The 144,179-nt window shown below is 41.7% G+C and overlaps 3 long non-coding RNA genes across 11 annotated transcripts; 2 read left to right on the plus strand and 1 right to left on the minus strand.

Annotated features, from left to right (window-relative positions):
- Window positions 1-8,534: 8,534 nt before the first annotated feature.
- LOC128829605 (uncharacterized) lies at window positions 8,535-92,693 on the minus strand. Of its 4 annotated transcripts, XR_008443356.1 has the most exons (6): window positions 92,401-92,693; window positions 52,132-52,176; window positions 48,516-48,548; window positions 35,514-35,587; window positions 27,811-27,903; window positions 8,535-10,404 (listed from the first exon to the last, which is right to left on the minus strand). It is a non-coding gene; the product is annotated as an uncharacterized LOC128829605 (long non-coding RNA). The 4 variants fall into 4 exon arrangements; XR_008443357.1 differs by lacking the exon at window positions 48,516-48,548 and having other exon boundaries at window positions 92,401-92,691; XR_008443358.1 differs by lacking the exon at window positions 35,514-35,587 and having other exon boundaries at window positions 92,401-92,690.
- LOC128829620 (uncharacterized) lies at window positions 34,537-87,831 on the plus strand. 6 transcript variants are annotated; one of them, XR_008443361.1, is made up of 8 exons: window positions 34,537-34,966; window positions 39,785-39,874; window positions 42,976-43,098; window positions 45,763-45,961; window positions 58,906-59,008; window positions 59,305-59,387; window positions 85,054-85,136; window positions 87,661-87,831. It is a non-coding gene; the product is annotated as an uncharacterized LOC128829620 (long non-coding RNA). The 6 variants fall into 6 exon arrangements; XR_008443362.1 differs by lacking the exon at window positions 58,906-59,008 and adding an exon at window positions 71,977-72,176; XR_008443359.1 differs by lacking the exon at window positions 58,906-59,008.
- Window positions 92,694-93,187: 494 nt separating the features above from the next.
- On the plus strand, window positions 93,188-94,340 carry LOC128829644 (uncharacterized). Its single transcript, XR_008443367.1, has 2 exons — window positions 93,188-93,464; window positions 93,711-94,340. It is a non-coding gene; the product is annotated as an uncharacterized LOC128829644 (long non-coding RNA).
- Window positions 94,341-144,179: the final 49,839 nt, after the last annotated feature.

Genomic DNA, 144,179 nt, shown 5'->3' on the forward strand with positions numbered 1-144,179 from the left:
CCCCGCTCCTCCAGCCACACCTGCCGCCCCCCCATGGCTGCCGGCCGCACTGCGGGCCACCAGCCTGCGCCCCCCTTGCTCCGCCGGCTGCTTTTGGAAAGGCGGGGGAAGCGGCTGCTTCCCCTGCACCCCGCTAGCTACTCTACTGGCGACAGTCCCTTGTTGTCACTTGGATGGACAGCCCCGAGCAGTGTTCAGGACAGACTTATCTAACCCAGGAAACCCCATAGAAAGAGGAGAAAACCCCCTTCTGGGAAACCCTGTGGAAAAGATGGTAAAAGCCAGTGTTATCCAGAAGTTGTTTACCACTTCTGAGGAGAAATAAAAGGCGGGAAAACTGTGATCAGCTGGGTCACATGGGCACAAACTCCATTTTGGGAACGAATATGGGTTCCTGAAATTATACAAAACATACAAAATGGACATAACCCAACACAGGGAGGGACAAGGTCCCTGACGGGAGTAGAGACGCTCCAGACCTTTCAAAAACCGGATTGTCAAGTCATGAGCTGACCTGCCCTGGAGCAAAGGGTGGAAGGCTGAAATAGTGGCCAAGTGGACTTTGATTGATGACAGGGACAACCCCTGGAGCTTGAGGTGCAGAAGATAGTCTAGGATCGCCTGCAGCGAAGACTGAAGTAGAAGAACCGCTAGCCCTTGTGAGGCAAGGGAAAAGCACTGCGACTAACCACCACATGTGGTAAGAAGGAACTGTGAGGGCATAGGGCCGGCGGCGCCTAATATACTGACGCATGGATGTGGTACTCAAGGGGGCACCAAAACCAACCCTACGGATACCGCTAAGGTAAAAATCTCCGACGGCTGCGCACGTGGGCACACTTAGAATGGAATCGAGATGGGTAAGCACTTGAAGAAGAACCAATAAGCCAGTAAGCAGGAGACATATGGGAACTATACAGATCAGGGCTTAAATTCTCCCCAAGTATTTCCCGAACTCTCGGGGCAGAAGCCGCATGGGGTGCCCCGGGGATTGGGGCAGAAGCCCACAGGAGGCGCCAGGACTCCCCCGGGTTTAAAAGTATTTACCGGAGCTCCACTCTTGTTGGCTTTGGATGAATTTAAGCCTTGGTACAGACTTCATTTGTCCTTTGGAGTTGCAGTCAGGTACTGTAATGGCAAACCTCTGAACAGTGAAAATTGGGCAAGAATCCCTAGCCCTGTCTCCCCTACATCAAGATGATGCATTACTGTCAAAAAAGTACACAATATTCTCTTGTTGCATATATGCATTTTAACAATCAATGACTTGTACATGCATTGAATTAGCTTAATCATAATAAAATAATGCAGAAATCATGAGACAGGACTAATTGCTGAAAATTAGTATATTCAATTCTTTCATAAGAGTTTAATTTAGTGAATATTGTTAACCTTGTAATTGTATACTTTTTACACTCATTAGATTTAAGGCTTGTCAGTTAGTGATTCACAAACTCAACATGCACCAATGTATTGGGTTTACTATTTTAAAAATAAATAAATAAATAAATAAATCCATAGCTACAGCTTAAACTTGTGAAATCAGGTCTATATTTTAAACTCCTGTACTCCTAAATTAACATAGGGCCTAGGAACCTGAATAGGGCCCCCTCGGCAAGCAGTGCAGGGAACGTAAGAATTAGCGCGACATATGCAAGTGTTCTGTTTAGAAACAAATACCTAAACATCCTCTTTAAACCCTAGTCTGGTCAAAGTCTTAAGAATTCTTCCATGCAGTCAAACAAACCTTGTTCACTCACTCATGAGGGCTAGCACCAAGGCCGGCTCTAGGTTTTTTGTCGCCCCAAGCAAAAAAAATTTTGGCTGCCCCCACCCCAGCCCTGGGCTCTTCCCCCCTCCCCCCACATCCCCCTGCCGTCCCAGCCCTGGGCTCTCCCCCTCCACCCGCACCCCCTGCTGCCCCACCCCCTGCACCCTCCTTCCGCCCCTGCCCTGGGTCACTGATAACTCGCTCCCAGGGCAGGTCACTCAGCAGGAATTTTAGATGTGCACAGAACACAGACAGGATTGGTTCCCATATGGTCACAGAACTGCAGTAAAGTGGAACAATTTTCAGCTTGTGTGATTGGAGGATATCTGGATGCACATTATAAGACTCCATAAATGAGGAAAAGTTGAGGTGTCTTTATTATTCTTTTGTTCCACTCTTTGTTTCTATGGGGAATTTGCCAATGCAATATCACTGTCTTCCTTTTAAACAAATAAAACTAAAAAAAAAAAACGGCAATGGCTGTTGAAAATAGCAATTCCAGTCCTAATAACCACTGGGAAGCATTTCTTGCTCAATTTTATCCTACTTTTTCTACAGCAAGTTACAGTGGATCAGTATATTTGATTTGGGAGAAATGAAGTAACAGCTGCCCAAATTGAGCTTGAGCACTCCTGAATTTTGAGGTGTTCAGATCTGGAAGGCAGGTGCTAGATTCCCTTTCTGAATATTAGCTAAATCTGGAAAGGAAAAGTCAATTTCTGCTTCCATGGCTCAGAAGTGGAAATCCTCCTATGTGCCTGGTACTGTATCTAAAGCTGCCCAGGTCCAGTAGAGCCTCCCCTCCCTTACTTTTCATTTTAAATTCTAGTGGGATCCACATACCTCCCTTGCTAGGCTTCAGATAGAGAGGGGCACTTAGTCCATTTAGTTCACCCAATTCTTTCTTTGGGGGCTGCAAGGTGAGGTCACACCAGTATCCCTAATCCGGTCTGGGGATGTCTTCTGAAGGGGATATCTGGGCCAAAGCCTTCTACTCCTTAGGCACACTTGATCCCCATTCAGAGTGCCAACCCGCTCTAGCAGTGAGCTCTCCATTCACAGCAAGCTGCAGCATGAGGTTTCAACTACCATACTCCCTTCCCCTCCCTTTCCTGTTGATAGCGGCCAAGGAATGCTGGGAAATGTAGTTCTTTCCCTGCTCCAGGGCTGGCTCTATAGGCAGGGAGCTAACCAAGGAGCTACAGCTCCCAGGCTGGATCCCTGCCGGTTGCCGCCCCTGCAAATCGGCTGCCCCAAGCACCTGCTTGCTTTGCTGGTGCCTAGAGCCGCCCTTGGCTAGCACTGTATTAAGGTCCCATAATGGTGCTGTTTCTTTAACAGGAGGGACTAGATGGACAATCCCTTTTAATAATCTACCCACCAGGGAGTTAGAAAAAATTGACTTCTCTTGAATGGGTGGATGGAAAGCTGATGTCACCACTAAGTGGTCCCTCAAGGAGCTGAGAGACAGACCTTAGGACTTAAAATGCAACAGATAATTCAAAATGTCCTGAATACATGCTAGCTTTGGCTGGGTTCTCCAAGCTAGAGACCAAACAGAAAAATGCTTCCACTTGGTGAAATATGTAGTCCTACTAGAAAGCTTTCTACTGTTAAGCAAGACTCCCTGCACCACTTCCGAGAAATGTCCTTCCTCCTCATCTAGCCGAGCAGCCTCCATGCTCAGAGGTTCAGACTGCTCAGGGCTGGATGCTGAATCTGACTGTGATGTTGTGTCAGAGGGCCTGGGAGGAGGGGAAGAGGTTTGGGAGGTCGAACAGACAGGCTGAGAAGATCTGAGAACCAATACTGCCTTAGCCAAGCTGGTGCGATGAGTATCAGGTTGACATGATCCAACTTCAGTTGGATAACCTGAGGAATTAACAGGAATTGGGGGAAAGCATATATCAGCTACAGACCCCGATTCAAATGGAATGTATTGGGTTGAAGAGCTTGGACTGAACTCCACTTGAGAGGAAAACTGACTGCATTTTCTGTTGTCTTTTGTTGCAAACAAATTAATTGCCAGAATACCCCAATATCTGAAGATGGACCTCAACACGCTGTTCTTCAGGGACCATTCATGATTCTGGAAAAAACTCTGCTGAGGTGGTCAGCTACCTGATTCTGAACATTGGGTAAGTGTGCTGCTGTGGAGGTAGTGTCCTCTTTGATGCAAAGTTTTATTGCTTCCTGGAAAAATTGGTCCCTGCTTGTGCACATAATACTCCCCTTTCTGAGATAGGCTGCCACTATAGACATGCATTTAGTAAACACGTGTGGGTCTGAGAACAGGCCAAAAGAGAGCACTGTATATTGATATGCTGACCTGCCATTACAAATCTCAGACATTTCCTGTGGGACTGAGGGACCCGCTGCTGAATTGCCACCGAAGACCCGGACGTGCCACCCTTTTCCATTGGCCACCCCAAGCACCTGCTTCCTTCGCTGGTGTCTGGAGCCAGCCCTGCTCCCAATCCCCCGCAATGATGGATGGGCAGCCCCAGCGCCAACCCACCCCCAGTGTTGGGTGGCACAGCCCCAGCGCCTGGGGGCCCAGTGCTGGGTGGTCCCAGCCACCCCAAGTCCTGACACCCTCACCCTAGCCACAGCCTGCTTCCCTGAAGAGGAGTAACGTACCTGGGCTGGGGCAAAGGGCAGGCATGATGGGGCTTCGGGAAGGAGTGTAGGCAGGGCCACGCCAGGCTGTTTGGGGAGGCACAGCCTTCCTCAGCCTATGCGACACATTGTCCATGGACACCAGCACCTTTGGGCCTCTGGGAGAGATCATGACTAAGGCTACGTTTTAGTCATGGGTATTTTTAGTAAAAGTCATGGACAGGTCATGGGCAGTAACAAAAATTCATGGCCTGTGACCTATCCATGACTTGTATTATATACCCCTAACTAAAACTTGGGCCAGGAGGCTGTGGCTGCTCTGGGGGGACCGTCGGGGGGGCACTGCGGGTGCTGGGGGGGGTAGCTCAGGAGTCCTGCTGGTGCTGGGTGGGGAAGTGGGTGGTGGTGCATGACCTGGGACCCCCGCTGGTGCTGGGGGATGTGTGTGTGTCTGGGCTGTGGCATGCAGTCTGGGACCTCTGCTGGTGCTGCCGGTGGGGGGGAGGGTTGGTGGGGCTGGCAGGCTCCCTACTGGGCTCCGTGCAGCTCCCCAGAAGCAGCTGGCATGTCCCTGCAGCTCCTATGGGGAGGGAAGGCCAGGGAGGCTCCACGTGCTGCTCCTGCCACGAGCTCCAGCTGCACAGCTCCCATTGGCCGGGAACCGTAGCCAATGGAAGCTGCAGGGCTGGTGCCTCCAGGCAGCGGCAACATGCAGATATCCCTGGACCTTCTGCCTATGAGCTGCAGGAACATGGCAGCCTCTTCCGGGAAGTGACCCCCCCCGCCGGTAAGCACCGCACTGCACCGCACACCAGCCCTGAGCCGTCTCTCACACCCAAACTTCCCCAACAGCAGCCAATGCGACTGGCCTAGGGGCTGTCTGATCTGCTCAGGCAGCCCCAGAGCCAGCTGCACCAGCCGCTGCAGAAGTCACGGAAGTCAGGGAAAGTCACAGAATCTGTGATCTCTATGACAGACATGAAGCCTTAATTATGACTGAGGAGAAGGTCAGTCACCATCTTGCTGGAAGACTGTGGGTGAGAAAGGCCATCTTAAATAAAGCTTTAACCAAAACTTGCTAGATTAAGTTTTAGATGTTTTCACTTGTATTTGCTGGTAGCCATTTCTAACTATCTCCTATACTTGAATTCACTTAAAATCCTATCTTTTGTTAATAAATGCATTTTATTTTTAATCTAAACCAACCCAGTGCTGTGTGTAAACTGAACTGTTTGTTAACTCCAAGTAAAGTAGCAAATTGTTGAATATTGACTCCTTAAAAGGGCAACAAACATTCATATCACTCTGTTTGTTCCAGGACAGGAGTGGACATTTCAGAACACACATTTCTGGAAAAATTTGGGGTTAGCAGAGTGTGGTGTCACCATACCAGCTGTTAACCAAGGTTGCTGGAAATCTGTGATATTGCAGGCAGGCTCCAGGATCCAAAGATTTGGACCAGGGCTACCCGGTACATAGACGGATTGCATGCTTGTTGCTGACTGTAGGTGTCCCAGGGAGAGAACCACAGTGGCAAGGCATTGTGAGGCACTCAGTGTTACAAGATAAAAGGTGACAACTTTTCACTAGTCTGGATTGCATAGATGCTGAGTTTCTAATCTGCCGGGGGGTGCTCCCCCTAGGCCCTGTCCCCACTCCAACCCCACCCCTGCCCAGTTCTGCCCCCTCCCCCGAGCATGCTGCACCTTTGTGTCCCCCCCCCCTCCCCCAGCACCTCCTGATGCCACGAAACTACTGATCCATGCCAGGCAGTAGGCGCTGGGAGGAAGGGGGAGGCACTGATTTGCAGAGCCTGCCGGCAGACAGAAGGTGCTGGGTGGAGGGGGAGGTTCTTGTAGGGGGGCTGCTGGTAGGTGCTTAGCACTCACCATTTTTTTCCCCATGGGTGCTTCAGCCCCAGAGCACCCACAGAGTTGGCACCCATGCTGGATTGCACCCCAGAATGTGCACCCAGACAATAGGTGCTGGCTCACATTGTGGTGGAAGTCTATGAGGGAGTTCAGGCCATCTGTCCAAAGAATGAAAATATCATTGATGTATTTCAGGCAAATCAGTGGTTTTGTGGTGCATTTTTCCAGAAATACTTCCTTGAGGTGGCCTTTGAAAAGGTTGGCATATTGGGGAGCTGTTCCAGTATCCATTGCTGTTCCCATGGTTTCTACAAAGTATTTCCTGTTGAATGTAAAATTTTTATGGGTGAAGATGAAATGGCTGAGTTTGGCAATGTATTTGGGGTGGATTTGAGTGTTGCCCATTGTCTTGTAGATATTAGAAGCAGGTAGTGATGCAGTCCTGGTGAGGGATGTTGATGTAGAGGGAGGTGACATCCATGGTAGCAAGGATGGTGTTTTGAGGAAGGTTGTTGATGTTACAGAGTTTCTGAAGGAAGTCGGTTGTATCCTGGAGGAAACTGGATTCTATCTGAGTGTTACTTAGGCTGATATTGTTCAATTTAAGTGGGCCCAATAATGCTTGAAGTTTACCCCAGTACGACTAACCTAATCAGATGTTTGATTTCATGTAGCTTTGATGGTGGTATTTTTCTGGAGACAGTTATACACTAGTGGGAAGATGTAATCACAATCTTCACTTTGTTATTGTACTGTATGAAAATTCATCTTGTTTTTTATTACTGAAAGTTTCTGAAACTTTTTTAGAAGTCCAGAAACTTCCTGTTTATTACAATAGAAAGTTAAAAATATGGGGGGAAAAAAAAAAAGAGATTCCCATCCCTACTGAAATGCCACCACCAAAACAAGCTCAGCCCCTCCCCTCAAAACCAAGAACTTTTAAGAGGCTCTGAAGTGTTTTTTATATGTATGTCACCAATGGCTAGAAACCCTTTAGAATAATAAAAGATTAAGGATATAAAGTTGTTCCTTATCTTCCAGAAGGATATAAGTGAGAAAGAAATTTCACATTTAATGAAACGATATACACATTCCATTTAAGCAGTCAACAGGGCTGCCAATATAGTAGACCCTCAGAGTTATGAACACCAGGGTTACGAACTGACCAGTCAGCCACACACCTCATTTGGAACCAGAAGTACACAATCAGGCAGCAAAGACAAAAAAAAAAAAAAAAAAAAATTACTGTACAGTACTGTGTTAAATGTAAACTGCTAAAAATATAAAGGGAAAGTTAAAAAAAAATCTAGACAACGTAAGAAAACTGTTTCTGTGCTTGTTTCATTTAAATTAAGATAGTTAAAAGCAAAATTTTCCTTCTGCATAGTAAACTTTCAAAGCTGTATTAAGTCAATGTTCAGTTGTAAACTTTTGAAAGAACAATGATAATATTTTGTTCAGTTACAAACAACCTCTATTCTTGAAGTGTTTAACTCGGAGGTTCTATTTTACTACCAATTTCACTCTTTTCAGAGTTTACAAAATAATTCTCTAAGGTGTACATTAAGAGATGGAGTCAATATTATACACATTTCTCATTGATCTTTACGAATATAAAGTTATCAGAAGAAATTCAAAATTACCTAAAAAATGTTGACATTTTGTATAATTACCCAATAAACTTCCCATTGAAATAAACGGATAGACAGAGAAATCTTTTCGCTTCCCTTCAAAATAGTGGTAGCAATGGCACCTATGCCCCAATGTTTCCCCCCCATAGTTCACTCTTGTTTCTACTTATAGGTCAAATGCTTCCTTTAGATACACATAAAGAACCCCACTGCAACTTGGAGAGGAGGGATTTGGCCTTATGTATGCTGGTAGATTTCAAACCTTTCTGCAAAGAATCATTGTTTTACCTCCAGTTAAACTGTGGGAAAGTAGCAGCTGGCAACTGCTCACCATTTCTGATATTGCCATCAATGATCTGCTGTGACTCCTATGCAGCTAGAAGATAAAAGTGGTGACATCAAAGAACATAGAAGAGACTTGAAGTGTCTTGACTCCTCTTAACAGCTGTAACCAGATGGAGAGACTTCATCATTTCCTTATTTTGGAGGATACTCAGCATGAAGAACAGATCAAGGGAGAAGTTTAAACATTTTCAGGGTTATCTACTATAAATATCAGTTATGAAAATATTCTTGCCTAGTAAAAATCTGAAATACAGAGTACTAATTTTTTTTTATTTAAAGAACCAAACCAATAACACATTTAACAGAGGTTTTGTGATTTTATTTTTGAACCCCAAACTATCTGGCAGTGAAGAAAGTATTGTAAAAACTCAAATATATAGTGCAGCCATTATAAGGGAGTATAAAAAGAGGAAACACTTGGTTCCCATGAAATTATACACAGCAGTCTGAAAAGCCCTGAACACATGTATGGAATTCATCTTGCACTTTTAAAAACATTATTGTAACAATGTTATACATAAGAAATAAATAGTAACATTTCAGTTTAACTTGCCCATTCCATTTGTCATGCAGTTCTATTTGTAGAACATTACGGTATGAAGAACACCTGCCACACAGTGTAAAACTTTTTACAACATAAAGGCAATGTTCATGTTTGAGCTTCTCTCTGGCATATTGTTTTACAATATATTTAACTAATTTATGCAAAACACAGATCTTACAAAGTTTTATGTGATAACTACATAATAAAGAATGAGTAAATGGCAACATAGGATATAAGCTGGAGTGTGGGACGGGACCAAAAGACCCATTCAATTGTTGTGTGGGGGTTTTGATCAGCATTTTCACTGGGGACTCCTCAAATTAGCAAACAGCTAATCAAGTTAATGCAGGGCCTTCCCTATACCTCTAAGTCAGGTAACTGCCATGCTGTGTTCCACACCCAGGACATGAATCACACAGGGAGCAAGGGCATGTCTACATTGGCCGTGCACAGTAAGATGGGATGTAAATCTACAGCACACTAGCCTGCTACACAATAACTGGCCACCATGCACTAAAAGTTCCACATTGTGCCACAGAACTCCTGCTACAAACCGCTCCCATCTCTATGTTCAGGTGGTGGTGTCACCCTTGGTGTTCTGGAGGATAGCCCTGGGTGGTGCCACCAGAATTGATCTGAGACATTGGGTGAACCCTGTGGTGCTCGGCCAGTGCATGGGGCTGCCCACCCTGCATCTCCACTGTTGTGTGCTCTGGGAAGTGAGGGCAGCCTTGGCTCCTGATTCTGACTTTCCTTGAGTGCGGCCTGCATGAGTGTGCTTTGTGTCCACTCCCTCATCTCTTGGCCTCCAGAACTCATTATCGGGCCCCTGCTCTACGAGCCTCCCCGGCTGCCCCCAACATGTCACCTAAGTCAGCTGAATAACATCCAGCTGGTCTGCCTCCAAGCTGTGCCAAGAGAATATCTGTAAGCGCTCATGCTTCATACCATTCACTTCGTCACCCTTGCGTCCCATCCAACACCAAGTGAAGGAACCTATTGTCACCTGCGGAGGATGAGGAACCCTGGTGGGCCTGTCTGTACACCATTGTAGTTCCATGGCCCACCAGAGATATTAATTAGCAACTCCTACATGGAGTTGTGAGCACAGGCATGTACTGGCATGGTTCACAAACTCTTCTGATACAGGTTCCTTTTACAGCAACCCTTGAGATCTATGTAGAGTGCATCAGGTTGCAGCCCCTCTTGTGGATCATCCAGAACCTCCTCCTGAGGTTCTGGCTGCCACTTTCCCCCACACCTCCTGACTTTTGTACACGTAATCCATGGCTCCACAAAGTCATGGGACCTCCTTGTCAACATCTTCTGGACACTAGCCCAGATGGCCATCTATCACTCCAAGAGGAGGAAGCTGGATGGGGTGGGGGATGCTCTGCTATTGTGGGGCCTTTTTATTGTCCTTTGTCTGCTCACATCTCCAGGCGGAGTTCCTCTGGGCAGTGTCCATTGTTTCCTTGGATGCCTTTGAGAAGCAGTGGGTGCTCTCTGGGATTCTCTGCGCTGTTTCCCTGGATTTTCAATCTTTAACCTCACTCCTGTTCCTCTTTTCTCCTTTGCTGTTCCCAGCAATCAATTGTAGCCTGGACTTAGTGGTTCCTTCCCCTATAATTGGGGGGAAGGGGAGAGAGAGCGGGAAGAGAGCTTTAGTTATGGGCAAGCCTAGCTCTGTCTGTTCTAGTACTACAAATATTACACACCTCAACTTCTGCAACAAATGGGCATAGGCACAATTAACTCTGGCATTTCCCAATTTTTGAGTGCTTGACTAACTTTAATTAGGTTCTTTTAACATAGGAAATTACACATGGAACATTAGGTTTTTTAAAAAATAGAAATTCCATCAGGTGACATCATATGGACATCCAGGCAGGCCATCAGCAGAGTTGGAAACTTTAGCTTCAATGCAAAGACCCTCCGCCACTTGAGCTAATGGAGTAACTGACAGCAATAGTAGTTTGTCATCTTCTATGTGGATCCGCACAAGGAGTGAATGGGCTACTTTGCAAGTGGGTTACACAGATATTTGCTTACAGCAGAGAACTGATGAGATTCCAAGAGTCTTGGGTTCCATTCCAAGCTCTGGAGGGGAGTGTTCTCTAGTAGGCACAAACTCTTCTGCCATCCCCACAGTCTGCCTCCTTCTGCCCATCCCCTCCAATCTGTCCCTGTCCTGGATCTTCTTTACTCCTGTGGCTGGGGCAAGGAGCCACTCTCCATGCTGTTCCAGTATCTTTGCTCAGCAAATCCTAGTGCAGGGTGGGCAAACTTTTTGGCCCAAGGTCTACATCTGGGTGGGGAAATTGCATGCAGGGCTATGAATGTAGGGGCTGGGGCAGACAGTTGGGGTGTGGGAGGGGTGCAGTATGCAGGAAGGGGTTCAGGGCAAGGGGTTGGGGTGCAGGAGGGGGGCGGGGTGTACAAGGGGGCTCATGGCGGCAGGGGGGGTTTGGGGTACGGGCTCTGGAGTGGCAGCGGCGCGCATCAGAGCCAGGGCAAGATCCCTGCCTGCCCTGGCCCCGCACCACTCCGGGAAGTAGCCGGCACCACGTCCCTGCGGCCCCTGGGGGAGGGGAAGGCAGTGGGCTTCAGATCCGGCCCACGGGCCATAGTTTGCCCACCCCTGTCCTAGTCTGACCTTTTCAAAATCCCTCCTCCCATCCCCATTCCTCCCCCTAGCTCCTTGCCCACCCAATCCCAGCTGCTGTGTCTCAGTCCCTCCACTATTTCTCTCCCTTGTCCCAGTCTGTTACCCACACACCCATGTTCCCATCTACTCCCCCTCTAGGGTCGGCTCTTGTCCCCTCTGCATTTGAATCAGGCAGCTTCTTCCTCCAACTTGCCTCGGGCCCAGCAAGGGGGTTGTCTTTGAAAGCACAGCAGTGACAGGCTCCCTACTCTCATTTCAGCTGCTCGAGAGCTAAACTTTCACAGAAAGCCCTGCTCAGCTATGGGCCAGAGCATGCCCAGTGCACACAAAATCTGTGGGGAAGTTAGCTGCTAAAAATCTAAGAAGTTTACTTAAGCATGTGCAAAGTGCAATTTTTCACAGACTTATAACTTGCCCAGACTTGGGTGGATTTTTCACAAAGACACATCCCAGACACAAAGACCATCGCACACCCAAATTTGGAGTCCTTGCTCCAAAGCACAGGGCACTAGAGATTTTTTTCAAGGAAAAGGTTGCTAGCATTTTTTTTAACATAGGCCAAACAATGTATTTTTCCCTAGTGTTCTCTGAAACAGCTGGGAGGGAAAGATAAAATCCACATATGGCAGAGACTGTGAGTGGAAAATTGCAACCCAAATGGTTAAAGTTTAGCAAAGTTATAAGCAACTGATTATAAAGGGAAGTGTCAGTGACATTTCTATTACAGAGCCTATGATTATGCAGAGGATGAAGACTAGGGTAAAAAACACTGCAAACTGGCAGGTGTTTTTCTGATAGTTTCTTGGTTCAGCAGAAAGAGAATGGTATGTGCACAGTTTGTTTCCTCCCAATTAGATATTGGTCTCCCTAGATTTCCATCCAGCTTCAGCTCACTAGTACAATCTCTTTAAATTCTCCAGTTTGGATGTCAAAGCCATGCAAATGCACTTAGAGAAGCTGCCACATGCAATACCTGTGACCAGCTTTGTAGGTTCACATCAGCTCTCATAATGGTCTTAGCAGCAGAGGCCAGAAATATTAAAGCACTGGGCCTACAAAATCAACCATCTTGACAGTCTGGGCTGCAGTATATTAGCTATATCGTGACTTTTGCAGAAAGGAGAGTCTCAAGAAGACAAGTCTCTTGCTAGAGAGTGACCTTCTTTGGCAGGGATTCATATAAAAGTTGATTCTCTCTGACTGTTGGAATGCATGTGTAAAGTCTCCTATGGTAAATGTCACAGCACATTGCTGATAGAAGAAGCCCCAATAGGAAAACTGTCTAGTTCTAAATCAGGTACCTAACATACACCAGATAGTGAACCTCACTTTGGCAAAATGTCCTCAGATGGGACACAAGACAGACACCTCGACACTCAAAGGTTTGGCTAGAGTGAATTTTTTTGAGTTAGTTTCAAATGGGGTTGACTACCTCAGTGTTACACCAATTAGCTAACCATTTCTTTTCTTCCTGTAAACTTGATATAGTAACAACTTACACTGAAGTGTTTAATAGGCAACCCATTCTGAGCATTTCCTGATAGTGAAAGATAATTCCCTAAGACTGTCCACTGTCACCTAAACTGAAAATTTCAGTCATAGGTGAACAGCCACTGTAGTAAGGTCCACCAGTGCAAGCCCATACTATAGACAAGCAAAGTTGTGATTTGTACCAGTACAGCAGACCCTACTTTGAAATTGTATGCGGTGAAAAAAATTATAGCATAACAGCTTTGCCCATCTACATTAGAGGTTTCCATCTGTTTAGCCACTGGTGGCTGGCCACTGAGGCCTGAATCAGGGCAAATCTCCAGTGGAGATAAGTTAAAATGTAAGCCAATATGGTTTGAGGACAAGTATGATTTATAATGGTAAAATGTAATAGGGCTAATACAATTAGATCTAGCAAGTGATACTGAGTCATGATAGTGAAGAAAAGATCATAAAGGAAACACTTTAAGATCTTGACTGTATCTAAAATTAGTGACACATTTACATAACCAATAAAGTCTACATTTGACTCACCACACAGTTAAACACTGCATGTAAGAAAAGGAAAGAAACCCATGCAATTTCCATCCTTACTGTGGCAGATTCAGTTGTCTCAATGCAATACTCCTCTGAAGAAGAAAGATTTTAGTAGATGAGAAACTTAGTTATCTTGCAATCACTGTAGAGAATATACTTTTAAAACTATTTTTTTACATATTTATAGCTACTATAATGCAAGAAATAATTTTAGAATAATTAACTTTTCACTGCCACTTTTGTTCAAAAGAGTTTCTGAAGTCATTCTAGCTGTAGCTGATGAACTTGCAGAACAATTGACAAAATATATTTTAAATTTGTAACGGTATAGGAAGTGCTGTGAAAGTAAAACAAACCAATTCAAATCTCATTAGCTTTATTAAAGTCATGCAGCGATTTAAACTAATTTAAGTTTGTACAATAATCATGTGGACAAAATGTTCATAAATGTTTATGAAGAAGGCTGTAGTCTGAGACGGTTCCTATAATAAATTCAGTGTTCAAGGAAATGTTCTAGATTTACAGCCAGATTCTATGTGGTTCTAAAAATCTGTACTGAACTGATCAAAATATAGAACAAAAACAATAAGTTCTTTTTTTTTTTTACAACATGAATTAACACACTCAGAAGATAAGTCAGATGACATCAAAGTACTTCCTTAGGATCATTTGCAGAGAATGGCCAACTTTACTTCAGCAGCACAGTTAATACTGGAGATATTTACAGAGTTAACGCCAATATTTACGTGCTGCTAATGTACTGCTGACATCAGGATCATGTTAATTCATAAGTGACATTTCTCTTCAGGAGGATGAAATCCTTGTATTTTTGAGGCAGCACAATATGGCCTGCACCTTTTCAAAACCCACAAACCATTATGTGCTGCTACGTTAGCCCAAGGTGTCTACAAAACGTCAAAGGAGTGAAAGCGTAAGCTGTAAGTCAAACCCCACATTTTCTTGTTTAACTTTAACATTAATTTTACAGTATTGACATTAGCTATTTTAATACATTACAAATCCTTCATTAACATCTACTTTTAGTAGTGGACCAATATTCCACTTACAATTAAAGTCAGCTTTAGACTTTTGTTCCTGTCAAGTTAGCACACAGTAACTTTATGGTCCAAATTTCAGATCCTTGTCAAACTAATTAAATGCTGTGGATCGTTCTCTTCTGATTAGAAGTTAAGTTTGATGTCTCTAATGTGCAAACTTCAGTTCATCTTGACATTAAAAGAAAATTTTAAAAATCCCCGAAACATGTTTCTTCTTTCCTTTGAATGGAAATCTTTTTGATATTGCTATAATTTCAGGGTCACCTTTAACAATACTAGAAGTTAAAATCTAGGTTAAGTAGAACTGTCAGTTTCAAGAGGTGAGCAAGAAACTGTAGGTCATATCTCAAAAGGGCTAGCACCTTAGCATTTACAAGAGATACTCTTGGGCAGGGGGATAGTTTAAGCACCCCAACCCCTTTAGGAAAAACCCACGAGAGTTAATAAGAGTGCTGGCTCTCACTCAGGCCTACTCTACACTAGACAAGGTGTAGAAAAAACTCTCCTACTCTAGAGTCTCTAGACACGGCTTATACTGGCAAAAGTATTTTCACTGGTATATTAATACCGGTTTCCCAAATAAAATAAGGGCCTGTCTTCACTACCCGCCTGGATCAGTGGGTAGAAATCGATCTCTCGGGGATTGAATTATCGCGTCTTGTCGGGACGCAACAATCGATCCCCGAATTGACGTGCGTACTCCACCAGCGCAGGTAGGAGTAAGTGCCGTTGACAGGGGAGCCGCGGCGGTCGATTTGCCGCCGTCCTCACAGCGGGGTAAGTCGGCTTGGATACGTCAAATTCAGCTACGCTATTTGCGTAGCTGAATTTGCGTATCTTAAATCGATCCCCTCCCCCAGTGTAGACCTAGCCTAAGTTATACTGGCAATAGCACTTGTTACGGCTATACTAGGGCTTTTGCTGGTATAGACGTGTAAAAAAAACACACACCCCTAATTGATGTTACTATACTAGTGAAAGTTTCTGATGTAGACCTGGCCTTCGGTAGTTTGAGATGGAATGGTCCATGACTTCAAACTGAGCGTTGGGAGGAAAAAACCAAGAACACAATGCCTTACACGGCACAGAATCACTGGCAAAGGTGACGTAGTGCAGACAATTTTTTTTACAGAAAGTATTTGTGTCAGTGTCATTTTCCCTTACCCACTTGCCTCCTAGGAGCATCAGGGCAGGTCTACACTACAAAGCTTTGCTGGCATAGCTATGTTAGTTAGGACTGTTTTTTTTTTTTTTAGCCAACGTGGCTATACTGGTAAAAGCTCTAGTATAGGCACACATCTGTATAAAAGTGCTTATACTGATCAGAAAGCTGGCACAAGTATAAAGATATAACTGCATCTTTACTAGGAAGGTTTTGCCAGTTTACCTGGTATAAACCAGCAAAACCCTCCTAATGGTAGATAGTGACAGGCCTTAGAATCAGTTTCCATTATTTTCTGGTGTTTACGAATGGTGTCTTAGAACTTGTCACCCTGACGAAGATCAATGGTGCATCTACTCAGTTATCCTGTTACAGCGACTAATGCTGGATTATACAGGAGGTCTGACTACATAGTCTCTCTGAAAATAAAACCAAAAATGCACCTAACTGCAATACTGTGCCATGGCAGTAAATTTCTACCTGAAGAGATTGGGCTAATCATACACTGAGGAAGGGAAGGGAGGGGAAATAGAGAGCCTTCACCCCAGGAGTTACAGTGTTGATGGAGATCAGGGAATGGACCACTCATAAAATAAATTTACTTAAACCTACCTGGCCAAAGGTGGCAAAGGGGTTCTCCACTAAACCAAATAAACTCATGCCCATTGGCTACCAATTTATTTAAAAGATCAAAAGAAACACAAAATAGCTAAATACTGCCAACATTTAATTCCTTTAAAAACACATTTCTTACTAATGATCACGTACTGGCCAAATTCAGTTGAATTGCCTTGTTCTTAGACTTTTGAAGGTTTTTACTATGTTAGGTATTTACTCAACTCTAAAGTCACACTACACTCTTCATAACAAAGTCTTGGCAGAACCTTTCTATATGATGTTTTCTAAAAGCAATTTTTAGGCTGAGAACCGGTAAGTTAAAAATCTTTCCAACATAGGGCGGCGACATCATCAACTGTGAAGGGACAGGAAGCTTCCATTTTTCTACTTATGTTTCCTTGGAATTTTTTTTTTTTTTTGGGTGGGGAGAGTTGAGGTAGAAGAGTGCATCGCACCCCGCAAGAACCACCCAAAAGCTTAGGCCCCAGAATCTTCAAGTCTCTGAGATCTGCTGGAAGTCAGGGGTATCCACACAAAGGCCCATACCGCTGCCAACCCCATCCTTTGGAAGTAGGACTAATAAAATCATGTTGCCAGAGATGCCCTTGAAGCCACTCATTTAAAGAGGTGGTTTGTTTTCCAATTTAGGGGGGCAAGCCAGTAGAAGTTAAAATGATGGGGTATGTCCACTCTAGAAATGCTACAGAACTACAGCAGTGCCACTGTAGTAAGTCCAACTCTCATAGAGGCAACAGCTAGGTCAATGGAAGAACTCTTCTCTGCGTAAGCTCGAAAGGTTGTCTCTCTCTCACCAACAGAAGTGATCCAATAAAAGATATTACCTCATTCACTTTGTCAATTTAAAACCAGGCATATAAAAATTAAATACAGTAAATAATTACTTTAACATGGAGGGGAGGGATAGCTCAGTGGTTTGAGCATTGGCCTGCTAAACCCAGGGTTGTGAGTTCAATCCTTGAGGGGGACACTTGGGGATCTGGGGCAAAATCAGTACTTAGGCCTGCTAGTGAAGGCAGGGGGCTGGACTTGATGACCTTTCAAGGTCCCTTCCAGTTCTAGGAGATGGAATATCTCTATAAATTTAATTATAATTTATCCCTTCTGAACTGTTCTACAATGTTCACATTGTGACTTTTTTTTTTTTACTACTACAAGTATAAGAAAAAATCAAGTTTGCTGGGGCAAGAATTCAACATACACTCTACCTCTTTTTCAGTTCACAGAAAGGAGTAGGAGGAATCTAAGCAGATGCACTTTATTCTCTGTTCCAGGGAAGAACCACAGATCGAACTTTTAGTTTTGATTTTTTTTCCAGAGGAGATGAACCTGAAGGGTCCCATCCGTAAAACACCCTAAGGGCTACAATTTAAGTCTGGTATGAGATGGGAACAACATCCTGCTCTGGGTCAAATTCTTTGTACAAAAAAAAAAAAAAAAAATCAAGAATGCATAGTAGAGAAGACTTGTTTGATACTTTCACCTACAGTAATTGATATGTTCCAAATCCTGTGGTTTCTCTTTAGAAGCTAGTAACTTAGATAGTATATTGCTGGACATCCACAAGTCTTTTAGTATATTCTTATATGTGGACCAGACAATAAAGAGAGCAGGGTTGGGTGTAAGCCTCTAATTTACTTCATATCTGAAAACCATAACTGCTTAAGTCAAACTGCAGATTCTGGAGGTTTGTTTGCCTCTCCCACCCACCAAATGTCAGGTAATATACACCAGATCAAATGATAATATCAAGAAAACATCCAGAGTATTGGCTTTTTTGTCCAGACAAAGATTGCGCAAGTTTGCGCATAGTCCTTGGAAACAGTTTATTATTCAAAGTATTATTCGCTGAGGTTCCTTCTACCCATGTGCAATGACTCTGTGTTCTGTCAATATGCCTTTGCACTCCCTATCCGTGATATGCAAAACCCAGAGTGAAGGCTTTTTGTCCCAAGAAAAACTCATAGCTTGTGTAACACCCTGCTTTGTAGGCCCCGTGGTACTAAATGCATACAGCACAGCACTGCCTGGAAGCTGGGAAGTAAGATAACCAAGATTAATCAGACTGCCCTTCTAATTTGCTTTGTTCTTGGCCATTTCCACTGATTTGCAAGCACTCCACCTAGTCAGATTGGTATGTTGTTTGAATCAAGTCAAAATCATGCAGCAAGTAATCTTTCAGGGTATGCTACTTTTTCAACCACTATATTAGATACAAGCTTGTACTGTATGGAAGCATAAGCCTCTTCAAATTGTCATTTTGTAGTCTACTGCTGCATAGGTTTGATATACAATTGGGTAAAAAGCCAAAAATTGGACCTTAGCACAGAACAATGAACCCCACCAAACTTGGTCCTCACAGCTGGGTGTGTCTTCCAAAGATTCTAGAATGAGAGAAAATGCCATGAAGCGAGAACCAGAAAGCACAAAAGGACTGGTTGGCCTCTTGTTAACTCCCAGCCCCTGGAACAATGTTTTTACCCTACGTATTTCTCTTTGTGTGTCCCGAAAGAAGATAGTCTTTATGTGCCAGCCATCCAGAACAGAGATAATGTGCTATCTTTTCTTCTATGACCTGATGTCACTACTGTCACAATTTTCATAAGCGTTCAGGAGGCCAAAAGGCTTGAAGGGAAAGGTCATCCGTTATTTGTATCTAAAGGATCACTGATCCAGTCCACAGACAAGGAAGCCTGCTAGTCAAGAGCAGAGGAACCCCTAATATTTGCTGTCACTTTGACATAATATTACTGCATTATTATAGTGCCCTTAATTTGACACTTGGAGAGAAGTTTCAGATGTTCCATGGGAGGCAGACTCTTAATCCATTTTGGATTTCTGTAATCCATTCAATGTTGGCTGTGGAGATACAGAAATAACCCTATCTGAACTACTTCTGATTCCAGACCCTTTTATTTTGCAGTTGAATGTGTGTGGGAAAGATTACTTTCTAAAATGTGTACATATGAGCATTTTGTTCAAGAAATAGCCATACGCTCAGTTCTCGGAGCAGTTACCCATTACTCCTGTGTATTCGGAGGCAGGCAGTATTGATTGCTACTGTAATTAGTGAAGATCACTTTTGAAGCTAGCGTCATCCAGGTAAAGTCCACAATTTTCTTAGAAGATTTACCAAATTAAAGGAACTTCATCACTCCTTCTACTCTGCAAAGAGCTCAAGAATGCTAAGTGCATTCTGCTGCTCTGCATTAGGCTCAATATTCAGTACTATAAGTAAAATCTCCAACAATTAATCTGAATACCAAAAAAATTAAGGAAAGGAAGTATGATCTAATAGCTAAAGCACAGGACTAGATGTCAGGAGGATCCAAATTCTATTCCCAGCTCTGCAAAACATGTCTAGTAAATATCCACAATCCTGAACATCAGAATGGTCATGAATCTTCTTGACAATTAACAGCTGATTTTTTTAAAAAATAAAAGTATTTAACAGTACATGAGACTCATTAATTTAAGTAAATGGCAGTCTTCTCCTTTGGAGGCATTTTCCCCTGAGGATACGGAGTCATTTTTGGAGTCATCATTAAATTCTGGATTATCTTTCTTACTCCAGAAGGGTGGGGGGGGGGAGGGGAGCAATCACTTTTTCACATATGAAAGATGAGGCTAGCACTTATCTACCTCAAGGGAATTGTAGCGCTAAACCAAATATTTGCAATTTACTTTAACAATTCAAAATGTCATTATTTAGTAAACAATGTTCAAAAACAAAATTCCAGAAATAAATGTATTCTGCCTTGTTACCTAACAGGATAGGACTGAAATGATGAACTTAACTTAAAGGCCCTGAAACTAAGATTCAGATGTTAGATAAAATTACAGAACTTATCTTACAACAGTGTAACTCTTAAATGCACTGTACATCTCCAAAGCTTTCAAAACAGATTTCTAGTGCTTTCAAATGGAAATAGATTTTGAGCCTATTCTGCATCAAATTGTTTAGAAAGCTGCTCCCTGTTTTAAAGTTTAGATTCAGTATTTAAGACAATTCAAATTGTCCTTTCTTCCTAGATTTATATGAAGTGGTAAGAATTTTATATTATATGGGCCTTTCTTGTAATATGAATAATAAATTGTAAAGCACCCCAAATTCTTTCGGAAGGAGATGACTGTTCTTCACTATCTTCCAAGAATTACTGGCATGGATATACCAGATCCTTTGTGGTGAAGAGTAACCCACACGTTAAGGAACATCCATAAATTAAGGAGCGTATGCTAACTGGCAGATTTCCCCTTCTAATTCTGAGTCAGAGGTGTCATCTTTTTTGTCAGAGGCTGGGAAGACACTGCCAAGAGAATCTCTCCTCCTGTGTGCCACATGAAGCCACCTGTTCACAGACAGAACAATCCTGTACCCTGCATCTGCAGAGTATTATTGCACACTTGTTTTCCTAGTTTTGTTCTGTGTTCTTAGATCTTAAATATTTCCTAAGAAAATATACAACAAATAAAACCCTAAAAATAAGTTTAAGAACTTTTGATCGAACTTTCTACATCTGACTGCTTGATTCAGAGGTAGGAATCAAATTGGTAGCAAAAGGAAGGGGAGGAGTCAATCTGAACCAGGTGGTATGAAAATGCTTGTTCTTTCCATTCTAGGCTTCTTGCCTGCCTATCTGTAAAAGGACAAACAAAATGGATCTGATACTGCAAACACTTAACCACATGCTTAACTTTAAGCATATGAATAGTCTAACTGGCTTCAATGGGAATACTCACATGCTTAAAGTTAAGTTTGCATGTGTCTGCAAGATTGGGGCCTAATCTATCAGTCGACACTGATGGAAAATAAATCAGACCAGTATGGACATTATATGATATGAGAGATGACACCTGGAAGCAGAAAACCTAACCACTTTAGAAGGGGCTAAATGCCAAAGAAAAAAAAATGTAACCGGGACAGTTTTGCACATTAACAAGTCAAAATTTTTGTTTTCTTCTTTTGCAGGTTCATGAAGGTTAGATGTTGTGGATTTTATTCTAAGTGACAATTCAATCTCTATTCTGAAGGCTTCAGCACAGTTGCAGAAGACAGACATAAATTTTACCATAACAACATATCAAATGATTTGATTTTTAGAAGAATTATTACATTTACAGATGACCTTTAAATAAAATGGTACTTAAATGGTACTTAAAAGGGAATATTTTAGAGATATTTATTAAACTACATACAGAATGCATAAATGAAAGTATTTAAAAGAACTGTAAAGCATGTAAGGATATTCTATAATGAACATTATAACTACAACAGAAACTACACTATCCTCTAAGCAAATTATGGAACAGCTGATTATGTAGTAAAATAGTAGAACGTACATACAAAAAGTAAACTAGTGGTCTCTCTCCATTTCTCAAAGATTTAATATCAAACAACAGTAGTGAAGGCTCATGTTACTATAACTTCATTTTTACATAATTGATGTAGTTACATTTTCAAGCACATTAGTACGACCTTATTTTTGTGGTAAATTATCATTATGAATATATACAAAATACATCTTATGATGTGTTATCCTTGATTTTTATAGCTATTTGACTGTACCTGCTAATTGACATAATTTGATATTTTGCAAGGAGTCTCCTACTAAGTGTAACTACTCGAAATAAGTTAGAATGAGGCAAACAGTTGATTCTAGGCTACTGATGGATTTCTGCTCATTCAAAATATGCTTATTCTCCTCATGCTCTGTTTCCTCAAAATTTAATAAAAAAAAAAAATAAAATAAAATAAAAAAAAACATTAAATTTAAGTCTCTCTGTGGTGGCACCTTGCCATCTCAAAATCTGTGTCTTTATGAAGCTATTTGAAGGGTATTGTGCAGAGTGCAGGGACAAAAACAAAACAAAACCAAAAAAGCACATTGAGAACACGTTATGTTTATCATGGTGGGTGAACTCCAATTTAACAAAGCATAAGAACTTTCTTAACTCCATCTCTATTCAGCAAAGCACTCAAACATGTGCTGAAGTGTTTTGCTAAATAGGGAGGGTATGCTGAATCAAGGCTTTAATGACTAGTTTGATACAGTTTCTTACAGAACAGAAAATGGGTCACCCACATAAGTTAAAGCGAAGTTATTTTGCAGTCTAAAAGTTTAGACATGAAAAATATTCATAATGTTGAGTTGTCACATTTTCTTCACAGAAACCTCAGTGGGATGGACAAACTGAATTCTACACATGAAAAATACAAAGGATGAATCCATTTTTTAAACAGGAATTTTTTCAAGGAAAATATTTTTTTTTAAGGTTCTTGTACTTGTTAAATCAAGTATTTAACATTGGTATACATTTCTTATGGCGAGTTAGCAAAGGTATTAATTTTAGATATAGATATAAAGTACTGATAGCCAAGTCACTATGACTGCAAGGTTATAGTTGACATCAAGACCTTAATTACAAATCTAGGGAAAGTTACTGCTTTAAAGACATACAGAACTATCTTTCAGAACCTAATGCTCTAGAAGAAATTATTTTCTGACTGATAGTTCAAATTCTCCAATTTATAAACTAGATGCAAAACAAGCACTCTTGCAAACTAAGACCCAGATTTTAAACCTTACTATGATATTGAGAAAGAATAGGCATTTCCCTGTGGTCATATTTCAAATTATATTTGTATGCACTACTGAAGTGAGCAAAGATTTAAATTCCATTTTTTAATCAAATCTACAGTTTTACTAATTGAAGTAGGGACAACATATATTTAATAATCCTTGCATACAATCCACATTAAATTGAGATATATGCATACATAATGAAGATCAGAAAGTGGCCCTTTGTTTAAAAAGCAGCTGTGTGACCCAAGATGATGTCTCCTAATTAATATTCTTCCCACCTTTGGGCCAAAACATCTGTGAGGGTGGGCTCATGGAGAGGATCTGCACAGATACCGGTGAAAAATAGGAGATGGTGGAGAAGCATCATTCTCCCTTCTTGGAAGCCAGCAGAAGACCCTCTGCATGTTTGGAGGCATGAAAAAGAGAACCTTTCTGTTCACCAGGGTTTTGCCTGTACAAGATAATGCTAACAGGGTAAACATTATGTTGCAAAGAATCCTCTTTTACGATGTGAATTCTCTACATGTGTGTTTTGAGCCAATTACAGGTGAGGCTTCCTATCAGGAAGAAATGGTGCCATGAGGGACAGCAGGCCTCCTTCTAATCCCCCACTCCTGGCAGATGTTTTGGGTAGCTTACATTTATGGGTGCTTGGGAGTGCTGTGCTACTCTCTCTGTGCTAACAGCCTGGAGATCACACCCCCAGCCCAATCTACCAAGGGTCAACTTTGCCCCAGGAGGTTACCAGCACAAGTTCCAAGTCATAACCTAGGATTTCCCAGTCCTACTGCAAATTTCCCCCACATAGGGGATAATTTAACCCATTTTAGATATATTATGAAGTATTAAATGCAAGCTCTATGCATTTTTTAAAATAGAAAATAAAGCCAATTAAATAAAGCTGCAAAGACCATAAAATTATTTTCACAGAAAATCTCTTTAAATTAATGTTAATTGTCACTATTTAGACCCAGTCGTTTCCCCCTAAGCAAAACCATCTTTAATACAAAATGGGGGTTGGTGCGAGTGGCAGGCTGAAGTAATAAGACTTTGTTTTGAAGATTTTAAAACAAAGCATTTACTACCATAAAGAAATAAGGGCAAACTCAAAGGTTAAAGCATTAATGCAATGGTGTAAATATTTTTACATATGACTAAATGTTCAATTGCATTTCACAGAAAAGCTGAGTTTCTTATTTTTTAAAAATAGTGTACCTGACAGAATAAGACATTCCCCTCCTACAATACTTTAGTTGGGAAATAATTTTCTCATTAAATATTGCCATAAAAACATTAGAGAAATACACCAGACTGGGGTTCCCCCCAGAGAATATGTAAGTTATTCAGATTTTTCACTTCAGAAAATGCTTGCAGTGAATACCCAACTATTATTTCAAATAAGCTCAGAAATTAGCATGTTTGGTAATAGAGGATTACTCAGACATTAAATAGACCAGTCAATCAGCAACCACATCTCTGAACATACTGCTTCCCCTTCAAATTATTATCTGAACACTTGACAAGATAGCCAATTCAAAACAAGGCAGATTAAAAAAATATTATTAGTGCAGTACAGTGAACAGTTAAGTAAGTGAACTCTGATTATAGAAAATCTCAAATGCAGTTTTAATTTATTGATTTGGAGGCACTTCTACCAAACTTTTTGTTAAAAAAAAAAAAAAAAAAAAAATCAAGATGAAGTAATCCCCCCATCCACATCTAGACATATGTTTTTGGGTCAAAGAACAGATATTTAAATATCAATTAGTTTTAATTATTATTGCTAAAGATGATCTGCATGTAGTTTGTTGCTTCTTAAAAATTAAGTCTCATGAAAACAATGTTTATTCACAGGCGAGGAAAAATTAAGTGGACCAGTCTCAAATCCTTATTACACCGATGTCTTACTAAATGACTGGCAGAATAGAAGTGAAATGCTTATTTAAATCTGATAACATTTTAATGTAGGCTTTTGTATGTTAAGGCTGGATTTAGTTTAAATCAACAAAAGCCAGGAAATGCAATTATGAAGGATTCCAAAATTTTAAACTGCCTTGCCTAAGATATCAGAGTTTTCAAACAATGGGTGATTTTACATGTGTTGTAATAACTAGGCACAAGTTAAATAATTTTCATGAAGTAGATATGCAGCTATCCATTTCAATTGACTTAGAAAAGCAAGAGAAGACTATAAAGAACACATAGGAAAATTGACACAGTAATCTGCAACAGCTCTTTTAGAGAGTTATGATCTATTATATGAGTATGTGTTGTCAGCTCTCAAAACTATTATTTAGCCAACATGTCTGTATAGTTTTGTGTACACACCTAGAGTAGGAATAATAAAAATGGTCACAAAATGTTACACATTTGTAGGTTTGTAAAAAAGTAAATCTTGTGCATTTTTATCCCTTTCACCTTCAATTACTATTAGATAATTAAGACTAATTAAAAAAGTTATGTTTAAATGCCCACACCAATTCTTTTTAAGGGCCCCTCATTGCAGTCCTTATTCAGGCAAAACTCCCAATTGTAGTCAACAGGAGTTTTGCCTAAGTAAGGATTGCAGCAGTCAAACTTAAGTGTGAGAAAAAACACACCTTCCATCCCTCTAGACAGTCACTATACTCTCTTTTGGGCTGTGAATTATATAGACCAAGTTTCAGTTTGGAAAATTTCTAGAACAAATCAAGAGCTGAAAAGTGGATTTTATAATGAAAATTGACAACTTTATTTAAAGTAGCAGCCCTGTGTGATATTTGAGCTTGTAAGTTAGTAAGTCTTCTGAGTAAGTGTGTTGGTACATATTTTAATTCCTCATTTTGAGGCAACTCCCCCAAAATATTACTATATTTCAAAACTATCCATTTAAGGAAATCAAGTATTTCGAACAAATATTAAAAAACAAAGGATTGCAACTATTAAGGCCATGATCCTTCAATTTTTACTCATGGCAGCCTTTAGCACTATTTGTGTGTCTAAAAGTTTGCAGTATTAGGCCCTAAATTTACAATAATCCTTTAGATTCCTGGTTAAAATCTAGACAGTATATTTCCCTTCAAAATATTACATTAGAAATACCCTCAACGTTAGTCAGACTGAGGAATACCTTATCAAATTTTCACCTTTTAAATTTGTAACAAGGGAATTTTAGATAGATTTGGCTACCGATATAATTCTGATTTTCATTAACAGGATTGCAATAGCTTTTGCACAGAAAAATATGAGCACAAACAAAATTATTAAAATGAATGCAAAGTCCTTATATTCTTAGAAAACTGGAAACTCAAATTATTCATAACTGAACAGTACCCACTGAATCAAGAACAGAGGTTCTGAATAGCTTCTAAAGTTTAAAAACTTTGCATGTTATGCAAATTATCCCAAACAGGAGTATTAATAATAATCCCAATAAAATAGTAATTTTGGGGGGTTTGTTTTATTCTAATAGAGATTTTAAAAAATTCACTACCTATTTACAATAAAATAAACAAGGTGGTGGGTTTATCAAAATATAAAGTTATGCTCTAGTCCAAATTTATTTACATTTTATATTTTGTGTGTATTCAAGGTTTTGGTTTTCAGATGTTAATTTTATGTAGAAGGCTTTCAGTACCTACAAAATGGTCATACTATATCGAATATTTCCCACACATTCTTTAAGAAAAAAATATTTCCTAAAATATTGTTACAATAAAAGGTGTATTATTGCTGACCACTTGCAATCCTTCAACCAGACTTGAAATTAGCTACCGAATTAAGGCTAGATATATTTTACACATCTATGGATTTGCTGGAGCTTTTTCAGGTACAGTCAGCAATTGTATGGGCTTATTGCAGCTTTTAAAAGAAAAGTTTGTATCTTACATTTTGGTACAATTATTTTCTGCAAAGATATATACATTTTAAAAGGCAGTAAGATTTGATTAAGGCTAAAAGCTCTATACCAGCTGAATACTCAAATTGCTAATGTCACACACAATATGTTCATAAAATTAGTTTTTGCCACAATGCATTTTATGACAGAGATAAAGTCTTTAAATTTCTAGTGCTCTGTTTAGTGTTTAAACATAAATTTGTTTGGTCTTAGTGCAATTACTTTTTAAATTTCAGTTGTTTATTTTAATGGTTAGCTGAGATTATTCATATACAAGTAGAGAGGTCTTGATTACTTTGAGTGGATTTCTCAGTTTCAACCAAATTACCACTTAGTGCAAAGCAAGACTTGCAAGATGAGTACTGTATATTCTATGTTTATTATTGTTAAATAATTCATTGTTTTACTGTATAATACTTAAATATTTATTGATAGGCTCCAAGATAAATTAAAATTTCTGATAACTCTTTATATAGGTGGGGTTTGAAAACAAATTTTGCAAATTCTATACTGCTTTAATTGTGAAGTGGCTAGTTATTAATAACTTTAAAAAATAATTTTGTACAGTACATTTAAATGCACTCAGCTAGTTCTCCATTCTTCTTTCACACACACTATTGACAACAGAATAAAATTACTTAAAAATAACTATTGTATCATCCATTACTATTATTATTTTGCATTAGCAGTAGTAATTCCCAATACAAGAATATGAGAACAACACTATATGGAGAATTTATGTAACTCCAATAAGCAAGACAGTTGCAAGCTCAGCTTTTTGTACATATTTTGGCCACTTAACACACTGACTGTCTTCAGAGGGAAATGGAGACTGTTTTTTTATTTAGTCTTAAAACTTAACAGAGCGAATGTGAAGAATAACTTCAGCAAACAGAAAATCTTTAATCCAGTATAAAACAGTCTCACTATGCATAAACCAAAGAAGTCCTATTACTACAAGCATTTTTAAAAATAAAGAGCATCTGAAATATGTGAAATGTTAATATGATATATACCATTCTCATGCTCCATCAGCTTCCCAGAGAGAATTTTTCAATCACAGAAGTAAGTTGTTCTCCAGAATCAGCTCTCTATTGAAAGGTCAAAACCTGCAATAAAAATGTCATGTATTATAACATATTTCCGACACCCACAGTTTCATGGTTGATCCCCAAACATAGATGTAGGTCACCAAGTTGACCCTCACTTTGTCTATGTTAAGGAAAACCCTAATTTTAAAAACACACACACACACAAAAAACCCAAACTGACTTGATTAGAAACACCTGTGATATGCTTCTTTATTATCAGTAGCCTCCTGAAACAAATCAGATTAGTATGTTTCTGCTTTCATTCTCCCTATAATGTATTCTTGTGGGAAGTAAGGGGGAGAAAGAGTGGGAGGGGAGAAAAAGAATTAAACAGTTAACTATAAACATTTAACAATTAACGTGTGCGCTGTGATACTTCCTGAAATCCGCTACTGACTTTTATCAAGAAGTGTTTAGCATGTAGTGCTTTCTTTAAAACAGTTTTTAGCCCACTTTTTTCAAGACATCAGCAGTACAATCAACATTTTTAACAAGGAGGAATTGTATAAACACAATAAATTACTCTATAGCATCTAATGGAATTGTATAGTATTGCAGTCACACACATTTTAAAGGGGGGGGAGAGGGGGAAATGTGACCATGGAATTTATTGGATAAAAACAAGGCAAAAACCTGATAAAGATGGTCACTTCAAATATTTACAGGAAAAAACTGTGAATTAATATAGCCAAATGCTCAGATTTATTTAGCTTTTGTACTATAGGTGCTATGACAAGAAACATCCTAACTAAGTCTAATAAATAAGCAGCAGATGATTAGATCTGGTCACCTGTTTACAAATATTTTCAATATATTTGCTGTTTACTCCTTAACTGTATTTTCAAGTTTTATTAAAGACAACGATAGTATTTTGAATAAGGTTAACTTGCTTTTATTGTAAAAATGTGTTTTTCTTTACCTCTATTCCTCTTCCCCAATACATCTTCACTACTCCCACCCTTTTAAGCACAAATAATTTGGAAAAAATATCCAGCCAAAAAAATATTTCTTTTGTTGATTTTTTTTCTAAAAAAAATTATAGTAATATAATAATTTACTATGTTAAATGTTAAGTTTGAAGCTAAACATATTCCTATTATCACAAAAGAAATTTAAAATCACGATCAAGATATTTTTCTATGTCCAAATCTTAACCCAATTGGACATTTCTTACTAGATAAACAAATTAGTGGATTTTTGACTCAATTCGCAAAGTTAATAATAATCTATATTTACAATGGGTACACTTACCAGCCTTTAGAAACTAAATAGCTAAAAATATATATATTTTTGCCACTTTCAGTAGTGGTTTCCTTTAGACATTAATAAAGACCACAGAGAGTCATTGCTATTTTTTTCAGTTTCAAGTAAAATGGAGATTATATCTTGATTTTGAATAAGTCTTCTTTGGAAATGCTTTAGTATTTAGTAAAAGCTATATATTTTTATTTATACACATTTTGTGTGTATACACAATAATAAATGGGGACATACTTGTACTCTAGTTATTCTGAACTGCTAAAATTTTAAAAAACTGTTCAGCATTAAAGAAAGATTTTAAAGTCTATTATTACTTTCCACAAGTAGAAACTAGCTTTTAAAGGTACAACTACAGTGAACTCCAATTAGACACAAATATTAGTCAATTAAAAATAGTCAAAGTTAAAACATAACTGAATTAGAAGTGAAGTTACATTAGCCACCTCCAATCTTCATGCAAGACTGATGGAAGTTGTCATACGAAAATAAATAAAGTTGAGAACTAACTTATTTCTCAGAATTATAGACTCATTAAATCTCTAAGGTATAGACCTACCCAAATGTTTCTTTTAGCAGAATTACACTTTAAAAAAAAATTACAATAAAGGGTTAAACAAATCAATACAGGCATTGATTTAAGTTATATTAAACAAAGACAGAAGGTTTAAACTAAGCCAATTCTTACCATTTCAGAAATATAGTGTACCACACAAAATTATGAAAATATTTTCATGATAATATAGAGTTAAAAAGAAAAGAAGTTCAAGTTTGATAGGTACTAAGACAGTGACTACTCAGCAATTCTATAGAGCAAGTGCCAATAATTCACAAAATAAATAAAACTGCAAACCGACTTTTTCATTTAGGTTTAAATTTAGACAACTTTCATATCCCTGTTTTTTGTCTCACCTTTCCCTCAAAATTTGTAGATACTTACTATTATTTCTATCTTAAAAAAAAATGCATTACTAGTTGAGTCAAAAATTAAATAACTTACTTCTAAACTAAAGTAGTGTGTAAAGAGTCAAATAAATGTAATATACTATGTATAAAAATAAAGTGATTTTGTACAGCTTGGTCCAAACAAAAAATTAATATTATTAATAGGAAAGGTAGTATTTTTTTCTGACCACCGGTTCTAGCGCAAGATTATTATTATTAGCTATTTAGAACTTGCAAATAGATGCATAGAGAATATATCCAAAATATATGTATATACTTTAAAAAAAAGCGATTTTCTGTTTTTTAAAAATTTTACTATCAAATATTCATTTCAATTCGGACAGAAAAGCCTGAATTTTATTCCTTATGGCTTCCACTGATAGCCAAAAAAGTCTAAGATGCTCTACCTTTGACAATTTGTGATGAAATGAGTAATGAATGTAATTACTGAAATGATTAGTAATTGGCTTTGGAAAATCCCCCTGTATCTAAGAAAGCAAATACCTCCAGCATATGCAGAGACTATAATTTTAAGTTTCCCAGTTCCTTTTAAATATAGTTTAATATTTCCTATCTCAAATATTAAAAAATAGTAAGTTGTTACAAAAACAGACCATTACATTACTATTCTGTACATAAAAATAGGAAGTGAGTGTGTATATATATATATATATATATATACACACACACACACAAAACACTCCAGATTTTTTTTTTGATACACCTGTTAGAACAGCCTTATGACATCCAATATGGGTAACATAAATTTTCCCTGAGGAGTGTACCTATAGGCAGGTAGCATGTATGCAGTTCAAGCAATATATAACTACAAATTCTAATGTATCCTAATACAGAAAGTAACAATTAACTTAAGGAAATTAAAACTATTAAGTTTAGAAATAAGTTTTCCTCTATAGCTTTGTATTTCACATGGAACAGTAAGAAGTCTCGAGTCTATTAAGCTTAGAAAAAAAAAAAAAAAAAAAAAAAGAAAACCCCAAAGAGGACAGATGGTATATTCTAACTTTAATATATAGCTAACTAAAATATTCTATCTTAAAATGTTGCTACAATAGATTTCCAATACAATACAAAAATATCAGTAAAAGCTACACACGTAATTCCAAATTACTAGGAAATAGTCCTTTTTATTTATTAAAAGAAGTTTCTTCGATCTCCAGTACATTTACACTTGCAAAACAAACAAACAAACAAACAACAAAAACACGCTATAACTCTTGGGAAGTTTCAGTGCACCTTTAGCTTTTAACAGGACAACTGTAGCATATTTGAAAAGTTTTTCTGAGAGCCAAAATAACTGAACAGGCTTAATAGAAACAAATTTATGAAGAGGATACTGATTATGTTTCATGACAAAATTATAAGCAATAATCTGATCACAAATGCATAATTATAACCTTCATTTATGGGTCTAGTGTAAATACATGTTTATTACAACTACAAATATATTTAGAGGAAATATCAAATTAATCTTTTCTAAGGCCAAGTAAACCTCAGTTAATGTTTGACATTTTAACTAAGGTGAAAAATGCAAGCAGTCCTATGAGGTTCAATTTAAACTAAGTGAATTTCTCAAATACATTAAATGAGTAAATCAAGTATCAGGAAACCTATATAAATTACATAAATGCGCACTGTATAATGATATCAGATTGCTTGCTGCTTTCTTTTTAGCCACACCCACTTTTATATCATTATAAAAAATGGAAATAGTAAAGTTCTGAAATAAAAATGGAGCTAAAAAGAAATCACTGTTTGATGTAGTTAAATATCGAATAAGTACAAATATTTTAATTATAGAAGACTATAACAAAGCATATGTATGCTATGTACTTGAATGTCAGAGAATGAAAAAGCATACGCACCTGTACAATACTTACCTGTTCTGTTTTATAAATTAACTATGAGTCAGGACAGTTATTTCCTTGAAAGTGAAAGTCAGTGTTTATAAGTTTACTTCCATTGCTGAATAATGTAAATCTGTTCAAATACTGATATTTTAAAAAGTATACACTCAGCTACAAAGAAACAGTTTTGTGCACATTCCCGCATAAAGTATTAAAAATGTTTCTTAAAACAGTTAAGTAGTAATCGTGTACCTCCAAAGAAATAAATGATAAAATGTCATAAGGTATTATTAGCATCACAATTTAACAGATTAAACTTAAATTTCTAGCTATGAGGATTTAATGATAAACTAGAGACAAACTAAGAGTAACTGTAGCTGAATAGATAGACTAATAGTCTGATTTGTATACTGGATTTAAAAACTGAGAAAACCCCAGGGTTCACAATAAGAATGTGTTCTTAAACTATTGTATTTCTGCCTTACACAGAAAATACCTTGAATCCAGCTAACATGCTAAGTTTTGTATTTCACTTTAAGGCTACAAGCCTTCAGCCATGTACATAGAAATCCTTTGTACAGCACTTCTGCACCCCAACTCTTCTGTACGTCCCTCCTCCTACGTTACTCTATTAACTCATTATTTTCGGTGCAGAGGGTGCTAAGTAAAACGCACATACTCTTGGCATTAACCAGAGTGGATAGATGCGCGCGCGGGGGGTTGGGGGGGGGGGTGTAGAGCGAGAGAAGCGGAGAAATCCTATGACCCAGTCCAACCTTCAAGCCCCAGTAATGCGTTCATGCAGCCAATCAGGGGGACCATATACTCGGTCCAGTATTTTCTGAAGTGGCACATAAATGAGGGCCCGATCCTGAATTCACTGCGCACCCAACGCTCCCAGGGATTCAATGGGGGTTCTCGGTGCTCAAGTAAAGTAGACTAATGCCCTGAGATCTAGCAGGATTCGGGGAAATATTCATACGTTTTCTGCATCTGAGAAAGGTTCTGGCGGCCGAAAGCGAATAGGGAAGTAGGCAGAGGAATAAAAGTAGCGCTAGAAATTGTATCTGGGAAGGAGCCAGATGGTCTGCCTGTTTCTGAATCTGCAGTGCTGTACGTTAGCTTATCTGCCCCCTGTACATTATTACCCCCCCACTCCCACCAAGTAACTGCTGCAACAAAAAGATGTCTTTCTTGTGTGTGCGCAACTATGAAGCGTGAGCGCCCACGCCAAATCCAGTCCCGAGAGGGTTAAATAGCGTCGTGGAGGAAAAGGCACAGTGTCACATATTATGTGTATGTAACGGGGTAATCGGTCATCACATACACTGCGAGAGTGAGCCCACTACATATCACCATAAGCACAAATACTCATAACCTAGGGGAGACCGAGAACCGCTGCCCACCGAGAACTGACATAGAAACAGCCACCAAAAAAATAGCTAAGCCAATGACAAATAGCGACCCGAGTGACAGAGACGGAGAATTTAGTAGGCGGAGAAGAGATGGTGAATGGCCACTTCTAATCACAGTATTAGGCTACGCTGCCTATGGGAACGATATTTACTCATTTTGCGGGGATGGAGGAAGAGAAGGCGAAAAGCACCTACAAATAACTGGTACAATTCAAACGGCCCCAAATTACGTTTTCTCTTTGAGCTCGGGAAGGAAACTCGCGTGTTAATGTTCAAAACAATTAGTCCTGGGTAATATACGACTAAAAGCGCGTTGGTCCTTCGTTATGAGCCAAAGGGACGGAGATGATAAATGCGATAGCGTGCGGCAGCACAACCGTCACCCAGGGCTCTGCTAAAGGCGGCTTCGAGATCGTGACACGGGAAATTACGATCTTAAAAAGTGCGAGGCTGAGAGAGCTCCGAGACAGAGGAGTCAACCTGCCTCCATCGAAAGGAGACGGGGGGGGGGGGGGAGGCGAAGGGGGGCGAGGGAAAAGAGGGGCTATTCGGGGGGCCCTAATCCGGGTTACAAACCCTGGGGGGCGGGAGGCTGGGAGAGGGGAGCCCTGCTGGCTGCTGCAGAACAGTGGAACCAGCAATCGCTGTATCCCGAGCACTCTCCGGGCTGCCCCGCGATGCCCACGGCCACGGGGAACACAGCCTGTCACGTCACGTCACGGCAGAGGGGCGCCCACAGGGGGCTGGGAAGGCGCCCTCCGCTCGGGGTGCTCCGGGTCCCCAGCCTGCCTCTAACTTCCCTGCCCAGCTCTGCTTGGGGCTGAGCCGCTCCCAAAGGCGGGGGAGGGGGGCACGAGCGCTATCGCAGACAGGGTCTCTGCCCGGGAGATGCTCCCTTCAGCCGCCCTGGGGCGGGGGTTACCTGAGAGAGGCGGGCGCTCCGGGCCCCGATCCTCCCAGGCTGGAGACTGACAGTGACAGATACGCTGAGGTGCCGCCGCTACCGCCGCCCTGCTCACCCCACTGCTGCCTCCGGGGCCGGGATCCCCACCGCTCGCTCCCCGACAGGGTTTCGGGTGGATTTTTCCCGGAGGCGGGACACGGGTCGACACCGTTAACCGGACAACACCCTCCCCGCGCGGCCGCTCCCTCCGGCTCTTACCGCCTGTGCAGGCGCCTCCTCGGGCCGCGGGTATTTTTGGCGGCGGTCTGCGCCCAGCCCAGCGGCCCCGCCAGCTCCGGCTCCCCCGCGGCAGCGATGCGATCGGGCATCACTCGAAAATGGCGCCGAAAGCGCAGGGCTCTTCATTCAAATTCGTTAGAGCCAGCCCCGCTGCCCCGGGGCATGCCGGGAACGGGGGGGGGGAGTGAGGGGGGAGCCGCTCGCGCTGAGGCAGCGCTACGGACCCGGCGCTGCTGTCAATAGCACCCCTCCCCCTCCCCACTGGCGCGCGCTCCACCCCCTCCCGGCTAGCGCGCGCTCCCGCACTAGCAACCCAACCGCCACTCATGAGGGGGAGGGGGGAATGTCACCCAGAGCCCCAGACCCTGGGGAGAGAGACAGTCATTCACCATCAGCCCCATGGACTTGTCAAGGTAAAGGGGAGGCGAGAGGGGGGGCAGGGGAGGGAGACTCAGAGAGAGGAGGGGGGGGGAGAGCAACATCGAGAAAGTTAAGCGCACCCGATAATAAACCAGTCCATCCCCAAGCCCATTGCCAGTGCAGCGCTCGCGTTACAGCCCGACCCCCCCCCCCCACCGAGCCAGGCCACGCAGAAGTTTGAGGCGCTCAGAGTAACTCGCCCCCATGGCACAGCTGTAGCCTGTGGGGCCCGATTCTGCCTTGGCCGCAGCAGCTCCCACAAGTCGGTTTACTTCAGCGCTGTATTTGGCCCAATTCTGCCCTCAGACACAGCTAGGCAGCTCTGCCTGAAGTGGACTGCAGCTGTGTGGGCCGGTCTGAGGGCACCGTTGGGCCCAGAGTATATAACTAGCCACTGGACAGACTGCCTACCTTCAATGTAGGCAAATTAAGATTTCCTTGGAAAGTGTTAGCTTTGGCATTTAACAAGGCTTAGCAATGTATATAGACTCTTTCGTCATCGAGCCACTTAATAAACATTGACTAAACATGGTATCCCACCTGCTAGTTTGGTGTATCACTGTCCCCATTTTACAGATGGGGAAACTGAGATGGAGGTTGTGACTTGCTCAGGGCTGTGGAGGAAGGATAAGAAGTCAGGCCTGCTTGACTTTTAGTCTCCTGTTCAGACTACTAGACTACACTTGACTTTTAACTGTTTAAGGACTCTCTCCTGTGAGGGACCCCTGTGCTTGCAAAGAACCCATCCACTGCACTAGTGCAGAGTAGCTTGCAGGGTCAGGGGCCGGGCCTCAAATTATAACTTTAATGGAAAAGTATTGTAAGATATTTTATGTAACTTCTTTTCTTTCCTTAAGAAAAAAGATTAAATAAGCAAGGGCCTGATCCTGCAAACACTTGTTTACATACCTAACTTTGGGACAGCTTTTCAAAGGCACAATGGGAGTTAGGTGCCATACTCCCATTGACTTTTATAATCTTTGAAAATTTTTCCCTTCATGTATGTGAGTGAGTCCATTAAGCTCAGCAAAACTATTCACAGGTATAAAGGTTTGTAAGCTGAGGGCCTAATATTTCTACTGATTTCACTGCACACTTCTAGAGCTGTGTGGTCAAAACTGTGCAGTTCTGGAACTTCACAGTGAAATGGCAGTGCAAAAATAACACAAATAATCACATAACTAACATTTCCATTATGTAGAGAGACCTGAAGAAGAGCTCTCTGTAAGCTCGAAAGCTTGTCTCTTTCACCAACAGAAGTTGGCCCAATAAAAGATATTACTACCTCACCTATGTTGTCTCTCTGATATCCTGGGACCAACATGACTACAACAACATTGCATACATTGATATTCTGTGTTTAATTTATTACCTTGTCCTTCAAACTTAGTGGAAATGTTATATAGTACATTGCAAAAGTGATTTTTAAATGTTTATATCCTTTCCCTCTAATTATCTTTGAAACAAGTTCACAATAAGCACTAGCCCTCTGAAAAACTTCAACTTGTAAAGTTTAGCTATTTTAAATTGTGTTCAAAAATAAATAATTAATCACTTTATAGCAGTAAAGATACATATATATTTTCACCCTTAATTTACTAAAAGATTAGTGAAAATCAAACTTTCAAAAAAAATGACCTTTGAACTGATACTTTATCAAAAATTTCAGTTTCAATGAGAGCAGTGAAAGAAAAACTATAGTACTGTCTATACCATTTGTATGTGTTTAGTTTATACACAATGATTCATAGTCAAAACATCCTAGACATCATTTTTCTATTAATAACCATTTTTTAACTATAATGCAAAAACAGTATATAAGGAAAAGGTGTACCATGGAGATCTGACAGCCTACACAACAGGTTGTAATTGCTCTGGTCTGTAGTGTGAATTATGGTGTTGTCAATCATAACTTTATAGTTAAGGTTTCACCAAGATTGTAGCTAAAGTGAGATTTTGTATCCCCTAATGTCTAATCATTGCCCTCAGATTTAGACTCCTTACTTAACATGCTTAGGCCCCTATTCTGTAAAGATTTTAGGCACATAGCTAACTTTATGCACTGTGAGTAGTCCCATTGACTTTAATAATCATATACTTTCTATATAAGGTTTTGCAAGATCAGGGCCATAGACTAACATCCTACTTGAATTTTTTAGATTATTTCATATAAAGGCAGAAACTTCCATTTGAAACTTTAAAAAAATAAACACTTCCTGAAATTTTGCTCTCTTTGGCTTTTTTTGGCTCTCTCTAACAAGCATTTAGATCTCCAAGACACTTAGAAATACAGTCATTCACTAGTATCTCACTAGATCTCAAATCTAAGATAACTAGTGAAACTTACATTTAAAAAAAGTTATTCTCATTATTACTTATAAATGAACAGATCTGCACAAATAGAAACCAGTGGAAGATGTCTTGATTTCTTAATTACTTCCATTGATCTCAATGGGGTATCGAGTCAAATATTGTACAATTACAATTATTTAAATATCAAAATTGTTAACTACTTAACTGCTGATCACAGCGTATAAGAAAGGAAAGGGATGATCATATTATGAAGATGTATGCAATTTACAGTGAGTGATGTCAATTCTGGTGTCACAATTGGGAGTCATTTGGGAGAGTATCACCACCCTCCTCGCCTCAATTTGACCAGTGAAGCTAAAGGTTAAAGGGAAGAACAGAGCCTAGGGGGGTCTCTGAGCTGCCAAGGGACAGCCAATACCCAAATCCTTACCTTGAGCAGGCCAGGTCCCCCAATATCAGCAGGGGCTTGGTCTGCTATCGGTGATGAATGTCAGGCCAAGCAGCTTCCTCTCTGACTATAATGCCTACCTTTGCTGGATGCTGTCTGCAGACTCAGATGCACATTATTGCATCAATTACCCTTGGTTCACGTTTTTAAGATTTTTTTCACAACCATGAAGGTTAGACACTTTTGTCTGTAATGAACGTTGAGATTCTGTCATTATCACGTAATACTTGGAGCCAGGGCCTTAGACACTTGTCTATAGTTCCTGCATCTTAATAATCCAGTGGGTGTATCCAAATCCCACTAAGGGGTGCCAAGCCTGAGGAGCTCAACAGAACACGTATGATCAGATTTGAACGCCTGCACAATGTATTGTGAGTGGCATCTCATTTTGGTATCCCAAATGGGCAGAACTTAGGTTGTGGGTGGAGCTTGGGGGATTCCCCGCTGCCCAATTTGAGCCCTGCCTTGCCCAGCTTGTCTCTCTATCTCATCTACTCTTGATGTCAATCTATGCCAAAAAATTAAAAATTCTGCAAAATTATGCAAGTTTTATTTGTCAATAAATAAATGCAGAGGCTTCAGCATGACAGTGGGGAGCACAGGCCATTGGCCGCACGAAAGTGGGAGATCACTCTGCAGCCCCCACATACCTGGGACATGGACTCAGTGGTGAGGCTGCACCTGACCCTGACACAGCACAAGGCCTGGTCCTGCCCTAGAAACACCCTGGGCTGCCCCACTGCACCAGGCATACCAGGTGTGGGGAAGGCATGCTCAACCAGGCAGGATCCAAGTGTGGAGGAATCCAAATGTGGGGAGAGAGGATTCTGTGTGGGACAGTCTGGGTGCAGGCAGCTCAGTGGGGGGGTCTATGTGTGTGGGTGGGTCTGGATGCACAGAGGCTCATTGGTGGGCGGGTTCCAGGTGCAGAGGCAATGGGACTCTGCAGGGGCTTCCAGGTGATGGTGGTTGGGGCTCAGCAGAGGGGTCTGGGTGCTGGGGGAGTGGGCTTGGTGGGGTGGGGGTCTGGGTGCAGCTAGTTGGGGGTCTGAATGTGGGGGCTCATGGTGGGGCAAGGGGTGGGGCATCAGGGTGGGGGTTTGAGTGCAGGGAGCTCAGTGGGGAGGTGGTCTGGTGCAGGGATGGGGGTCCGGAGGCAGGGGATATGGGTGCAGGGGGGCTCCAGTTGCAGGGGTTGAGGTTCAGTGGGGTGGGGTTTGGGTATGGAGGGCTAGGGGGGTTCTGGATTTACTGCGTGAGGCTTGGCAGGGGTCCTCTTACCACCCAGCCTCTACTTCCTACCATAGTTATCCAGTCTTCAGCTTACCTTGGCAAATTTAGGACCCATAACTCAGCACAGTTGCAGCTTCACTTGTGATAGCAGTGATAGAGGCTGTAGTGTAGATAAGACTTTGTTATACCACATCTACCCTTGTTTACTGGTAGTGTTGCAATGTTGGTGAATTAAAGGTCCTAAATTCACCAGTGTAGACATAATCAATGGAACTTCTCATGATAATATGCAATACACCAAGTAAAAAGTGTTTGCAGGACTGAGAAGTACATCTGTTTTGTAGACCTTCTTACAAATATTTTGTTTAAAAAATTGTAGCACATTTATACCTTGCCTCGCCTCTGAACTCTGAATAGCCAACCCTCAATTTCATTTTTAAGTCTTCCTTCTGTCATGATTCTCTTAAGATAAGTACGAGCCATATGGGCAAGAAAGGCTGGGATAGTAGATAATGTTTTCAGCCCTCAGCTCATAGAGAGCCGAGTATTTCATTCTAAACCCCTGACATTGATCCTGAAGTAGCTACTGGGCCCCCAAAGAGTAATGAAGCACATCCTCCTTTGTTGGGGCTAAGTAAAAAAGTGAGATGTTACTGAGCTTTGATTCCACAGTAGCATATCGATAAATCTGTCCAAATGTTGCTAGTTTTTAAATATCAATACACTTGCTGTTTTAATGTTTTTGTTATTAATTTAGCACTCCTGAAAGGTGCCAGTTTGGCATTTGTTGAAACTGAAGCCCTATATTTATCCATAGATTACTTTCAGGGGGCAGTGGTACAGCAGACTTCTCCACAGTGCCCTGCCAATGAGCTTCAACCCTGAACTGAAGAGAAAACATTTAACGGTGAGAAAGTAGTTTACTCTCCATGACTATTCAGTTCTTTCACTGGATGTTTTATTTTAGCAGTGATAGAACTTAGATGTATAGCAGTGGTCCAGCCCCTGTGCCGACCCTTTCCCCCAAGGCCCCACTCCTGTGTCGCCTCTTCCCCTCAAAACCCTGCCCCCCGCTCGCTCCTCTCCGCCCCATCGCTAACCCTCATGGCTGGTAAATAGTGGGAGGGCATAGCCCTCCCTCTTTTAGAAGTGATGGGGCCATGGCCTCCTGGCCCTCCCCTGTTCTGGCATGCCTGCAGTGGTCTCCAAACTGTGGGGCATGCCCCAGGCCAGCCCCCACAGGGGGCAGGGAGGGAGTGCAACCCAGTTCCGCTCTGCCCCCTGCCCAGCTCTGGCCCAGCCACAGCTCCGCTCCACCCCCAGCCCAGTCCTGGCTCCAGCCTAGTTCTGTCCTCATTCCTTCTCCATCCCCATGCCAGCTCTGCCTCTAGCCCCAGCTCCTCCCCCATCCCCAGTTCTGCCCCCAGCTCTGCCTTCAGCCCAAGCTCCTCTGTTGAGCCAACTGTGCAGTAATGGAGGGGGAGCACAGACTCATCCCATTACTGGTAAGGGGGGACATGACAGGAAAAGTTTGGGCACCACAGATGTACAGAATGGTAATCACCAGGACCATTCTTCTTTCCTTTTTTGAAAATAGATATCGTAATTGTTTTTCTCAGTCTTTTATTACCTCCTCAGTTGTCCATGGCTTTGCAAAAATAATTGTCAGTGACACAATAACTTCTTTAGATATAATACCAACTTTAGGCCCTAATCCTGTAGACATTTATGCATGTGCTTAACTTTCCCCATGAGTAGTCTCATCAATAGAATGACTCACATGAATAAAGTTGAACATAAGTGCAAGTGTTCGAAGCACTGGAGCCTTGAATTCTGTATGGGTGAATTCCTGCATCTGAATGGAATGCCACTGAAATTAATGCAGGATTGGGCACCTCTAATGTAAACTCTGTCTAGCATTTACTTATTCGCTTTTTGCTACCTAATCTGTTTCCTCCAAGCCTGGCTTAATTTAGGTTGTTCAATTGCGTCTCCAATTTCTCATTTCTGGTGTGCAGCCTGTAGGCCCTCACAGCATGCATCAACTTTTATTAAGTCTCACAATATCTCTGTAAAGTGCAAAGTATTATTTTATTATACCTATTTTACTGATGGGTAAAACAAAGCATAGAAAGATTAAGTGAATTGCCCAAGATCATCAGAAAAGGGCAGAGTAGGAATAGAATTTGAGAGTTAATCCTTCACTCTCCCCATTAATCTTCTTTGTAAAATATTGAGATTTAAATGTAGGGTTTTTGTATTTTTGCATTTATTTTAAGAATATTATTTATTTACGATTTTTATTTATTTTGCAAATTAATATAAAGCCTATTTTTTCAGTTTTCTGGATATGTTTCAGAATATTTCATCCATTTGTTTGCATTGCTCCAGAACAACATGCCTCCAGCAGTAAACTTGGTACTACTCCACAGTTTTAAATTGATTAGGAAAGGTGTGAAAATGATGACCAGAGGCTGAAAAATAAGGAGCAGTGTGATAAATTTCAGGATTTTTTGGAGTATAATTCAATGATTACATAAAAATGTTCTTTTTCCTTGTCTTGTTGGTAGAGAATTGTTTTAAACAGTGGTATGCAAAATGTGGTCCATAGGCTCCAGGTGATGGGCAGAGATAACAAGGAACCCGTGGCATGCTGACAGTGTTCCAGATGATTTTTGGTATACTTATGAGATGGTGTCTCTGTGTCTTCTCTTTCTCTATGGTAGCAGTATCATAGAGTGAGGAGTAATGGAGAGCACCGCCTTCTTGGCTGCTTTCATGATTTCCACAGCTCCTTCTATCTCTGTGGTCCTGTTACCATAGAGATAGTAATATTGGAAAGATTAACCCTCTCCCAGCTAATTACACAATCTGTTTTGGAAGTGCAAGTGCAAGTAGGCATAGAGGACTGTGAGTCCCCTTAACAGTTAAGGCTGCAACCCTGTGTCAATAATTACTTTAGTATTAATGGTATCACTCACTGAATTAATTATCTTTCGCCAGAGGTAATTGCTGTGTTACAGTATATTCATTGTATTAAAAAGAAGTTTTTATTTTTATATTTAACCAACGAGAGACCAGGCAGTAATCCAACCTTTATGCTCAGAGCATAAAGAAATAACCAGGAACTCATTTATTTTTTAATGTGGATTTCACAGTTTGTTTCTTTTTGATTTCTCAGTAACTTTTTCTCTGGTTTTCATGAAACCAGATTCAGCAAAACTCTTAAATATGTGCATAATTTTAAGCACATAAGTAATCACATCCTGCTTCAGCAAAGCACTTAAGCCTGTGGTCAAGTCACACTGGCTTCAGTGGGACTTAAGCATAGGGGTGGAATTATTTATGATCTTAAAATTAAGCACATGCTTAAGGGTGGGATTTTCAAAAGCTCTCAGAATTGACCTCTCTCTTTCACTTCAATGGGTGCAGAGTTAGGTCAGTACTGGGTGCTTTTGAAAATTCTGCCTCAAATGCTTTGCTGAATTAGGGCCTTTGTTTCTTTTTTTGTTCCATCCCTTTTTCTCTCTTTAACTCACTTTCACTTCTTTGACACTTCTCACACACCCTGTTTCCTACTAACCTTTCCTCTTTCACTCAGCTTCCTATTAACCTTTCCTCACTGACCATCCCCTGCCTTTCTTCCCTTTATGGGAGTTTTGTGGCTGCCACTACACTTTTTTCAGTTGGTGCCTTTTTCACTGGTTGCCTAAATCTAACTGCCATAGAACCTTTTGATTTCAACTCTGCCTCTTCTGCTAAAGAAACACAAGCCAAAAATGTTCAGCTACAGCAGAATAGTGAGGAAAAGAATATCAGTGCATGTGTAATCTGTAAGAGGGCGAAGCAGGACATAAAAGATATAAAAAGTTATTTCACATAACAGAATTAAATGCTAGTTCTATGCAGTGACAGGAATTTCTGGTGGTTGTTTAATATCCATTGTCTTCTTAAAAAGTTAGTGCACATTGAAAATTGAATGAATGTGTATCACTGAACCTTTTTTAGGTCTGGGGAGAGGCTAAGTGGGAGTGGAAGAGAAGCAGGAAGTTACAGAGAAAGGGGTGAAGTGCAGTGCATTCTATAGGCCTGTTGCCTGTTAACTGCAGTCTTGGTGAATATCAAAAAAAGGTAATCTGAACTGCACGTCTGTTATTTTGCACCTTCATGAAGGGACATATAATGAGGGCCCTGTATACTCTGCGGCACAGAAGGACCAAATTCTGTGGAAACAGTCCCGAAGGCTCTGTATTAATGTATTCTATCAGTATGTAATACCTTTCATTCTAATCCCCCTGTCATACCACAAACACACATGGGTGGCTCATCATTGAAAACATGAATTGATGTAAAATTGATCGATTATTTTTTTTTACAATTATTTTTGAGGATGGATTTTTTTGCTAGGGTTTTCAGATGGCCCAGCTCCAATCCTAGGCATTGACTCCCATGGTATTTTCTTAGCAGCCTGGTTTAGAACTACCTTCTTTCCATCGCTGTCAGAGAAGGAGGGTTTGTGGCCGGCTTCAGTGTCTCATTTACCTGGCTCCCTAGGCCTTGGCTGCTGTGCTGTTCTCTACTCTGTCAAGCTCACCAAGCTATACTTTTGGCTTTCTCCACTCACTGAACTGCAAACTGGACTTCAGCTCTTAGACACACTCTGCTGCCTATCTCCAGGGAACAGTGTAGGAAGCATGCACTATAATCCACTTAATCTCCTCTTTTAGGAAAGATGGAGAGCAAAAGGTAACTGCAGGCAGCAGGGCAACGAGACAGACCACAACATTTTGGGTGGCTGTCTGCAGCAATAGACCAAATTCCATGCCATCTTGGAAAAATGCCAAATTCTGTGGCTGCAGAATCATAGAATCCAAGGGGCCCTGACTGCAAGGAATAGGGCACATCACACCTCTCAGAGCTATTGTTTCAGGTTCTTTGCAGATTCAGGCAGGAAACATTGCATCAGTTTACATTCATTTGATGTTTTGGAAGCTGTCTCTATAACCATAACAATTAGAAATATGGCCAAGATTTCACCCATAGTTTTTTTAAATGAAAGTTTAGATTCTGCAGCACAATTCTGCAGAAAGGGATGAATTCCTCAGCCATGGAATCACAGAATACTCAGGGCTCTGCATATAACATGTTACTGAATTAAAAAATACTCCTCACTATCACAGTGATTGGTCTCAAATTTGGCACATGCTCCCTGAAATGCAGATTTTAATTTTATTTATTTGCCTCCCTGCACCAACTGAAAAACCTATCCACCTGTCAAAACTAGAGGTTCAAGTCTTCAATCCCACATAGGAGCCAAACTGCCTTAAACCCAGGACACTGGATTTGTTGGGATTGTGAAAGTGGGCACACATTTTATCTGCTTCATTGCTCATTCACAGGAGAGATGGCAGGGAATAGAAAACGTTGATAACTTTGGACTCTGATCTCTGTAGAACACAGGATTCTTGTCAGTTTAATTTTTTTGTCTGCTCACAAGAATAGAGCCATCAGAGGAACAGATAGATAGTATGGTATCTGTGATTCCAACAGAATTGTGTTTATATGATGAATGTATTTATATTTGCTTCTAGTTTATGAGCTGGTTTCTTAAGTCTTGTAGCTTTTTTTTTTTTGTTGAGAACTAGTTCTCTAGTTATTAGTTACTTCTGTATCTGTGTGCATGTTTAAAAAGAGGAGACACCTTTCCCTCTGCAAGTTTCTAGGAGTGTGTCAAATTTGAAGGCTAGATTCATGATGGCTATTGACAGTGTCCCTTGTCCATTACAAACCTGTTTTTAAAGAGTTTGTAGTTTATATATATATGAACATGATCACTGTTGACGTTTCCCTGAATGGACTCAACCTAGAAGTGTTCTTTAAAAAAAAACCTGAATGTAAGTTCTGTGTGAACAGGGAATGAGATATGTTTATTTGTTTAAAATGACTTTTTGCACTTCTTGTATCTTAAACGTCTTTGATTTAAAAGCTTAATTTTAGCAAATAATCAACAATACTTTGTTTTCATAAGAATTTTTGTTTAAAAAGGCCAACAAATTTAACTTTAAAAAGTGGCTAGTGCTAAACTGATTTTCATGACAATTTTTTTATTACATATTTTCTAAGGCCGTGATCTTAGAAGCTGCTTGACACAGTCAGACCCCTGCGCCAGCATGCAGCCCATTGACTTCTTTGGGGCTCCGGGCTGGCTCAGGGATCTGCCTGCATAGTTCAGCTTCCAGGCTCAGAACCTAAATAGGTATTTCCACAATAAACCAAAGAAACTAGAGTCGTCAATGATTAAAAAATGTGTTAAAATATGTCTAAACATATATTTGTACCATATAACAGTAAAAGCTCCCTGGATGTTAATGACTATTACAGGTCTGTCGCATCTTATGCGCATTCAACATGCTCAATTTCAATTTTACGCGGTCGGCAAAAAAAAAAAAAAAAAAGAGAAAAATAACTATTTCAATACTATACCTGTAGTGCGGGCGATTCCGCCCGCCATTGAACTCAATGGAATTTTGACTATACGCAGTTTTCGCTTTACGTGCTAACTGCAGAACGGAACCCTCGCGTAAGACGAGACAGTCCTGTATATCAGTTAATGTACATGTCCATAAGATTTTTTTCAAACCAGTGTTTTAAAAAAAAGAATTAAATAAAAAACAAATACTAAAACTGACATGCAAATGAAAAAAAATCATAAATACTACACTTAAACAGGCTGTGAGAAGACACAAGAGCACATTAATAATTAATTTTTTTTAATCTCCCTACCTATTTTTGCAGGTGTGTGAAGGAGCTTTCATTATTGTCATTTCCACATAAGCCCAGATCCTGCAGTTGACTGTGTGTGTGGGTGGGACTCTATTAAAGTCAATGAGGCTCCACACTGGGGATGGGTTCTACCTGTGAGAAGTCAGTTGCATGATCAGGGCCCTAGTGCGACGCCTCAGGGTGCATTCCGGAGCCTGCTTACCAAGATAATGTAAGTCCTGTTTTTTCCCCCAAGATTTGTTTTCTTTTATGTGCCAAAGGGTATGAAATAAGAGTACTAAAATGTTAAAATATTTTATTTAGAGTAGTTTTAACATTGTGCTAAAAAAAGTTGTGACTTTGTGGTTAATTTAATTTATACACACCTTTCTAATTATGTTTCTTGGCAGTACTTTAGGCAAATTATATATTACTTTTGTCAAAACATGTCCTTCTTAATGGCACTAAGATTTTGTGGATATTGAGTCACAAGATCAGAAATTTTTACTCTAAGTACACTGAAATTGTTGAATTTTCCAGTAGTTATTGATATGTCAATATTAAAAAAGGACTATGGGTAAAAATGTGAATTGGGAAATCTGAGTTATGTATCCAAGAAATCCTCATTTAGCTTAGTGTTAGAAAACATATACAGCACATCTACCAGGGGTCTCATTATTCTCTGGATAATTTATCATCAAAATGTGGGATACAGTAGTATTGCTTCTAGATATGGAAATGTGAATTTGTTTCTCTTTTCACAAATATTACATCTATTTCTCCTTCTAGACACACACTCTCTATCTCTCTTAATCTTTCTGAAATTTAGAGAAAATTCTGTAAAAACTGATTACACTAGTATTTGTGTAGCTACGGTATCAACATTTACTAATGTAATTATTTTCTCTTGGTTTGCATACATGAATGTTAATAAATGTGCATTTGCAGTATGTATCTTTGTGAAAGTTGGTTTAAGTAAACTAAACTAATCTGGAATTCTGATTGACTTCCATCAGATATGCTGATTAAACTGTAAACTCCTTGGAGCAGGAATTGTATCTTTTATCGTGTCCATCACACTCTTAGTGCTTAAATAATAATAATACTTACAATGTCATATGCCACTGTGTTCACATAGAGTGATTACAAATACCTTTACCTGGATTGCGGAGGAAGTGCTCTCCCTGCAACTGTGGGTACAATCACTACCAAGACTCCTGCTTTTATGTTTAAATGAGCAGAAACTCACTGTGGGCGTTCTCCCTGTGCAACTGTGGTGATATTGTAACATTGCACATCTATGCTAATATTCTTTATTTCCCTTCTGCTATCAGACAGCCAGCAGAATGTTTTGAAAGAGGTCTCATTCAATCAGCAAAGAGATAGAAAGTGACAGAGTATGGGAATCAGAAGTGTAATGGAGTATACTGGCCCTTTAAGCTTAGAGGAAGGCCAGAAAACCCTATTCCAGAAACACTGGAATAAACAAAGTCTCAGGAAATGGCAGAAGCTGGAAGAGAGGAAGTGGTTCTGGGGAATTAGTAGTTGGATGGGGATGAGAAACCCAGGACACTGTCCCTTTAAGGGCCCAGGAACAGGAGCTCTGTTGTGTAGGATGGGGCAAGGTCCCCTCTTTCCCAGCCAATCACGAGGAGCTCTCTGAAGGAGAGCAGTATATGTGCTGTCTTCTCCGTAGAAACTGGGGAAATGCTGACAGGAGAAGAAAACCAAATCCAGAAGGCTGAGCATCCACTAGAGTGGGCCAGGAGTGGCAGCTTTGTGAAAAGCAGACTGGGGAAGGAGAAGAGCTCCGTGTGTCGTAGAAGAGCCTGAGCTAAGTGTGAACTTTTGGGTTGTGGTAATGGATTTTATTTTGAGGACCTTGAGGACTGTTTTGAACTGTCTCTATTATTTAACCAACCCCAGATAGGAAGCGGGTGTTAGCTGTGAGAAAGACTGTGTGGAAGTCTTAAGGGGCCATGAAGAGGGAAACCAGAAGCAGGCCATGGCAGAGCCTCTGCTGGCCACAAGGGGGCGATCAGGAGTTGACTGCCCTTGTACAAGAAGGTTCTGTATTATTTGTGAATGATGGCAAAGAGGGGGGGGAAGGTCTAAAGAAAGTGTATGTGAAAGCAGGACAAATTCTCCCCCTGCAAAGAACAGAGAAGCAGGGAATAGGTATGTGACAGGAGCAGTATTGGGGAAGTGAAAGTGAGTTGAAGAAAGGGAGCCAGAGAAAAAGGAAGAAATCAAGAGAACCAGAAGAAAGTACACCTCTACTCCGATATAACGCTGTCCTTGGGAGCCAAAAAATCTTACCGCGTTATAGGTGAAACCGCGTTATATCGAACTTACTTTGATCCGCTGGAGTGCGCAGCCCCGCCCCCCTCCCCCCCGGAGCACTGCTTTACTGCGTTATATCCGAATTCGTGTTATATCGGGTCGTGTTATAGATATAGATATATATTGGGGTAGAGGTGTAAAAGTAGAAATACTGGTAAAAGAAAGAAAAACAGATGGTACAATCTACCAGAAAGGATAAATTATCTCCTAGTTACTAGTAGTGGGCACTACCTTACAGTGCCACCATAGTCACATGTTGCAGTTGGGCACTGATGTGCTGTACCATTGGGTGCTCCTTAAGGTGGCAGACACAGTTGTTACTAGCAGGATTTACAAAGTTACACACTCCACACCACTTTGGGCAGTTCTGTGTTAGATACACAAAGGATAGTCATATACAGAGTTTGGAAAATCAACTTACCCTGGGCAAATGGCAGGCTTACCTGAGCAAGTGAGGGCATCTACACCACTAATGTCTGCAGAATCAAAATTTTCATTTAAAAATAAATTAAGTTTATAGCTCTTATTGTTACAAAGATAACCTTTCCAACATGAACCAAATGTGAACTGTAGTGTCACTTTCCTGAGTCTGCAGACAGTTTTAGTGCCTTTGCTTCTGCTTGTAGATTTGTCAAACAGCAGTAGTATTAGTGAAAGTCTAATCAGTTTCACATTCCTATTCAGAAACCTGTAGGCAATGGTGAAATTGCCAGAAATGTCCGTTTGCTGCTGCTGTCTTGGAACATTGTGAGCAGCAGCAGAAGCAGACACTGAAGATATTTACAGGGGAAGAGGACCTGAAAATGGAAGCTGGGAATGGGGATCTCTTCCCTCAACCTTTCACAGCTACCAGATGACTTGGGGAGGGATAGAGTAGTGGAGACCTAAATACCCTGCTAGCAGCCAGAATGTTCTAGCGGGTGAGAGAAGAGATAGAATGTTTTTTATCCTTTTCAGCAGTTATGTGAGGGCGGACCTTCAAATTTATAAGATGTCTACTAACTAGCTACTAGTATAAAAGATAAAGATTCTCCAAACATAGTCCAGGAACAGCATTCTAGTAGAAATCTCAGTACCCTTGTTTTTCCTAGCAGCTGATGGCAGAGGAGCTTGCCAGGACATTGCCCCTAAACTTCAGGGGTGGAGTCCCAACACTCTTATCTTTCATATCTACCTCTTGACTAGTAGGTTTAGTTTTCTGATTGTCAGGTGTCTGGTAAGTTTTTCTAGCCCTGACCACCAAGGAGTCAAGAGATAAAACATCTCAGCTCCACTTGCTGAAAACATTTATCAGGCTTGTGAATGTATATTAGAGTTCATGTTGCCACACAATAGATTTTAAATAAATGATATATTTAAAAAAAATTAATGTTGTCATTATTAACATACACGAATTATCTATACAAGTACTAACAGATCTTAACAATAACCTGCACCTGTTCCCTTTAAAAGACCAATTTGTGTTTGGTCAACCTCTTATCATTATCTGTATATTTATTTTGTTCAGATTCCACAAATAGTATATGCATTAAAAACTATTTGATGCTGATGTAAGGCGGTCTGTAATTTTTTCTGTGGGAAGGATTTCCCATACTTTATTTCTACATGCCATTAATGTTGGGAAATCTTCCTTTACCAAAACAAGGTATCACACATCTATGTGTTAGTAGTAATTTGAGTAATTCGTGTTATCAGATGTATTAAGGAATGATTACTATATTATGGATATTGTTATAAGTGATATTAATTGTTGTTTATCTTTACAAAAATCTGTTTTCTTGGAATCTTAGATTAGAGTCTAGCACATTATATGGAGTTTAAACAAATTCCTGAAAACAAAGTTTGATAAAATGTAAACAATGGCAATTTTAAAGAAGGTTAAAAAAATTTGGGAAGTTAGCACATTCCCTTTCTCTCTAAACATTCTTGTTTTATATTTCTTATTTGTGTATTTTTATGCACATAAGGGGAAAATGAACATTTGTACATGTTTTCATATTGAAAAATATTGTTTTTGTGTTGAAAAATCTGTTATCTGCTCTTTTGCAGTTTTCCAAGCTGTGCACTTCGTATTTTCTTCAGCTTTTTCAATATAACTTTTTTCATTTTCTCTCTTACAGTGATAGGTTTCCTACCTCTATTCTTTAGCAACAGAAAGCCTTGTGGTTTTTTTGTCATTTCCATATTCCTCCTACATGCTAACCTTTCCTATTTAGGATCTAATTCAGCAAAACATTTAAGAATGTGCTTAATTTTAAGCACATGCTTAAGTCCCATTGATGTCAAAGTTGAGCATGTATGTTCAGCATGTTATGTCCTTTCCTGAAATTGAACCTTAATAGGGTTAATCCTTTATTTATTTTTAGTAAATATTTATCATTTTTCCATTCTTCCATCAAAAAAATCTTCTAGTCCAGCATATTTCCTGGAGCTAAAAGGTGTATCCTCATTTTTCTCCTCATATAGCTATATTTATATATGTCAGATGTTGGCAGATAGGCATTTAGCAACTCAAAACTTTTGGGTTATTTTTTTTCAAACATGTTTTTCTTGAAAATAAGATATTATTTTGTTTCTTACGTTAGAGCTGAGCTCTTCTTGCCTAGGATGACATTATTTTTTTCTCATTTCCTCTCTTTACATATTATACAGCATACCTTAAAGTATGTGATAATTTGTTTTCTTTGTGATAAAGTATGTTGTACTTTGTGATCTGGTTAAATAGACGAAGAGTATCTTTTTTAGGCTCCCATCCTTTAGAGAGTCCACACAAGTAGAATAATCATCTTACATGGATCCCTTTGTAGGATTGGGGGCTTGTGTTATATATCAGTTTATCTTTTTTCTTTTTACTTTATGTTTGTAAACTTATATGGTTGACTAAAGTCAGATACCCAATTACATGACTTCTTTATAATTTCAATTAAATGGTTAATTGATATGTGTCCTTTAAGACCTGCCATTACAATAAATAACACTGAAAGAACACAAGTAATAATAAAACACAGCAGTACATTTTCCATTTTCTGCTCACAGTCTGTAAACTTTTGTGGGCAACTGTTTCTGCCCTTCCTTTGCTGGAATAACTTAAAGCTGTAAGTTGTATATTCAGCATTAGTCTCTAAAAATTGAATTGCTTGTCAGATGTCATGTTAACCTTAAATACTCTAGAGGCTCATGCATACTGAACAGCATCGAGTTAGAATGCTTGATCAAAGATACTGTATACTACACTCAGTAAGCCTAAATAGTAGAATACATTCATAATTCAATACATTATATAATTATGTTGGTATTGCGCCAAACATTAGTATTATCTATCAAATGACAGTTACTGTGTCATTTTTTAAAAATATCTTTTAAAGGTGGATTTTGCGATCATAAAGGCCAGTAAGTGAGAATTCCCATCACTTGAAACAGATTGTTTTTATTTTCTCTGATTTGTTAGAGAAAAGGGTATACCATATAATTATATTCAAGTTTTTGTCTTAACTCTTAGCTATTTTTATTTAATATAAAAAGAGTTGTTATTATGTAATGAGCTGCGTATAAAGTATTTAAAGACATAAATCATTCAGGATTGACTACTTGTGGCTTCAAAAAGTGGCTGATGAAGGACAGAAGTGGGCTTGCATTTCTTGTACAAATATTCTGTTATAAAAGTAAAGTATCAGAGATGTTAATATAGGGTCAGTCCTGCAAAGACCACTGTATATTTTGTTCTGTAGGCAGATCCTTTTATAGGATTGGGATTCCATCCTACTTTCTAAGGTTATTATAGTGTAAAGCCTTGTTCGCATTTCCATTACCAAGCCTTATTTTCAAAGCTTTAAAATTTTGTAATATGAATTTGTCCAGGAATAAGAGAATATTAACATTAAAATAATAATTCAGTGGTCTTTGAGTAACGTGTTAAAAAAAAAAAAAGAGGACTCTGTAAAGATGCTTCCTTTTCACAACAAAATACAGTATGAAAAATCCCAGGTCTGATCACAAATCCTAGCTGGACTATACATAACCAAATATAACTGTAGAAGGATATAATTAGAGTTAACTTACCTTTCAATACTGGAAAACAAACGATGTGCAAATTTCATCCACAAACTGTAAAAAAAAAAGGGGGGGGGAGGGCCGGGGGAAAGAATAAAACATTAAGGTAGTAAAAATAACTTAATCTGTGACCCTTCTAGTTTACATGCTTGGTTCAATTACAAACAGTATATTATTTTAAATGGATTTGATTATAAGTAACAAATTAAATATTCTGGGTAAACTACATACTCTTTTTAATTGATGCAACAAACAGATCTTTCTGTGGAAACTGCAAATAGAACAATGTTCTTTTTCCTGATAAGCTAAAGTGCTTAAACTTGCTTATTTTTAAACCTAGAAATACAGGCCCAGATTCTTCTCTTATGTTTCATCCACTGCACTGTTCAGGAATGTGGTTCTAACTGGTCAACTCAGAATTTTTCTGGTGTAGCCCAGGAGCCCCCAGGTGATGTAAAATGGAGTATTTAATTCCTATGCTAACTACCCCCAACACACACTGACATAGGGATGCAAATGGGTGGGATAGAGCACACCATCATTATGTCAGTTCATAGATTCATAGACTCTAGGACTGGAAGGGACCTCGAGAGGTCATCGAGTCCAGTCCCCTGCCCTCATGGCAGGACCAAATACTGTCTAGAGACCATCCCTGATAGACATTTATCTAACCTACTCTTAAATATCTCCAGAGATGGAGATTCCACAACCTCCCTAGGCAGTTTATTCCAGTGTTTAACCACCCTGACAGTTAGAAACTTTTTCCTAATGTCCAACCAAACCTCCCTTGCTGCAGTTTAAGCCCATTGCTTCTTGTTCTATCCTTAGAGACTAAGATGAACAAGTTTTCTCCCACTTCCTTATGACACCCTTTTAGATACCTGAAAACTGCTATCATGTCCCCTCTCAGTCTTCTCTTTTCCAGACTAAACAAACCCAATTCTTTCAGCCTTCCTTCATAGGTCATGTTCTCTAGACCTTTAATCATTCTTGTTGCTCTTCTCTGGACCCTTTCCAATTTCTCCATATCTTTCTTGAAATGCGGTGCCCAGAACTGGATATAATACTCCAGCTGAGGCCTAACCAGAGCAGAGTAGAGCGGAAGAATGACTTCTCGTGTCTTGCTCACAACACACCTGTTAATGCATCCCAGAATCACGTTTGCTTTTTTTGCAACAGCATCACACCGTTGACTCATATTTAGCTTGTGGTCCACTATAACCCCTAGATCCCTTTCTGCCATACTCCTTCCTAGACAGTCTCTTCCCATTCTGTATGTGTGAAACTGATTGTTCCTTCCTAAGTGGAGCACTTTGCATTTGTCTTTGTTAAACTTCATCCTGTTTACCTCAGACCATTTCTCCAATTTGTCCAGATCATTTTGAATTTAGACCCTATCCTCCAAAGTTGCAATCCCTCCCAGTTTGGTATCATCCGCAAACTTAATAAGCGTACTTTCTATGCCAATATCTAAGTCGTTGATGAAGATATTGAACAGAGCCGATCCCAAAACAGACCCCTGCGGAACCCCATTCGTTACACCTTTCCAGCAGGATTGGGAACCATTAATAACTACTCTCTGAGTACGGTTATCCAGCCAGTTATGCACCCACCTTATAGTAGCCCCATCTAAGTTGTATTTGCCTAGTTTATCGATAAGAATATCATGCGAGACCATATCAAATGCCTTACTAAAGTCTAGGTATACCACATCCACCTCTTCTCCCTTATCCACAAGACTTGTTATCCTATCAAAGAAAGCTGTCAGATTAGTTTGACATGATTTGTTCTTTATAAATCCATGCTGGGTATTCCCTATCATCTTTCCACCTTCCAAGTGTTTGCTGATGATTTCCTTAATTACTTGGTCCATTATCTTCCCTGGCACGGAAGTTAAACTAACTGGTCTGTAGTTTCCTGGGTTGTTTTTATTTCCCTTTTTGTAGATGGGCACTATGTTTGCCCTTTTCCAGTCTTCTGGAATCTCTCCTGTCTCCCATGATTTTCCAAAGATAATAGCTAGAGGCTCAGATACCTCCTCTGTTAGCTCCTTGAGTATTCTAGGATGCATTTCATCAGGCCCTGGTGACTTGCAGGCATCTAACTTTTCTAAGAGATGTTTAACTTGTTCTTTTTTTATTTTCTCTTCTAAATCTACCCCCTTCCCATTAGCATTCACTATGTTAGGCATTCCTTCAGACTTCCCGGTGAAGACCGAAACAAAGAAGTCATTAAGCATCTCTGCCATTTCCAAGTTTCCTGTTACTGTTTCTCCCTCCTACTGAGCAGTGGGCCTACCCTGTCTTTGGTCTTCCTCTTGCTTCTAATGTATTGATAAAAAGTCTTCTTGTTTCCCTTTATTCCCGTAGCTAGTTTGAGTTCATTTTGTGCCTCTGCCTTTCTAATCTTGCCCCTGTATTCCTGTGCTGTTTGCCTATATTCATCCTTTGTAATTTGTCCTAGTTTCCATTTTTATATGACTCCTTTTTATTTTTTAGATCATGCAAGATCTCGTTGTCTTTTGCCACATTTTCTATTTTTCCTACCCAGCGGAATAGCTTGCTTTTGGGCCTTTAATAGTGTCCCTTTGAAAAACTGCCAACTCTCCTCAGTCGTTTTTCCCCTCAGTCTTGATTCCCATGGGACTTTACCTATCAGCTCTCTGAGCTTACCAAAATCCGCCTTCCTGAAATCCATTGTCTCTATTTTGCTGTACTCCCTTCTACCCTTCCTTAGCATTGTGAACTCTGTGATTTCATGATCACTTTCACCCAAGCTACCTTCCACTTTCAAATTCTCAACGAGTTCCTCCCTATTTGTTAAAATCAAATCTAGAACAGCTTCCCCCCTAATAGCTTTTTCAACCTTCTGAAATAAAAAGTTGTCTGCAATGCAGTCCAAGAACTTATTGGATAGTCTGTGCCCTGCTGTGTTATTTTCCCAACATATATATGGATAGTTGAAGTTCCCTATCACCACCAGATATTGGGCTTTGGATGATTTTGTTAGTTGTTTAAAAAAAGCCTCCTCCACCTCCTCCACCTGGCTAGGTGGCCTGTAGTAGACCCCTAGCATGACATCACCCTTGCTTTTTACCCCTTTTAGCCTAACCCAGAGACTTTGAACACTTCCGTCTCCTATGTCCATCTCCACCTCAGTCCAAGTGTGTACATTTTTAATATACAAGGCAACACCTCCTCCCTTTTTCCCCTGTCTATCCTTCCCGAGCAAGCTGTACCCATCCACACCAACATTCCAATCATGTATATTATAAGAACATAAGAACATAAGAAAGGTCGTATCGGGTCAGACCAAAGGTCCATCTAGCCAAGTATCCTGTCTACCGACAGTGGCCAATGCCAGGTGCCCCAGAGGGAGTGAACCTAACAGGCAATGATCAAGTGATCTCTCTCCTGCCATCCATCTCCACCCTCTGACAGACAGAGGCTAGGGACACCATTCCTTACCCGTCCTGGCTAATAGCCATTAATGGACTTAACCACCATGAATTTATCCAGTTCTCTTTTAAACTCTGTTATAGTCCTAGCTTTCACAACCTTCTCAGGTAAGGAGTTCCACAAGTTGACTGTGCGCTGCATGAAGAAGAACTTCCTTTTATTTGTTTTAAACCTGCTGCCTATTAATTTCATTTGATGACCCCTAGTTCTTGTATTATGGGAATAAGTAAATAACTTTTCCTTATCCACTTTCTCCACATCATTCATGATTTTATATACCTCTATCATATCCCCCCTTAGTCTCCTCTTTTCCAAGCTGAAGAGTCCTAGCCTCTTTAATCTCTCCTCATATGGGACCCGTTCCAAACCCTTAATCATTTTAGTTGCCCTTTTCTGAACCTTTTCTAGTGCCAGTATATCTTTTTTGAGATGAGACCACATCTGTACACAGTATTCGAGATGAGGGTGTACCATCGATTTATATAAGGGCAATAATATATTCTCAGTCTTATTCTCTATCCCCTTTTTAATGATTCCTAGCATCCTGTTTGCTTTTTTGACCGCCTCTGCACACTGCGTGGACATCTTCAGAGAACTATCCACGATGACTCCAAGATCTTTTTCCTGACTTGTTGTAGCTAAATTAGCCCCCATCATATTGTATGTATAGTTGGGGTTATTTTTTCCAATGTGCATTACTTTACGTTTATCCACATTAAATTTCATTTGCCATTTTGTTGCCCAATCACTTAGTTTTGTGAGATCTTTTTGAAGTTCTTCACAATCTGCTTTGGACTTAACTATCTTGAGCAGTTTAGTATCATCTGCAAACTTTGCCACCTCACTGTTTACCCCTTTCTCCAGATCATTTATAAATAAGTTGAATAGGATCGGTCTGAGGACTGACCCTTGGGGAACACCACAAGTTACCCCTCTCCATTCTGAGAATTTACCATTAATTCCTACCCTTCGTTCCCTGTCTTTTAACCAGTTCTCAATCCAAGAAAGGACCTTCCCTCTTATCCCATGGCAGCTTAATTTACATAAGACCTTGTCAAAGGCTTTCTGGACATCTAAGTACACTATGTCCACTGGTTTCCCACTAAGTTTCGTTGATGCCAACAACGTCATAGTTGTACTTATTTATTAACACTTCCAGTTCTTCCTGCTTATTACCCATACTTCTCGCATTTGTATATAGGCATCTAAGATCCTGATTTGATCTTGCCTCCCAGTTTTGCCCTGACCCTCCTTTCTCTCTGCCATTATAGCCCACGCTCCCTCCTATTTCTGACCCATCTCCCAGGTCTCCATGTTCTCCACTTACCTGTGGGCTTTGCTCACCTATCCCCGTCGAACCTAGTTTAAAGCCCTCCTCACTAGGTTAGCCAGTCTGTGTTCACAATTGGCTTATTGTTTTATCAAGACCATAGCCAATTGGCGTAAAGTAGAGCAATCCCTAAGCTGTGTTAATATATGCTGAAGGGGCAGAGCTGGTGCAGATGCACCATAAGAACCAAGAAGGGGTAATTGACTGTTTGACAGTCCACTTCCCCAGAGAATCTGGGCAGCAATCCATAAAGATACACAGTCAAAGCTGGTAGTCCTAAAAATTGACCTGACCATTCTCCTTGTGCTATACTGAAGGATTTGACCCAAGGAATACAGGTACTTATGTTTTCCCCATCTAATACTTCATATCATATGAGAAGTGAAACCAAAGCAGACGTGACTTACAGTGATTCTCATTAGACAGAGTTTGTATATGATTTCTTATAAATAGTGCATGTTGTTTTACTTTTCTTGTCGCATTAGAAAGTTGCACACTTGCTCTTTTTTTCTCCTGTTTTTATAAGGCTGTAATTCTTAAGGTTATATAAAGTCTTCAGTGTAAAACCATTGTCCAGGTAGTCCAATATTTAGGGTTTGAATATATCTTTTATAATACATTGCAACTGACAGGATTGTCCTGTTTTAATTTGATATGTAAACCAGGCTGATTGCACATACTTTTGTCTCACTCAGTAAGGACCATTGTGTATGTATGACACACTGGTCTGCCTTCAGGGGTGGGGTAGAGTTCTTCTGTCGACCTGGAGGTGTGTACATTGCGGCTTAGGTCGTCTTAATTAACTTTTCACATCCTTGAGTAATGTAGCTAGGTTGACCTAAGTTTTAGGTGTAGACCAGGCCTCTCAGGGATTGTGCCTCAGGAGGCATAGTTCCTCCCAGATTTCCTTGACTGACATATGGTAGCTCTGACAGCGCCATAGAGTGCCAGCCAGTGCTAGATGGTGGGACTACTGCCTTGCTTCCTTCCCATCCCCCTTTGGGTGATTTGCACTGCAAGGGTTGCTAGTATCTTCAACACCCTTTACCCCAAGCGCAGTGTCTGCTTTTGTGTCTGGCCCTTGTGGAGGAGTTGCAAGGATGGAGAGAGGAGCTTCCTTGCACTTTTGCCCTCCACCCCCTAAACCCATACTGGGGATATACACAATCTGGCCCTTTTAAAACTCCAGGGGGAAAAAATTCCTGAGTTTCATTATACACCTCTACCCTGATATAACGCTGTCCTCGGGAGCCAAAAAATCTTACTGCATTATAGATGAAACCGCGTTATATTGAACTTGCTTTGATCTGCTGGAACGCGCAGCCCTGCCCCCCTGGAGCGCTGCTTTACCACATTATATCAGAATTCGTGTTATATCGGGTTGCATTATATCGGGGTAGAGGTGTATTTAATTTACAAGTGTCCAACAACATTTAATTCAAAGATTCATATTTATTCGTGTATTTTTCTACAATATTTTTTATCTATTGTATATAATAAGAATTCATGAACTCTTGGTGTACGGCTCTGTAACAGGGTCCACGTCCCTGCCCTCTTCCTAGGGCCCGCTTGCTGCCCCCAATCAGGCTCAGAGAGACTTCAGGGTTGTGCAACACCCATGTCTTTATTTACTTAACTTCATCCCACCACCAGTGTCCATCTATGTACAAGTTTTACAGGATTACTCTCCTCCTTTACAGGCAGAGCCAACCTTCTGCTAGGAGACCTCCAGTTCCCTCCCTGGCTGCCCCCCTGCCTTCTGGCTTCCTCCCAGCCTTTATAGCCCTTGGCTTGTCAGGCCAGCAGGTGTTGCCAATCCTCAGGCCAGCATCAGGCCTTTTCCATCAGCCCCAATCTGCTTCCCCTGATTGGAGCTGACTGGGCAGGGGCTAATTAGGTGCTTTAAAAAAAGGAGAGCATATTTTCATAGATTTATACTTTCCAAGGCCAGAAGGGACTATTGTGATCATCTAATCTGATTTTTGTTTAACACAGGCCATAGAACTTCCCCAAAATAATTCATAGAACATGTCTTTTTGAAAAACTTCTAATCTTGATGAAAAAATTGCCTGTGATGGAGAATCTGCCACAACCCTTGGTAAATTGTTTCAATGATTGATTACCCTCACTGTTAAAAAAATTATGCTTTATTTCCAGTCTGAGTTTGTCTAGCTTCAACTTTCAGCCATTGGATCATATTATACCTTTCTCTAATAAACTTGAAGAGCCCATTATCAAATATTTGTTCCCCTTGTAGGCTCTTACAGATTGTAATGAGATCACCCCTTAATCGTCTTTGCTTAAGCTAAATTAATTGAGCTCGAGTCTATTGCTATAAGGCATGTTTTCTAATCTTTTAATCATTCTTGTGCTTCTTCTCTGAACCCGCTCCAGTTTATGAACATCCTTCTTGAATTGTGGACACCAGAACTATACACACTATTCCAGCAATGTTTTCGTCGGTGCCAAATACAGAGGTAAAATAAACTCTCTTTTAATGTTACAGAATACAGAAACCGAACAATACAAGCTTAGGTTTGTCTTGCTGTAAATATATTTAATATTATGCAACAAATAATTCATCATTTCAGACTTACTGATTTCTTACTATTTAGTGCCTTTCCACTGACTAGGATAAACTTGTTTTGGCTCACTGAACACTCCTGTGCACTTCAGCATAGTAAACACAAGTAATGTACAATAATACAAACAGCATAGAATTAGATGCAAATAAGTGCAGTACATTTTCTCTGCTCAGAATAAGATAGCTACAAATATGCTATTTCTCAGATTATTTTGTTTTAAGTCAAACATTGTGATGTTGATCAGCAAATACCTACTGAACTGCAAGTAATTCATTACATTTAGATTAAAAATTACTCAGTTAGTGATATGACCTTGTGAGGTTTACTTTTCCATAGTACAGCTATGGAAGCATCATGACAGAACAATTACCCCTTCACTTTCATTTTGTGGAATACCTAATGTATTCATAAATGTAGATAATTAAAAACTTGCAATTTAGAAGAGTAATTATTATAACACACTCAAGGGATAATAACTAGTTTAACTTACTTTTTCTTAAGCTCTATGTTTATTCCTCCCTCAGGCATCCAGGACAGGCTCTTCCTCCTTTTTTTTTTTTTTTGCCTCAGGAGAAAACATCTATCCAACCACCAAAATATATATACCAAGATCAACATTTAGTTGAAGGACTAAAATGCAATTTAGTATACTCACATACTACTGGCACACATGCATGCTGAGTTTGTGCTTAAAACTCAAAGACTTTATATACTCAAAAATATCCACTCTTGCAATATCTCATTTATTTAAATTAAACGTTTTAATTTCACTTTTAAAAATAAAATATGTCAGCAGTCTGCTAGTCTAATTTGAGATGATCAGGCTCAAAAACCTTTTAGAAAATGTGACTTTGAGTTTTTTGAAATATAAGTGTCTTAGAAACAAATTTTAGGGTTTTTTTTACTACAGTTTTAGCACTCGAAAACAGCCACATAGATTTTCTTAATTTTTTTCCACAGAAAATTAAATTCTAGGCTAATGTCTTGTACAAATTTCAGCCTGAGGGAAATATTCACAACAAAGTTAAAAGAATATTTTAAAAGTAGTGGGGAAGGGAGTATTGAGGTGTGGGAGGTTGTATTGTAGAAAGAATAAAACCATCTTAATTATAATGGCACAAACACAACCCGCTAAAATCATGAAACCTCTGTTCTGAAACAGCATTTAGTGTGATATTAGGTTTTGGAATATAGCTCTCATTCCTGTACTCAAGAATTACTGTCTGTAGTTTATTTGTTAGCATTTTCCTTGCAGTGATTGTTAAGTGCCCTGGCATATTTGCCACTGTCTCTATTTTCTATTTATTTTCTCTATTTCACCTCTGTTCTTTTCTAAAAAAAATTCATCATCTTGTTTTTCTGCTTTCCCCTTTTCTCTGAGCTTTAGCTACCCTCTTCCTTGAAGCCTCTCTTTAGCATACTTGATTACTTGGAGGCTTACATGTCTGCCTCTCCTCCCAGGTTACATGTCTGCCTCTCCTCCCAGGTTGAGATGCATAATTTCTGATTTGGAAGGTGGAAGATCTTTTTCTTTGATGTTGATATCAGTATCTTCTGTGAGAACTACTCTTTTGAAGAGATAGAGCAGACTGTGATACTCTAATGAATTTTATGTTCATTGAATCACTAAGAGGCTGGGGGACATGGATCAGCATTCACATTACACTCCCGGTCAGTACCCCGTGCAAGCTGGGGAAGCTAATGATCCAACCAGCCCACCAAATTTGGTGATGAATCCTGGTCACATGCCACCAGAGGCACATTGCGCATATGCTAAGAAGATTAAGAGACTTCATTCTTCTGCACAGAAGTATAATGCATTGCTTGCCTAACCAGCTTGTAATTCAGAAGCTTTTATAGAATTGTAAAACCTAATGTGAAGAGAATACAAAATCCATGAAAAATGTCATAGTGCTTTAGATGTAACAAAATATGTGATATAGCATTAGTCTTCATTCTAGAAATGATAGTAAAAGAACTTTTTGATCAGATTTTCTGAAGTGGATATTTTATATCTTGTTACCCAACCCCAACGTTCTTTAGATAATTTGAATTATTTGGTGGTAAGCTATCACAGTGACAGGCATCTTAAAAATCTATGAAAAAATTTGCACAAGTAAAGTACAGAACTTTTCTGTTATACATACACATTTTGGATATGAAAAATGTTGCCATTAAGGGTGGCCTTCTCATGTCTAAAGTAACAGAATGTAATATTGACTTCTTAGAAAATTGGAGGTATGGCTGTGAATTTCATTTATGCTGGCTGCAAATTATTAACACTGTAATAATAGCAGGCCAGCATATGGTACCGTACCCATTAAAAAAGCAGTTGCTTTGACATTCTGACTGACTGACTAAGAAAATAGCAGGTTTCAGCATTACTCTTGAGAAATGGGAAGCAGCGGAGCCTTAGAATATCTCTTTAAATCAGTGACTAGTGTGGCAATTTCTTGTAATTTTTGGTTAAAATTAGTCACAGTTGATCCATTCCACCATGGTTAACAATACATATGGAAATTATCTAAAGGGAGAGCAATATAGGGTTGAAAGACTGCATCTTTTGTTAGAACTATATGGACAAAATCCTCAACAAGTGTAAATTGACACAATGCCAGTGAAGTCACCAGCTAAAGATTTGGCCCTATTTTTTTTTCTTATTTATACAGGACAAGATTCTATCACCCATACTGATGCTGAGTAGTGCCTTACTTGATGAGTAGTCCTATTGACATTTCAGTGGAATTACTCACTAAGATACTAGTCAGTATGACTAGGGTAGCAGAATCTCTCCTCTAATTTTTACAGAATAGTAAGCAAGTAGAGAAAAATAATTAAATGAATTAAAGTATGTAAAGAAGCCTTGATTTAAAGGCAGTATAATACCACTGAGTAATGAACATATTTAAAGTATAATTTATGATTTTGACCGATAATAAAAACTCTTTAATCTCAAAAATTAAAAAAGCATTTGCAGATTAAAAATAATGTGCATTTTATATTTACTTAAATCCAGCTGTCTTATCTGACTTCATTTGACAACTTTATTGTGAATGATTATATTTGCAATCAAAATATAACCATTAATAGAGAGTCTGAATGTCTATCTCCTTCATTAATGAAGAGGAAGAGAAGAGGGGGTGGGGAGTATAGCTGGAAAATATTTAACAAACCAGGAATGATTCATCATCAACTGATGGATGAATGTAAACATGGGGGGAAATTTGCAAAAGAAAAAATTAAGTTAAATGAATATTACATAGGTACATTGAGATGACTGTGAGAATACACTGTCCCTAAAAGCTGGAACAACCTATGGGAAATAATCAAGAAACAATAGAGGTTTCTGTTCATAAACAGTTTTGTTTTAGGGCCTGATCCTGAGAAATGCTGAGCAGCCCCAATTCCCATTGGATGATCTTTGATTGCATTACAAACATGGTTGGACAAGACAGTACTACAATATAATTATAAAAGGATACATTTCTAGATAAGGGAAGCTCAGCTGAGAGCAAAGTAATTTGTAAAAACAAATATACACAAGTACTGAAATTCACATAGGTGGCATATAAAGAAATAACACTTTCACAGGTTAAAATGAAGGATGCATAAATCATGAGGGATTTAGGATGTAGGCATGTAATATGCTACTTAATCTGAGATTAGGAAAAAAGTATTACTTACGGATCTGATACTAAGTATGTGAAAATTTAAAAATAATTAAAAGATCTGATATTGACTAACAAAGAGAAAATGGTAACAGCTCTGAAAAAAAAGGAGGGAATTTTGGAGGTTATGATCAAAAGCTTACAATATTTCTGGTGCAAGTGATGAGATACAGAAATGGGTAACCATATTAGGAAATGAGGTAGAAGGAAGATGGGAGAGTTTAAAAAAAAAGTGGAAACCATGTAGGCAGTTACAATAACACTGCAACAAAATATGAAGATTTTTTTTAAGACATGGCTGAAAGGATGGTTGGCGAAAGAAGTGAAATTAGTTAAATAAAAAAAATTATGAGAAATAGAAAAGGACAGAGATTGAAATTATTACATTTAATCTTACCATCATATAAATGCAGATATAAAATAAAGGGGGAAAAAAACAAAAAGCCAAAACCAAGAACAAAATGATGCTGGCTGGGGAAGCCCAGTGATAGAAGAAAAGTTTTTTAAAAAATATATTCAAAATATAGACATATTTTTAAAAAGGAACTGCTAGAAAACAGAAAGAAGCAAATAAGAGTTCCACAAATAACCCAGAATTTTAGTTTTTCTTTTGTTTGCAGTAGGGTATACTGATTAAAAGAAAATCTGAGCTTTTTGTCCAGAAAATGGGGAATTTATTAGAGAATATAGCTGGAGAGGCCATAAACAAAAGGGTAATCAGAGAAAAATATAGAAAAGCATCTGAAAAATTAAGGTCCAGATTCCCTGATCCTGTTCTAACCATTTTGCACCATGCATGCACCACAAAGTGGCCACAATCTGACTAACTAGCCAGTTGAGAATTCTGCTACAGAGCAGTTGCCCCCACAGCCCTGGCATAAGGGGTATGTTCAGGACATGACACAGTGTTCCTGCACTCCAGCAGTTTTCAGCTGCATATGATTCCTTAGGGACCATAGCCAACTGGCATAAATTAAAGCAGCCCATAGGCCGCACATGGCATATTTGACCATGGTCTGATATTAAAGTGCTAGTGGCAAAACATCAATATAAAAAATGACCTCATCCTGCATACTACTACTATAGTTTTTCCATAAATTTTAAAACAGGGACAAGCAATAATATGTTCCTGTGTTACTAATAAAACCTGTGTAACTATTTTACAGTGTTCCAATGGGTGGTGAGATTGCTACCACGTTCCAGGTAATAGATTGGCCTAGCAAGGTCACTGGTTGTCTTCATCAGCCCTTTTCTTTCCCCAGGTTATAGAAAGTGCTGTTTAGGATATGTGGTAAGAGGGGATCTATTATAATTACATTAACAGCCTAATATAAAATCTGAGATTAACTGATTAAACTTGAAGATACCAAAATCAGATGGGTGACAAACATGCAGGAGGAAAGGAAATGTAAAATGACCTAAGGTTTTGGAGTGTATGCAATGGGATGAGGATCACTTTAAAAAATGTAGTCACGCATTTAGGGAGAGGAACTGAACAACATAAATACAAATCTATGGCCTGGTCCTGCAAAGTGCTTAGCTCCTGTTGGTGACTCCTGAAGACCTCAAGTCCCATTAACATCAGCACCTGGCAAAATCAACCCCTAGATAGCTATCTAGAGAGAAGCGAGGTCAAGAAAGATATTGGAGTAATAACACATAGCAAACTAAATATATCATAGTGTGTCTGAGGGGAGAAGCCATTCCTATACTATGTATAGAAAAACATAAAACTAGGGAGTCAATGAGTTGACAGTGTTACTGTACATCATTTTGGTGCAACTGGAGCTAGAATAGTGCATATACCTTTGGTTCCAACAGTGAGTGATATACAGATAGTTTAAAAAAAAAGAGAAAATGCAACATCAAAAAAATGTTGAAATTGCGCCCCTGAAAAGTTGCTAAATCTATCTCATCTACAAAAGAGATGATTTAGGATGAACATGATTATTCTTCAAATTCAGGATAAATATATATAAATGAAGGGAAGAAATTATTCACAACTTTAGAATATTATAGATCAAGAAGTGGCCTGAAGTCAAGGAAGGAAAAGTCAAGGCCAGATATGAGGAGACAGTTCTCAATAGTAAAAACAACTGCATAGTTGGAAGTGGTAAAGCCACCATCATAGCAGATATTCAAGAATAAGGAAGATAAGACATTAAGGAGAATCTGAGGTAGGTGTGAGTAGTTCTGCAAAAATGCCAGGGCTCTGACTGGATGAGGTAAGTAGCCTTTTCTGGGCTGTATCTTGCCATCTACCATATGTGCAACTCAATGGGGAACAAAACAGTACTACAGTATGGTGCTATGATGATCTGATTTTGATTAGTTCTGGCATCAGAAGATGTATGTCACTGCAAACAATAGCAATTATAAAATGCATCAGAAAATGTAGGATTATATCAGTGGTACAAGAAATTAGAATTTTTTACATATAATTAAATTAAGAGAAAAAAGAAGTAAGCTTGTCAATGACTGTAATATTACTTATTTAGCCGAAGGGTATTAAAATAAATACATTTTCTTTGGTGGGTATTTAAGTGGATATTCATGATAAAATTTTGATATTATGACCTCTCATAAACATAGATTCAGAAAATAAGACAGTTAACTAAAGAGTATGTACGTTTTTTGCTTCTCTCTCAGAATACTGGTCTGATTAATCTAAACCTGCTTGAAAATGTTTGTACTGTGTATTTCCTGTTTTCAGGAAAGCCAGTCAGATTTAGAACTACAGGGAAAGAAATCCTGAAAAAAATGGGAGGCGCTATGGAAGATCATATAAATATGGTACTTAAAACTAGTTGCTAGTATAAGAAACAGAACTTTACATTAGAAAATCCTTCATCCTAGAAAACTCTAAAACTACATCCCCAGCAATCAGATTGGTGAAGATTTCAGTTTGGAAATTGTATTTCTGCATCTTCTAACCATCTTCTAAGGAATATATCTTTTCTTGTATATAGGAATAAAGGAAATTTAAACTGCGGGAGGCAGTAGGCAGCCATCAGTGGAAAAGTTTAATTTCAGAAAAAAACAGAACTATGTGCCTGATCCAGTGCTCACTGAAGTCTGTAGAAAGACTCCTGTTGACTTAATAGGCATTGGATCAGGCCTTGTATAAGTTAATAAGAAAGACAGGTCTCTCTTGTTCAGGGCCAGCTCTAGGCACCAGAAAAACAAGCAGGTGCTTGGGGTGGCACATTTCTAGGGGCTGCATTCTGGCGCCGGCCATCATAGGCGCCGACTCCGGGGCATGGGGAAAAAGTGCCCCCGCTGCCCCAGCTCACCGCCCCAGCTCACCTCTGCTCCACCTCCGCCTGCTCCCCTGAGCGCACCGCCGCTGCTCCGCTTCTCCCCCCTCCCTCCCAGGCTTGCCACGTGTGAAAAAGCTGTTTCGCGCAGCAAGGCTGGGAGGGAGGGAGGGAGGGAGGAGAAGGCGAGCAGCGGGCGCTCGGGGGAGGCGGCGGTAGTGGAGCGGAGGTGAGCTGGAGCGGGGAGCGGTTCCTCTACTCCCCCTTACTTCCTACACCCCCCACCCTAGCTCACCTCTGCTCCGCCTGCTCCCCTGAAAGTGCCGCTGCTCCGCTTCTCCCCCCTCCCTCACCTGAGAGGGAGGGGGGAGAAGCGGAGCAGCAGCGCGCCCTGGGGAGCAGGTGGAGCAGAGGTGAGCTATGGCGGGGCCCCGCAGGAAGCAATGTGGGGGGTAAATGCGGCATGCTGGGGGTTTGGGAAAGGGATTCGGAAAGGGTGGTGTTGGGGCCAGGGACAGGGGGCCACGAAAAAAAGGGGTGGCGGCCAAAATTTTTTTTGCTTGGGGCGGCAAAACTCCTAGCGCCAGCCCTGCTCTTGTTAACTAGTCTTCTCACAGTATAGCTTGTATTTTAAGAAACACCACAGAGTATGAAGGAGAAGATTGCATTGAGGTACCATGGGTTTGGGTGCTTTATAGATAAATAGATTAGATTAGATTAGCTAGAACTACTAACTTTTAGGAATACATTATTAAACTAAACTATGCATAACCTGTATTTATGAATATTAAAAAGCAAAACCTAACTGCAGAAACCACATCTTAGAAAACATTTCCATGTGTGATTGTGGGTATGGCTTGCTGGTCTATGCAAATGAAGTATGGCAAAGAAGCAAAAAATCTAAGCTAGATGTGGTCATAAGCCTGTGCCCAGCAAGGTGGGTAAAATGCAGAGACTGGAGACTTAGGCAAAGTTCATGTGATTTATGTTTTAGTGGACTGAGCAATGGAGGCCTCAAATGACTTGACCAGATACTTAAGATAAATGAACATCAAAGTCACATTTGCTTATGTTTATTTGAGGTTTTAAAAATTTTTGCAGTAAATAATTTGGAGATTCTTGAGAGAAACTATCTTTGGGTAAGAGAACATGTAAGAATAAAAGAGACTTCTGTGAAGACAGGACTCTGGAAATAAAATGTCAAGAAACACTGCCACTGGAACATTTGGTGCAATATTTTGGTTTCCTTTGTTCATAGCTTTATATATAGTGTGCAACACTGCAGCCCTTACTCTGACAAAACTATTGAAAAGTATGCTCAATTTGGTACATAGTTATTAGTTTGTGGTTAAATAAAATATAATTATCTGACAAGACTCTGGAGTGTGGTCTGATCTTTTCTTACATTTTGTTGTATATCTTTACTCAATCTAATATATAAACTTTTATTGATAGACAGTTCCAAACCCATGTTGAATCAGCAAAAAGCAAGTTAGAAGCATGTTGCACACTAAAGATCAATGCACACTCCAGATCAGTGGTGGGCAACCTGCGGGCCATGGGCCATACGTGGCCTGTCAGGGTAATCTGCTGGCAGGCCGCCAGACAGTTTGTCCCTGTGGCCTGCGCCGCATCCCATAGCTCCCATTAGCTGGGAACGGCGAACCGTGGCCACTGCAAGCTGTGGGCAGCCGTGCAAATGTAAACAAACTGTCTGGCAGCCCGCCAGCAGATTACCCTGACGGGCCGCAGGTTGCCCACCTCTCCCCCAGTTTGATAGACTGAAAAAGTCTGTGATCCCTAAACAAAACTACAACTGGTCTACGATTATTTTGACTGTTTGTGTTTAAAGATTAACAACCTATGTGGTGGTGTTGTTTTTTTATGGTAAATAAAGGCAGTTAGTAATACAAACAAAACCTAAATTCAGTAAAAGTATCTATGCATCTGGTCCTATGATAAATTAATCATCGAATAAAATTGGTTAGTGGTACTAAAAAAAGTGTAGTTCATATTTCTGTTCTAAACTTCAAGATTTTTCATTTTGTGGCACATACAAACAATATTCAAAAATATGTGTAGTGCATTTTATCAGCATCCATGCCCATGATGTGTTTTTACCAGAATCACTCTTATACTTGAGCTGGAGCCTAAAGTATGTGACAGAAGAATATAAGAGCAGGGATATTGAAGAAATGAGAATAATTTGCATAAATTTTATATTCAAAGTATTGATTAATACACGTCTTTTTTTATTCATTGTATGTAATAACATTCATTTTAAAGTTAGAGAATGTGAGAGAGTTGTCCAATGATTTACTACTGTGTAGAGCAGTGTGGCCTAATAGATAGAGTACTAAAGTGGGACCTGGGGGATCGGGATTCATTTCTAGCTCTGTCAGTAGCCTGCTGGGTTACTTCACCTCTCTTTTCCTCAATTTTCCCATCTGTAAAGTGGGGGTAATGATACGTTCCTCATTTGTAAAGCACCTTGAGATTCACTGATGAAAAGTGCTGCATGAGAGTCAATTATTATTATTCCTGTGAGAAACAGTAACAACATAAACCTGTTAGCTACTTCAAGTCTTATACATTAAGGACAAAGTCAATCATTAAAGTGGGTGTTTTAAATAAAAAAAAATCTTTTCAGGTATTTGTTCTTGTGCTTTTCCTACTCAATTTAGTTAAATCCCAAACAGACTGCAAAGAGCTACAAAAGGATCTCACAAAACTGGGTGATCGGGCAACAAAATGGCAGATGAAATTCAATGTTGATAAATGCAAAGTAATACACATTGGAAAACATAATCCCAACTATACATATAAAATGATGGGGTCTAAATTAGCTATTACCACTCAAGAAAGAAATCTTGGAGTCATTGTGGATAGTTCTCTGAAAACACTTAATGTGCAGCGGGAGTCAAAAAAGTAAACAGAATGTTGGGAATCATTAAGAAAGGGATAGATAATAAAACAGAAAATATCAGATTGCCTCTATAAATTCACGGTACGCCCACATCTTGAATACTGTGTGCAGATGTGGTCTCCCCATCTCTAAAAAGATATATAGGTTCAGGAAAGGGCAACAAAAATGATTAGGCGAATAGAATGGCTTCCATATGAGGAGAGATTAATAAGACTGGGACTTTTCAGCTTGGAAAAGAGACGACTAAGGGGGATATGATAGAGGTCTATAAAATCATGACTGGTGTGGAGAAAGTAAATAAGGAAGTGTTATTTACTCCTTCTCATAACACAAGAACTAGGGGTCACCAAATGAAATTAATAGGCAGCAGGTTTAAAACAAAATTAAGTATTTTTTCACACAACACACAGACAACCTGTGGAACTCCTTGACAGAGGATGTTGTGAAGGCCAAGACTATAACAGGGTTCAAAAAAGAACTAGATAAGTTCATGGAGGTTAGGTACATCAACGGCTATTAGCCAGGATGGGTAGGGATGGTGTGACTAGCCTCTGTTTGCCAGAAGCTGGGAATGGGCGACAGGGGACGGATCATTTGATGATTACCTTTTCTGTTCATTCCCTCTGGGGAAACTGGCATTGGCCACTGTTGGAAGACAGGATACTGGACTGGATGGACCTTTGATCTGACCTGGCATGACCATTCTTACGTTCTTGTGATGGCAGAGGCTGCGAATATTCAAATATGGACTTTCCTTTGTGCCCATTACTTCCACCTCTTGTTAGAAAAGTTTCTAAAAGGTTTTGTTTTGTTTTTTTGAGGCACGTTTCAGAAATTTGAGCAATATGAGGAAGAATCAAAGGCCTTTTACTTACTGTCAATGTCAGAGAAGAAGACTAATATTCTAAATCAATTAGTAGTTGCACTTCATCTCAGGGAAGCTCTCTGTTCTGCCAACTTGATGTGTAAAAACCCAAGGACCAACTCAAATCTTGGTATCCATTTTGACAATGCAATGTGTAATCTAAGTTTATTTTGTTTTTAATTAGAGGAAGTTTATTCATCTTATTGAGATCTAACATGGAAAAAAGTGTCTCTGGGAATGGCCTACTGAAGATTTAAAAATGTCTATTACCGAAATCTGTATTAAAAAATATTATTCAATTTGATATATTTGATTTTGGAAGTCTATTTTATCAGTAATTGAATGCACATTATAACCAGTATTTCCTTATTCTGCAGATTGTGTGATTATACATATTAGTATGGTTTAAATAGTTAGTGTAGTTAATATAGTGTGGTAAGTGTAGTTTGTCTTTTTATGCCCATTGGCAAATATATATATATATAGAGAGAGAGAGAGAGTGATGGTTTAAATCACTGGGATTTAAGACCTGTCCCTCATATGATGCCTCAGTACCCAGTAACAACAGGCCTGCTTTGTCTTGGAGAAGGACATGTCATAGAACAATGTTCTGTTTGTCACTCTTTCTCCAAGCATACCTATAGATTGAGAGAGGCGAAGCTGAAACTTTTCCTCCTAGAGAAGTTGATGCAAGCCTCCTCAGACTCTGAGAGGAGAACTATAACCAGGCCTCAGTCTTTCTCAGTCAGTGCCCTGGTGAGCCATGCTTCCACTTGAACTCTCAGGCCATATTCACTCAGAAGCCCCACTTGTCTGCCACTACATCAATGTGGAAATCAGACAGGGAAGAAGGGACCAAGGGAGCAATGCTCCAAAGATGAGCACACCAGAGAATTGTCTCTCACGCAGCCACCATTCCCTCCGTTGGCTGTCAGGGAGGGATTCTAGGAAGCATCATGATGTGTAGTAGAAAGGGGTCTGGGCTTCGTAGAGATCACCCTACCTGTTACCCATCCCCATGTGCATTCCACCATAGTACTTCTACCTACACAGTCATGGCCTTACTGGACCCTCTGAGGTGTACAGACATACTCCAGAAAGCCTGCTTCATCTGTTTTCTCTGGGCTAGATTGGTGTTCCCAGAGAGGCAAATCAGTTGAGCCAGTTGGTTCACCCACAATTTCTTGAGAGGCAGAGTGAAGAGGAACATCAGCTGCCAGGAAAAGATCATTTGATTCCTGCTGCATTATCCTCATACTCTCCTGATGAGACTGAATCCACCCACATTGGCTTCAGCTGATGAGTTTTTAGGTATTCAGAGATCTGATTAAATGCATGATGGAAACCTTAGACATATCCCTGGAAGTGGTTTAGCAACACAACTCTTGGACATTCTGCATCCTTCTACAATAGGGAGACTCACCATGCCCATTAATGAAGGTCTACTGGAGCCTGCAAGAACCACCTGGCATACACCTGCATCTATCCTGTCAAAAAGCAGACAGGAGGTACTAGATCCCTGCTAAAGATTTGAGTATGTCTGTTTGTATTCAGCACCAAGTTCTCTTGTAGTGGCAGCAGTACAGCAGATATCAAAGCAGCAGGGGCCTCTAAATCCATACAGAGAGAAAAGCACCAAAAAAATTGGACCTCTTAAGTTGCAAGGTTTATTAATCAGCAATCCTCCCGATGAGGGTTGCTAACTATCTGGCATGCTTTCCAAAAATATGTTTTTTAAACTGAGACAGATTTTTTCAATTCATAGACAAACTTCCCAAGGAGCACCATGAGGAGCTGAAATCCATCATGGAAGATGGATAACTGCCTGCCTGCACTTCTCTATAGGCTGCCCTGGATATGTCTGACACCACGGTCACTGCAAGAATCATGGGGAGATCACTATGGCTTCAGTTCTCAAGGATCCCAGGGAAGTCCAAACAACAATCAAGGACCTCCCATTTGAAGGTAATGATTTTTTCAACAATGGGACAGGTGAATCCCCCCACTTCCTAAAGAATTTAAGGGCAACTGCACTTTTGGGGGCTGTACATCCCAAGTCTAAGGAGGAAGCAGTTACACCAATGGTCATCCTTTAGAAAGTTCTTCTCCACCTAGTTTTACGGTGAGCCACAGAGAACCTCAGTGTTACCAAGGAAGAGACAGAGATTCCCCAGTAGATGACTCTCTGCCTTCTCTGGTGCCCAACAGTCCGCGACTTCCAGCAGGCAGCAGGTTTGCCACCAACTTTGAGTGCCTGATAGGACCAGTGGAAGATCTTTTTAGTTTACACACGCGCGCACACACACACTCTCACTCTCACTCACTCCCTCACTCCCCTTTGGCAACTGTCTTTTTTTATTTTTGAGAAGATTGGGCTGGGATTACTTCAGACTGGTGGATCCTAGAGATTGTAAGCAAGGGGTATCCAATTCAGTTTCAATTCCTTCTTCCCCCACTTCTCTTTCCCCATTCCTTTCCAGGGACCCATGAGAGAGATTGTTAAAACAAGAAGCAGATTCCCTTCTACAACGGAAATCAGTGAAAGAAGTGCCCTTGGAGTTATGGGGCAGAGGCTTTTATTTGCATTACTTTCTTATCCCAAAGAAGAAAGGGGGTTGACAGCCCATCCTTGACCTTCAATGTCCTTTCAAATTCAGGATGGTGACTCTGCCCTCCAGAATCCTCTCATTAGATTCTCAGGACTGGTTCATGGCTCTCAACCTGCAAAATGCCTACTTCCATATATTAGTCCTCCCAACTGACAGGAAATACATCAGATTCCTGTCAGAAACATCCCTTTACTAGGGTCCTTTGATCAGGGGCCTTTGATCTTTCTGTGGCCTTGAGGGTATTCACCAAGAGTCTAGAAGTAGTGGCAGCTCTCCTAAGGAGACAAGGGATCCAGGTCTGTCCTTACTTTGATGACTGGCTGATTTGAAAAGGATCACCCCAACAGCTTATTGACTCAATTCAGGTAATTCTAAAGTTCTTTGCCTCACTAGATCTCAAAGTGAACAGACAGGAATCCATACTGACTCCGACTCAGCTCACAGGGTTCATAGGAGCACTATTAGATTTCATACCAGCCAAAGCTTACCTCCCACAATAACAAGCCTCATCAATCAATGAAAACATGTTTCAGACATCTCGGATACATGGCCTCATGCACTTAATATCACACAGCATGCCAGCCTTCACCTAGGTTCCCTGGAAAGGTGTTTGAAATCACTGTATCTACGCAGCAGACACTGCATGGACAGTCACAGGCCCACAAGAAGTCCTCTTCTCATTACACTGGTGGTAAGGCGTTCTTTAGGTATGCAGCGGAGGACTCTTCTCCACACCTCTACCTACCAAAACTCTGGTGACAGACTGCACCGCCCAGAAATATGTGGAGGAGAGGGGATAACCTACATTGCCTTCAAATTCAGGGCTTATGGTCCAGTCAGGAAGCTTTTTTCCACAGAAACATTCTAGAGTTCAGGGATATCTACCTCAAATGCAAGACATTCCTGCCTCTTTGTCAGGGTCCCACAGTCCAAATGCTAACAGATGACACCAAAGCTATGCATTATGTCAACAGTCAAGATCATCCCCACACTGTCAGGAAACCATACAACTATGGAATTGATGCATTCTGAACCAAATCAGACTGGCTTGTCTGCATGTTTCTACCCTTCAGAACATCATGATAGATCAAGTCAGTAGGCAATACTCGGACAACCACAAGTGGTCTCTCAAAGGCTCAGTCCTACAGAAGATCTTTTGAACACAGGGATTCCCAAAATAGACCTAGTTCGAGCAGACCAGAACAACCATCAGACATTCTGTGTGACAGATATGACAATTTCCAGCAATGTCCTTGAAAAACTTTGTTGAATTAAGTTTAGGTATCTTTGGGGTCCATTGTACTAAATGTAAAGATGTGTATTATTGTGATCCAGGATTGTATGTAACCTCTCTAGGGGGAGATATGATGTAAGGCCTGGATAATCAAAGGACTATATTGAACAAAGTGCCAGACAAGAATGGACTTGTGGGACAATATATGTGAAGTGGATTTCCTAGGAAATACCTAAGGAGAGGTTAATGCAAATTCCTCACCTCTGATTATGCAAAAGTCCAGCATTTTGAAGCTATGCCCTGAGGAGATGGCCTGTGTCTGCTGATCACCTGTTACATGAGACCAACATCAAAGGCCCAAGTTGTATAAAGGAAAGACTGAACTATTTATGGTTGCTCTGGTTCTGAACCTGAGACAGTTATGAACTTGTAACCTTGGGAAAAAAATCTTTGTGGGTTTTGAAGGACTGACATCTACCAGAGCTTGAGGTTAGAGTGGGGTGACTCTGGTTAGCTTTTTAGCATGCATGCAAGTTCTTTTCTTGTTTTTAATATATTTTCTCTGTAATGCTTTCACCTTTTGAATAAATGTGTTTGCTTACAAAAAATTGTGTGGTAACTTGTGACTGCTGGCAATTAGTCTTTGCATCCATGCAGAAAGCATGTCTGATCCCTCTACATATGGATCTAGGGGAAACAATGCCCCTAAATAATTATTTTATTACAATGTAAAGGTTTGCAAAGTTATTAATCATTTGTGTCTCAAAGAATATAAAATGTTAAACAACAGTTTCCAAAACCATGAGATAAAGTAAAAGTGATGGGGTCCATCTGACAAAGAAGGGGAAGAGCATTTTGGGACACCAACTTGCCAGCCTAGTGATGAGGGCTTTAAGCTAGGTTCAAAAGGGGCAGGTGACAAAAGCTCACAAGTAAGTATTAAAAGGGGGACTTTGACAGAGGGCTGGAAGTCAGAGGGGGACAGGGGGAGGGAAATAGAAAATTACATTACAGTAGTACCAGTAACAAGAGGAAAAACAGTGAGGGAATCTGCTCAACATCTTAGATCTCTATACACCAATGTAAGGAATATGGGGAATAAATAGAATGAACTGGAAATCTGAGTACACAAGCTAAAGTATGACTTTGTCGGTAGTACAGAGTCTTGGTGGGATAAAACTCATGACTGGAATATTGATATAGAGGGGTATAACTTGTTCTGGAAGGACAGGCAAGGAAAAAAAGGGAGAGGGTGTTTGTTGCATTGTATTTCAAGAATGTATACACTTTTTCTGGGGTCAGAAAGAGGTGAAAGGCAGACCAGTTGAAAGGTTTGGGGTGAAGATAAAGGGGGGGTAATAGATCCCTCTCATGACATCATCCTACTATATACCACCACACCAGAAGGAGGAGGTAGATGAGGCATTTCTATAACAAATAATAGAAATATCCAAAACACAAGACTTGGTAGCAATGAGGGAATTTAAGATGATTCTTGGAAAAGTAAGATGGAAAAACACAAAATGTCCAATAAGTTTTTGGAATGTGTTGGGGACACATCTGGGGATTGTGTTGGGGACATCACAGATGGTGGTGGAAGTAACTAGGGGGACAGCCATTTTAGACTTGAGTCTGACTAACAGGGTGGAATTGGTTATGAATCTGAAGGTGGAAGGCAACTTGGCTAAAAGTGATCATGAAATTATAGGCTTCATGATTCTGAGTAAAGGAAGGAGTGAGAGCAGCAGAAAAAGGACAGTGAACTTTGATAGAGCATACTTTAACAGAGAGATAGTAGATAAGGTCCCCTGGCAAGAAAATCTAAGAGAAAAAGGAGTTCAGGAAAGCTGGCAGTTGCTTAAAGAGATAATATTAAAGGTACAACAGCAAACTATACCGATGTGAAGGAAAGATAGAAAGAGTAGTAAGAGGCCAATATGGCTCCATCAGGAGCTCTTTAATGCCCTGAAAATCATAAAAGAATCCTAGAAAAAGAGGAAACATGGAAAAAGTACTAAGGATGAGTGCAAAAAAATGACACAAGCACACAGGGACAAAATCAGAATTCCTAAGGCACAAAATGAGTTACACCTACCAAGGGACATAGAAGTCATAAAAAGAGGTTCTATAAGTACATTAGGAGCAAGAGAAAGATGAATGAAACTGTAGGTCCATGGTGTAGCAGGGAAGGAGAACTAATAACAGATGATACCAAGAAGGCTGAGGTGTTTAATACCTGTTTTCCTTCAGTCTTCTCTGAAAAAGTTAATTGTGACCAGATGCTTAATACAATCAATATTAACAACAAGGGGGAAAGAACACAAGCCAGAACAGGTTAAAGAATATTTAGATAAGTTAGTTGTATTCAACTCAGCAAAGCCTGATGGACTTCATCCTAGGTACTTAAGAAACTAGCAGAACCAATCTCAGACGTTGGCACCAGAATGGAGGAGGAGGGTCAGGGGGCCATGGCCCTCCCACTTTTTGAACATGGACCAGCCTGGCTCATCCACTTTTCGCCCCGCACCTCCTCTACCCCCGAGGCCCCACCCCCCCAACCAGGCTGGCAGCTAGAGCTCGGCTGGGGAGCCGGGCAGCTGTGGAGCACCATGCTGTGGACCTTCCACCTGCCCAGGGTGGGGTAGGGGTCAAGAGCAGCCCCTGGCATATGTCCCTAACCCCACCTGCCCAGAGCAGGAGGGTCCATGGCTCCGCACAGCTGCCTGCGCGCCATGTTCAGCTCTTACATGGATCTGGCTCCAGCTAGTTGGCTGCAGCCCAGCCATGGTAAGAGCCGTGTGGGCAGCTGTGGAGAGACGCGCTGTGGACCCTCCACCTGCCCTGGGCGGGGGGCCCACAGGGCAGAGACACGGGCCGAGGGCTGTTCTTGTCCCTCTCACCCCAGGCAGGTAGAGGGTCCTCAGCGCGGCTCCCTATAGCTGCCCATGAGGCTCTTACCATGGCCGGGCTGCGGCCCCATAGCTGGAGCCAGGTCCAGGTAAGAGCCAAGTGCAGGCAGCTGTGGGGACTCGTGGACCCTCCTGCCCTGGGTGGGGGCCTGAGGAATGGGAACACAGGCTGGGGGCTGCTCGCAAACACACACACACACACACCCCTGCTCTGGGCAGGTGGAGGGTCCCCAGTTCACGGCCTGTTCCAGCTTCTGGTTTGCTGGGCAGAAGGGGTGGGGGGTTCTAGCCCCCCCACTTTTGGGCAGGCTCTGCCGCCCTTGATCTTTGAAAACTCATGGAGAAGTACATAGTACCTATCTTTAAAAAGAGGAACAAAGAGGACCTGGGGTATATATACAGTCGGCTTAACTTTGATACTTGGAAAAACACTGGAACAAATTATGAATCAGTTTGTAAGTACCTAGAGGATAATAGGGTGATAAGTAATGTACAACATGGAATTGTCAAGAACAAATCATGCCAAATGAACCTAATATCCTTCTTTGACAGGATTATTGGCCTAGTGAAAAGGAGTGACACATTAGATGTGATATATCTTGAGTTTAGTAAAGCTTTTGACAGTCCCACATGACGTCTCATAAGCAAATTACAGAAATGTGGTCTAGATCAGTGGTTCTTAACCAGGGGTACACATAACCCCGGGGTTATGCAGAAGTCTTCCACAGGATACATCAACTCATCTAGATATTTGCCTAGTTTTACAACAGTCTACATAAAAAGGAACTAGTGAAGTTAGTACAAACTAAAATGTCATACAATGACTTGTTTATACTGCTCTATATACTATACACTGAAATGTAAGTACAATATTTATATTCTAATTGATTTATTTTATAATTACATGGTAAACATGAGAAAGTAAGCAATTTTTCAGTAATAGTGTGCTGTGACACTGTTGTATTTTTATGTCTGATTTTGTAAGCAAGTAATTTTTAAGTGAGGTGAAACTTGGGGGTATGCAAGACAAATCAGACTCTTGAAAGGGATACAATAATCTGGAAAGGTTGAGAGCCAGTGGTCTATCTGAAATTACTATAAAGTGGGTCCACAACTGGTGGAAAGACTGTACTCAAAGAGTAGTTATTAGTGATTCGCTTTCAAACTGGGATGATATATCTAATGGAGTTGCACAGGCATCTGTTCTGTGTCCAATACTATTCAATATTTTCATTATTTGGATAATGGAGTGGAAAGTATGCTTACAAAAGTTGTGGATGACACCAAGATGGGAGGAGTTGCAAGCACTTTGGGGGACAAGATTAGAATTCAAAAGGACCTTGATACATTGGCGAATTAGTCTGAAATTAATAAGATTAAATTCAATAAAGACAAATGGAAAGTACTACACTTAGGAAGGAAAATCAAATGCAAAACTATAAAATGGGAATAACTGGCTAGGCAGTAGTACTGTAGAAAAGAATCTGGGGGTTATAGTGGTTCACATTGAATGTGAGTCAACAATGTGATACAGATGCAAAAAAGGCTAATATTCTGGGGTGTATTAACAGCCATGTTATATGTAAGATTTAAGAGGTAATTGTTCTGAGTTACTTAGCACTGGTGAGGCCTCAGCTGGAGTACTGTGTCCAGTTCTGGGTGCCACACTTTAAGAAAGATGTGGACAAACTGGAGAGGAGAACAACAAAAATGATAAAAGATTTAGAAAACCAGATCTATGAGGAACAGTTAAAAAACTGGGCATGTTTAGTTTTGCAAAAAGAAGACTGAGGGAGGACCTGGTAACAGTCTTCCAATATGCTAAGGGATTTTATAAAGAGGACTGTGATGCTCACCATCAACTAGATTGCCTTGAGCAACAACAGGAAATTAAGCATAGAGAATACAGTAACTCCTCACTTAAAGTCGTCCCGGTTAATGTTTTGTTCATATTACTCATAGACTCATAGACTTAAAGGTCAGAAGGGACCATTATGACATCTGGTCTGACCCCCTGCATGCTGCAAGCCTCAAGACCCTTCCCTGGACTCTGCCGTTGAAGTCCCCAATCCTGTGTTTTAGTGACTTCAATCGGCAGAGACCCTCCTGCTAGTGATCCCTGCCCCATGCTGCGGAGGAAGGCGAAAAACCTCCAGAGGCTCAGCCAATCTACCCTGGAGGAAAATTCCTTCCCGACCCCAAATATGGCGATCAGTAATACCCCGAGCATGTAGGCAAGAGTCTCTAGCCTGACCCTTGTTGGCCATTATGCTATTTACGTACCATTGCTTGGTTTTCCTTGGCTACTATGTTTTACCATTAAACCATTCCCTCCATAAACTTATCTAACTTAATCTTAAAACCAGACAGGTCCGTCGCCCCCACCGTTTCCCTCGAAGGCCGTTCCAATATTTCACCCCTCTGACGGTCAGAAACCTTCGTCTAATTTCAAGCCTGAACTTCCCCACGGCCAGTTTATATCCATTCGTTCTCGTGTCCACATTAGTACTAAGCTGGAATAATTCCTCTCCCTCCCTTGTATTTATCCCTCTGATATATTTAAAGATAGCAATCATATCCCCCCTCAGCCTTCGTTTTGTCAGACTAAACAACCCAAGCTCCTCTAATCTCTTTTCATACGACAGGTTTTCCATTCCTCTGATCATCCTAGTCGCCCTTCTCTGCACCCGTTCCAGTTTGAGTTCATCTTTTTTAAACATGGGAGACCAGAACTGCACACAGTACTCCAAATGAGGTCTCACCAGCGCCTTATACAACGGAAGCAGGACCTCCTTATCCCTACTAGATATACCTCGCCTAATACATCCCAAGACCGCATTGGCTTTTTTCACCGCCACGTCACATTGTCGACTCATAGTCATCCTGCGGTCTACAAGGACCCCTAGGTCCTTCTCCTCTTCCGTTACTTCTAACCAGTGCGTCCCCATCTTGTAACTAAAATTGTTATTAGTCATCCCCAAGTGCATCACCTTACACTTTTCACTATTAAATTTCATCCTATTTCTGATACTCCAATTCACAAGCTCATTCAAGTCTCCCTGCAGAATATCCCTATCCTCCTCCGAATTTGCAACTCCTCCCACCTTGTTGTTACGTTGCTGATCAGTTAGGGAACATGCTCGTTTAAAGTTGCGCAATGCTCCCTTATAATTTTGTTTAGCAGCTGCCTGCTTTGTCCACTGCTTGCAGGAAGAGCAGCCCGTTGGAGCTGGCTGGTGGGGGCTTGAACCAGGGTGGATTGGCAGCTCCCCTATCAGCTCCCTGCTCCCCTAAGTTCCCTGTGCAACAGCCTCCCAGCAGGCTATCAACTGCCAGGCAGTTCAGCTGCCCCAGCCCCTGCCATGTGCTGCTCCTGCCCTCTGCCTTGGAGCTACTCCCGGGAGCCTCCTGCTTGCTGAATGGGCTGGAGGGGGGAAGAGGGGGGCTAATGTCAGGGTGTCCCTCTCCCCCCTGCTGCTGCCACCCGCTTTCCCCATCTCCATAGAGAACGGGGGAGACACGACAGAGCTCAGGACAGAGGGAGCTTGCTGGCAGCAGGGGCTGTCTCAACTTGCTGATCTACTTAAAAAGGCAATGTACTTAGAGTGGGGTCAGCATACTTAAAGGGGCAATGCACATCTCTCTCTCTCTCTCTCTCTCTCTCACGCACAGGGTGTGTGTCTCTGTCTGCCATGCTGTCTCCCCTACCTCCATTTGTGCTGCCTTATAGAGTGTGAGGCTACATTAACAACAATGTGTTAACCCTTGAGGGCTCAGCTGTTCTAGTTCATCATTTAGCAGTGAGGCATTCCCTGGGAAATATCCCACCCCCTTCCACCCTCTGACTTCACCACCTCAACTAAGCTTCACAATCATCATTGCTGTGTACAGTATTAAATTGTTTGTTTAAAACTTATACTGTGTATGTGTGTGTGTATATATATATATATATGTCTTTTGTCTGGTGAAAAAATTTCCCTGGAACCTAACCCCCCCATTTACATTAATTCTTATGGGGAAATTGGATTCACTTAACATTGTTTTGCTTAACGTTGCATTTTTCAGGAACATAACTACAACCTTAAGCAAGGAGTTACTCTACAGGTATTCTCGTATGACTGGTCCATCACATCATAGAGATGTTTCTTCATTTGCCATGTATGCTTCCATCTCCAAGGGACCTACTGATCTGTCTCAACCCAGAGAAATTAAAATTAGCAATGTGGAACTTTAAGGCCTGAACCTCCTTCAGTTCAGCAATTCTTTTTGACTAATGGATCAAATCAAGGTATTAATTTATGTCCAGTCTACAATCAACTATCTCTTTGCGCAGACTTCAGCATCTGAGGCTCTCAAACTTGCTAGATGCAGACAGTGTAGCAATTCAACCTCACAGCTCAAGATGTATCAAGGCCATTGCAAAGTTTCAACCATCAATTAAATATCTTATGGCATATTGGAACTTAAATTTGCTTCTCCCTACATTGATGGAGCTTCCATTTGAACGGCTGTCTAAAGTTGCTGGGTTTTTTCCCTTTTCAATGAAAGTCACATTTTCAGAGAGAATATGAACTCTAGAAACAATTTCAATTCAGGAACGGTTTCTTTATTTTCTTAATAAGATAGTCTTCTTCATAGCCCCAGAGTTTATCCCTAAAAAAATCTTATTTTTTCATATTATTCACTATTCACTTATTATCCCATTATTCACCTAAGCCTTTCTCATCCTAAGGACATTGAAGTTTCACTCTCTGGATGTGAGAAGGGCCATAAAATATAATCTAGAAATGATGGAAGCCTTTTGAAAATAAGATACATTATTTCCGGTGTATACTGGTTAAAAAAAAAGGCAACAGAGTATATAAAGCAACCGTATCCAAATTGGTTAGAGCAGCTTATTGTTAAAGAAAAGCAAATAAGGATAAGAACATAAGAATGGCCATACTAGGTCAGACCTGTGCTCCATCTAGTCCAATATCCTGTCTTCCAACAGTGGCAAATACCAGATGCTTTGAAGAGAATGAACATAACATAGCAGTTTATTGAGTGATCCATACCTGGTTGTCCACTCGCAGCTTCTGGCAGTCAGAGACTTAGGACACACAGAATATGGGGTTGCATCTCTGACCATCTTGGCTAATAGCCATTGATGGACCTATCTCCATGAACTTATCTAATTCTTTTCTGAACCCAGTTATAATTTTGACCTTCACAACATCCCCTGACAATGAGTTCCACAGATTGACTGTGCATTGTGTGAAGTAGTATTTCCTTTTGTTTCTTTTAAGCCTGCTGCCTGCCTATTAATTTCATTGGGTGACCCCTGGTTTTTGTATTATGTGAAGGGGTAAATAACATTTCCTTATTAACTTTCTCCATGCCATTTAGGATTTTATAGACCTCTATCATATCCCTCTTTAGTTGTCTCTTTTCCAAGATGAACCGTCCCAGTTTTTTTAATCTCTCCTCATCTGGAAGCTGTTCCATTCCCTAATCATTTTTGTTGCACTTCTCGGTACCTTTTCCAATTCTAATATATACATTTTTAGATGGGGCGACCAGAACTGCAAGCAGTATTCAAGGTGTGGGCATACCATGGATTTATATAGTGGCATTATGATATTTTCTTTCTTATCTATCCCTTTCCTAATGGTTCCTCACATTCTGTTAGCTTTTTTGACTGCCGCTGTACATTAAGCAGATGTTTTCAGAGAACTATCCACAGTGACTGCAAGACCTCTTTCTTCAGTTGTAACAGCTAATTTAAGCCACATCATTTTGTATGTGTAGTTGGGGTTATGTTTTCCAATGTGCATTATTTGCATTTATCAACATCGAATCTGCCATTTTGTTGACAAGTAACCCGGTTTTGTGAGATCTCTTTGTAACTCTTTACAGTCTGCTTTGGACTTAACTACCTTGAATTTTCTCTCCTTTGCAAATTTTGCCATTTCACTGTTTACTCCTTTTTCCAGATCATTTATGAATATTTTGAACAAAACTGGTTCCAGTTCAGCACTCTGGAGGACACTGCTATTTACTCCTCTCCATTGTGAAAACTGATAATGTATTCCTACCCTTTGTTTTCTATCTTTTAACCAGTTACTGATCCGTGAGAGGACCTTCCCTCTTATCCCATGACTGATTGCTTAAGAGCCTTTGGTGAGGGACCTTGTCAAAGGCTTCCTGAAAGTCCAAGTACACAATATCCACTGGATCACCCTTGTCCACATGGTTGTTGATCCCCTCAAAAGATCAATGGGAAGAGAGAAATAGAGTGTCTGTGACAAAATTTGAAGAGCAATGACCTGGGCATTGATCCATTCATTTACAAAGAATTACAAGGTGGATATTGTTTCCTTGTTTGATTGGGCTTTTAGTCACCAAGTTCAGCAGTCTGCTATGAAATCTTGTTTCCTTCCTTATCTTTCCCTCTCTTCATCCCATTTTGCTTGCTAATTCCCAACAACCTCTCCCTCCAGACTGATAGATTGTTAGGTATGAATAAAAGGACAATTTTGCTATTACCTGCTAATTTGTCTTCTCGTAGCACAGAATCTATCAGTACAGATGATCCTTCCATTCAGTTAAAATGTTTGCCACTTTGCAATTTGTTTGTTATAATTATCGTTTAATAATAATGATACCTAGCACTTAAAGAGCACTTTTCATCCATAAGCTGTCTCAGAGCTCTTTTAGACATTTTGGTTGAGATTCTGCACTGCTCCTCTAAGAGACACAGCACAATATTCACAACCCAGGTGGGTCTGAGGTAGCTTTAAACCACTTTTGCGCCCTCTCAATCCTGGGCTGCTCCACAGCCCCTGGCATAATGCAGACAGTCTCAGAGGCCTAAATTATAACAGTCTCCCTGAGCAGCCCTCTGAGCCACAGTGCTGCACAGAATCTCTGGGCTGGTCTACACTGGGGGGGATCGATCTAAGATACACAACTTCAGCTATGTGAATAGCGTAGCTGAAGTCGAAGTATCTTAGATCGATTTACCTTGGGTCCTCACGGCGCGGGATCGACGGCTGCAGCTCCCCCGTCGACTCCGCTACCGCCGCTCGCACTGGTGGAGTTCCGGAGTCGACGGGGAGTGCATTCGGGAATCGATATATCGCGTCTTAACGAGATGCAATGTATCGATCCCTGATAAATCGATCGCTACCCGCCGATACGGCGGGTAGTCTGGATGTACCCTATGCAATGTTGAATCTCAACCCCTGACAAATCCTCCCACATCCAGTCATGCCTTCCTGCTCCAGGGCTTTGGAGGGGGGTCCTCAGAAGGCAGTCTTATGACTGTCTTCCTCAGTTCCTGTGCCAGGGGTATCCTATCCTGGCCAAATAAGAGCCTCTATACACTTTTCTGACCCTTTTACCCAGCATAAAGGACCAGAGCATGGGGTGTCACCCACTGTAACTTTGAAAATTTCTTTCTGGAGATGTGACACACTATGAGCTCCCTTCTCAGGGGGAGCTTTGAATCCAGATCCTTTCCAGATGACCTAGCTCTGTGATCTTTAATGGCCATGGTTAACTCAACAATCTGCTTCCCGACCAATGAGTTTTATGTCAAATATGCAGTTAAACAAAATGTTCCTAATTCTTTTAAATTTGGTTGTGTTTTAGATTTTCTATGGCCCTTGTCACTGTAGTATCTGAACATCTTTCAATATTTATGAATTTAGCCTCACAATACCCTTGTGAGGTACAAAAGTGTTAATCAACCTCATTTTATAATTTGGGAAACTGAGGTGCAGAGTGGCTATGTTCTTGCCAAAAGCCACACATGGAAGTCTGGGAAAGAGCCAGGAATATGATCCCAATCTCAGCTCCCAAACCTGTGTCTTGGCCACTAGACCACCCTTCCTCCATCTTGATGTTGATGTAACATCACGAGTATAGTTCAGTTTGAAGTGTCAGATAGAGCTGTAGCCAGCAATCTGCAACTTCTGAGGAGCTAAGGGAGTGGGGGTGAAGGGAACAAGGTTTACATTCCTAATGCATCAATTAACCTTGCTTATTTGAGGATATTCAGCAAATCATATTAAAGCTGCTTGATTCTTTGAATTTTATATTTGCAGGTCACCTTTGTCTACAGTGCTGATACATATAATAATGTTTTATGGCTCTCATAAGCACAAAGCATGCAAACTCTATGTCTAAGGTAAGTTAATTAACATTCTTTATGGTATCCCTCCCTAAAAAATATTGCACACGTACAGAGAAATACTCAGTATCTAACTGAAGGCTCAATTCTGTCTTTAAGGCAGTCCTGAGTAAGGGATGCTGCAGAGCACAGCAACTTCTCAGAGGGAGCTCGGGGAGAAAATCTCTCCCTGAGCTCCCCAGTGCACAGGCAGACTGTGCATGCTCCACTAGCTCTTAACATAGTGGAGTATGCTCCCTTCTCTGCATCTGGCCAGTGGGGGACATAGCCCCACCTCCTCCTTCCCCTTCTGGGGCTGGTTTACTCCTCTGAATTCAGAAACTACAGTTCTGTCTGCACCTTCTGAGAAAGGACTCTTGTGCACCACCCTTCACAGCCCCTTTAGTCCTCTTGCAGACATGCAAGGCTGGGCTCAATCTAGCCTGTATTACTATATTACTAGGAACTATATATATATATATATTCCCTCATTGGCATTTGAGTCGTTGTTCTAATGCTTGTAAGTGACAAAAATCTGTAGGAGTTACAAAACGCAAATAATTGTATTAATTATTTAGCTTTTTTTCTTTTTGGCTCTTCAGCAGTATTTGTCCTACAGATCAGCATTACAAAACTGAGTTGAAGTAAAATCCAAACTGACAGGTAGCCCTTACTCATGCAAATAGTCCCTTTGACTTTAATGGGACTTCTTGTGTGAGAAGCGTTTACAGGATGAGACCCTATAACAATTAATAGATTTTACATGGAAAGGTTGCCAAAAATTCGTATTTAGTCAATAGTACATGAAGATTGTAACAGGCAATCAAACAGTATCATATAATGGATTTTTTGGGTGAAATTAGTGATTTTATTAAACAAAGGTTGTTCACATGCATGTAACATTCAATCAGTAATAGGCAAATTAAAAGTTAAAACACGTGTAAAACAGTAGTTTAAATACTGAATATTGAATATTCTGGATTTTGCCAGTTTGTCTTAAAAGCATAGTGTTTTTTTAAAGTTTTCTGCATTTATATTTCTTTTTATAATCTTTTATGTAAGGTTAAAAATGTGTATTATTCACCTGATAGACTTTTTGAATTTTCCTAATTTGCATTTATCTTTTATACCTGCCATGTTGGAATGGCTACTTTGTGATCTGTATTATGTGCATATTTATAGCCTGTGTTAAGTGCATGCTTATACATTTTTTTTAAAAGTGCATTATTTAATACCCTGCAATTGCTAATATCATGTACAATATTACATGTACAGTGATATTCAATACTATACAGTAATATCATATACAGTATTAAGAACTACTATACATATATAATAGAAAATCTTAGCAGAAGTAATTATACATGTGTAGTAGTTATCTTTAAAAATTAATATCTTGCCAGCTTTACTTGCTTTTATTCTCAAAATACTAAGTATATGACTCTGTTATGGAGCATTAATGCAGGACTTGAAAATTATATTAGATACTTACTGGTATTAGTCAGAGGACTAAATCCACAAACCAGAAATAGATACAAAAGAGGGGGACAGGGAAGAATGGATGAAAGATGGGGCTCCCTGCCATAACCAGGTACTAGAAATGAGAAAGTGTATAGACATTTCTATAAAGATGTTGCATATAGTTGCCAGTCAATAGGAATCATAAGTTTCACCCCTTTCTAGCTTCTGGAAGAGAAAAGGGAGGTTTCTATCCCTTCTCCACTTTTCGAGAGCGTTGTGGCTTCTATGAGAGGGTGGTTGAATCTGTGCTACTTTACTTCTCCCTCAGCCTCCATTTCTTTTATCTGTTCTCTATTCCCTATTCCCCTACCCCTATGAATAACTGCAGTACCTCATTCTGATGTTAATAGTTTTGCCAGACAGGGACACCAATATGATATTGACATTACTGACAATTTCACAGTTAGTCATAAGACTCTGGACTACAGATGTTCATCTCTGCAGAGCTTTGTTAATTTCACTTTGCTACTACTTGACAAAGTGATGAGCAGTAGCAGAGGCATTGGAACTGTCTTCCTGCAGACCCAGGAGGACAACACTGCATCATTAACCCTCCAAATATGAACTATGGTAATATTCACAACCTAGAGAACAGAAGTGTACTTTATTTTTTAAATGAAAGCTGCAGATATTAATGGCTTAAGCTCCTATGCTCACCAGAGAATTTTTTTTTACTCTCATTTGGAAAGTGGATGAATAGATTTTCCAAGTGCTGCATTAATAACACATAATAGACTAAATGTATTATTTCAGTAAACAAAAGTGAGATATAGAAATAACCTGATTTAGCTTTTGTTTTAAAATTTAGACGTATATTCTGTCGTGTTTCGAATACAAAAATCTCATTGATGAGAAAAATATGACCCACAATATTTGCTACCTAATAGCTAAAATTAAAGGAGAACTAGAGTTTTTTAAAGTGATAAATGTGTGTTTATGTGTCAGATGCCCCAAATAGTAAGGAGTGGAGGGGCATTTAACAAATAATTAAATGTAACAAATATTTTCTCCTCTATTTCAGGTACTCTGAAATTGCACGGACTTACTGCCAACCACTGTAAAGTCATGGCTATCACTGAACCTTGCTAGAGCCTGGAGCTGATGCATAAGGGCTCAAGTATATGACTTTCATTATATGTCATGGGTTTGTAATTTTTTTTGCACAACCATACTGTTAAATAATAATAATTCCTGCCACAATTCTTGACCAGAATCACAGTAGCTGTGATGTTGCAGCAGATCAGCGGTCCACTGACACAAATTTTAGAAGTCTATAAAAAGGGGAATGAAAGGGGAGATTAATTTGAAATTAGTCATGTGCTGAATGTCCCCCTTATGCTTATTTAGCTGAGGTAATCACAAGAAAAAAAGTAACTCTTTTAAAAAATAAAGTTTGTATTTTTTAGAAAACTCCCAGAGTATTATCTTGTATGAACTCTGAACATTTTGTATTTTAACATAAAGTAATTAAAAATTACACACTGTACATATGGAAATACAGGTTTGATCCTCATAATGAATTAATACAATTTAGCTTTCTTTAATGTGTATGCTACAGGGCGGATTCTAAATTCCAGTGTATTTTTTACATTTAAAACAAATGAGACTATTTATGAGTGTAGGGATATATATGTGTAATACAGAAAGTATGCATATTTTATTTACTGAACACTAGTGCCTTCACACAACCTATTTTTTGTTGACATTTGTTTATTTTCTCTGGGAGAATGACAGATCTGCAGCACAACATAATACCAATCCAAAGGCCAGAGTTTCAGAGCAGACTGGATTTCAGGTAAATAGAAACTGATCCCATAGTGACAGTGATGGCCCCACACTTCCTGCTTCAGCTTTTGAAAGACCTCCCCACCAGCTAAGTCATTAAATCACTTCTTGTTTCCAGACACTGACAACTTTGGAATTTATTTTACACTGCTACTATTCAGACTACTTAAAAGGACAGAATGAACTGTTCTAGGCCCAAATTTTCTGATGCACCAAAGCTCTGGTAAATGTAGCAGAATTGGGGAGCCATCCAGTAGCTGGTTATAGCTCTCTGATCTCTGCCCAGTCATGTCTCTGGTACAAGTTTGAGCACCCTAGGGGCAGCTCTAATTTACCTAAGCTGATATTTATCCCTAATTGACTGTCCACCAACTGGAGTGCAGTGATCTTTAGGCATATTTCCTAGGAGGGTGTTGCAAAAGTAACCTATGATGGCTCTTTGCCTGCTGGGACTTACCCACATCAAGGGAATCCTCAGCAAGTGAGATAAAGGGCAGTTTTCATCTTTTTGTCCCAATTCTCACCCGTTTTTTTTTAATCAAATTAGGAATTATGAAATGCTTGGAAAAGAGCACATTAGATTTCTTATGAAGGTATGTTAACAAGAAAATAACAATAATTTACCTAATTAAGTATATGCTGAAAAATGTACAAAGTTATCTGCTTGGTTAATGAAAGTTAGTGTGGTGTCATTGATAGTGTGTTACAGTTATACCATAATCTGAAAAGGTGTATGTACTCCAATCTTGTGCAATAAAACATTTGGAAAACAACAAGGCTTATAAAAATGTAACCTTATTAAAAATATCTAAAATTTGAAATCCTAAATGTGAAATTCTTGCTTTCTTGTGTAGAGGAAATAGAGCAAAGCAATATAACAGAGAAAGCTAGCAGGACAAAGGAGATACTATTGACTCATTCCAGACTGCCAATTTAGCAGCTCAAACTTAACTTCCTTTTTACTTTTGTAACAGTAGGGAACTCAAAGCTTTTCTGTCTATTTTCTGCACAAATAGAAACACACAAACTTCAAAAAGTAATAGACTACTTTGAAGAAACCAAAACCATCAACAAGTTAAAAACTGCATGCACCACTAAACTGAAGTCCATGATTCTTACAGTTTCCAGTGGGTAAATGTTTATTATTTAGTTGTATTTTTAGGTTACTGCACTAGAGGGAAAAAAAAGTTTTTTTCACCAAATATCACTGTCTGTAAAATACTTTTTGTTGTTTTTAGTGTGATATGGATTTATTGACTTTGCAGTGGGTAAGTACTACTTCAGTATTTTGACAAATTTAAGAAATGAAAAATTGCCTTTGATGTCTCAAGTATACATTGCAATATTTTGGTAATCTTATAATGTTAAAATGATAAAACAGGAAAAAATAAGATAGGATATGAGGATTAATTTTGGACTCTGTATTCAAACATGCTTTTCTATTATTTTTAAATGTTTATTTTGTGCAGAGATTAACTTTTGAACTAAGGTGTACCATTTATTGTCCTCTGTCACAAACCTACTATGACTGGCCAGTAAATGTCATTGTTCCTATAATTTGTATAGTAAGAAATACAGTATCAAAAGTATATTCCTAGGAATTTCACAACACTAGGATGGTTTTCTGTGTGTTCTACCTTGTTCATATAAAATATTTGAGACAGCAGTTTAGCTGTTTTTTGTCCAGAAATAAAACTTAAATCTCTTATGATAAATTGCTTCCTGAACATACAGTGTTTGTTTAAAATGTCCAGTGTAAATTAATCATCATTATGTAAAGCACCCAAACATGGTATTAACTGTGATACTAAGGTAAACATTTCAAATGTTAGAAATCTAATTTTACAACAGAGCTACTTTACAGTAAGCAATACTTTTAAATCTAGAGGCAAAACAATGGATTTTGTACTTGTTTATTATTAAATCCTGAACTGTATTAGTACACCTGGAGCTTTTAAAATGCACCACCTGTGATTCACATTTCCTTTAACATATTACCAAAAGACAGACATGTTGGGCGCTATCAGAATATCTCTCAGTTATGAAGATTTGTGCAAAGCCTGAGTGACCGGGTTTCTTTTTCTTGTTATAACAGAGGTAGGCTAAACAAACAGAACTAGCATGTAATGAAAAGCTCCACTTATCATAGATTTTGCTATTTTGAAACGACTGAAATTAGATCATTTTAAAATCATGATCGAGACTCAGTAAAACAGGGCCCAGTTAGAACCCATCCCCAGAAAAGCTTCTGTGTGCCTCTCAAAAGTTTGCTTATCGATTTGAGAGCAGAACCCCACCCTTATTGAAAGACAAATCAACCAACTCCAGTATTGTATAGGAATGACCCCAAACAGCGGTACGTTTAGTGGTTTGAACTATACTGTAGCACACTAGAATTCTTCCCTTATGCTGATGGCTGCTATTTAATAAACGATGCAGGTTTTATGGGTAACAAGTCCCTTCGTGGCTGTGTTGTCCGACCTATTAACTATTCCTTCTGCCAAGCTGTTGCCGCTCAGTTTCTGGGTGTTGGGAGCCATGTAATGGAGACACATGGAAGGTGGAAGTGATATAGGATGAGGGAAATTGGCCCATGAGTTCCAGAGGCTACTGCCAGGCTACAGGCTCTGTCCCTTGTCTTGCTTGTGCAAGACTGGCTCTGGTGTCTGTCCCCTCCCTAGCTAAACAAAACCGCTTGTAACTCCTGAATGTTATTGCACAATGGGAGGAGGCTCCTTTTCAACAGGGCTGGTCAGTGTCTCCTCCCTCTTTCGCCCGCCCTCCTGCTGGCTCTCTGGAAGGAAGTGGGGATCACTGGGCACTTTCCTCTTGGGGTGCTATGGAAGCCTGAGCCCTCATCGTCCCTTCGTACTGCAGAGCGGCTTCCTCCAGGATCCAGGGGAGGGAGAAAGGTGGGAGGGAGCCAGCGGAAGGGCCCGCCGCCTGCTGTTGTCAGGGTGGCGGTGACTTCATTCTTTTCTTAATATAGAGTCGGTTGTCAGGCTCTGGACAGAGCCGGGCTGGAGGGATTGGCTGTCAATCACATGACGTCACAATACGCTTGTGTGAGCACTGTAAACACTAGATTCTGGTCATTATAGCTCTATGTGTGAGGGCGCGCGCGCCTGGGCTGCTTGTCTCCCTCTGTGTGCCTGGGACCGACTCAAGCACACTGCTCCCTTCCCCTCCGCTTTCTGTGAGAGCAATGTCGTTGCCTCCATGATCTCTCACGGTGTAGAGCTCCAAAGGTAACATAATTGGAGGGGGATGATGTAATTCTCTCCCTGGCCAGTAGCTGCCTACGCTTGCACCAATCCCCTAGTTACTGGGGAGGGGGTATATCAGCACAGTATTAGCTGCCCCCAACATGCCGTGCAGATTGGGGGAGGCTGATCCCCCAAGCAAGAACAAATGCACTCCCTTTTAATCCGGAGTGGTGGTGAAAAGGTGGAAGATCCTCTCTGTCTTCAGCTCCGGCAGCAGATTGGGTAGAGGCGAGCCCAGTACGGCGTGTGTGTGCAGTAAACACGCCGATGAGCTCTGGCGGTAAACAAATCTCCTACTAGGCTTTCTAACACAGCAACTTGCTTCAGGCAGCTCCCCCAACACACGCACGCACGCACACACATTTCCCTTCTAACAAAAGCCTGTTTAATATTGGTTAATGCGTCAGCTTTTGTTCTGTAAGCGGCAGTAACTATTCCTATTTTTATAACCTATTGTAATATGTGACAGTTGATATCCCGACTAACCCAGCTCCTCACCACACACACACACCCCTACAGTATGAGACCCACGTACAGTCGCATGCCCCTCCAGTTCAGTGACAACAAACCACTATGGCTTAGCTCTCGGTCTGAAATCCCAGTCCTTCTTTATTTCCTCTGTATCCTTCTGCCTTTCTATTGTAGCAGATAGAAGAGGAGGAATCCTCCCTCCCCCCCCCCCAAAAAGGAAATATCTGAATTGTACTTACTGATCTGTCAGAGGAGGAAAAACACCCTTCTCACTGTAAAGCAAAATAGCCAGTTGCAGGACGCTGCCAGTATGATGAGAAAGCGAAGAAAAATCTTCCAATAGCGAGATTACCCCTAGATTCGGCTGTTTAACCAGAAAAAAAAAATAAAAATAACAACCCCCCCTGTTGCCTTTTTTGTGCAGTTTCAGCAAAGCTGCGAGGAAGTTGGTCCTTTTGTTCCACTATTTATAGATTGCGTCAACATTGCGAAAAGGAGAAGGCGGAGCAGTGGCACTTACTCCTCCGCGAGAGAGGGAGAAAAACCCTGCACACACGCGACCTTAAGTACACAACACTACGACCTCCTCCTCTCCTCCTCCTCCACTACCCCACTGAGCAGCGCCAGAGATCAGATTCAATCACGTGTCTGAGGAGAGCACCAGCCTGCCCAGTGCCTGCTTAGTGCTGCCTTGCCATGCACAGCAGCAGCAGAGAGAAGCTACTCTCCCCGCTCGCAGGGACTCTGGAGCTCGCATCCAGGTTATGCTTTATATGTGCAGATGAATGGATTTCCCTCCGTGTCACCCACTAAGCTTTTACAAGTGCATGCCACAGTGCCCACTGCTGCCACATCTATGTTCTCCATTGCCTCTCATGTTTATATATTTGAATATACTCTTCTTTTTTTACTACAAAAGAGTTCTAAAGTGAATTTGTTGCAACCCTACCATTGCAAATTCGCAGGAGATTAATACGCAGGAAAGGGGAAGCAGCATTGCTAAGACCCATTGCTAAGACTCCGCAGGTGCACCGAGAATATGTGACAGTTCCCTTTTCATTCCTACCATATAGGAGGGGAGGAGAGTATGTCAGGAGAAGTTCCTGAAGGGTTAATGGCAATGTGTTTGCTGAGGATATTTAAACCTTCCATTTAAAGCTGAGCTTGAAATTATAAAACTCCTTCTCCATCCAAGAAATGAAATTGCACTTTTCTGGCCTAAGGCCAGCGTCTCTGAACTGAATGTAAACCAGGAATATTGCAAGAGGGCCTTCCAGTGAAACGAAATTAAATTGGCTTGGTCGTAAGTGTTGTTTATATTCTCAATTTCCAATCGCTCTGCCCTCTCTTTCTGCTACACATTTAATTTTTCTGCTTTTGGAATAAAATAGTTTAGTAAAGCAGACCAGTGAGCGGAATGACCGACTCAAGATAAGTTGACACGGGTGAAGTCACATGGGACGTAGGATGTTTCCGTGAGCTTAACTATGTTGTTAACAAGCTGAAAGAATATGTGCTTTTAGGGGGTTTCTTGTCACCCGTCTCTTAGGAGCCATTGGCTGGGATGGTTCCAGTGGTACCCTCTGCATGAGAGTCAGCGCGTAAACGATGGAAAGGGAGGCCGGGCACCGGAGTTGTTTGAATCTGCTAAAGCGCGAAGTTCCTACTTGAGTCAGCAAGAAGTTCTTGCTGCCTCTACGAAAAAATAATGAAACTTCTGCAGGATTGAGAACCTTCTGTGTTTAAAAGGAGAAATATATATATACACACACACTGATGCAATTAGAAAGGAATTGAAGGAGAGAAGTGAGGCTAAACGATTTTGTGCTAATGAACCGAGTGATGTGATTGTTCTAAAAAAATTGCAATGGACATGCAGGGAGATATACTGCGTTTGAACAGAAACTGTGGACCAGGTGAGATTTCGAGGTTTTTTCTTTCCTGTCGTGCGGTATCTAGCCGGATGATTTCCTACTGTTTATGTTACATTACAACGGATTCTTTTCCTATTATTTATTTTCTTGACAAAAATACAATAGTCACTTTGAAACCCCCTCCCCTCTCGCGCGCAAACACTCATTTTACTGCAAAGTGGCGGAGGGGCTCTGATACTATGGCTCACTTTTATGATAATAGAAAACTCTGAACGACAGTGAAATAAATACATATCTTGTAGTTATTTTCTTATCTTGTATCCTGATCCTGGTTTATCTTCTTTACAACTTTGCGCTTGGGAATAATATCTCATCGCTGCTGCTGCTGCTGCTGTTTCGGCAACATCCAACAGTTTGCTCATCCTCCGTAGGACTATGAGTATTTTTTTCTGCCGCGCTATAGTAAACTACAAGAGAATTTAAATAAACCAGTCTGAAAATAGACAATGTTCGGTGTCAGTCGGAAGACTGAGTTCCTTCAGTGTGTGGAGTGAAAGCCGTTTCAGAAGGTGCAGCTTTTTAAAAGCTCTTTAAATAATGTGTACGATTAATTCTATGAACACTTAATGATGGTAATAAAGGGTCAAACTAATGATTAAACGATGAATAAACATTCTTGGTAAGAGTCCAGAATTGAATAGACAGTAGTTAGGATATCACTTAATGCTTTTCTTAAAATTAATGAAAAAAGAATTGTGAGTCATTGGAACAACTTTTAAAAATATGCTTTTAGGACAAATGAAATGGATTATTGTGATGGGAATGGACAGAGGATAAAAGCAGAAGGTTAAACGGTTGAATAGCAAAAAGCAAGCGTACAGGCTCCAAACGTTGGCTTTCAAACTCAGTGTAATTGCCCAGATGCAGGTTGAATTCAGTAAAAAGCACTGCGTTTAGAAATTTAACAATAGCGCTTTAGAAGTCTCTAAAGAACACCTTAATTGTTGGAATTTAGATAACTAGGAAACTCGTTGTGACCTACATTACTGTTCTGAGTCAGCACTGAACAGCCAGCTTGCAAACTTGTACACACTCCAATTCTTACCGTCAGCAACGGATCTTTTGGGTGGAGCTTTTTTCCACAGTTTCTGTAAGCACTTTATTTGGTGGTTGCTAGTCCCATGTTTACAAATAAACAAAGTTAGATGGCGAGACTAGGTGGGTGAGGTAATATCTTTTATTGATAATATCCTGGGACCCAGCAGGACTACAACACTGCATACAAAGTTACATGGAGTCCGTTTCTCGTCTCATATCTAGCATTGTCAAAACTGCCTCCCTACTTGCGGTTTTCAGTACTGTACAGTCAGAATAGACGAAATTTAAGATTATTTTAATAGCTAATTTGTTAGTAAAAAGCTTATTTAAGCAAATATAAGTTTCTCCAAGTTTAGAAAGAAGGTAATTAGAATGACACTGCATTTTCAGAAGGGCTTCGGATTACTTAGCTGATCAGATAATAGATGTTACGTAGGTAAGAGCTATTGCATGATACATGCCGTTTTTCTTTCTTAATACCGTAGGGAGTGTGTAAAGTTCACAACAAAAAGTTCTTACCATATTGTTTTCCGTGTTCCGTGTTTAATACACTTTAATACAAGCTGTGCAAGGGCTATATACCAAATGTCGATGTCGTTAATTAAGGATTATAGTCTATTCATGTTTGAAGTGAAGTTAGACATAGTTGAAGAGGCTGCATGTTGAACACACAGTTGAACACTGAAGAAGCGAGAAGACACACGTTAGCAGTTTGATCAGTGATCAGTACATATAACACTACACCTCCACTCGTGCCGAGCGAGTGTCTAAGGAAATCAGTCAGACTCCGCGTCCATTTATATTCAAAATGACAAAAAGAGTTCAGATGAAATACCCTCGGAAACTCCGTCTTTTGGAAAGAAACCCTTTCTGTGTTTTTGTTTGTTTATTATTTTTAATCATGTCGTTAGCACGAGTAAACAGAAACGCCAACATTCATAGTCTTAAATTTATGGATTCTAAACAAGAGATTTACTATGGCTGATCACCAATTTGTAGTGTTCCTTTCTTTGCATCTTTTTGCAAACTCTTATAATTTTCTTGGCAAACAAAAACAAAACAAAAAAACCCCCCAAAACCCCAAACACATTCAGGAAAGTATCAGATTTCAGAATCAGTCAAGGACATCAAATCTAATTTCCTTCTATTGAGATTCGGGACCTTTCTTTCCTTAAAACATTACTTTTAGAATGATTATGTTTATTTGATTCAACACTGTTTACTAATAGCTTTTAATAGCTCATTGTTTCCTGAAGTGGTTAGATTTCAGTCTCGCTTCTTAGTATGAAATCAGCGAGGCTTCTGTATAACGATTGAAATCCACCTCCTATTCACCTATAGCTGAAACGAGAACAGAAAACGTCAGTTCTAATTTCAGAGGGGGAAGGGAGGGGAGGATTTTTTTTTACAGTGAAATGGCAGGTATCCAAGCAGTGTTTCTTAGCTCAGGCTTTGTGAGACGATAGCCTAAAGTAGATAAATTCGCCACTATTACATCTCCGTATCTGGTTAATGCTAGTTTAGTGACACTCACTAAACAAAGCAAATTTAATCTCTGTATACTCTTAAAAGGAAAAAAAAATATTCCTGACACGGAGAGAGATTGTTCGAAACCTCAATTTAAAACCTCTCCTTTTCTTTCTAACTGTCAAATACAGCTGAGAAAGTGTTGCGAGTACAGCTCATTCTTGGAAGAGGATCAGATATATTTAAAGGGGAGAGGGTGGGTAATAGGTAGGTGTTTTCGTTTTGTCTGCCAGCATAATCCGACACCCCGTGCCTGTGTCTAAACCGAAATAGATACTACTAGAAGATCTGAATCAATCCGTGAGAGTTTTATTTAATACGGATTGGAGTTTTCCGGGAGTCCTGAAGTTTCCTCTGTTATTTCAATCCCTTAAAGCTCCACGAAGCGGGGATCTGGGGCAGCCCCGGGAAATAAAGCCTTGCACCTACTTCTCGAGTCCAAAGTGGCGAAAGGGTTAAGGAGTCCTGCACTGGGCTCGCACAAGGGCAATTGGAAAAACCGAATCGCTTCCAAGACATCCGTTTAGTCAGTACGAAAAAAAAAAAAAAAAAAAAAAAAAAGGCTTGCAAAACGTGGTTTGGGGAAACCTGCAGAGGAAATGGACACAGTCTGTGCTTCAGGGCTCAGTCCTCACGGTGAAGCTGAAGGAATCAGCAACTTCCAGTTAACACAATTCAAACCCAGATGATTCTGTCCGTGGACTTCTCCTGTTCATAGGGCTGCATAATTTCATATGTATTTTTTACCACCACACAAATCAAGCACGCTCGACCAGGTTTTTAAGGGTTGGATGATTTATATGCATCAAATCGGATCTCTTTGAAAGCTTTTGTTTCACTCGTGTTCTTGATAATATTTCTGTTATCAGCAATGTGCATCTGTAAATGTTAAGAATCTAAAGTTTGTCCTTTATTGTGACATTCTAGGAATGAAAATGTAGAATATAATGAAGTAAATCCTTTATTACGTTTCAGGGTAACACATGACGTAAAATAAAGTTTCGGAGACGGTAAGTGCAAGGAACTAGACTGTCCTAGAGCAAAATCGCTTTAAAAAACAGAGAGAAAAAGACCCATGTCTTTACAAAATGTGGTCTGTATGATTTGCTTAAGTAAATTAGCAGGTGTTTGAAAATGTGCGTGTCACTATATATTGAATTAAGCATATATTGCTCTAAGTAATGAAATAAAATAATCTGGATTTGGTCAGCATCTCCCTTATTGTTGGTGGGGTATCTATAAGCCTTACCCCGTTTCTTATTTTGAAACATTCGCCACAACACTCAACCAGGGATGTGATTTTTTTTTAAATATATTGTTTTAATAATGGACTACGTGTGTGTGTGGAGGGAAACCATTCGCTGAAGCAGTGGCTTTCAGCCTTTTCAGACTTCTGTATCCCTTTCAGGAGTCTGATTTGTCTGGCATACCCCCAAGTTACACCTCACTTATAAACTACTTGCTTACGAAATCAGACATAAACATACAAATGTCTTACAGCACACTATTACAGGAAAAATGCTTACTTTCTCACCTTTACCATATAATTATAAAATAAATCAACTGGAATATAAATACTGTACTTACATTTCAGTGTATAGTATATAGAGTAGTATAAACAAGTTATTGCATGAAATTTTAGTTTGTACTGACTTCACTCGTGCATTTTACATAGCCTATTGTAAAACTAGTCAAATATGTAGATGAATTAATGTATCCCCTGGAAGACTTCTTTGTACCCCCAGGGGTATGTGCATTAAAGAACTAGTAATACAATTTGTTTAATGCTTATTTCCGGACGGAAATATTGTTTGTCTCCTCTTTTGGTTCTACTTGTCAAAATATTTGACTGCTGGGAACAACTTAAATATCTGTTTGATGGACAACTTGTTTGAAAGAAGGTAAACATGAAAATCATCCTACTGATGTCGATTTCTTAGCATTCTATTTCCTGAGGAACTTCTACTTTGAAATGTCATGGAAGCTATAGTTTTGGTTGTATTTTTTTCCCCTGAGAATCGTGGGGTAATCGGTTTCCTGTTCCTATCACATTAAATCTTGCTTAAATTTGCATGTAGAATTCACATGGCTCTTTATGCTGACTCATTTGTACAGGTCGGTTTATGTTGTGTTTCTATAGTGGCATAATTATATTAAGATTCTTTTTGTTAACTACTAAAGAATTAAATTGTTTATCAACACAAAGGTCAGCACAAGTACCGCTTTGCAGTTTCCAGTGCCCTTTGCATTGAATAACGGATTAGATGTTAATTTTGGTTCATGCCAGTTATCTCACTAAATAAAAGATAGTCAGTAACTGAGTCTCTGATTGGGATTTACGGGCTCAAAGCCACATTCTTCCAATGGATCTTGGGGTGCACGGGGAATGCATATTATTGCCCCATATGGTAAACATTTCCTCTTCCCAAATGTTCAGAATACTGGTTGTCTTCCTGTACTCTCATTTTTTCCCTGGCACATAAACGGTTACTCCACATTTAATATAAGGTACAGAATTACCTCACATTTTAACAGAAGTCAAACACTACAATTTTTAAAAAGTTCAAAGAATCAGAAAAAAGGGCATCATTGTTTGAAAAAGCGTCTCTACTTTTGTTTTAAAGAATAAATAGCAAATTTGAAAGAGATGTAGAGACACTGACACGCTTGTCGGTGTGATGACTCTGTATAAACAGATATCAAATACGTGACTATTTGACTTCCTAGTGACGTAAACGGTATAACTCCAGCAAGACAGTACAGTGAAAATGAAGTATTTAGTATACACTAAAAATACTTCAGCAAATGACACAGACTCAAGAACTTTGGGCAAATAGTGTGTTCAAAGATGTTTCCTATTTAGAGTTTGGCTTTCAGAAAATGGGAAATTATTGTCAAAAATGCTAAAACTTCACATGTAGAGAATATCATTATCTTTCTGGGTCATTGGACATTCAACAAGACAGAAATTATGATGACACCAACCCGGAAATTAACTTGTAACTCTCTGAAAAATAAGTGAAACTTTCAAGCTCTAGTAGCTAATTGAAATAATTGAGTTAGTTTTTCCTCTTGCAACACTAAAACCGAAATATGTGTTTTTGACATTTCAAACTTTCATTTTTGATAGATCATTCATCGAGAGCCAGAGCTCTGTCATTTAAATATCTCTTAAAGCATGAATTTATATCGACGGTGCAACTGAGTTCATTTTAATCGTCTGTAGGTAGTTTTGTTTATACACAGAAAACTGGTTTGCAGTGCACACAAAGTACATTTCTTCAATTCTTGCCGGGGATATCCAGTTGAGATAGACAGTCATAGGATGTATTTGTCCTACAACATTTTTGGGGCCCATTACGTAGCTTTTTGTTTATTTAGGTTTTTTTTAAAATGAGGAATAAGTTAGAGGAGTTCTAAAAACGAAGCGCTTATCCGAAACTCATATTTTGCACTGAATACTGCTTTGCCTCTATCTTACTTGCTATGGTATATGAAGTGAAGAATGACCATAACTGAAAGTCTCGCAACATTTATATTGCCAGCCCCGTTCTTCGAACAGCCCAGCCCCACAGATAGCATTATCACTTTTGCAAAGTGGCAAATACTTCTCTCAAAATAATTAATGTTAGCTTAGTTTTTGCACACACGGCTTATCTCTATCCCGCAGACACCCTAACCAGTGAAACCAGTGGGCGTGCAGCAGGCAGCGGCTGCTTTGAGACCTTCCTTTCCTCTTTTCCTTCTCTTCAGAATGTTGCAGTTAAAAGGTTGATCTTTTGGTGATTCTTAAATTTAACTTCTGCAGTTGCTGGTGGCCAGTGTTTACAATAATACACCCTCTAAATAACGTCTTTTATCTCCTGCCTTCATACGGAAAGTATGAAGAAAGTACAAGTACATTTGGTGTTTAGCCATTTGATCAGACGTTACACCTAGAACACTATTTGCGCTAATATTTAACTTTTTTGAGGGGTGGGGAGGTAAGCTGGAATTTCCCTATCAATTATAAAACTATACATAATATATTTGGATTGCAAAATGATGAAAAATAATTTTGGGGTAAAATTCAGCAGACCCTGCAATTTTATACTTTATTTATTTATTTAACATGTATTTGTATAGTTATTTAAAATTTTGATTGAAAGGGCATCTGATTTATAATGTTAGTGTCACATTGCCCGTGCGCTTTTCAGTGGCTGGATTACTTAATTAGCCCTTCCGGTTGCAGCTGCATTGCAATTAAAAGTTGCTGAAATATGTCACGACATTTTAGGTTTGTTTGGCTAACAGTAGGAGGGTAGGGATGGATTCTTTACCACAGAAAATCCTCAGTATGCATTTGAAAGAACTGATCTGACTGCGGAAGACAGAAAGAAGAGTTGTGTTTTGTGGCTATACTGCACTGAGGTAATCAGTAAGATCTGAAAGGTGGGCAAGCGTTTGTGTGAAGCAGCCTCAGAAGTGCTGACAACCTATCACAGAAAAGCCACACAGGAGAGACCCGCGTTTGACACACTTCTGCGTCTGGAAATCTGAAGCGATCCGAGCAGCTGTGAGAAAGACAAGAGCAAGAGAGAACAGTTTTGAAGTGACAGCTGGGGAGAATCGCTGTGTTCAGAGGCTCTAAACTCATTTCTCTCACTCCTTAGGAGCGCTCATTATACGGCCGCCCGATAACTGGGATATACAGAAGGCACATGCAAGCACTTATTCTCTAGCAGCCTTGCATCTGGGATCTATTCGAGAATACAATGAACCTTTTAGGAAAAGTACTGCTCTTGCAGCGTCCTTCAACTTGTGACAGAAAGGGGGATCTGGTGGTGATAGTGTGAGTGTTGGGGTGTCGGTGCATTAACAATGTTCCCTTGGTCTACTCTAGACGCCTGTATGCGGCCAATAAACTGATGAAAACATCAAGGCATGTCACTTCTTATATTTTATGAGGATTTGGGCCTTTCACAACAACCAGGAAACACTACAGAGCCTCAAGATCTGGAGAGGTTCCTACTGTCTAAAAGTCAGATTCTGTTCTCAGTGACACCAATGTAAGGGCTTGATTCAAAGTGCACTGGGGTAAGAGGTAGTTTTTTTACTGACTTCAAAGGGTTTTGGATCAGACCCTTAATTCTGAGGACTTTCAGTGAAGTCTGTGGATGTCTGGACTTACAGATGTCACCGAGCAGAATTGGAGAAGGGGGGAAATGAAAATAATATATGACATTCACTTAGCAGCTGATGTAAAAGGAGGAGGAACCATTCTGAATGCTAACAAGAAAGCTCTCTCCTTCCCTTTTAAACACTATGGTGAATGGTTTAATTTTCTGGCAGGGGAATGAATAGGAAGGAACAGGCCTTACCATCAGTCCCTCTGCTTTATGCTCCAAAGATTTATGAGTAAAAGTTCTCTGTCCCATAGTATATCACTCCAAACAACGCCTTCTCCCCGTGACACCAATATATATACTTCAAAGATTTGTGTGATTTATTTTAAAACCACTGTTTCATGGATTAGGTCTAACGCTTTGGTTGTGCCAGGTATTGCCGAAATTGACTAGATCTGACTCTTGGTTATTTTGGCTGCCTTATGTCTCTGATGGAGTTGTGTAAATGCAAATAAACATGATCATCAGCTCCATCCCTACCCTGGTTTCAGAAATCCAGACTGAAATATAGTTTTCATGTAGCAACAGGAAGCTCTTCACATGTAACAAAGCTGACTGGAAAGAGTGTAGAAAACCTCCAGGAAGTAAACTCTAGAGTGGAGTTTGTTTTCCCTTTAGGATCAACACGACATTGAAATTTACAAACATTTGGCAGTGGCTCATTAACTAAAATTAGTAGCTCTTTATCTCTCATATCTAAGATATAATACTATATAATATTATAAAACTGTTGTGCTGCAGTATTTAAGATCAAGGTTGTTTATATACCACAGAGATATTTTTATTTGAACAGATAATCAATTTTTGCTTGAAGCATGATGTGAAATGTTGAGCGTTTTAAAGAACCTGGAGATAAAATGATAGCATCAACCATTCTGGTTATTCCTCAACTGCTCTGGATAAACTGTGTGGTTTCCTCCCTGGTCATTTGTTTAACCCACCCGTCTGTTATAAAAATGTCAAACCACCACACCCATAATCTCTTAGCTAAAGACTATTTTTGGCAGCAGATTGAGTCTTGGAACCCTCTTCAGCAGTTAAATATCAGAGGGGTAGCCGTGTTAGTCTGGATCTGTAAAAAGCAACAAGGAGTCCTGTGGCACCTTATAGACTAACAGAAGTATTGGAGCATAAGCTTTCGTGGGTGAATACCCACTTCGTCAGGCGTCTGACAAAGTGGGTATTCACCCACGAAAGCTTATGCTCCAATACTTCTGTTACTCTATAAGGTGCCACAGGACTCCTTGTCGCTTTCTTCAGCAGTTGACATTATATGGAGGTTGAAACCACTCATCTCACCAGGTTGTGAGCTGAGCCAGATCAGAATAAAAGTCTGCAGGGGTGAAACCCTTTCACTAGTACCTTACATGAGCAGTTTCCTTTACAGTTCAATGAAAACCTGTAGAGATACCATTGGCCTAATTTTGCCATGGCATAGCCACCACAATTCCATTTGTTGCATGTGATACCTGGGCCACTATAATCTGGAAATTGAAGGACATAAGATATACATAGGAAAAACAAAGCATATCTTAAAAGTTTTTGAATATTTAACCTGATATGTGGTTTTTAGCTTTATAGACTTGTATGCAGATTTGAGTCAGATCACAGTCTGGTGAGCTGAGTGGTTTCAGCCTCCACACAAACATTGCAAACTGCTCAGCTCTACTCAGAACCTATGAAAATGAGGCCACTAGAGTGCAATTTTGTGACAATGGTTCTAGCAGCACCGTTCAATCTCTTATAATTTTGTGTTTAATTTGATAATTGGAATTATAAAGCATATCAATATTCAGCTATTTAAACCAAAAGTAAAGCTTACTCAGAAATGATCACTAATTCAGAAAAATGTTTTCTTTCCATTAGCACATTTTTCTTAGAGACACTGAATTTCATTTAGCCTCAGCCATATGAATTAAATGGATCAGATTCAGCAGTGACATACACCCCTATACAATCCCATGGACAAAATTCATCCATGATGAAATTGTATTGAGTTTAGCAGAGTTACACTAGAGATGGACTTGGCTCAGTAGGATCACCTGGGATGCAACTCAGCAGTGAATGTAGCCCACTGTGTTTCTCTGTGTATATCAGAGTTAATATTTCCACATTTGATTAAAAGACTAATTTGTATCTGTTCTCTGGCACAGAAATGGCATGTTACCATAAATTAATTGATGAACTGGCAGGAGTTCAGAGAAGAGCAACCAAAATGATGAGTGGGTTGAAGGGATTGATTTATGAAGAAACTTTAAGGGAATCTATATAGGTTGGGTAAATGAAGATGAAGAGTTTGTGTCTCTGAAGAGGCGATGAACCTGAAAACAGTCTACAGATATTTGTAAGGTATAAACACCAAGGGGGAAAGAGGAATTATTTGATGTGATACATAGACTTGTAATTAGGAGTAAAGAAATGGAACTAAAAAGACAGGTTAGACTGAATATTAGGAAAAACTTCTTTTACACAAATGTCTTAGTCTGTGACATAGTCTCCCTAGAAAAGTGATGGACACCTCATTACTTGGGTCTTTTAAAACCAGACTTACCAACACTCTAGAAAATGTAGCTGAATAACAGGTAAGTATTATTACTTAAAAGAGCTATATGGAACAGTTCTGTACTGACAGAGAGTTGAACTAGAGGGACGAATAAGAGGTTTTCATCTCTAAAATCTAAGATACCTTGTTTCTATGACAGCGTATAATATAACTGCTGAGTTTCTCACCAGCATGTGCATACCTATGTGTGTGTGTATAGCTTTTCTGCAGTATAATTAACTGACCTTCACTCTCAGTTAAAGCTTACAATTCCAGGGCCTTAGAATCATAGAATCATAGAATATCAGGGTTGGAAGGGACCTCAGGAGGTCATCTAGTCCAACCCCCTGCTCAAAGCAGGACCAATTCCCAACTAAATCATTCCAGACAAGGCTTTGTGAAGCCTGACCTTAAAAACCTCTAAGGAAGGAGATTCCACCACCTCCCTAGGTAACTCATTCCAGTGCTTCACCACCCTCCTAGTGAAAAAGTTTTTCCTAATATCCAATCTAAATCTCCCGCACTGCAACTTGAGACCATTACTCCTTGTTCTGTCATCAGGTATCACTGAGAACAATCTAGATCCATCCTATTTGGAACCCCATTTCAAGTAGTTGAAAGCAGCTATCAAATCCCCCCTCATTCTTCTCTTCTGCAGAAAAGCAATCCCAGTTCCCTCAGCCTCTCCTCATAACTCATGTGCTCCAGCCCCCTAATAATTTTTGTTGCCCTCCATTGGACTCTTTCCAATTTTCCCACATCCTTCTTGTAGTGTGGGGCCCAAAACTGGATACAGTACTCCAGATGAGGCCTCACCAATGTTGAATAGAGGGGAATGATCACGTCCCTTGATCTGCTGGCAATGCCCCTACTTATACAGCCCAAAATGCTGTTAGCCTTCTTGGCAACAAGGGCACACTGTTGACTCATATCCAGCTTCTCGTCCACTGTAACCCCTAGGTCCTTTTCTGCAGAATTGCTTCCTAGCCATTCAGTCCCTAGCCTGTAGCAGTGCATGGGATTCTTCCGTCCTAAGTGCAGGACTCTGCACTTGTCCTTGTTGAACCTCATCAGGTTTCTTTTGGCCCAATCCTCTAATTTGTCTAGGTCCTTCTGTATCGTATCCCTACCCTCCAGCGTATCTACCACTCCTCCCAGTTTAGTGTCATCTGCAAACTTGCTGAGAGTGCAGTCCACGCCATCCTCCAGATCATTAATGAAGATATTGAACAAAACCGGCCCCAGGACCGACCCTTGGGGCACTTCGCTTGAAACCGGCTGCCAACTAGACATGGCACTCCCACTCCCTCCCACGTATTAATCTATTGCTTCTCTGCTTACCTGAAAACCGTTTTTCTGAAGGGTTCAGCTATCTCCAGTGACTTTAGGATTAATTTCAGCCTGCAAGGTGCAAAGTGTCTTCAGAGAGATTTTTTGTGCGCTCTCATTTTCTACTGAAGTCAGATCACTCAAGGGGAACTGGTAATAAAGGGCCCAATCTTTCAAGGTGCTGAGTAGAGCTGGGTGAAATTTTTCAACTGAAACTTTTTTCCAGCAAAAAATGCAGATTTGATGACACCAAAATGGTTTGCAAATTTGTGTCTGTGTCACTAAATTGTTTACATAAAAACCAGCCCCCTCCCTCAAGAAATATTCTGAAAAAATAAAAATATTTCATTTCAGCATTTTAAAATGGGACATTTTGATTTTTTTGGTTTTTAATGACTTTTAGTTTTGAAATTTTCTTCAATTTAATTTTAAAAAAATTAAAAAACATTAAGAAACTCAACATTAAAACATTTCCTTTGACCTGAAATGATTTTTTAAAAACTTTTTGATTTGCTGAAAATTTTCAGTTTTTGGGTCAACACAAAATGATCCCCCCATCCTCCATTTTTTTTTGTAATTGCCAGCTATCTGAAAAATCCATTATTCACCCAGCTGTAGTACTGAGTGCCTTCTGTTGGGTGCTCCTAACTGTATTCAGGGACAGTTGAGTGCACTCAGAATTCCCGCTGAAGTAATTTGGAAGCAGGTGTCACTCAGTAGTTTGCAGGATTTGGTATGGTAGGTTGGTGGAGCTATTTAGCACAAGCAATGTAGGGTCAGTCAGTCATATTCCTTTTCTCAGGAAGAACTTTGTATCCCAGCCACAGAGCAACAGTCCACAAAACATCAGAAATGCAACAAAAGTGTTCCTAGCTCAGGATTTCTCACCTAGACCCAAGTTGTGAGTTTCGAGGCCAGACTTCTTCCATGTGGTCTTGTTTCCTGTTCCTGGAGCTACTGTTTCCTCTTTGAGTGCTTGTTCATGTCCTTTCCAATTAGGTATGTGCATGCGCACGTCCACAGTAGCTGGAAGATTTTTCCCATAGCAGCCTCCATCAAGTCGGCCTGGGCGCCCCCTGGAGTCGCGCCTTCCTGGCACTCAATATAGAGCCCTGCCGACCTGCCAGCCCCTCAGTTCCTTCTTATCGCCGGTCACGGTTAGCTGGAACGTCCCATAGCCCTTGCTTAGCAAGTGCCTTTATCTCCGTTTTTTGTATATAGTTTTCTGTAGTTAGTGCATAGTAGTTAGTTTGAGTTAGTTGGGGGTTCCCCCCACTTTGAACTCCCTGGAACCGGGGTATGCTGCAGTCCCCGAGTTTCAAAACCTGTGAGATCTGTGCTAAGCACATGCCAAAGAGTGACCCCCATGCTTCTTGCCAAAGGTGCCTAGGGGAAGGTCACCAAAAGGACCAATGTAGGATCTGCTGCAAGTTCCGTCCCAGAACTATTAAAGAAATGGAACAGCAGCTTAAGGCAGCTCTTCGCCCCCACTCAGACCCCAGATTGGGGGACCTCGCACCTAGCATGTCCTTGTTGGCGTGGAGTGCCCCGGCACTGTCATCTGGGGAACCGGTGCCAAAAAAGGACTCCTCCCAAGACGCTCGGCACCGGCACGGCTCTTCCCACGGTCAATCGGCTAGGCACTGGTCTCAGTCGCTGGTGCCTCAGACGAAGAAGAAGCCAGAGAGGGAGTGTTCTCCCCCAGCTAAGTTTAAGGAGCCAATGGCTGTGAGACTCCAGTTGGGCCACAGCACCAGGTCCTCGGGCAGGGCTGTGTCGACTCCTGCCCAGGTGAGGCAGTTGAGTCTGGGCCCAACGTGATCGCTGGACCCTACTGGCCAGCAACTACCATTCCCCTTGACACTGGAGGCTTTAGAGGTGGCTCAAGACTTGTGGTGTCTCATGGCACCGTTCTCGCCCCCTAGTACAGAGTTGGCTCTGGCCCTGTCTGCACCCCAGGTGCAATCAAGAGGGAAGCCGGCAATGATGTCCCAGCACACCCCTTCTCCACGGCACCCTCCAGCACTGACACCTCCGGAGAGAGAACCTCGTAGGTCCCTGAGCTCCTGACGCTCGGTGCCCCGAAGCATGGCTCCTCCGTGGTCTTCGTATTCTAAGACCTCAAAGTCGGAGTCAGACTCCTACCACTTTGATAAGAGCAGGAGGTCCAGGTTGTGGCAGGAGAGATGGGCTTACACGGCGCCATGGCCACTGCAGTGGCAGAACCCCTCTCAGCGGCCCTTCTGAACCCCATGGGCTTTTCACCAGAGCAGGAGCCAATGGTCCTGCTTGGTGGCAACTTTGATGGCTTCAGCCACGTTTATCCCACTGGCTGAGCAACCAGCCACTGAACCACCACCACTGACGTTGACACCATCAGCTGTGGCACCGGCACCAGGACCAAATATATGGAGATATACCTATCTCATAGAACTGGACGGGACTGTGAAAGGTCATCGAGTCCAGCCCCCTGCCTTCACTAGCAGGACCAAGTACTGATTTTGCTCCAGATCCCTAAGGGGCCCCCTCAAGGATTGAACTCACAACCCTGAATTTAGCAGGCCAATGCTGAAACCACTGAGCTATTCCAGCTTCAGCACCAGCTGAGGCTTTGGTGCCGACATTGGCACCGGCTTCGACAGTGGCTCTGGTGCCACCAGCATCACCAATAACAACCCCAGCACTGACAGTGACACCGACGGCAACTCTGGCACCAACAGCACCAGCAGCAGTTCCGCTGATGCTGACACCAGCACCGAGTTTGGTGCCGACAGCCCCAGCACCAAGCATGGCACTGTCCATGTCTGCTCCTGCACAGGACCCCTGAGAGTCACAGGATCCTTTGGGTGTCGATGGCAGGGAGCTGCTGCCGTTATTTGGAGCTTCTTCCTCGTCGTCACCGGATGAGGCGCCGGCTGGTACCAGGTGGTCTTGTTTCCTGTTCCTGGAGCTAGTGCTTTTATGGCATTTCCCTGCTGTACACTAGTGGAAGTTTGAGTTGGGATACACCAATACCAGTAACCCAAACCAATCACCCATGTAGGCAGCTAAAAAAAAATTGGTTGTTCTTGTATGAAATTAGTGGAGCTAGTAATAATCTGAACGTTCAGTGGCAGGAGAACATGGGATGTAATCCCTTCCATGGGTCACTCTGTTGAGCTCAAATCACACTGAATCATCTTGCCTGTAAGAATTCTTTTCTTTGTTTCTTTGTGGGTCACCAGGGGTCCTTTCATGATCTGGTGACATTTCTGTCACCTCTGTTGTGTGCTGGAGGTGAGACAAAAAGCTCAGGGGATAACCTCCTCAAATTGTCCATTACCAGACATGGTGGAATTTAGATCCATGACTCCTGGGATGGTTCCTTCAAAAGTCAGTCAACTGGACCCAGTTGCAGCCTAGCACCACAGAGTAAGACAAACTTTGGGCAATAGCCACAATCATCTCTGAGGTGTGGCCATTCACTGATACCATAAATGGTGATGCGGTAACCACAGATATCTCCTTAGATACAACCAATTTACAATGTCCTGTCAGATCACTGTACATCAGAGATCACAGGCTTTTCCTGCAAGCACATCTGATTGGCGCCTAAGTCTACTAGCTCTTGAACTTCAGTCTCTATTAGTATTGGAATCTCACACCTCTCAGGTACAACAGAGAAGTACTGTGGCCCACAAAAACAAAACAAAAAGGAGGGAGCTTCTTGCCCCTGGAGTGATTCTAGTTCCATATTTAGTAGTTATCCTTTTGCTCACCATCAGGACATGCTCTGGGGGCGTAAGTCTTAACCTTAGTTTATTCCCAGCTGAACCACACAAAACTCCATGGAAACTCTGAGTGGGAAACCCCCCAGCCCACAAAGAATCTTCCACATGGTATGTGTAATTCCCTTCAAAACAGAGATTGAGAGTTTGTCAGACATGATAGGCATCCTGACACCTATCTTCCCAAGCTTAGTTCTAGTCCTGCAGTCCAGACTGGCCCCCACTAATTTCTCCTCTATGCATACCATCACATTTGAGGTATTTGCCTGATGGTAGCAAATCCACTCCTTTGGTCCTGTCAGCAGCACTATATAGAATTGTTCCAGAATCACTAACTACATTGTCTCCTCACTGTAACATGTTTCTAGCTTTATCCATCAGTTGAAGAGATCCCGGAATCAGTGATCAAGGGTGAGAGCTGGGGAAAACTTTTGTGTTCCGAATTGCCTGTGATTTTCTTCCTTCATAAGCCCTGGTCCATCCAAAATGGCTGCTTTGTGTAATTCATAATAACTTTCAGAGGTATGATCCGTCACTCAGTATCAACATACTGCTTGAAGCTTCCTAGTCAGGCATAGGGCCAGCCTGAGTACCCAATGGTCATGGGACCACCAATGTGCAATCACCAGACATTCAGAGATCTTTATATGCACCTCTGTGTCATCCTTAGTTGCCATTTTAGTTAGGAATCCTCCTTCCATAGATGCGGGAGGAGATGTGGCATTACCCTCATTCAGTCCAGAGGAGTCCGTCTTATTCATTCCATTACCTGCAACAAGTATCTTTTCTGGGCTTCTTGATGATGTTGGTGGTCATGCTGCAAAAGTTGCTACTGCTGAAGCAGTTACTGCTGCTAGAGCTGCTGCTTCACCAACCACGTTAGGCTTTCTTTTTCCATGTTATAATGGATCAGTTATTACTTCAGTATCTCTGTACAGTAGATAGACAAGTCTGTTTTTACAGAGAGAACTTTATACCTTAGTCACAGAGCAATAGTTAAAACATCAGAAAGGCAACAAAAACTGTTCCCCAGATCAGGATTTCTAACTAGAACTGAGCAAATTAACTTTGTGGTTTGGTGGCTGTAATGAAAATAAATAAATAAATAAAAATTTGGTTAGTTTTTAACTGATTTTTTTTTTCATTTGCTGAAACAAAAAACTGAAAAAAATGCTTTTGGGTTGAACAAAATGTTTTGAATGTCATTTCGACTTTTGTAAAAAAAAATTCCTCATTTTTACTCAGCTGAAACTATTCATTTAATTTGAACTGAATTGTACCTGGCCTTACCCAGCTCTTTGTGTTTTCCTGGGTTCTTTTATTAAAGCTCTGATTCCTTGTATATTTTTTACCCGGGTAACATTATGTTGTGTCACATATAGTTTTGAAGGTTGGATATGTCTGCATATTTATGATTGATTGGTACATTGTGCCTAAAAATAACATAATTTATCTTTTCATAGCACTGGTGAAAGCTGATGAGTTGACTGCATTGGAAACTCAGGTCTTCTCTCCATCCATGTTGTAGGATTGCAGGCTTTTCAACATTATCCTGTTCATTGTCCCTGCCCTGGAAAAACTACGTACATGTAATTTAATCTTTTGCTCATTCAGTCTTGTGCTTTCTGCTGGGACAGTCAACTGTGGTGCCAATTGCCATGTGTGTGATGTGAACATTTAGTTTACCAGGACAGTGTTTGAGGCTAACAGCTCGTTTGATGTTGACCATCAAACAGCCCTCAGATAATAATGACTTCTGCTCACTGCTCAGATATTATGGTGATAGGTACTATAGAAAATCCAAAGATAGACTGATAAACTATGGCTGGACACTATTCACAGTGAACAATTATCCAATGAATATAGTTTTTTTTCTGTGAATGAATTATCTGTGAACAGTATGTGATTTTTATTAATTTATTTATTCATAATTGTTCAAGAAATTATTTATGCAAGTGTATCTCAGCCTGATGATTGTTCACTTCTGCTATATCTGCTATTGATTTCTTGTGGTGTATGGCTGGTCACCTCAGTCATGTGCTACTGTTTCTGCTCCTTGATAAGAGAACTGAAACTTTATAAACAGGGGATGAGCAGTTCTGACATGAGTAGCAAATATAGACATTTGTTCATGAATATCCATGTTTGCATGTGAAACCAATTTTGGACAAAAATAGTAATTCCCAAACATTCGTGTGAACAAAAAATGGTTCACATGAGTGTTTGTGGAAAGCAAATAAATGGGGTGTGGACATAGTCTAATTGAAAATTGATTCAGAATTTACAAAAATATTTATGAATTATTCCCCCCACCATTTGCTCTATTCTGGATATTATGGACCTTGTCTGTATTTGAACCAGTGACATTAGAGGTGCAGTAGTGGGTCTTTTGGCCCAATCCTGTACCACTGAAGTCAATTAATTTTGCCATTTATTTCAGTGGGAGCAAGATGGAGTCCTCTATCCCTGTACTAGTTTCCTGAACCATCCATTAATTCTTAAAATCATTTATCTAAACAAATCACACAAATATTTAAAAATCATTCTTTCTGAAGGAAAACAAAAAGCAAAGCCCGTATAACATGAATATTTCAGTTGCTCTCTTTATGGAACCTAGGAAGCAGAATTTTTACCAAAGCCTTCCTTCTGAGTTTCATGAATCTGTGTTCATTGCTGAGCTGGCTTTCCATATCTGTGGTTATGCTTACAGCAGAGCTATATATATATCATGACAGATCAGGGACTTTCCACCATCTCAAAAAATAGTCTTTCTATAAAATAAATTAAAATACTAGTACAGTTTTCATACTTTGAAGCTTGGAAATGGAACATAGAATGAAAATAATATTATTCACATCATAAACTATTTTACAGTTACATTAGTTTACTTAAAATGAAGCTGAGTTTCGTGATGGTAGAGGAAATAAAGAATGTATTTGGGCAGTCTCTATAGAGGGTGCAAGAGCAGATGTAGGGGGAGATAGCAGAAGTTTGCTCTCCATGGATGGATCTGGGTATTGCCTTTCAATATGGAAATCACAGGAAAGTTGGTCTAAAGGAGAGAATGAATACATGGGGACAGATCCTCTGGACCAGTAAAACTCCATTGTGTGGCTCAGGATAGTATCTGTTTGGCTACAGCCCCTCACTTTTAGTCAGATCCCTCCCCACTTTGGAGATCTTTGAGCTCTGATGTGGTCATCCTGAGTATCTGGCTCGATTCATTACCTAGATGACAGCAATATCTTGGAGGAACAATGGTCTGGCACAGAGGCTACTGCCAGCCTCTCAAACATATAGGTTGGTCCAATTTTTGATGACAAGCATGTGAATATCTGCAAGTAGGGTTGGACCACAAAAGGTTCCATAACTGATTGCTTGTCAATATGTATATTTGTATCCAGCTGGGCTATTGTACTGACAAATTACTCACACTTTACTCTCTGGGATAGGGATGTGAAGCCCTGCCCCAAGGCTCGGGTCACCGTAATCGTGAAGGGGGAGATGCGGGTCATGGTGGTAGGCCTGGCACCGAGGCTAGCTTATCCTGTCATCTTAGGCCATGACTGGAGGGGATTCGCAGAGGTCCTGCATGCTGTGAACCTGGGGTCCAACAGCTTGAAGTAGCCTTTGAGAGAGAGCTGTTTGAGGAAGCAGACGAGGCACCCAAGAACCACGACCCGAATGGCCAAGCAACCAGAGATTCTGACCGTGACACCCTCAGATGGAGAGGGGGTTCACCCTAGGGAACCCGCTTGGAAAGGGGCTGAGTTTGGGGGCCAGACTTCAGCCTGGACCAAAGGGAGGATCCCATGCTCAGTTGGGCCTCTGAACAGCTGGCTTGCATCAATTCGACTGTGACGGAGCCCCATCGGACAACAATGTACCCCCACTTAGAATTGACCGGTGACCACCTTTACTGGATCGACCATGATCCTTGGATACATGATACTCGAGCTCAGCACATGGTACCCTGATGCGGTTTTGTGACTCGCCCATGACATTTCAGTGTCCGGCCACCTGCGTCATGAGAAAAAAATAGTGCGAGTTCTGGCCAGGTTTTTCTGGCCCGAGGAGCAGGTTAAACAATAATAATTTATAGTGCAGTTCATCTCCAAGTGTCCCAAAGTGCTTTACAGAATAGTGCTTAATTCTGCTCTCAATGAAAGCAGCATGAGCAGGATCTTGTCTTACAAATTTAACACACCACAGAATGCAGCCACCTCTGTTATGGAGGTCAGTGGACAGTGCCCAGCACATTACACAGAAGTGTGTGTGTGTGTGAAGTTTGGTCAAGTCATCAGATCAAACTCTTACTCTTACACAGAGCACCATGGAATATTCAGTGTTCAGGCAAAGCAGATTGGACCTTCATTTTGAAGATCTTATCTGAAAGACCTCTGATTGCAAATGTAAATGTACATTTACTTGAAAAGGTACCCTCAAACAATACCTCATACTTAAATGAACTTGCAATCAAAGTGGTGTACAAGACCATCCTATTACTAAATAGGATCTACTCAGGGTTAGTGTTGTGCATTGCCATGCTAGAAAGCTGAGTTCAGTCTCTGGGCTGACAGGGGATGAGTGCAGTGCGGAAATAGAATGCTTAGCTTCTGAGATCAGGAACGAAGTGTCATTCTTAAGAATGGTGCTGATGAGCTCCAAAGCCAGTCCCACATTGCTTTCCTCAGCTACAAGGGAAAAAAGTTCAACTTGAGATCCAAGAAATGGTGGAATGAAAACGGGGATTTTCCAGGCTCCAAGAGGGCAGAAGAAAAGCCATATAGGTCTGTATAACTCACTTGCTGCTCTCCAAATATCAGGTTTGCTTTCTTACATTTTGGACAATGCAACAATTTAAAAAATCACAAAGAAGGGCATTTTGACAAGTCATATTACTACAGATGGGTGGAAGTGTTTCAAGTGACTTCAGTAGAAGCAAGTCTGAGCCCATAATGGAACTGTCCCATTGCAATGCTTGATAGAGTACAACACAGAAGTACTTCTTTAGACCAGTTACCCATCGTTTATTGTCATGATCTGCCAACAAATATCTGTCACCATTTCCATATAGTAGTTTCTTCTATGAGATGGCCTCTTTGTTTTTCCACTTGTGGGAGTCTACTAAGCAGTACAACCCCTAGGAGGATTGACTGAGGAGTTTTAATTAAACAACTACTGTAGAACTGTTTTCCAAATCATACATCAGCTCTGGATGCCAAATCAAGAAAGTGGTGCTGAGTAAAGGTGCGAACAGCATTCTAGGTACCAGCCCTGCAGATTTCTATGATGGAAACATTGTGGAGGCAAGCCATCAATACCACCTTAGCTGTGTCAGCTACATGAAGAACTCCTTTTGAGCTCCACTAATCCTTATGGAAAGTGGACCAGAGGTCTCCACAATTGGAATGCCCTGCCCAAGTATGGCCTTGAATCTGAGAAGAGCTTGACAACAACAGGGTGAGGTTTAGACAGAGGTCTTCCTGGTGCTGACATAATCCCTAGTGCTGAGAGAGATGCACTGGTAGCAGGTCCCCGCTGAGAAACTGCTTGACACTGAGTGTACCTTCGCACCAACAGACCCAGACAACAGAGTGTTCCATTGATTTGGTTCTGGATGATGGTACCAGACCTGAAAATGAAGGCTTCTACTTTCCAGTTTGAGGGGGCGTAAAGGCTGAATTAGGCAGGAGAACTGTGCTCTGACCTGAATTAGATCCAGTGATCTAGCTCATAATGTCTCTAACATCAGGAAAGCCTGGATCCAGGCCTGCCTGCCCTTTCAGGCCTGATATGTGAAAGAACAGCAAGCCAAACATCAGTTGGGGGGAAGGACTTTCCCAAGGCACATTAGACAACAGGTTATGTGCACACAAGTCTGGGAAGATGGAGAGTATGAGATACACCATTTAAACCAGACATTTCCCCAGACCTTTAGGGTCCAGATCGGACATGATATCCTGGAATTGAGCTGGAGTTGGGCTGGGAATCTAAAACTAAATAAAAACTTTAAAAACTAGTGTTAATGAATTAGGAAAGTCTTGTAAATTCACCCTCTCCCAAGTTTCTTGGCTTGAAGGGAAGGTCTCTCCACCTGTATCTTGCTGCAGAATGGAAGGAACAAGGCAGTCGGAGTCCACACAGCTTCTTATAACCTTGGTTCCAAATGTTCCATGCCATGAGGAGGGCACTCATGTTGTCCCAACAGGCACTGCTTTCTAGTAGGTTCCAAAGCTCAGGGGCACAAGAGGGCCTCATTCTACAAGTGGGAAAATGCTGAGGCCATCTCAAAGAAGAAATTAAATATACATTTCAAAGTAGTTTTGGTTATTGCAAACAGGGTTGTTGAAACAATGACAAAAATTGAATTAATTCAGTACAAATAGCTGTGAAATGTACTGAGAATGTAACTGTCATCTCAACAATATCATACTGCTGCAGTTTCTGTCACAGTGATTTTCTCCCCCTAATCTATTTTGTAAAGGTCAAAGTGTAAAACCATGTTTTTAAGTGTACTTCTGACATAATTCTGCAGAAAAGTAATTAAAGAAGACGAAAGTGACCTTTACTCACATGGCACAAGACAAATGAAACTGTTGTATTCTTTCTCCTTCAGCAATTTTATTTGATGCTTATGTCTCATAGACTTTATAGGTGATAAAAAAGCGACACATAAGATTTGTGCACATAAAATGTGTATGCAATTTTGCACCTATATTTGCATGTGCAATTGTTTGACTGCATGTGCAAATTCAGAGATTACACATGCAAATGACCAATTAATTGCCCCATTTGTAAGTACAGTGGCAGTAGCAGCAATAGTGTAGACATGCAATAAAATACATGTTTTTAGCATATTCAAGTGGTCACCTAATTTTTAAAAATGTGGCTTTATAAATGGATATTTTACCTGTCTTAAAAATAGATTAAAAAAAATCCTATAAGGCAGTGTAGTTTTGAGGAATGAGCATAACACTGGGAATCAGGAATGCTAATCCTGGTTCTGCCACAGACTTGTAACTTTTCAGTTTCAACATCTGTAAAATGGGAATAATAATATTTACTCACCAATTTCCAGGGGTGTTGTGAAGACTGATTAATTAGTTAATGTTGGTTCAGTGCTTTGAACATATAAAACAAATATAAAATGCTAATTATTATTTACCCATCTTTATAAAGACTTTGAGATCCTTAGATGAAAAACTCTGCTATATCAGTGGATAGTATTATTATTGTTATTCTTATTATAAAGTAGTTGGAGCAATCAGAAAATATTGTGGTCCCCAATATTGTTAGTTATCATGAGATTTTTTTTTATAAAGGAAACATCTCAAATTAGAAAGCAGAAGCAAAACTTTATTTGTACACCGCTATGATTTATTTATTAAATCCTCTTATATATAGCCAGGTCACATGCTAACTCATGCTAGTGCTTCAGTTTTGTTTTTCTAAAAATTTTTACATCAATGAGTGGTTTATTTTGAAATCTTTTTTAAAAAAATATATAAATAGTGACAAAGCAAGTAGTTTGATACATTTTATGGATCCAACCTAGAAGTCTACATACACACACTTCTGTGTGGTCAAGGAGGCTTGCATATTTTTGAACTCTAAGTTGGTCTAATAAAAGATATCAGACTACAGTACTTGCTTTGTCTGCTCTGTTTTGCTGGTCCAGAATGACTACAAGGTTCATTTTCAATTTTTATCATAAAAACTGGGAAAGTTGATTTTGTGTTAATAGCCTTGAAAGAGGCTTGTACAACAGTACAGAATGTTGCCAGTTTGAAATAGATACACATTACAAAATCTAAAGATGTGAAGTTATACCATCTTGAGAATTTTGTTTTTATAAGTAAGACTGGTTTTAAAATAAAACCTTTAAATAATCATACCATATGTTTGATGGTGGAAATTAGTATGAATGTTTCTGGCAAGTGAATGATGTGATGTGGTTATTGTTTCTGTTTTCATTGCTTGCTCAATATTGGCCTTTAATATACACACATTACCATGTAGATGGAAGGAATTTACAGTCTTGGCCTCCTTGTTTCACTCTGTGTTGCAGCACCTTTTTCACACTTTATGTTAAACATCCTATTGATGGCATTTATCCCTACAGAAAGGAAATATCTGTGGATTGAGACAGTGCTGTCAGGGCCGGCTCCAGGCACCAGCTGAGCAAACTGGTGCTTGGGGCGGCAGCTTGTAGGAGGCGGCATTCCGCCCAATCCTGGGGCGGCACGGCCGTTGGGTTTTTTTTTTTTTTTTTGGTGTTGTTACGCTCCAGCCACCCTGTAGGGGGCGGCGACGCAGAGGACGGGAGCACCCTGCAGCAAGCGCGGCAGGGCAGCCCGCGTCCTTCCCTCCCAGCCAACCAGAGCGGCACAGAGCCCTCCCTGCAGGCGGCGGGCGGGAGGGGCTGCGTGGCAGCACTCCGCTGAAGCTCTGGCTGCCCCCCTTCTCTCTCTCTCTCCCTACTGCTCCCTCCCCTTCCCCCCTACACCCTTGCTCCGGCCACGCCGCAGGTTTTTTTTTTTTTTTTTTTTTTGCTTGGGGCGGCCAAAAAGCCAGAGCCGGCCCTGAGTGCTGTTGATGTACATTGGAAACCTGTGTCAGCTTTCACTATTTAATTGGATGAAATGAGTATTTTTAGCACTTACCATGATACTCATATGAGTGAAATCCTGGCCTAATGGAATCCAATGGCAAAATTCCTGTTGACTACAGTGGGGTTAAGATTTCACTCATGGTTCCTAACCACCTGGTAATGAAGCAGACTGGCAGCTCAGGAAAACACCACAATACCAGTAAAGAAAATGCATTCAAATAAAAAAAAAGTCAGTACTATAAACGGTCAAAGGAATAGGTTTTCAACACAAATAAAATCCTAGTTGTATAAAAGCCATATGTATGATATGTTTATTGTTATTAGTTTTTAGGCCTCAGAGGCTTAGCTGGCCCACTTCTGCAGTACAGCAAGACGGTTACAGCTGCATTATACATTTGTGTTCTGTGGGCTATTGTACTTCATCCCTTACTTACCTCATCTTTGTGGGCAAGAATCTGCTTGATCTTACTTCATGGAACTGCAGCTGTATTTGTAGAATTCTGTGATCCTCTGGTACTCCCCTCCCTGTACAATAATATGGTTTCAATGTACCAGCATTTTCTCTGGTAAGCAACTGCAAAATGCATATTTATTCCTGATGGCAATGTAATGTTCAGAGTTTTTCTCATTCTTGAGTTTAGTTCAAGAATCAAACGTGCTTCTTGACTGGTGCTCATATTAGCCAGCTGCAGCTTATAGTAATAATAATAATAATAATAATTAATAGCACAAGGTTAAAACAGTGTACTCAGAATTTATTTAGGGTGGAGGGAGGCAGAGAAATACAATCCAGTACCTTCAGTTTATATAGCTCTCTCATCTCTAAGGATTCCAAAGTGCTTTACAGACTATATTATAGGCAGGGCTGGACTGAATGAGTAATGGAAGGGTGGTCACAACTTGGTTTTATGTCTCTTCTGAAAATCAGAATACAAGGAGCTGGAACAATGTTTAAAGCCCTGATTCAGTTAAGCACAGGAGTAATCTCATCCCAATTCAGCAGAGCACTTTGCCATGTGCTTAACTTTAAATACATGCTTAACTCCCATTGAAGACACTTTTATCTGAAAGTCCTGAGTCAAGAAAGTATCACTATTGAGGAAAGCCTGTAGGGATGTGCTTAACTTTAAGCACACATGCGATGATTTGGGGAGACCTGTTTATTTACAGCTTATGAACTTAATTTGGTATTGGAGACTCTCCATATGTATCTATGTCAGTCTGCAGATTCCATTTTGGAGGTGGGGCTTGTCCGCCTTCTCTGTTGTCTTTTTATTTCCATGTTGGACTGAAATTCCAAGGGGTGGTAATAATGGTGGATTGTTAAACCTTGCTAGTTTTCTATTCAAATGCAAGCATATTTTGACAAAGATGGTGGCCAGACCAAGAAAACCAGTCTGCCTAGTAGGCTGGTAACTAAGCAATAGATCACCTCATGGGGGACTTTGATCACCAAAGCTGATCAGGAGGAGGTCACCTGACAAGAATGGAGATTTAAAAAAAAAAGGGTCTCCCGCTGGCTATTTTAGAGGAGGAGGGAGAAGAGATCTGAAGCAGAAGCAAAAAGTTGGTCGCAGGAGTGAGAAGATGCTCCCTGCTTCTGAGGAGAAGCCATGTGCAAGAGGGAAGGGGAAGAGGAAAGATCCTGGACTTCTTAAAAGACTCTGACCTAAGCCCAAAGAACACTGAAGAGTGGTGAGGAAACTGAGGCTGAGAAAGCCATACAGGTATTTTGTTGTTTTGTCTAGATCTGTATATTTCTTAAGCTGTCTAAAGTAAAGAGTAATTGTTTTAGAATCCCTTTTGTAAAGCCTCTGTGTTTTGTACTTCCATTATCATGTGACCCTGGAGAAGTAGACTGTAAACCAAAGTGCTCACAAGGTTGGTGCTCTGGGAAAAGGTGTGCTTAAGCTACTGGGATATCTTGGGCGGGGGTGGGGAGAGTCAGCACTGGTCCTGGTGGCCTAAGGTAGCCAGACCATGAGGTCCCACTTCTGTGAAGGGGTAGCAGACAGAAACACAGAATCTCTGCTCAGGAAGTATGCTAGAGAGGCTGGAGTCAGAGACGGTGACTGGAGTCTGCTGAAACCCAGGGGAAATGTAAAGCATATGGGGTCCAGCACCTTGAGACCCAAACACAGCAGCTTGGTGAGCATCCAGCAGGGGGAGCTTTACCAGGGTTGTGACAATGTTGTAAGTGATTTCCTGAATAGGAGCTGAAGTGATGGAATGCAGATTTGAGGGAATTTTTACAGTAAGCCCCGAGTTCCAAAGTTCTTTGAAATCAGTGAGAATCTTTCCATGACTTCAGTGGTCTTTGGATCAGGTCCATAATGCAGATTTCATTAGCTACCATTTTTCACCTGTTACTGTCATATATAAAATTCCACTTAATAAATGCCATCCTGAAATGAATTTTGGGTATGCACACAGTAACCCCACTGTTACTTCCTAATCTGTACCTATGATGTTCTTATTCTTCTCTTTATATTTATAAATTCAAAATAACTGTAGTATAATTGGCTGTGAATTAGACAAACTGTCTTGCAAATCCCTAAAATTCACATAATTTTTCAGGCATCATATGGGTTTTTTCCCCCAAACCTCAGGAGGCTTAATTAGATTCTGCAGTCAGTTCATTCTCACTGAAGTCAATGGGAGTCTTGCACGTGGAAAGTCTGCAGGATCAAAAATTATGTCCAATGGGTGCATAGTCCTACAGAAGAAAAGGTCAGCTCCTTAGGGTAGCATTTCTGCCTCCTGTAAATCAACATCTATCTATCTGGCCAGCTATCTATCTGCATAGATAAAAAGCATATTGTCTAGTGTGAAATACATTGCACAGTGCAAAACTGGCTTCTGAATTTATTTTACCATATATACCAGAGGATATGTTTGGCATCATTATATTGTGCCGGGTTGCAGTCTTTGGAGGATGTTTTCAGCACTTATTATTTCTGCACCTGATCTATGCCCCTTTCTGTAACAGTCCCTTAATGCTCTCTGATATGATGTGGATGAGCATCAGCATTAGAAAACTTATGGCCAACATTTTTAATGTGAGTGCCTGGCATCAGCAACAAAGCTATCACATTTTAGGATTTTTCTTTCTAAATTCTCATTAACTAGTACATCTATACATTTATTTTAGAAGGTATTTACACCTCAAAAAACCTGAAAATCAAAAAACATTAGGGCCTGCTTCTGCTTCCATTAAAGTCAATGGGACCTTTGCAAATGATATGCTAAGATAAGTCCTCTAACTGTGAAAGTTGCAAAGATGATACACATGAAAACCACAAGTAATTTTCTGTTTGGTCATATCCTATTGTATTTTCAAATGCACAAGCAGAGTACAGCATGATTTGTTCTTGAGTAAAACAATGCTGTACCATTGTATTTTGGGCCTAATTCTGCAGCAGGCTACCTCTGTATTATAGCCAATAGTAGTTTTGCCGGATAACAGAATGCTGGTCTGGGTCATTCATTATCATACACAACTCATAAATATGGCAAGTTGATAGTTCAAGGACAATTTTAAAAAAGGCTTTAAAAGTAATGTAGCTCTTGGTTTGATTTTACACCTCCCTGAGTGGTATGAGTAATGGAAGGGTTTGGTGCAGCAGTTTTCTCTCTATTTCTCTTGTGTTTCATGTGATCAGTTTTGACAGGTTTCCTGGAAATACACATCATAACTGAAGCAGATACTGTACATGTTTTCATTTAAGGATCACTGAATGGTACTTGAAATTTGCCACCAAACTATTGTAATCCCATACGTCATTTTCATATTGCAATAGTGAAAGTGAATGACAATCCACCACAAGAAAAAATAACTCCTAGAATTAAGCCTTTTTTATGTTCATTTTCAAAGCATACCAGCCCAAAGAGGTTGAGATTTGTAAACAATTCATAAGCTGTAAAAAATAACAAACAAAACATTCTCATCCATTTGTTGCCTGAATCTACCAAAGTTTGTTAAAAAAATATTGGACATTCGCTGTCAGTTATGGTGGTGTGTGTCTAGCATGAATTATTTTGTCTTCAACTTTTTAGTATGTGTGCAATATTTTAAAATGTCTATTTATTCATACAGCAGGGACAGCACCTTTCCCTGACTTCTACTCATCGGTGGTTATGGACCATAGTGGGCATGGACTTGGACTCATTCTTTGGCCTCGCCACATCACCTGCTTAGGAACTAGAGATGGTACCATGCTACAAAGCAGAGCGTGTCAAAAATTTTCCGATGGAACAATGTTTAGTTGGAAAATGCTGATTCAGCAGAACCAAAGCATTCCATGGGAATGTGTCAGTTCCATTGAAACTTTTCACAGAAACCAAGCAGGGAGGCAGGCTGGCTGGCCAGTCTGGTTTGGAATGGGCTGCCAGGCTTTCTGGTTGACCTCCTGGTGGGCTACTGGGCTCCCAGGCTCTACAGGATCACCAGTTTCCCACTTGGTGGACTGCCATGGAGTCAGATCCTGGGCATCCTGGGGAGCTGGCTACTGGGGTGTTGGGTAGCCTAGAGAGGCAGGTGCTCTAAGGAATTGGGGAGCTACCTGAGAAGCAAGCTTAAAAAAATCCATCCCAGTTCTTCCAAAAGAGAATTTTTTTCACAATTTTTCTCCTGGGAAAATTTGTTGTCCTTTCATCCCAATTTAGAAATATTTTTTTCAAAAATTTTCATAGGTGGGAATTGTCTTTTCTGGCTAATGATACTACAAAATTCATATCCAGATTACTAACCCACAGAGTTCAGACTGAGCTCTGAAATTTCCCAGTGTTTGGATGTGGCTCTTCTGCACAGTGGCCTGTGGAGTTGGCTAAACATTCAGCGGAGAGTATGCAGAACCTTCCAAAGGTGTTGTACAGCATATGTGTTCCCCCCTGCATGCTCGGGAGCTCTGGGAGGCATTGTCCTGTAATGTTCCTGGAGATGTGTGGTTCCACACTGCCCCCAACGCAGACCTGTCCCTTAAAACCATGTTCTGTCCATATATATATAAAGCAAAAATCTAATAAATAATAGTTTACCTGCTGTCTATCATTCCTTAGCTCCTCCCCCTAAAATTTTATCAAGACTTTCTGCAAGTTGAACAAATGCTGCATTTATGTGGAAATGTATTGGCTTCCACTTTCTTCAGACCACTGCATAACACTAACAGAATCAGTTTGAAAGCTTCTTTTATTTCACACTATTCAGCTGGCAACAGGAGTAAAGATTTGTGTCTCTGTACTATATAGGGAAGGTTGGCAGGGATACAGCAGCAGTGATAACATTAGAGTTGGAACCATCACTGAGAGTTTCCTGAGTTTTTAGTATTTAAATAATAAAATATAATATTGTAGTAAGGGGGCCAGACGTTCAGCTGGTGCAAATCAGCCTAGCTCTGTTGAAGTAAATGGAACTATTCTGATAGATACCACCTGAGGATGTGGCCCATAGAAATTTTTATTCTCAACTCCAATTTTATATTAACAACCTTGTTTCGATTTTTCAGCAGGAGAATAAATCTCTATGTAATCTGAGGCCAAATTAATTAATAACAGTGATGTCAATCTCTGTAAATCATATAAAAATGAAATATTTCTAAATTCTGCAATATGCAGGAAAACTAATAAAAATTGTAGGGCCTATAAAATTTAAAAATATCATTATTGTAGTGTACCACACAACAATCATTCTCACATCTCAGCAGCGAATGCTTTTAAAGGCCATAGTTAAAAACATATTGGCAGCAATAATAAGAAGGGGCATGGAAATATACAATAAAATATCACATAATTATTCCATACAACAAATATTAGGTAAAAAGAAGAGAAAATAAAACAACTTGGATGAGTTTTGAGCTCTTCATCCTTGTGCAGAGGGCCATTTATATCCCCAGAGAGACATAAATGCTGCATAGGCTTTCTGCTGATCTTCACATGGGTGAATTTCACCCATGTATAGCACTAGTACGTAGACTAGTCTTTGTGTTTAAGGGCCAGCAGCAGCCTAAGCTCAAAACTAAAACTGACCTCCAAAAGAAGCACAAGAACAGAGGCAGTGCGATTACTCTGAGGGCAGGGACTGTCTTTTTGTTGAGTTAGTACAGCACCTAGCACAATGGGGCTCTGATTCCTGATTGTGGCCCATCAGAACCACTGCAATAGAAATAAATAATAATACCTAGTTAGAGGAGTGCTTACTTGAGCTGAAGTGGAAGGGGCCTGCGCTTTTTGCAGAAGAAAGAACCTGGCCAGAAAATTTCTGTCAAAACAGCTTTTCATCAGAAAGAAAGTTTTTTCACAGACGCTTTTGCAATCTCCCCCTAATCCCCTTGACTAGCTCTGAGATAATGACTCAAGTTCTATCCCAGTTTATGACTGTAAAGTTCTGGATGGCCACTGTGTGTGCAGCATGCTGGTGACTGAAATCTCTGTGGCAGTACATGGCCATAGTCTCAGTTTGGGTGGAACAGCCCAGAGTTTCTGATCTGTGTTTCCAGGCCCTCCTATTTGTCCTAGGCAGAAGGAAGTGAAATATATCAATATTGGCTGAACTACTGGGGCTCACCATTAGGGGTCTACACAGCCTGAAGTTGTTGCACTTGTAGTGGTTGCCTCTCCTTGTTTCTTCCTGTCACTGCCTGTTTGGGCTGTCTCTGTGAAGTAGAGCAGGCAGGCAGAGAGCAAGGGTGGAGAGGGAAACAAGCAGCCCTAGGGAGAGAAGGAAGCAGCCTCAGTGTGGCCACCTCACCTGCTCATACATCTGCTGGCCCTATCTGATGGCAGCAACAGCTGTCACCTCTAGCAATTCTTTTCATGAGTCACAGGATTTCAGGTTGGGCTGGAGCTCCAGTCCCCTCTTGTGAATTTCAGCCCTGCCTGAGGGAAAACCCTTGGTGATTGGCTACCTGCCCTACTTGCTCACCTCCTGTCAGAAACTGAGAAGGGGATGGTTGAACCAGCAGTGGTTAGTCTTAGTGGTTGGAGCAGCGGTGGTCAAGCCTAATGGTTTGGGCTAGGGACCAGAGCAGGAATCTAGAACCAAGAGCGGGGTTGTAACAAGGCTGGAACAGGAGCAGGCACAGGCTGGGACTGGAACAGAAGCAGGAATGGGAGCAGGAGCAGGCAAAGGCTGCGGCTAGTGAAGGAGCAGGAGCAGTCTGTCAGAACTGCCAAACAATGGAGAACACTCCTGATGAGGTAACCATGTTGAGCGGACCAGAGTGGCTGCTCTCATTGGCGCCTATATCCCTGGCCTTGGGGTCACCTGGTTAGACCTTAGTCTGTGGGTTGGCTGAATCCTAGTTGATTGACATGGAGTCCTTAGGTAATTAGGCTCAGAGATGACTCATTACATTACTTCCCCCCTTCAAAAGATACCTACCAGGTGTCTTTGGACCAGGTTTATTGATGTGTGACCATTGGAATTCTCCAAGTAGGTCAGGTCAATGCATGGTTTCAGCTGGCTCCCATGAATGATCAGCTGGACTATAACCCTCCTAATCATCAAGGTACATGAGCTTTCCTCTGAGAATTTTGGAGTCTAAGAGCTGTTTCATCAGGTATTCCTCATGCCCCTGGACTATGAGGGGTGGAAGTGGCAGTTGTACTTGGTGGTGTGCTTTTCCAGCAAGGAGATGTTTGAATTCTGGGTGCATTTTCATCACCCAAGGCAGCTGGAGTTTGAAGGCTACAGGGCTGATCTGATGGATGACCTGGAATGGGTCAAGATATTGGTAATCCAACTTCCTTAAGGGTGGGTAGAGTCAAGGTGTTATATTGAGAGCCATATTTTAACTCCAACTGTGATTCGAGAGGTTGCCTGCTGACAAAGGTCAGCATAATGGTTATTATCCCTTTTGGCTGACTCTACATGGGTTTTCAATTCTTCATGGATGTGGTGAAGGTGTTTGAATAGGTCAGAGGTTGCAGCTACATAGGAGGCTTGTGGCATGGACGGGATGAAACTAAGGGTGGCAACTGTAGTTGGCATGAAAAGAACTCTGGTGGGTTGATCAGTGGTCAGCATTATTGTATGTGAATTTGGCTAAGAGAAGGAGGGCAGCCCAGTGATGCTGATGATAGGTAATAAAGCAATAGAGTTTTGCTTCAGAATTTGGTTAATTTATTCAATCTATCCATCAGTCTGGGGGTGATAAACTGAGGAAGCATGAAGTTCAACATCCAGGACCTTGAATGACTCGTGCCAGAAGTGCAAAATGAACTGATCCTCAAACAAATGTAATAGTAGATGGTAGGCCACGGAGTTTGAAGACAGAGTTGAAAAACAGTTGGGTGTTAACTCCACCGTAGGAATTTTAAGGCTTGACATGGAAATGAGACATTTTTGTAAGTAGGTTAATAGCGCTGGCAGGTGACTCTGAGAATCAGGAAGGTCAGCAATAAAGTCCATGGAGATGAATGACCAAAGCTGAGATAGAGTTGGCAGTGGTATCAGAGCACCAAGGGGTTTGGTGTTGGGGGTCTTCGTTTGAGAAGACATCACAGAAGTTGATGTAGGACTTAATGGACAAATGTCATTTCGGCCACCAAAAATATTGAGAGACCAGCTTCAATGTTTTCCAGTGTTCAGCATGGCCAGCCAGGAGCATGGCATAGTCAGAATATTGCTAGACATGGTTCATCATCAGGGACATAGGTCCAGTTCTTAAATATGAGAATCCCATTCTTGACAGAGAATTTTGAGTCAGGAGCTAAGTTCGTACTAGTTAACATAAGGTTTACTGCAAATGGATGAGGGGATAGGAGGGGTTTCATGAGAGAAAGCAAGTAATTGTTCACATCACATTGTGAAATGGCAGAGTTTCAGGACTGTGGCAGGTTTAAGAGCTATATTTTTCTTGTGCAGGTATCATCCTTGTGGGACAGCACATTGGATTTGCCGTTTCAAGTATCTGGGCAATAAATCAGGGTGGAAGCCAGTAAAGTAGCGGGGCAAGAACCTGTGGGAATGGTATTCCTGCACTTTTGTGCACTTTTGACCTCATACACACTGTATGTGCAAGATCACGCTGCATGGAGGAAACCATTTTATATAGAAAGATGCTGGGAGGTGGGTCATGCTGGTGGGGGTGTGGGATACCTGCACTAAAAAAATCAGGACTACATCACTGGTGAAATCAAACCTGGAGATAAAAAGGGACTACCGGACCTGATGGTGGTTGAGAGCCATTGTAGTTTGCAGGTACTTCAGTTTCTTGAGGTCTATATATACCTGGATGGGAAGCATCTTTCAAGTGATGATACCATTTTTCAAAAGCAGCCTTGATGGCGAGTAGTTCTTTGTCACAGATTTCATGGTTTTGTTCCACAGGCATCAGTTTCAGGAATAAAATATACAAGGGTGGAGCACATTTTGGGGCCCCTGTTGCTGTGACAATATTGCTCTGATCACATAATCGGTAGTGTCTGGTTCAGGAATGATGGGTTTGCCAGGTCCAGCTGTACTAAGATGGATGCCAATGTAAATGCTTCCTGTAACAGGTGAAAGGTGGATTGGGCTTCCTGTGTCTAAGTAAATGTGGTGCTCTTCTGGAGCAGTTGGGTAATTGGGGTCACCACCTTTGAAAGGAACTTGATGAATCTTCAGCAAAAATTGGGAAACCCCAGGAAGCACTGGGGCTTCCCAGTCTACAACTGTGCATACTCTCTAGGGATCCATACCTATTCCATCGGGGCAATGATGTAGACTAAGAAGTCCACAGAAGGGTGGTTGAACTCACACTCCTTGGGTTTTTTATACAGGCCATTGGTTCTGAGGCGCTCAGGTACCAGACGGAAAAGGTTTGATTTTTCTAAGAAGCTGAAGATATCATCTAGGTAGATCACCACAAACGAAAACACCCTGAAAACACCTTGAATACTGCGTACAGATGTGGTCACCCCATCTCAAAAAAGATATATTGGAATTGGAAAAGATTCAGAAAAGGGCAACAAAAATGATTAGGGTATAGAATGGCTTCCGTATGAGGAGAGATTAATAAGACTGGTACTTTTCAGCTTGGAAAAGAGGCAACTAAGGGGGGATATGATAGAGGTCTATAAAATCATGAGTGGTATAGAGAAAGTAAATAAGGAAGAGTTATTTACTCCTTCTCATAATACAAGAACAAGGGGCCACCAAATGAAATTAATAGGTAGCAGGTTTAAAACAAACACAAGAAAGTATTTTTTCATTCAACGCACTGTCAACCTCTGGAACTCCTTGCCAGAGGGTGTTGTGAAGGCCAATACTATAATGGGGTTCAAAAGGGAGCTAGATAGATTCATGGAAGATAGGTCCATCAATGGCTATTAGCCAGAATGGGCAGGAATGGTGTCCCTAGCCTCTGTTTGCGAGAAGCTGGAATTGGGTGACAGGGCATGGATCACTTGATGATAACCTGTCTGTTCATTCCCTTTGGGGCACCTGCCATTGGCCACTGTCGAAGGACAGGATGCTGGGCTGGATAGACCTTTGGTCTGACCCAATATAGCTGTTCTTATGTTCTTATGTAAAATGTCATTGACAAAGTGCTGGCATGTGTCAAGGGCTGTAGCAGAGTGTGGCAGGGCCTCCTTGGCTTCTGCCTCCGCTAGGTTCACAAAGTCACTCAGAGACCCTGGATTTAGTTAACCACTGGTGCACTTTATTCTCAGGCTTGTTCCCTCCCATCATTTCACCATGTACAAGTAACTCTTCACCGTCTGCAGACAGGAAGGAGGGAGGGAAGGAGAGGAGAGTTACCTCCCTGCTTCCATTTCCTGCCTTTTTCCTTTTCTCCTGCTCTCCCCTGGTTTTCTTCCCCTGAGGCTTTTATGCAGTCCCAGGCTAATTAGGAAGCAGCTGTCTCCGCCTCCCCAATTAGGGCCAGCCCACTCTAATTTGTTCCCCTAATGAGGAGCGGATGTGACAGAGGGCTGAATCTGCAACCCTTTGCCCAACACCCTGTCACAGGGGCATTAGAGAGATTGAAAGGCATAACTAGGTATTCATAATGGCCATAATGGGTGTGAAATGTTGTTTTCCATTCATTGCCCTTCCAGATATGGCCTAAGTTGTAAATGCCATGAAAAATGAGCTTGGAAAATACCTTGGCAGAACCAATCATTTCCAACAGCTTGTTGAACAAAGGCAAAAGAGACTTGTTCTTGATGATGATTTTGTTCAAGCACAATAGTCCACACAAAGGTGCAAAGAGACATCCTTCCCCCCCCCCCCAAACAAAATTGGGGCCCCATTAGGAGACATGGATGGATGGAGGAAATTCTTTGCAAGATTCTCATCAAGGTATTCTTGTATGGCCCTGAGTTCTGTTTCTGATAAGGCAGGGTGGACAAACTTTTTGGCCCGAGGGCCATATCTGGGAATAGAAATTGTATGGCGGGCCATGAATGCTCACAAAATTGGGGTTGGGTGCGGGAGGGGTGAGGGCTCTGTTTGGGGGTGTGGGTTCCAGGGTAGGGCCAGAAATGAGGAGTTCAGGGTGCAGGAGGGGGCTCCAGGCTTGGGGGGGGAGTTGGGTGTGTGTGGGGGATGAGGGCTCCAGCTGGGGGTGCAGGCTCTGGGGTGGGGCTGAAGATGAAGAGTTTGGGATGTAGGAGGTTGCTCTGGGCTGAGATCGAGGGATTCAGAGGGCGGGAGGGGGATCAGGGTTGGGGCAGAGGGTTGGGATGTGGGGTGAGGCTCAGAGGTGCAGCGTCTGGGTGGCACTTACCTCAAGTGACTCCCGGAAGCAGCAGCTTGTCCCTTCTCTGGCTCCTACACGGAGGTGTAGCCAGATGGCTCTGCATGCTGCCCTGTCCACAGGCACCACCCCTGCAGCTCCAGTTGGAGCACCAGAGGAAGCCATTGGACTCGGGCCATTGGAGCGCGTAGGAGCCGGAGGGGAGTCATATGGCTGCTTCTGGGAGCCACGTGGAGTGGCCCCCAACCCTGCTCCCCGCTGGAGCACCGGAGTGGGACAAGACCCAGACCCTGCGCCCCAGTGGGAGCTCAAGGGCTGGCTTAAAACAGCTGGCGGGCCGTATCCGGCCCGTGGGCCATAGTTTGCCCATCTCTGTAATAAGGAGTAAATCCATCCCAATGGAATTTTAGTCCCTGGCTGGAGATTGATGGGGCAATTGTAGGGTCTGTGAGAGGGTAAAATAACAGCATTCCTTTTATCAAATATATCAGCAAACTCTTTATATTTTTCAGGGATTAATGAACCATTAGCTCTTTGAATCTGCTGGACATGGAAGGCAGTGGGATTCTTAGCACTGGTTCTTGTTTCCTTGGCCCTTGACTCAGCTATACACAATTGTCGTTAGTAGCTCAGCTGGAATCATATCTCAAGCATCTTCCATGAGATGTGTGGATCATGCATTGAGAGCCAGGGAATACTGAGCACTATTGGAAAGCGTGGTAACTAAGTTAAGTTAAATTGCAGAGTCTCTAGGGGTATGTCTACACTACGGGATTATTCCAATTTTACAGAAACCGGTTTTTGGCAACAGATTGTATAAAGTCGAATGTATGCGGCCATACTAAGCACATTAATTCGGTGGTGTGCATCCATGTACCTGGGCTAGTGTCGATTTCCGGAGCGTTGCACTGTGGGTAGCTATCCCATAGTTCCTGCAGTCTCCTCCGCCCATTGGAATTCTGGGTTGAGATCCCAATGCCTGATGGGGCCAAAAACATTGTCGCGGGTGGTTCTGGGTACATCCTCCCCCTCCCTCCGGGAAAGAAACGGCAGACAACCGTTTCGCACCTTTTTCCTGGGTGAACAATGCAGACGCCATATCGCCGCAAGCATGGAGCCTGCTCAGCTCAAGACAGCAGTCATGAACATTGTAAACACCTCGCGCGTTATTGTGCAGTTTATGCTGAACCAGAACCTGCAAAACCAGGTGATGAGGAGTAGGCTACGGCAGCGCAGCGACGAGAGTGATGAGGACATGGACATGGAATTCTATCTAACCGCGGGCCCTGGCACTTTGGAGATCATGCTGTTAATGGGGCATGTTCATGCCGTGGAACGCCAATTCTGGGCCTGGGAAACAAGTACAGGCTGGTGGGACCGCATAGTGTTGCAGGTGTGGGACGATTCCCAGTGGCTGCGAAACTTTTGCATGCGTAAGGGCACTTTCATGAAACTTTGTGACTTGCTTTCCCCTGTCCTGAAGCGCCAGAATACCAAGATGAGAGCAGCCCTCACAGTTGAGAAGCGAGTGGCGATAGCCCTGTGGAAGCTTGCAACGCCAGACAGCTACCAGTCAGTCGAGAATCAATTTGGAGTGGGCAAATCTACTGTGGGGGCTGCTGTGATGCAAGTAGCCAAAGCAATCACTGAGCTGCTGCTACTAAAGGTAATGACTCTGGGAAACGTGCAGGTCATAGTGGATGGCTTTGCTGCAATGGGATTCCCTAACTGTGATGGGGTGATAGATGGAACCCATATCCCTATCTTGGAACCGGAGCACCAGGGCAGCCAGTACGTAAACCGCAAGGGGTACTTTTCAATGGTGCTGCAAGCACTAGTGGATCACAAGGGACGTTTCACCAACATCAATGTGGGATGGCCGGGAAGGGTTCATGACACTCGCGTTTTCAGGAACACTACTCTGTTTAAACAGCTGCAGCAAGGGACTTACTTCCCAGACCAGAAAATAACAGTTGGGGATGTTGAAATGCCTATAGTTATCCTTGGGGACCCAGGGGACCTTAATGCCATGGCTCATGAAGTCATACACAGGCAGCCTGGACAGTAGTCAGGACCTGTTCAACTACAGGCTGAGCAAGTGCAGAATGGTGGTAGAATGTGCATTTGGACGTTTAAAAGGTCGCTGGCGCACTTTACTGACTCGCTCAGACCTCAGCCAAACCAATATTCCCATTGTTATTGCTGCTTGCTGTGTGTTCCACAATCTCTGTTAGAGTAAGGAGGAGATCTTTATGGCAGGGTGGGAGGCTGAGGCAAATTGCCTGGCCGCTGATTACACGCAACCAGACACCAGGGCGATTAGAAGAGCACACCAGGAAGCGCTGTGCATCAGAGTAGCTTTGAAAACTAGTTTCATGACTGGCCAGGCTACATTGTGAATGTTCTGTTTGTTTCTCCTTGATGAAAACCCACCCCCTTGATTGACTCGTTCTCTGTAAGCAACCCATCTTCCCCCTTCGATCCCAGCTTGCTTTCAAAGGAAATAAAGTCACTATCATTTAAAAATAATGCATTCTTTATTAATTGATTATAAAAAGAGGGAGAGAACTGACAAGATAGCCCGGGTGGGGTTTGGGAGGAGGATAGAAGGGAAGGAAAAGGCCACTAAACAAGTTCAAAGTAATGACAGCCTTTTGGTTGGGCTGTCCACTGGGGTGGAGTGGAAGGGTGCACGGAGCCTCCCCCCCCGCGTTCTTACATGTCTGGGTGAGGAGCCTATGGAACATGGTGAGGGGAGAGGGAGGTTATACAGCGGCTTCAGCGGCACTGTCTGCTCCTGCTGATGTCCTGAAGCTCCACCAGATGCCGGAGCATGTCCGTTTGATCACTCAGCAGCCCCAGCATTGCAGCCTGCCATCTCTCATCTCGAGCATCCCTCATGGCCTCACGTTCACTGGCATCTTTCCTGTACTTTGCTACCATGTCCTTCCACTCATTCAGATGAGCTCTTTCATTGCGGGTGGATTCCATGATTTCCGAGAACATTTTGTCTCGCGTCCTCTTTTTTCGACGCCTTATCTGAGATAGCCTTCGGGACGGAGGAGGGAGGCTTGAAAAATTTGCAGCTGCGGGAGGGAGGGAAAAAAGGGAGAGAAGTATTTAAAAAGATACATTTTAAAGAACAATGCTTATACTCTTTTACGGTGAACAACACTATTCACATTACATAGCACATGTGATTTCGATACAAGGTCGCATTTTACATCTTAATATTGAGTGCCTGCAGCTTTGGTGTTAGAGAGCACAGATGCAGGTCCGGGCAACAGAATTCGGCTTGCATGCGGCCATGGTAAGCCATTGTCTTTCGGCTTCTGCAGCTTTCCTACAAGCAACGCCCTCCTTTCCCACATACCAAGCAAAGCCCGTTGAGTGCTGCGGTTTTCCTGTTAACGTGCAGCAGCAGAAACCAAACTAACCCCCTCCCATCCAATTCTCTGGGATGATTGTTTTATCCCTCCCCCCACCGCGTGGCTGGTATCAGGGAAGATCCCTGCAGAAACCAAATTAACCCCCCCCCATCCAATTCTCTGGGATGATCGCTTTATCCCTCCCTGCACCGTGTGGCTAGTATCAGGGAAGATTCCCCCCCCCCCTGCGCTTGGCTAACTGCAGGAAAGGATTTCTTTTCAGACACAGGCAAACAGCCTAGTAAGAATGGCCACCTCTGTCCCCTTAATTAAATTCCAATATTTCAACCAGGTTACCATGAACGATATCACTCTCCTGAAGATAACACAGCGAGATAAAGAACGGATGTTGCTTGAATGCCAGCAAACACTGGGACCATACGCTGCCAGGCTTTGTCATGCGATGATACCAGATTACTTGCTACTAGCATGGTGTGGTCAAGTATCCTACCATGGAGGATGGAATAAGGCTGTACTGCCAAGAAACCTTGTGGAAAGACTTTTGGAGTACCTCCAGGAGAGCTTCATGGAGATGTCCTTGGAGGATTTCCGCTCCATCCCCAGACACGTTAACAGACTTTTCCAGTAGCTGTTCTGGCCGCGAATGCATCCCAAGTCCTCAGGGCAAATTAATCATTAAAAAACGCTTGCTTTTAAACCATGTTTTATATTTACAAAGGTACACTCACTGGAGGTCCCTTCCATGGCCTCACTGTCTGGGGGTTGGGAGGGTGCTTCAGTCAGGCTGAGAAAAAGATCCTGGCTGTTGGGGAGAACGGCGTGCTGTGTGCTCTCCGCAAGCTCCTCCTCCTCCTCCTCCTCTTCCCCATCCGCAGAATCCTCAGGCATGGCTGAGATTACCCCCGCCAAGGAATCCACGGTCAGAGGTGGGGTAGTGGTGGCGGCGCCCCCTAGAATTGCATGCAGCTCAGCGTAGAAGCGGCATGTCTGCGACTCTGATCCGGAGAGACCATTTGCCTCCTTTATTTTTTGATAGGCTTGTCTGAGCTCCTTAACTTTCATGTGGCACTGTAGTAAGTCCCTATTGTGGCCTCTCTCCATCATGCCCTTGGAGATTTTTTCAAATGTTTTGGCATTTCGTCTTTTGGAACGTAGTTCTGCTAGCACTGAATCCTCTCCCCATAGAGCAATCAGATCCAGTACCTCCTGTACGGTCCTTGCTGGTGCTCTTTTTCAATTCTCGGAGTGCATGATCACCTGTGCTCTGCACGCTGGGCAAACAGGAAATGTAATTCAGAAGTTCGCGGGGCTTTTCCTGTCTACCTGGCCAGTGCATCCGAGTTCAGATTGCTGTCCAGAGAGGTCACAATGGTGCACTGTGGGATAGCTCCCGGAGGCCAATACCGTCGAATTGCAGCCACACTAACCTTAATCTGAAATGTCAATACCGATTTCTGCGCTACTCCCCTCGTCGGGGAGGAGTACAGATATCGATATTAAGGGCCCTTTATATCAAAGTAAAGGGCTTCGTTGTGTGGACTGGTGCAGGGTTAATTCGGTTTAACGCTGCTAAATTTGAGATAAACTCCTAGTGTAGACCAGGCCTAGGTGATTTCAGATTTCAACCTGGAGGAGGGACATGGTTTTATGGGTAACTGGACCAGAGAACAGCATGCTACTGTCAATCATTTCCATTATATCTGGGGTGGGCTTCCTTTGCACTGGAAGCTGATGAGTCTCAGGGTATGTCTACACTACGAAATTAGTTCGAATTTATAGAAGCCGGTTTTATTGAAATCGGTTGTATACAGCCGATTGTGTGTGTCCACACAATAAAATGCTCTAGGTGCTCTAGTCGGCGGACCGCGTCCACAGTACAAGGCTAGCGTCGACTTCCGGAGCATTGCACTATGGGTAGCTATCCCACAGCTATCCCACAGTTCCCGCAGTCTCCGCCGCCCCTTGGAATTCTGGGTTGAGATCCCAATGCCCGGATGATGCAAAACAGTGTCGCGGGCGGTTCTGGGTACATGTCATCAGGCCCCTCCCTCCCCCGTCACAGCAACGGCAGACAATAGATTCGAGCCTTTTTACCTGGGTTACCTGGGTTACCTGTGCAGACAACATGGAGCCCGCTCAGCTCAGCTGAGCTCACCGTCACCATATGTCCTCTGGGTGCCGGCAGACGTGGGACTGCATTGCTACACAGCAGCAGCTGCTAACTGCCTTTTGGCGGTAGACGGTGCAGTAGACTGGTAGCCTTCATCGGCGATCTGGGTGCTGGCAGCCGTGGGGCTTGCCTTTTGGCAGTAAATGGTGTATTACGACTGTTAGCCGTCCTATTACAAGTCGGGTCATCGTACGTTAGCAGAGTCTTCCCTGAGCAGCCGATTGTGCAATAGGCCTGAAGACCATCGTCATACACCGCCCCGTATTTGCTGCCAAGCACCCAGAAAGATGCCGAGGGCTATCAGTCACGCTGCACCGTCGTCTTAAGATGTAAAAAATAGATTTGCTCTGTATTCATTTGCTTCCCCCTCCCTCCGTCAAATCAACGGCCTGCTAAGCCCAGGGTTTTCAGTTTAATCTTTGGGGGGACCATTCTGTGTGACAGTTGTTTGTGTTTCTCCCTGATGCACAGCCACCTTTCTTGATTTTAATTCCCTGTACCTGTACCTGTACGCCATGTCGTCACTCGGCCCGCCCTCCCTCCTTCCCCTAGTCCGTCAGATACTACGTTTGCGCCACAGCTCAGAGAGCCGAGAAGCGCCTTTCGCGCCTTTTCTTTGAATTCTGGGTTGAGATCCCAATGCCCGGATGATGCAAAACAGTGTCGCGGGCGGTTCTGGGTACATGTCGTCAGGCCCCTCCCCCCTCGTCACAGCAACGGCAGACAATAGATTCGCGCCTTTTTACCTGGGTTACCTGTGCAGACAACATACCACGGCAAGCATGGAGCCCGCTCAGCTCAGCTGAGCTCACCGTCACCATATGTCCTCTGGGTGCCGGCAGACGTGGGACTGCATTGCTACACAGCAGCAGCTGCTAACTGCCTTTTGGCGGTAGACGGTGTAGCATGAGTGATAGCCGTGGGGCTGGCAGCCGTAGGGCTGCATTGCACCAGCCCCTTGCCAGGCGATGGTATATTATGACTGGTACCCATCGTCGTCGTACTGGTGTGGCTGTCAATCATGGCCACCTGGGCAGACATGCTACTGTTTTGATGATGATGGTTACCAGTCGTAATATACTATTTCCTGCCAATTGCCCAGTATTGTCTGCTAAGCACCCAGAAGAGGCCGAGGGCGATGCTGGGTGCTGGCGGACGTGGGGCTGGCAGACGTGGGGCTGCATTGCTACACAGCAGCAGCCCCTTGCCTTTTGGCAGATGATGGTATATTATGATTGGTACCCATCGTCATCGTACTGGAGAGGCTATCACTCATGCTGCATCGTCGGCTGCCAGCTTAAGATGTAAAAAATAGATTTGTTCTGTATTCATTTGCTTCCCCTTCCTCCGTGAAATCAATGGCCTGCTAAGCCCACGGTTTTCAGTTTAATCTTTGGGGGGACCATTCTGTGTGACAGTTGTTTGTGTTTCTCCCTGTTCCTGTACCTGTACGCCATGTCGTCACTCGGCCCTCCCTCCCTCCCGCCCTCCCTCCTTCTCCTGGTCCATCAGATACTACTTTCGTGCCTTTTTTCAGACCAGGCGCCATAGCTAGCACTGGGATCATGGAGCCCGCTCAGATCACCGCGGCAATTATGAGCACTATGAACACCACGCGCATTGTCCTGGAGTATATGCAGAGCCAGGACATGCCAAGGCGAAACCCGGACCAGGCGAGGAGGCGATTGCAGCGCGGCGACGAGAGTGATGAGGAAATTGACATGGACATAGACCTCTCACAAGGCACAGGCCCCAGCAATGTGGAAATCATGGTGTCACTGGGGCAGGTTCATGCCGTGGAACGCCGATTCTGGGTCCGGGAAACAAGCACAGACTGGTGGGACCGCATCGTGCTGCAGGTATGGGACGATTCCCAGTGGCTGCGAAACTTTCGCATGCGTAAGGGCACTTTCATGGAACTTTGTGACTTGCTTTCCCCTGCCCTGAAACGCCAGGATACCAAGATGAGAGCAGCCCTCACAGTTGAGAAGCGAGTGGCGATAGCCCTGTGGAAGCTTGCAACGCCAGACAGCTACCGGTCAGTCGGGAATCAATTTGGAGTGGGCAAATCTATGGTGGGGGCTGCTGTGATCCAATTTGCCAGGGCAATGAAAGACCTGGTGATAGCAAGGGTAGTGACTCTGGGCAACGTGCAGTCAATAGTGGATGGTTTTGCTGAAATGGGATTCCCAAATTGTGGCGGGGCCATAGACGGAACCCATATCCCTATCTTGTCACCGGAGCACCAAGCCACCGACTACGTAAACCGCAAGGGGTACTTTTCAATGCTGCTGCAAGCCCTGGTGGATCACAAGGGACGTTTCACCAACATCAACGTGGGATGGCCGGGAAAGGTACATGATGCTCGCGTCTTCAGGAACTCTGCTCTGTTTCGAAAGCTGGAGGAAGGGACTTTCTTCCCGGACCAGAAAGTGACCATTGGGGATGTTGAAATGCCTATCATGATCCTTGGGGACCCAGCCTACCCCTTAATGCCATGGCTCATGAAGCCGTACACAGGCAGCCTGGACAGGAGTCAGGACCTGTTCAACTACAGGCTGAGCAAGTGCCGAATGGTGGTGGAATGTGCATTTGGACGTTTAAAAGCGCGCTGGCGCAGCTTACTGACTCGCTCAGACCTCAGCGAAAAGAATATCCCCATTGTTATTGCTGCTTGCTGTGCGCTCCACAATATCTGTGAGAGTAAGGGGGAGACCTTTATGGCGGGGTGGGAGGTTGAGGCAACTCGCCTGGCCGCTGATTACGCGCAGCCAGACACCAGGGCGGTTAGAGGAGCACAGCAGGGCGCGGTGCGCACCAGAGAAGCTTTGAAAACGAGTTTTGTGACTGGCCAGGCTACTGTGTGAAACTTCTGTTTGTTTCTCCTTGATGAACCCTCCAACCCCCCCCCCCCGACCCAGTTCACTCTACTTCCCTGTAAACCAACCACCCCACCCCACCCTCCCCTCCCGCTTGCAGAGGCAATAAAGTCATTGTTTTTTCACATTCATGCATTTTTTATTAGTTCCTCACAGAAGTAGGGGGATAATTGCCAAGGTAGCCTGGGATGGGTGGGGGAGGAGGGATGGAAAAGGACACACTGCATTTTAAAACTTTAACTCTTATTGAAGGCCAGCCTTCTGATGCTTGGGCGATCATCTGGGGTGGAGTGACTGGGTGGACGGAGGCCCCCCCACCGTGTTCTTGGGCGTCTTGGTGAGGAGGCTATGGAACTTGGGGAGGAGGGCTGTTGGTTACACAGGGGCTGTAGCGGCGGTCTCTGCTCCTGCTGCCTTTCCTGCAACTCAACCATACGCTCGAGCATATCAGTTTGATGCTCCAGCAGACGGAGCATTGCCTCTTGCCGTCTGTCTGCAAGCTGACGCCACCTATCGTCTTCAGCCCGCCACTTGCTCTGTTCATCCCGCGATTCAGCCCGCCACCTCTCCTCTCGTTCATATTGGGCTTTTCTCATCTCCGACATTGACTGCCTCCACGCATTCTGCTGTGCTCTATCAGCGTGGGAGGACATCTGCAGCTCCGTGAACATATCGTCCCTCGTCCTACGTTTTCTCTTTCTAATGTTCACGAGCCTCTGCGAAGGAGAAACATTTGCAGCTGGTGGAGGAGAAGGGAGAGGTGGTTAAAAAAGACACATTTTAGAGAACAATGGGTACACTCTTTCATTACAAGGTCGCATATTTCAGCTTGCAGGCAGCCATGGTAGGCCACAGTGTTTTGGCTTTTTTAACCTTCTTAACATGCGGGAAAGGTTGCAAACAGCAGCGCATTTCCCATATCAAGGATGAATTGGGTTGTCCATTTAAAATGGGGTTTCAATGTAAAAGGAGGGGGCTGCGGTTTCCCGGTTAACATGCGGCACAAACACAAGTAAACCACCCCCCCCCCACGATTCTCTGGGATGATCACTTCATCCCTCCCCCCACCGTGTGGTTAACAGCGGGGAACATTTCTGGTCAGAAGAGCAGGAACGGGTGCCTCTGAATGTCCCCTTTATAAAATCACCCCATTTCAACCAGGAGAGCTTTCTGGAGATGTCCCTGGAGGATTTCCGCTCCATCCCCATACACGTTAACAGACTTTTCCAGTAGATGTACTGGCCGCGATTGCCAGGGCAAATTAATCATTAAACACGCTTGCTTTTTTTTTGTAATGTTTACAAATAGTTACAAAGTTACACTCACCAGAGGTCTCCTGTGTGCCCTGAGGGTCTTGGGTGAGTTCGGGGGTTACTGGTTCCAGGTCCAGGGTCACAAACATATCCTGGCTGTTGGGGAAACCGGTTTCTCCGCTTCCTTGCTGCTGTGAGCTACCTACAGTACCTCCATCGTCATCTTCCTCGTTCCCCGAACCGTCTTCCCTGTGTGTTTCTCCAGTGAGAGAGTCATAGCACACGGTTGGGGTAGTGGTGGCTGCACCCCCTAGGATCGCATGCAGCTCCGCGTAGTAGCGGCAAGTTTGCGGCTCTGCCCCGGACCTTCCGTTTGCTTCTCTGGCTTTGTGGTAAGCTTGCCGTAGCTCCTTAATTTTCACGCGGCACTGCTGTGTGTCCCTGTTATGGCCTCGGTCCTTCATGGCCTTGGAGATCTTTTCTAATACTTTTCCATTTCTTTTACTGCTACGGAGTTCAGCTATCACTGCTTCATCTCCCCATATGGCGAGCAGATCTCGTACCTCCCGTTCGGTCCATGCTGGAGCTCTTTTGCGATCCTGGGACTCCATCATGGTTACCTGTGCTGATGAGCTCTGCGTGGTCACCTGTGCTCTCCACGCTGAGCAAACAGGAAATGAAATTCAAACATTCGCGGGTCTTTTCCTGTCTACCTGGTCAGTGCATCTGAGTTGAGAGTGCTGTCCAGAGCGGTCACAATGAAGCACTGTGGGATAGCTCCCGGAGGCCAATAACGTCGATTTCCGTCCACACTACCCCAATTCCGACCCGCAAAGGCCGGTTTTATCGCTAATCCCCTCGTCGGAGGTGGTGTAAAGAAACCGGTTTAAAGGACACTTTAAGTCGAAAGAAAGGGCTTCGTTGTGTGGACGTGTCCAGGCTTAATTCGGTTTAACGCTGCTAAAGTCGACCTAAACTCGTAGTGTAGACCAGGCCTCAGTGAATCCAGAATCCATGAAATTGCTAGAGGCACCAGAATCTGCTTTCACAAACTGGTTGCAATTCACCTCAGGTGTTGTCGGGACCCAGAAATGGAGCAAGATCTGCAGGTGTGGAGGATGAGAGTTTGAGGCTGCTAGGATACATGTGGGCAGAAGAGGGGGTCTGGTTGGAGGACTTGCCTCTCAGATTGTCCAGCAAAACCCCTCTAATAGGGCTGGATTTGATTGTTTCCATTGTTTGGATGTGATGAGTCCGCCAAAGGTCTGGATTTCAGTGGGCGCTCAGTGGCAATGTGGCCCTGCCCACCCACAGTACAGGCAAAGACCATTCTGTCGCTGATACCTCTTCTCCTGCTCCATGAGACCTCTTTGTGTAGCATCAGAGGCTCCGGCTCTGGGGCAGCTTGAGGGGATGGCTGAAACAAATCAGGATGAGACTGGAATTGCACGTAAGACATCTTCTTGGTATCATTTGAACAAACAACTGTCAATCTGGAGACACAGTTTGATATACAAGTCCAAACTAGTGGGAGGTTCAACCCTTGCCAACTAATCATTCACATGGTCATTCAGACCTTGTCAGAAATGGTAAATCTGTGCCGCCTCACTCCACTCTGTATCAGCAACTAGATGCTGAAAATGGGCAGCATAGGCTGAGATGGGCTGATGGCCTTGCTGGAAAAACTGCAGGGTGGCTTTGGCAGTATGGATGTGATTTGGATCCTCACACATTACAGAGAAGGTGTGGATGAACTCATCAAAGTTATCAAGAATTGGGCTGTTCCAGGAGCAGCAAGGAGCAGTCCAGAGCTTCACCAGTCCATAAACTGATAATAAGGTCCACCTTGGTTCATTATCGGGATACATCACAGGACTTATCAGGAACAAAAGGTGGCACTAGTTAGGAACCACCCAGAAGTTCAGTGGTTTTCTTATGAAATCTTTCTGGCAGTGGAACCTTCGGTCTGAGTTCTAAAGGCACCGGGGCTGGCTGCACTGAGATTACTAGAGCTGTTGGGATCTATGAGCACAGGGAGGCATTCTCCAGATGCAACTGGTAACTTGAACCAGAAGGCTCTGGACCAACTCTGTCAAATCAGTGATGGATGTTCCAGGGGGCTCCATCTCAGCTGCTGGAGCCTGGTGCAAAAGGAGGAGTCTGCTCAAATGGTCAGAAACTGAAGTGGATGATCTGGCTTGTGCTTGGAACAGTGCAATCAGGCGTAGTGGTTGGGTTGGGGTCAGAGCAGGCACTGGGAACCAAGAGTGAGGTTGGAACAAAGCTGGAGCAGGAGCAAGCACAGTCTGGGGCTGGAAGAGGAGTAGGAACAACCTGTCAGAACCACCAAGTGGTGGGGGATACTCCCGGAAGGATAGCAATGTTGAGCAGACTGAAGTAGCTGCTCATTGGGAGTGTACATACCCTGGCTTTGGGGTCACTTGGTTAGACCTACGCCTGTGGGTTGGCTGAACCCTGGTAAGCAGGCTCAAAGATGACTCATTACACCTCATAGGGAAGAGCAGTCAATCAGGGCTGCTGCAGGAAGCATTCAGAGCTCTCTCCCCCTTCCCTCAGGAGCGAACACTTTTCTCACAGGAGAGAGCTAAAGAGCCCAGCAGCTCAGTGCAGTTCTGCTTGCTCCTCCTCCTGCCCCTCCTCTGAGCAAGGTGTGTGTGTGGGGGGGCTCTTCTGCTCCTTCTCCCCTCCTCTCCCTGAAATGCCTGGTCTGAGCAGGGGGAGAGAGGGGTGAAAAACTTCTGAAGCTAGAGAGGAGCAGAGATGAGGCTGGCTGTATGTGACAGAACAAATGTGGGGACAGATGGGAGAGTGGGGGACAGGATTGATTTGGGTGTTCAGGAACAGAATTACAGGGATGGGCTGAAGTGGGGGGTGAAAGCTCCTACAGCAGAGGCCAAAATCACCTTACCCCAAAAATTTGGAAGAGTTGGCAACACTAATAGACACACACCCCACTACTAGATAGATAGAGAGAGACACACACCCCACTGCTAGATAAAGAGAGAGAGACACACACACACCACTACTAGATTAGAGAGAGAGAGAGACACACACACACACCACTACTAGATAGAGACACACACACCACTACTTGACAGAGACCCCTTCCTCACTAATAGATACACACACACACTGAGTGGGCAGGGGGAGTTCAAAAATCAAAAGATGGATAAAAAATCCCAGTATAATCTTTAAAAAAAATCCCTCATGATTTTTGGGCCTCTCTCATGGTCTTGGGGGTCCAACAGATTATTTTTGAACCTTTGGGAGTAGCAATACTGCAGCAGCTTCAGCCCACTAGGGAAAGAATAAGGAGAGAGAGGAAGCACTGGGGGAGAGAGGGCAGGAAACACCACAAAGAGTGGGCAAGGAAGACCCTGTCAGGCATGAGGGCCTGCAGCTGCGCCTGCCCACTCATCAGGCAGTCAATAAGCACAGGTGGGCCAGAGCAGAACCACCTGATTGGCTAAGGAAGGCAGGTGACTTGTTCTTAAGCCCAGCAGCTGCAGTGGATCAGTAGCTGCATGATGCATATGCTCATGGATTCTTTGCCTGCTTGTGCGGGCTTCATTCCAAGCCCTGCTCCTGTCTAGACCCTGTCCTGCACACAGTCTTGTTCAAGTCCTGTCCCAGCCTTGCTACTGCCTGGGAACCAGCCCTGCTCCTGCCTTCCTTGATTTCAGGTAATCTGGTTCTGATTCCTGATTCTGACTCTGTCTTGACCCTTGGCTCTGTGTATCAAAGGCTGCCAAGAGGTATAATAAAATCAGCAAAGACACCTTTTCAGCATCTGTCATCAGGAGCAGATCATCAGCAGATGATATCAGAACTATCTCTAGGCCATAAACAGTTCAAAAACCTGATGGAAAAGGATCAAGAAAATGTATCGATTCCAGATGTGACTGGATCTGCTTCATCACCACCTTCTTGGCAACCTCTCCTAAAAAGGGAAGGGTGATAATTCACAAAATGGCTAATAGCAAGAGATTTTTCTTGAGCAGGGGCCTAATCACTGCCTCTTTAAAGGCAGCTGGAGTCTTGTCTTCCTGAAGGGCAGCAGTAAAAAAATCTTTCAGTAGAAGGCCCAAGCAACAGAGGCAAGGTTCCGCTGCATGGACAATACTCTACCAAAGAAAGGAGGACATTGGGCACCTCCATCTCTGATAGTAACTCCAGATTAAATTAAATAAACTACCCAGAGCAGTCAAACAGCATATTAATTACTATAATTTTATATTTGTAAAATGCACCCCCGTTAACATGTCTGAATACATGTACTGAAATAATAAACACACAGGTCCAGATTCTCAGCTGGTGTACATCAGCTTAGCTCCACTGATTTCCAATCAGGCAAGGGATGCTACTTTATACAAAATACTGTAACACTAACAGCAAAATATTGCAGTATATATTGGACAGATATATGGTATTTTTTGGTTACATGCAAGCAGTGATTGCAGTACAGATAGAATGTGATAAAGACAACAACTATCTGGCCTGATACTGAATTCCCTGAATATTCCAGATTTCTACTGGCTTCAGCACATTGACTTCAGCAGGAGGTTTGCGCGCCCAAATAATGCTGCATAGGGTACCTTATATTCTCTTTCTGGTCTCACATGTGTTGACTAGAATGGTATAAAAGATGGTGATTTCCCTTTCCAGGAGATGATCTGAATGCTTTTTTTCCCTCTGGTTTTGAGATCACC

The sequence above is a fragment of the Malaclemys terrapin genome, chromosome 1 (genome assembly GCF_027887155.1).
Source record: "Malaclemys terrapin pileata isolate rMalTer1 chromosome 1, rMalTer1.hap1, whole genome shotgun sequence".
NCBI lineage: Eukaryota > Metazoa > Chordata > Testudines > Emydidae > Malaclemys > Malaclemys terrapin.